General features: G+C 39.7%; 4 protein-coding genes, 1 non-coding gene and 1 pseudogene across 20 annotated transcripts in view; 3 read left to right on the forward strand and 3 right to left on the reverse strand.

Annotated features, from left to right (window-relative positions):
• Positions 1 to 213: 213 nt before the first annotated feature.
• LOC116859298 (serine/threonine-protein kinase WNK1-like) lies at positions 214 to 42,107 on the forward strand (the record flags this gene model as incomplete). Its single annotated transcript, XM_032844453.1, has 24 exons — positions 214 to 411; positions 8,514 to 8,597; positions 14,562 to 14,711; positions 15,903 to 16,361; positions 17,102 to 17,374; positions 17,516 to 17,569; positions 18,059 to 18,147; positions 18,251 to 18,413; positions 18,828 to 18,944; positions 19,261 to 19,434; positions 19,643 to 19,700; positions 19,828 to 19,950; positions 20,488 to 21,938; positions 23,086 to 23,169; positions 25,437 to 25,520; positions 26,161 to 26,221; positions 28,707 to 28,783; positions 30,166 to 30,827; positions 31,477 to 31,679; positions 33,101 to 33,295; positions 34,206 to 34,277; positions 36,586 to 36,627; positions 39,548 to 39,735; positions 40,198 to 42,107. Coding segments are annotated over 24 exons (5,379 nt in total), but the record flags the coding sequence as incomplete, so codon positions are not given.
• LOC116859273 lies at positions 1,150 to 6,421 on the forward strand. The gene is made up of 2 exons (XM_032844379.1): positions 1,150 to 3,349; positions 5,141 to 6,421. Exons 1-2 carry the CDS (start codon positions 3,110 to 3,112, stop codon positions 6,398 to 6,400), a joined length of 1,500 nt encoding a protein of 499 aa, XP_032700270.1. The 5' UTR covers positions 1,150 to 3,109; the 3' UTR covers positions 6,401 to 6,421.
• A 1,437-nt stretch (positions 42,108 to 43,544) lies between the features above and the next one.
• On the reverse strand, positions 43,545 to 80,620 carry RAD52 (RAD52 homolog, DNA repair protein). 6 transcript variants are annotated; one of them, XM_032844382.1, is made up of 13 exons: positions 80,573 to 80,616; positions 78,875 to 78,999; positions 66,209 to 66,313; positions 64,860 to 64,961; positions 64,193 to 64,286; positions 63,954 to 64,021; positions 61,565 to 61,683; positions 60,223 to 60,295; positions 47,077 to 47,273; positions 46,798 to 46,934; positions 45,732 to 45,824; positions 45,162 to 45,377; positions 44,603 to 44,708 (listed from the first exon to the last, which is right to left on the reverse strand). In XM_032844382.1, exons 3-13 carry the CDS (start codon positions 66,293 to 66,295, stop codon positions 44,647 to 44,649), a joined length of 1,248 nt encoding a protein of 415 aa, XP_032700273.1. In that variant the 5' UTR covers positions 66,296 to 66,313; positions 78,875 to 78,999; positions 80,573 to 80,616; the 3' UTR covers positions 44,603 to 44,646. The 6 variants fall into 6 exon arrangements, with proteins under 6 accessions (XP_032700275.1, XP_032700273.1, XP_032700271.1 ...); XM_032844380.1 differs by having other exon boundaries at positions 60,223 to 60,298; XM_032844384.1 differs by lacking the exon at positions 45,162 to 45,377 and having other exon boundaries at positions 43,545 to 44,708; positions 60,223 to 60,298.
• Positions 80,621 to 115,680: 35,060 nt separating this feature from the next.
• Positions 115,681 to 116,776, reverse strand: LOC116859308 (annotated as a pseudogene).
• Positions 116,777 to 128,138: 11,362 nt separating this feature from the next.
• Positions 128,139 to 128,241, reverse strand: LOC116859311. The gene has a single exon (XR_004381128.1). It is a non-coding gene; the product is annotated as a U6 spliceosomal RNA (small nuclear RNA).
• Positions 128,242 to 130,166: 1,925 nt separating this feature from the next.
• ERC1 (ELKS/RAB6-interacting/CAST family member 1) overlaps positions 130,167 to 144,179 on the forward strand; it is a 563,354-nt gene continuing 549,341 nt past the window's right edge. For 7 of the 11 annotated variants that reach the window (XM_032844410.1, XM_032844412.1, XM_032844416.1 and 4 more), the window contains exon 1: positions 130,168 to 130,382. The gene's annotated coding sequence lies outside the window, so the exon portion shown is untranslated. Of the gene's footprint in view, positions 130,383 to 144,179 lie in introns of all 11 variants that reach the window. The other 4 variants (XM_032844411.1, XM_032844414.1, XM_032844417.1 and 1 more) reach the window with 2 other exon arrangements.

The raw sequence follows: 144,179 nt of genomic DNA on the forward strand, positions 1-144,179 counted from the left end.
TTTTTTTTTAAAAAGACATTAAACCTTTTTTTCCATATGGATCCTTCATGTTTTTAAACACAGAAATCTACTTAGTTAAAAACTAGTATTCATTTTTTATTTAGGTTAGTCTTTGCAAAGAAAAAACTAATTAACCCTAAAGTCATGGGTTTGTAATGGGAAAATATAAATCTCCATTTTGTGATTTGTCTTTCTGTTTTTTGACAATGTATTTCTCCTTTAGCTGACGGGACGGTTGACAGTGGTCAAGGATCTTCTGTCTTCACAGAATCTCGAGTGAGCAGCCAACAGACAGTTTCATATGGGTCCCAGCATGAACAGGCACATTCTACTGGCACACTCCCAGGGCATACAGCTTCTGTTGTCCAAGCACAATCTCAGCCCCATGGGGTCTATCCACCCTCAAGTGTGGTAAGTAACTGCATAAAAGAGTGTAAGCCTATAACCAGAGCCAGTAGGTAATGTGTTAAATTCACATTCTTTCTACTATCCAAGTAATAGCAGAAGTCTGAAGTAGAAAGTATAAATGGTATATTTCTGAAGGAAATAAGTTTATTATAGAGTACAGTTAGAATAGTTCTGGCAGGCTAAGACATAAACATTACTGTGTGAGAATTAGCCGAAATTCATATGTGAAGAAAGTATGTATAAGATTTAGAGTAATCTGCATTTGATTAAAGATAATGCTCTCTTTAGCACTTTAGAGTTGAAACTGTTCAAAGCAGCATAAGTTGGACATACAGATGATTTGGGGGTGGGCACAAGGAGATTTTTCAAAAGGTTACTTACTAAAAGAATTACTGAGCATTTTTTGTAAGATTTCTTACTGTATAAAACACAGGTAAGACATTCAAACCATTTATAGAATGCTGCATGTGAGTAAAGTGAAGAAATCCTTTATTTGTATGACCATTTAATTTAGCGCTTGTGTTTAGTTAACCATCAGTTGCTATGCGTGTTCCTGCCTTAAAGTCTGTGTCGGACACAAATTCCTTCCCCAGTATACGTTCATTTGCTTTTTCTCTTTAGTTGGTATTGTTTTATTACAGATTTATTTTCAGACTCAACTTATGGAGATTATTTCTTGAAATATTGTATGCATTTATATATATACATATATATATTAAAACACCCCCCACACACACACATAGACCCATGTTTTACATTAGTCACTTTTGCTTTTCATATAGAAAATGTTAAAATAGATCATCAGGTAATACCCCATTTCTTTTGTTGACACTCCATGAAGTCTTCAGAGATAAATAAGGTACATCATCTGCCTCATGAAAGAATTGGAGAATAACTGGTCACTATATAGCACTTATTTAGTGAGATCTTTAGGCAGATAGATTTTTTTTTCTCTTTCTCAAAAAGCTTTTAAATCTGAATGTATGGAATTTCTGCTCTGCATTAAATGAAAATCTTTCTCTCTTAAGAAAATAAAATTTCTGCTTGCTCTGTTCTTTTATCCTACAGCTTGAAATAAAAGATGTTTGTTTGTTTCAGAGTCCATTCATCAGTCCTGCATTGTCTAGGTCTCAAGATGAATGGCCACAGTAACACAGACTATTAATACACTGTTTTAACAGTTTACTTTTCTGACCTTTAAAATAATTAGGTAGGGTAGAAGAACTTATAAAGACTATATAGATGTATTTCTTTGTTCTGACGTATAATTTGTCAGCATTTCATGTCCGTTTCTACTATTATTCTAATTGATTTTCTTTGGATCATAATAACTAGATTTTTTAAAAACTATTTTTAATCTCTTGGCTTCCCTAATCACATGGTAATGAACATTAGGTGTTTCAATTTGAGAAAAGGGAATAGAATGATCATTTATGAAGATTTTAAATATTTGAGCCACAAACATAGCTGTATTTATTGATGCTCTAAAAGACTGTTAATGACAGCCTTGCCTTTTATTGACAGTATTATGTGGAGGTAGCCTATGAAGAGTTATCAAATATTGAGAATTTTTTTAATCTTATGATTCCTTATGATTTCTTACTCCAGAAAGAATTTATTGTGGCTTACAATAATATATCAATGTGGAATTAAAAAAAAAAAAATTAGAGTAAAAAAGAAACGAGTATGGAGAAAAATAGAACCAGGAATGAACTAAGTATGATAAGTATAATGATACTTTCATACTTCCTACTGGTAGGTGACAAATTTGGCTCAGTGGATTCTATGCAACCAATTTTAGAAAAGAAAATATGATTAGTGACACAGTTCACAGTACCTGAAAGAAAGTGACGAGTTTGCTCAGGACAACCTTAACAATATTAGGTGTACTGCTTTGTAGCTGTATTAAAATTTTATGTTATAAAAATTTTATGTTAAGGCACCTCAGACTTTGTAAACTTAATTTGAATTTCTGATATGCCAGAAAATTGTTCAATTTACTCTTTAGAGATTCAAATATAAGATGTTTTTCCATTGACTACTTTAGTAAAACTACACAATGTGTCTGTATCTATTGTGAATTACTTCTAGAAAGCTCATGCTTTTCCTACCAGAAAATGACTTTCTACCCTTTACGGATAAAGATAGGAAGTGGAATAAATAAAATACTGAGCCAGCAACTTTTCTTAGGCTGATGCCTTCTAAAATAGAAATGGAAAAACGTTTTCTGAAGTTTCCAGAGTTCCTATAAAGTAGTCCAGTCTTAAAGTCTTCTACACCTTATAATGTGTATTAAACTAACAATTTGCTCTTATTTAATTTTAATAAGTTTGCAGAAAACTGCAATCCAGTGTTCATTATTTTCCCTGTTATACTATCTTAGTCGGCCATTCTTATTCATACATTCATAATAATTGATGTTATTTCAGAATATTTAGGAAGAGAATTGATCATTATCATGGTTGTTGATAACCTGTATCTGACCAACAGTATAGAGAGAATAGTTGTGATCTGCCAGTTGTGCTTTGTGGAATTATACCTCTCCTCAAAAAACTTGGATTTGTGGGATTGAGGGAGGTTGGAACACTTCTTTATGTCACCTATGCCCTATTTTCATTGTACATTTGGTTATTTTGTTTTCAAAGTACTGTGTTTTTCATGTGTGTGTTTGTTTTCTGTTTAGCCTCGTCGTGGCCGTAGCATGTCGGTTTGTGTTCCCCATCTTTCTGCTGTTCCCTCTCTGTCCCGCATCTCTCCCAGTGCTCCTTCCACCCCACCACCAGTGCTGTCTGCACCTCTTTCTCCTTCCCTCCTTCGGATTGCCCCTGAGGAAACTTTTGCCGAAAAGCTTTCTAAAGCATTGGAGAGTGTCCTGCCTATGCACTCTGCCTCTCAGCGCAAGCACCGACGCTCCAGCCTGCCTTCCCTCTTTGTCAGTACTGTATGTAACCATAAACTTCCTGACAAATGAAAATTTATTGCCAATGAATACATCCAGGCATCAAGAATTTTAATAAAAATTAAATAAATAAAAGGACTACACTTAGTAATATATTATGCTTTCAGAATAACTGTTCTTCCCATAGGAAACTTTCTTGTTACAAGGCTTTAAGGGGGTCAGTGGGGAAGCAAGGAGGTAATGAGAGAGAATGCGAATAATGCCCTGGGCACATAGGAATATGTACACAATAAAATTTGGCTTTTATTATATTCCCCAACTGACTTGTACAAATCTTTGCATTTTCACACATTAGTAAAGAATACATATTACTTCATTTTAAATTCATTGGCTTAATCAAAAGCAAATTTTCTCTTTATCAGAAATAACCCGAATACATTTTCTCTTCACTTTAGTCTAAAGAGACATTCATGAAGCTGTATGAGTTCCTTTTTTCCCCATAGTGAAGAGTAATTAAAGAGTGAAAGTTGGTTTTTAATTTGTTAGCTGTTTAAAATGGTGTTTTGGCAAACTAAAAGGCCACATGTTCCCTTGTGGAATTTTTTTCTTAAAGAAGGTGGGATCTTGACCGTAATGAGTATCTTAGATAGACATGTAGTACATAAGATTTTCTTTGGCCCTATTTATATCTGTAAAAGATCCGTCTTTTAAAGTTTTGTTAAACACTGTGGGACCTTGCTGCTGCTTTTCCAGATAGAGAATATAGTTAATTTTTTGATTTGGCAATACCAGAATCTTCAGATTTTTACTCAGGAGAATGATTAACTCTATAGTATTTTATGACTTTGGGACTCTCCTTGAATAAAGAGGAAAATGTAACATTCTGGCTTAAAATAGAAGCCCTCTTTTAGCTGTTGTGAAGAAGTAACAGTTAAGCTATTTTACTAATTTGATAGGGACCATTCCTACAAAAGAATGAAACCAATCTACTCTTTTTAAAAAGAGTCCGTGAAAGTACACTGTTTGCATTTGGCAAGGTAGGATTTTGAATTTAGAGTCTTATGTGTAGAACTGCCTCTGTATATAAAAAGTGCTGTTAAGTCCGTGTTATTTATATTATCCTTTTCACTTGATTTGAACACCAAATTACGCAACCCTTAACTAGGATCAGAAAAGTGGACATGCAGTGATTTGGCATCTGTAACATTTTTCATGTAGTGAAATTAACTGCATCTAGTCTGGGATAGATGGGAAAAGTACATTACTGTGTTTTTTGCTGTCCACCAAAAATACCTGTTTTGATTTCTAGTTAGAAGGCATATGATTAATTGATAAGAAAATGACACTGGAGCCTCTAACAGCACTGGATAATAAGAACACAGAGTATAGGAAAACTTTGTATTGCAGCTTAAATTTAAGTATCTTACCTTTTTAAAATATTGGGCTTATATTGTCTTACTGTCTTCCCTTAACTCTTACTATTTTAACTCTTTTTCCACTGATGCAATTTACATTATGTGTTAAAGAGTAAGAATATTTATTGGTGGTAAAAACAATAAACACTTAGAAAGTTCTTCCATTTCCTCTGAGAGAGGATGTTGTGGAAAAGCAGCTCTTATCTGATGCCAAGAGTCCCACAGAATAACTTTATTGACCCTGGATGTATTTAATGGATTTTTACTATGCACATAATTTCCAAAAGGATTGTTATTTATTAATTATAAATTTGGTGTAACCATTTCATAGGGTTACACAGAGCTACCCAGTTTTGCATGTCTACTGTAATTTCACATATGAATGTATGAATTACTTGTCTTATTCATGTTGATACAGCCTCAGTCCATGGCGCATCCGTGTGGGGGGACCCCAACATACCCAGAATCACAGATATTTTTCCCAACTATTCATGAACGTCCAGTTTCTTTTTCACCACCTCCCACCTGTCCACCGAAGGTGGCCATCGCCCAGCGGCGTAAGAGCACCTCCTTCTTGGAAGCCCAAACTCGCCACTTCCAACCCCTGCTGAGGACTGTTGGCCAAAATCTTCTTCCACCTGGTGGCAGCCCAACTAACTGGACACCAGAGGCTGTAGTTATGTTGGGCACTACAGCCAGTAGAGTAACTGGAGAGCCATGTGAGATACAGGTCCATCCTATGTTTGAATCAACTCAAGTTCACGGTGACTATAGACCTGGACTAGTACTTCCAGAAGAAGCTCACTATTTTATTCCTCAGGAAGCAGTATATCTAGCTTACCAGGCCCAGGTGACAGAACAGTATGAGGGTATTCCATACAGCTCACCAATACTGTCAAGTCCTATGAAACAGATACCTGAACAGAAGCCAGTACAAGGGGGTCCTACCTCAAGTTCTGTCTTTGAATTTCCATCTGGACAGGCTTTCCTGGTAGGACACCTTCAGAATTTAAGATTAGATTCTGGATTGAGTCCAGGATCTCCCCTCTCTAGTATTTCTGCACCTATCAGTACAGATGCTACACGTTTGAAATTTCACCCTGTCTTTGTTCCTCATTCTGCACCCGCTGTATTAACTCATAACAATGAGAGCAGAAGCAATTGTGTATTTGAGTTTCATGTTCATACTCCAAGCTCCTCTTCAGGAGAAGGAGGAGGAGTTTTACCTCAGCGTGCTTACCGAAGTCGACAGGTTGCAGTGGACTTGAATCAGGAAGAACCACCTCCTCAATCAGTTGGATTGCATGGTCGCCTACAGCCCGTGACTGAAGAACAGCGTAATTACCATGCCCCAGAATTGACCGTTTCTGTGGTAGAGCCTATGGGACAGAACTGGCCAATAGGAAGCCCAGAATATTCCAGTGATTCCTCACAAATTACTTCTTCAGACCCCAGTGATTTTCAGTCACCTCCCCCTACAGGGGGAGCAGCTGCACCTTTTGGCTCTGACGTCTCGTTACCCTTTATCCGTCTGCCTCAGACAGTGTTCCAAGAATCCCCACTTTTCTTCTGTTTCCCCCAAGGAACCACATCTCAGCAGGTTTTATCTGCCTCATTTTCTTCAGGAGGATCTGCACTCCATCCACAGGTTATAGGAAAACTTCCACAATTCTTTTAAACTACCCTGCTATGCATCATTACATTTTTCTGTCTGTCCTTTCCATTTATAAGGATTATTTTTAATTTTATTAGTAGAGTTTCTCCTTTTGGGGGTTTACAGACTACTTGTATGTAAGAACAAACTGAGAGAGAAGCTGCCTCATTTACCTATAATACGCGCAAACCCTTGAGAAAGAGAACACAAAAAATAGAATTTTAGTCACTTGTTAAAAATCTATTTGTACATAGAATAATTTCAACTTGTAGTGAAAATGTAAATGGCTGTATTGTAAAATTAACTCAGTATTGATTATTTATAAATGCTAATGTGAAGTATTTTTTTCTCCCTGGAGACAAACATGACCGGTTTTTTTAAAGAAAAAGAAAGGATAACTTTGTTTTCTGTAAAACAAAAAAAAAAAAAAAAAATGGAAAATAGGGAGATTTCTTTTTAAGAGTATTAAGAATAGACAAAATTTTCATTAGTGTGGAATAGACAAAATTTTCATTAGTTAAAAAACAGAAAGGAAACATCTTAAGAATTTAGGAACAAGTGAAAATGCCTTTTAAAATGGCATTATTTGAACAAGTCACTGTAAATTACATGTCCAAATAAAATGTTAATCCATAAAATTGACTGATTCTAACTTTTAGCAACAAAGTTACAATCTAATGTTGGTGGGGGTTTTTGTTTTTACAAATTTCTGATATATGTTGCAAGCTAAGAAACAGATATTTCAGGCCTTAATTCTTTCCTCAACAAGTTAATTTGTTATTTATATATATGGGTGTATGTACTCTCCTGCACATAAAGACAAAGTAATGGACATAATAGAATTCAACAAGTGGAATCAGTATTAACTATTTCATGTATTCCATATATTTTATCAAATGTATAAGTCTGATAAAATCTAGCAGACTTCCAATTATATATTCAAGGCATCATTTGGATCTTCTAGATTTTCCATTCTTACAAAATATTGTATGTTCTTGATACTTTCTTCCTGTGTTCTTCCCTCATAAGAGGCATAAACAGTCCCAAAAGTGTACATAAAGTATCAGTTATTTAGAATAGTTCTAAGAAGCAAAAAGATCCAGAAACTTGAAAATTATGCTGCACGGGCATGCAGTATACTCACATTAGTGCACCAGTCGTTAGCCTGTACTATAAATCCTAATGCACTGCTAGCCATTTGTCTTTAAACATTCCAAAGCAAAATACCAGGTGGTTAATTTCCAAACCTACTGCAGGAAGAATGCATACTTAGTAGTGGTTAAGACACAGTAGAGTGTCAGATCCAAGTAAGCTTCAGAGAAACCCCTCTAAACTGAAATTGAATGCCAAAGGTGGGCCTTTTCATTTCCTTAACTTACTTTATAAAATCCTGTGAATATAGGATTTCTCACCTCATTTATCTTGACTTAGACTTCTTCTAGATCAGGGTTTCTCACATTCATCACTACTAATGTTTTAGGTTGGATAATTCTTTGTTGTGGGTTATCCTGTGCATTGTAGGTTATTTAGCAGCATCCTTGGCTTCTAGTCGTTAGATGCTTGTAGCAGTCACCTCCCTCAGTTGTGACATCCACATGATCCCTGGGAGGCAAAATCACTTCTAGTTTTGACAGCCGTTGCTCTAGGTTTGTGATGATAACAGGATTTTTTTACATTTTTGATAGAAGTCACCTCAGCACTACAAGAAGTAGCAAAAGGATTAGCACTATCAAATCCCCTTTTGTCTTTAATTGTTCAGATGCGGAATTTTTTCACATCAATAGTCATTCTACTATTTTCCTGATTATTATATTTCAGTAAGAATTTTATTATGAATTTTAGTATTTTGTCAGGTAAAATTATAGCTGGAGCACAACAGTATTAGGTTAGGTTTTAACCATCAGTGGTTTTCGTGTGGGATCAGGATATGTTCTGTGATAGAATCCTTCCCTAACCTTTCTTATAAAAGATGCCCCAGCGGTCTCTCCCATACTAATGTTTGATTAGCTTAATCAAGCTAATGTTTTATTTTGCTCAAGCAAACTCTCAGGAGTTTAAATATTTATTGCAAAAGCCTGACCTCTCTATATACTTAATTAGGGCTTCGCTAATTTGTTGTATTTACTTTTTCCTTCAGGCACAGGGGCAAAGCCAGGGTCAACCATCCTCAAGTAGCTTAACAGGCGTTCCATCTTCCCTACCCATACAACATTCTCAGCAGGTAAGAACAACTCATTGCTACATTTTATGGATTATCTGTAATCAAAACACTGTTTAATATCTTTTCATGAATTACATTCCTGATGTAAATAAAGGCTTGCTATGATTTTGAAAGAAAAATCAAGAGACATAACATTTCTTGTGTTCAGTAACATTTTAGAAAATCTGTTGTTTAATGTCTTTTTAAACTATCTGTTGAGTTAGACACAGCATTAAAATCAAAAGAATCATTGTTAACTGATACATTATTCATCTGCCTTCTGAAATAGATGATTCTAAACAATTTAACAATCCAGAGAATATCAATTTTGTTTTTATATTTGTGACTTATCCTTTTATGGGCATTTTGCCATTTCATTGTGTTTGACTAATAATGCTAAACTCCTATTTAATTATTCCTAATTTGTGGTATGGGGTATCAGATTTTATGTGAAGAGAAACTGAACAGCTATTTCAGGAGCTTCTTAAACATTTTTTGAACTTTTGATTTGGGGAATATAATTCCCCAGTGTTCAAGGAGCTCAAAAAATTAGTACAGTGCTGATGTATTCAACAGCAAAACTACTAATTCTAAAATTAAACATCTGTAGTTCATTATTGATATTAGTTAATAGTAATTATCTGCATGAGAATAATGCTTTTTTGGCACTATTGAATATTTATTAATTGTTAGCCACTACATGTATCATAAAAACCTCCTGATGGACTATTTCCTTGATAGTTTCCTACGAAGTGTTTTTTCCAACCACCAAATCATAAATTGGTTTCTCTTCCTATTAATTTGTGAAACAAAGCTTTTCTTATTACAAAATAGTCCCCTTCTAGTCCAGCATTTGATCATACAATCATTTGATACTAGTTGAAGATTAAATGTTCCTTGTCCAAGATTAGTTTGGTTGGGGCACCAGGGTGACTCAGTTGAACATCGGCCTTCAGCTCAGGTTATGATCTCAGAGTCCTGGGATCAAGCCCCACATCAGGCTCCCTGCTCAGTGGAGAACCTGCTTCACCCTCTGCCTGCTGCTCCCCCTCCTCGTGCATTCTCTCTATCTCATTCTCGCTCTATCTCAAATAAATGAAATCTTTAAAAAAAGATTAGTTTGCTTATATGTACATTTATTTGGTGACCAACAGCCCTGTCATAGAATTTGCTTTGTCTTGCTCTTGCTTTTTCAGACAAGTAACAGAATCTGTATATAATTAAATTTGAGTAGTCATATTTTTCCCAACCTTAACAAATTGTGGGGGTTTTTTTGAAAGATTTTATTTATTTATTTGAGAGAGAGACAGTGAGAGAGAGCATGAGAGGAGAGAAGGTCAGAGGGAGAAGCGGACTCCCTGTGGAGGTGGAGCCTGATGTGGGACTCGATCCTGGGACTCCAGGATCAAGACCTGAGCCAAAGGCAGTTGCTTAACCAACTGAGCCACCCAGGCACCCAACAAATTGTATTTTAATTGTATTAGTAATCCCTAATAAGAATACAAACTAAGGGGCCTTTGGGTGGCTTAGTCAGTTAAGTGTCTGACTCTTCACAGCATAGGTCTTGATCTCAGGGTCATGAGTTCAAGCCCTGCATTGAACCCCATGGTAGACATCAAGCCAACTTGGAAAAAAAAGAATTTACAGATTAAAAGTTACATAAAGGTGTTTGAGGACAGAAACACTATCATGGATACCAGTGTCCTTGTTTGTTTATCTGTGGACACACCCAGCACTAAAAAGCTGAGCAAATTTAAGTGTGTACTCTGTTTTTTCCTTTTCCAAAGGAATTTCTTATATATTTTATATGTGGGCATGTATGTGTATACTTATTAGCAAATGAAGATATTAGTTGATTGGTAAGAAAAATATGTGGGGGTAAAGGTGGGCAGTGTGGCAGTAAATGAGGGCAATTCCATAGATAACAGGTTAAAAGAATTAGTTGACTCTTCTGGGGAAAAAATGTAACTAAATATGGCTATTGCTGTAATACAAAATTTATGTGTCAGTGATGCTTTTTTAAGGTAGCTTTATTTTATGAATTATTTTAAATATAGGATGGTATTTAAGTTGAGTAGAATCATAAAACTGAGCCCTCAATTTACGTAAATGTATGCAGTCTAGAATACTTGACTTTTTCAAGATTACTTAGCCAGTAAATGGATAGAACTAAAAACTACAAGTCAGAATTCAGTATTTCTAAAATAGTAAGTTTTTTCTGTATTAAGTTCTACAGGGACTTTTGATTCTGCAGAGGTGCTTAAGAAGCTACTGAGGTTTCATGTGGTTTTCTTTAAAGGTGGGTGGAGTATATGGGTGGAGTTTTGTTTTGTTTTGTTTTTAAAGATTATTTATTAAGGAGTGAGCATAAGCAGGCAGAGGGAGAGGGAGAAGCAGACTCCCCACTGAGCAGAGAGGCCCAACTTGGAGCTCTGTTCTAGGACCCTGGGATCATGACCTGAGCTGAAGGTAGATGTTTAACCAACTGGGCCACCCAGGCACCTCAAGTGGAATTTATTTTTAGAGATGAGTTTCACTTTACCAACTGTCAGTTTTCAGCCCCATTCTTAAAAAACCATATCTCTAGTTTTATTAGAGTGAGGAAAGAAATGTACTTAGCTAAAATTTACTTTCTTTCATGGGTTTCTGGAATGTAACCAATAAGGGATTGCGCCTTTTTTTTTTTTTTTAAGATTTTATTTATTTGAGACAGAATGAGAGAGAGAGTGAGCATGAGAGAGGGAAGGTCAGAGGGAGAAGCAGACACCCTGCTGTGCAGGGAGCCTGATGCGAGACTTGATCCAGAGACCCCAGGATCATGACCTGAGCTGAGGGCTGTCGCTCAACCAACTGAGCCACCCAGGGGATTGCTTTTCTCATGTTTTTAGCAAGAGTCCTTTCTAGTGCTATGCTGTATATTAATGAGGTACCAAAAAGTAACTCCCTCCTACTAGAACACTTAGTATTTCTTTGCTATACGCCATATAGGCCATAACACAGCTTGCTTAATAATTTCTTCCAAAGGACCATGTAGAGTCTTCAGGTATTTAACTTTCTATTCAACTAATGCTCATGAACATTTTTTTTCATCAAGTACCCTTCCTTGTCCAACATATACTATATAGTCCTTATAGGCTATTTGAACTGGTTTCATGGGACAGGTTAAAAAACATGATTCTGAATTGTTGTGTGCAACAATACCTGTTTGGCTGAAGTGGTGAATATTAGCCAGTGGGATTGTGCACAAAAGACCACTATATTCTCCTGGCCTACTCAGAGGTGCCACTTCTCCCTAAATACTCTAAAATAAAATTGGCATACATGCCTCTCACTCTTATTTTAAGTACAGAGTGATGGTGTATGTCTATAAAACTGTTCTTTCTTGACCGTTTACACACACATACAAACATACACATACACACACACACCACTAACTATATAGATTTTTTCCTAATTGAGTTCATGCTGCCAAAGACCATGTGCTAGATAGGCACTGAGGGTCTATCAAGATGGACCGATAAGATGGGACTACTTTCAAAGGAGCCTAAATAATCAAGTAAACCTATCTGTCAACTCCTACAAAACAAACAAGCATAGTAGATAAGATTACATTCAATGTGCAAAACACTTTGCCTGTATTTGTATTTAATTTTTATATGAACCCTATAAGTATACTGTTACTATTTTCATTGCACAGATGGGAAGGCTGAGATAAGATCTGGAAAAGATGAAAAATTTATCCAAGCTTATACAACTTATAAGAGGTGGAAACAGAATTTAAATCCAAGTTGCCTAACTGCACAACCCACCAGTTAACTACTTCCCAGTTACACCATTAAAGGAGAGAAATTACATCACTTTCAAGCAGCCAGAGGGGGTTAAGGAAGGCTTTATGAAAGAGCATTTAAACTGGACTCTGATTATAAGTTATACTCAGATGCTAAGACTAAACAATATTCTAGACCAAAGGGAAGGAGGGGGTAAAAAGCACAAAGTAAACAGAAACAGATGTTTTAGTTCAGTTTAGCTCGAATGTAAATAAGTGAATGTATATATTGGTTCTGCATTAATAGGGGGGAGAGAGGTAATCATATGCCTGTGTATAAGGTGGGAATTTTTTCCTCAAATTTCCCTCTTTCCCTTAATAGAGAAGGGAGTCAACATATATTTGAACCTTTATCATATACTCATATTACAGGCTTTCACTGTCCTTTATTTTGAACAATAGCCCAAAAAAATGTTAATGGAATAAAATAAAATGTGAAAACACATGTGCCTGTAAGGACCTTAAAATAGTATATGTAGTTGGAAATGTTTATAGACAGTATCTGACAGAATAAAACTTTTAAACTAAAAGCCAAGGGGCGCCTGGGTGGTTCAGTCATTAAGCGTCTGCCTTTGGCTCAGGTCATTATCACAGGGTCCTGGGATCAAGCCCCGCATCAGGCTCCCTGATTGTCAGTGAGTCTGCTTCTCCCTCTCCCTCTGCCTGCCACTCCCCTTGCTTGTGCTCTCTCTGTCTCCATCTTGGTCAAGTAAATAAATAAAATCTTTAAAAAAAAAAAAAGATACTGGTTGTAGCATTATTTTAAGTGCCCCCCCCAAAAAAACTACCAAAATGTTCATTATTAGGATATTGATGCCATTGATAAATTAAATGAAAATAGCACATTAGAGAACAGCATTTATAGAGTGGACATACTTTTGTTTCAAAAAACAAATATGTCATTGTGTGTAAATGACCACTTAATAGTGGTGTGTGGGTGGCTTAGTAGGTTAAGCATCTCACCAGCTCTGGTCATGATCCCAGGGTCCTTGCTCAGTGGGGAGCCTGCTTCTACCTCTCCCTCTGCCTGCCATTCCCCCTGCTTGTGTGCATACACTCTCCTTCTCTGTCAGATAAAATAAAAGCTTTTTTAAAGAAATGACCACTTAACTACAGAAAAAAAATTCATAAAGGAGATGACCAAACCACTAATAGTGGTTGCCTCTGAGATATGGGGCTAGGGTATTTCATTTTTTTTTTTTTTAAGATTTTGTTTATTTATTTGACAGAGATTACTAGTAGTCAGAGAGGCAGGCAGAGAGAGAGGAGGAAGCAGGCTCCCTGCTGAGCAAGGACCCTGGGATCTTGACCTGAGCCAAAGGCAGAGGCTTTAACCCACTGAGCCACCCAGGTGCTCCGTTAACAACAATTTTAAATTACTTACAAGTATTAGAGAGTCTTGAAAGTCAGCTATGAAGTTCAGATTTTTGCTGGGCTAGAGAGAGCCATTAATTTATTACAAAATTTACAATTATGTGCCATGTGTTAAGTGTATTATACCAGAATGTCTAGCACATGGTTGATTCCTAAATGTCACTTACTCCCTTTTCCCTACGTTGAATCGAGTGATCATGTCCTTTTTAAAGAAATATCTTCTTGGCAGTAAAATGAACAGTCTCTCAGGTGTTACAGCTAGTAAATGGTAAAGCTAAAATTCCACATTCAATGCTTTTCTCAATATTTTGTGGCTGTAATCAGAACCGTTCTTCAAATTAGTTACACAGTTGATAAAATACAGTAAGAGAAAGATTAAAATAGGAGATTGGATTTGTTTAGGACCAAATTGTAAGAGGTGATACCAACAAAGAGGATAAAAAAATGGGGAGCAGCGGTTGAAGGAGAGAGGATCTATTTGGATATGCTATCTAAAGATCTTTGTGAATGACTTACTATTGGAGTAAGAGGGATGATAGGTGAAGAACCAGTGGTGACTCCGATTTTGAAACATTGGTTAATTGCTCTTGGTTGTACCATCACAAAGAAAGAATAGCAGAGGAAAAAGAGAAAAGTAAAAGGGAATTGTTGAATTTGGATTTATGCATGCCTTTCTTACTAATATTGTCATGTACACATTCAGAAGACCTTAGGCAAACATATTTCCTTAGAGCCAGGCTGTTAATGAGTTGAAATAAAACTGAATAATTCTGTTTTATTTTCAGCAGCAGGGAGTACAGCAGACAGCCCCTCCTCAACAGACAGTGCAGTATTCACTTCCACAGACGTCAGCCTCCAGTGAGGCCGCTACTGCACAACCAGTCAGTCAGTCTCAAGCTCCGCAGGTCTTGCCTCAAGTATCAGCTGGAAAACAGGTAAACTCTCAATTCCTAAATAGACGCTAAAAAAGAATCTCCGTATGACTTTCTCATGGATAGGTTTCCATCTTTTCTAATGGTGAAATACTGAAGTTGGTTATTTTCACCACAGAAATAAATTGACAGTTGTTCCTTTTGTGCACATGTATTGGTTACTGTAAATAGGTACATATTGACAGCATTCACAATCCAAAAATGTTTAACTTTTAGGTTTATTAGTCTAAAGACGTTTGTTTGACAGGTACTTGAATCGTGGTGGGTTAAATAACTGCTTTGGTAGCTGAACCTGGACATTTGTAGAATTGTGTCAACTATACCTAATATTCTAGGTTTACAGCTGTGCTATATTTTTCATGTACATTTATACATTGTTTCCTCCTCCGTTGCCTACTGACAGTAAGTTATAAAAACCCCTTATATGGAATTGTGTTTGTTTTAAGTCCTCTTTCTAATCACTTTGGAAGGTATATTTTACTGAATGACCTTTTTTTAACTTTAACACTGGGGCTTGTCCTTGTATTTTGGCCAGTGTATTGTTTCTGTTGTATTTCAGACAGATAACTGAAATTATAAAACGCACCATTATTTTATGTAACCAAGTACTGACACACCATTAATTACAAACTGTGTCTCAGTTTCACAAATGTTTAAAATGACCAGATGGTAGAAAGGGATGATTGCATCCTAGAATCAGTGAAATATGGTACTTACATACCTACTTTCTTAGGCCAATATTAGACTTTAGAATTGTAGAAGCAACATGAATTGGAATCTACTTCCAGGGAGAAGGAATTTTTAATTCCAGTAACTACTATAATAGCAGTCATACATTTAGTGACAACAAACATGACAAAGGATTAGGGTACGTGAAATACATCTAAATAAAGCTGTAAAAAAGCAGAAAAGGCTTTGCCTATGGAAGTGTCCTCTTTTTATTGTTAAATGATGAAGCATGAACAAAATTTTCTACAACAGAAGATCTGAAACAGCCAGTCTGTCAGCCTCTTTGTCTCCTATTATCCTTTCCCTATTCTTGTGTTTCACATTAACTTACACTAATGTATGCAGGGGTTTGGGGTTTTTTTCCTTCTTTTTGGCTAATTCATAAATCTTGCTTTTGGCAGCCTTGCTTTTTTTTTTTTTTTTTTTTTAAAAGTCTGTCTGTTTTGTTTTTCTTTACCTTCCCAGCTTCCAGTTTCCCAGCCAGTATCAACTATCCAAGGCGAACCTCAGATCCCAGTTGCGACACAACCCTCAGTTGTTCCAGTCCACTCTGGTGCTCATTTCCTCCCTTTGGGACAGCCACTCTCTACTTCCTTACTCCCTCAGTATCCCGTCTCTCAAATTCCCATATCAACTCCTCTTGTGTCTGCGGCTCAGACAGGTTTCTCATCCCTTCCCGTTACAATGGCAGCTGGCGTTAATCAGCCTCTGCTCACCTTGGCTTCATCTGCTACAGCAGCCGGGATTCCGGGGGGACCAACTGTGGTTCCTAGTCAGCTTCCAACCCTTCTGCAGCCTGTGACTCAGCTGCCAAGTCAGGTTCACCCACAACTTCTGCAACCAGCAGTTCAGTCCATGGGAATACCAGCTAACCTTGGACAAGCTGCTGAGGTTCCACTTCCCTCTGGAGATGTTCTGTACCAGGTATTGTGTTGGCTAGCCAAAAGGAGGGCACCAGAGGGTTTGGTTCTACTAGTAAACCATCAAGGACTTGAAAACCTAATAGCTGAATATCAGAATAACTAGCAATAATAAAGTGTAGCTGATCTCAACCAGAGAAGCTAATATAGTAATGAGATCTGATAATTCATTTCCATTTTTCTCAAGACACTTCTTAGGAGAAAGATGGTTCTGTTCTATTTGATGTAAGCTGACTGAATGCTAGATATCAGGTTACTCTTTTTTTTTTTTTTTTAATAGGCTAGAATAACCAACATGGTTGGTACCAATAAAAATCTTCAGATTGTCCTGTCATGATATGACTAGAATGATTGATACCTTGAAGAGTTTTTGCATTCTCCCACTTAAGATTAGCTAGAAAGTTGATATTTTTCTAAAAGGAATTATGTTTATTCCTCCTATTTAATCTCCAGGAGGAGAAAACCCAGCAATTTATAGTTGTAGTGTCCTGTCCCCTAAATTGAAACCAGTCTACCATTTCAAGAATCATCTTTACATCTTCTTTAAATTATTAGAAAGAGAGTGGGCTACTACTATTCTTCTTTGCTATGTGCTTTCTTTTTTTGTTGGGGTTTTTTTGTTTTGTTTTGTTTTTGGTGTTTTTTTTGTTTGGTTTGTTTGTTGGGTTTTTTATGCATGTCTTACTGTTTTGCTAATTTGATGACCCAACCTGCACTAACTCACCTTCCTCGTTTCTGTCACAGGGTTTTCCACCTCGACTGCCACCACAATACCCAGGAGATTCAAATATTGCTCCCTCTTCCAGCGTGGCTTCTATTTGCATCCCTTCTACAGTCCTATCCCCTCCCATGCCTACAGAAGCACTGGCTACACCAGGTTACTTTCCTACAGTGGTGCAGCCTTTTGTGGAATCGAACCTTTTGGTTCCTGTGGGCAGTATAGGAGGACAGGTTCAAGTGTCCCAGCCAGCAGTGAGTTTAGCCCCCACTACATCCTCCCAGCAAGCAGCTCTGGAGGTAAATGGAATTACTGCATGTTTATATATAAAACATATAAACACATGGGATAAAAATGACAAAGAAGAAACAGGTGCCCCTGTTTTAGAACTCATTTGGAGACTATTTTCAAACTAACTTCTAAATGACTTTTTCTTCCAGCAGAATGAAATGCCAATGTGGGGGCCTTGTTGCCACTGGCTGTTCTGTTGGGAAGTGAGTGTGCCTTGGAGAAGATTAACCCTATTAGCACTTCACTTCTCTAGCTAGTACTTTAGCCATTATTCTTATCCTTTCATAAATTCTTGCCATTGGCAGTCATAAAAGGATCTTATCCTGCTGTGCTCCCAGTAATCATTTTTGCCCTGCTAGGAGAGAGATCTGAATCATCTTTGCACTTCGCTCTGCCTGCCCTGTTGCACTCCTCTAGGAAGATGCTGGCTGCATGCAAGTTACTTTCTCACTACCTAGCAGCTATATCGGCTGATGTCCCACCATGCAGTCTACACCACAGACTTAGCTCTAGAAACCTCCTTTGGAATTTTAAGACCACTGTCTCTAGATGCTGAATACTGAGAATTACTAGTAAATTTAGTGCTTTTAGGACTTAGACGGGGGAAAAAAAAAAGAGTAGCTTATTGGAGATGATGAATAATAAATAAAATGTATTACTGCCAAGATATGTATTATTCTTTCTATTTACAGAGTACTCAGGGAGTCTCTCAAGTTGCTCCTCCAGAGCCAGTGCCAGTGGCGCAGGCACAGCCTACCACTTTGGTCTCTTCTATAGACAGGTATGTAAAAGTAAAATTTTCCTTCCTTGACTGGTAGGTAGGATCATCTAAAACTTCAAAATATTAAACCTTCAAGCACTGAACTCTTTTTCTTTTTTCAAAGTGCACATTCAGATGTTGCTTCGGGAATGAGTGATGGCAATGAGAATGTCCCATCATCCAGTGGAAGGCATGAAGGGAGAACTACAAAACGGCATTATCGAAAATCTGTAAGAAGTCGCTCTCGTCATGAAAAGACTTCACGTCCAAAATTAAGAATTTTGAATGTAAGTATTACCAATTTATGGGTTTTATACATTTACTTAATATCATTTAAATATTTCTATGGCTCAGATGTATTGATGAAAGATTGGAATTTTCTAATCACCCAGTAACTTTGTTAAATTCCATATTTTTATAGTAAGCCATTATTTACTTTTAAGAAAAAGTTTTAATTTGTAGAATAGAGACTTTACATTCCTTTCAGACCCTTCAGTGGAAGATGAGGAAGTAGCACAAGGGCGGATATTTTCTTAATGTTTTCTTGCTGCCAGTTTAAGAGGTAAAGTACCAACAGGTCTTCAAGGAATAGTGATAACATCAGGCTGTGATAATCCACATTCCTTTCTCAAATTCAGTAGCAGCATTGAATATGGCTTCTGCAATACTAAGTACCTTTTCTTTTCTTTTTTTTTTTTTAGGTTTCAAATAAAGGAGACCGCGTAGTAGAATGTCAGTTAGAGACTCATAATCGGAAAATGGTTACATTCAAATTCGACTTAGATGGTGACAATCCTGAAGAGATAGCAACAATTATGGTATGTCTGCATTTGGAGCTCCAGGTTTTGCTTTAGTACTTTTTCATATCCACTGCCCTAAGAAAATGTGCGGTATTTTATAATCTATTTTGACAGTTATATATTTATTTCAACATGAATATAATTAGTACACCAAACATGTGATTTAGAGATATTTTTGTCTAGGACATGTCTAACTCTAGGTATTGAAGGACTAACTTACGTAGCAAATAAATAGTGATACGGGTGGAATGTGGGTAGGACAAAAGGCCACTGGAATGACCTAAAACATGTGTAACACTCTAATAATCAGACTGACATCACATTTCTTCTGCAGGTGAACAATGACTTTATTCTAGCAATGGAGAGAGAGTCATTTGTGGATCAAGTACGAGAAATTATTGAAAAAGCTGATGAAATGCTCAGTGAGGATGTCAGTGTGGAACCAGAGGGTGACCAGGGATTGGAGAGTCTGCAGGGAAAGGATGACTATGGCTTTGCAGGTTCTCAAGTAGGTTCACCATTCCTATAAAGAAGCTTTGTTTATTCAAAATAATGCTGTGGTATTAAATCTGCCATGCACAGCGTTCAGTGATACCGCATTACATCTGTGACTAAGATTATCAGACATTTTTGTTCTCTCTGCATGTGGCCATTGGCTTTGCCCAATCTCTAAGACTGTGTTTGAGAATGAATTTGATCACTTTTGTTTGTTGTAGAAGTTGGAAGGAGAGTTCAAACAACCAATTCCTGCATCTTCCATGCCACAGCAAATAGGTGAATTTCTTTTCTTTCCATGTTTGCTCTTACCTTTGACCTAAGAAGTTGTATACTAATAATGAAGCCTCATGTTGGTGACAATATATAAATAATGCAATTAAGTGGTTTGTTTCTTTTTAACCAGGCGTTCCTACCAGTTCTTTAACGCAAGTTGTTCATTCTGCCGGAAGACGGTTTATAGTGAGTCCTGTGCCAGAAAGTCGATTACGAGAATCAAAAGTTTTCACTAGTGAAATATCAGATACAGGTAAGGAATTGCTTCTACCACAACCTCTATTAATCCTACAACATCTCTGCTATATTGAAAGGTTGGTTATCAAGCCATAGTTTAAATGATGACATAGACAATAAAGAAGAGTAGAAAGTTGAGATTATAAAAAACAGATATGGGGAGGGAAATAGATGATGAATCGAGAGGATTGAAAGACAAGAGCCAGAGAGGAGAACTGCACTAGATGTAGCCTGTATCATAGATACTATGTCTGTAGAGTAGTATGTGTTCATTCCTCCATTTAGGATTATTATAGATGCTCTGTGGTGACTTCTTTTCCCTTTTTCCTCCTTATCAAATTTTTTTGCCCCTAGAAATATTCACACAAGCCAATAACTTATTTTGACCAAACTGCTCTTTTACTTTGCTGTTTTAGAGCCTGTCATTTCCTTAGGAGTTTTAAACCTTGTTGGTATGTGGCAATGTTGATAATCCAAAAATAGATTGTTAGGACAATTTTGAGCCCACCTTTTTAAAATGAACTAGTTCTGAATTTTATGTTTTCCTTTGCAGTTGCTGCCTCTACTTCTCACGGCGCTGGAATGAACTTGTCTCACTCTGCTTCATCTCTTAGCCTGCAGCAGGCCTTTTCTGAACTTAGACATGCCCAGATAACAGAAGGGCCCAACACGGCACCTCCCAACTTCAGTCATACAGGACCAACATTTCCAGTAGTCCCTCCTTCCATGAGTAGCATTGCTGGAGTCCCAACCACAGCAGCAGCCACACCTTCAGTATCAGTCCCTGCAACTAGCAGCCCTCTTACGGACATTTCCACATCAGTAATTCCATCTGAGATTCCAGTGCCCACTGAAACAGGGATTGGTGGAGTTGCCACCTGCATAGGCGTGATACCTTCAAGTGGTCCCCCTGTACCACCTGTATCTGAATCACCAGTATTTTCCACAGTGGTTTCGAGCATCACAGTACCTACAGTTGTCTCGATATCAGCAACATCCCAGCCAGTTCAGGCTCCCACATCTGGGAGCACTGTTTCTAGTGTAGGCACTTTGCCTTCTACATCAGTTTCAACAACTTCAGCCTCTGCAGTGGGCAGTGCTGCTGCCCCGGGTGCTAAGCCTCCACCTGTACTATCTCAGCAGGTGGCGAGCAGTGCTACTGGGGCGGCCACATTAACATCTGTTCCTGCCACCACGCCATTCCCCAGCATAGCTCTGCAGCCGTCTCTTCAGCTTAGCAGTAGCACCTCTGCTCCAACTCTAGCCGAAACAGTGGTGGTTAGTGCACACTCACTAGATAAAACATCTCATAGCAGTACAACTGGATTGGCTTTGTCCCTCTCTGCATCATCATCTTCCACCCCTGGAGCAGGATTATCTAGTTCTGTTTCTCACACTGGTGCGGTGCATCCTTTGGTCACCCCATCAGCTGTAGCTTCTACTCCTGCCCTTCCTCAAGCAGCAGGACCTACTTCTACACCGTTATTACCCCAAGTACCTGGTATCCCACCCTTGGTACAACCTGTTGCCAGTGTGCCTGCTGTGCAGCAGACACTAATTCATAGTCAGCCTCAACCAGCTTTACTTCCCAACCAGCCCCACACTCACTGTCCTGAAATAGATGCTGACTCACAGCCCAAAGCGCCTGGAATTGATGACATAAAGACTCTAGAGGAAAAGCTGCGGTCTCTCTTTAGTGAACACAGCTCATCTGGAGCCCAACATGCATCTGTCTCACTAGAGACTTCACTGGTAGTAGAGACCACTGTCACACCAGGTATCCCAACCACTGCTGTTGCACCAAGCAAGCTCATGACTTCCACTACAAGTACATGCTTACCACCAACCAGTTTGCCATTAGGCACAACTGGTTTGTCAGTTCTGCCAGTGGTCACACCTGGGCAAGTTTCTACCCCAGTCAGCTTTGTGTCAGCCCCAGTCAGCACTACACCGGGAGTGAAAGCTGGAACTGCTCCATTGAAGCCACCTTTAACTAAAGCTCCAGTAAGATTCTTGTTTTGAAATAATTTGATAAATATGATAATTCCCCCCCACGCCCATAAGTACATTTTTTCAACTCAGCCTTGCAAATGAGTAATGCAATTATAAAGATAGCCTGATCTATATTAGACATTTGGTATTTATTAAATAAGTTGAAAATGATTTTAGGATATATGTACATTGAACACAGGATACTTTTTTCTTTTGAAATATGGCAGGATTTGGGAGTTAATTATACTGCCTGATTTTCTAAGGATGTATAGTAGGTAAAATGTAGACATTTCTTCCTGTTTGGTACCAACTAAAGAAATCTGTGTCCCGGAAGGAAGCTAAATGTTTCTGCTACCAAGTATACATAGTAATAGAAGTTCACAGCCTTTTTTTCAGTGAGAATGAAGCAAATTTTCTGCTTTGCTTAGATTCCACAGATGTACAATTTGGGATTTATAAAAAATTAAAAGTTGGAAATGAAATTTCATATAGAGGAAAAAAATCTAATCTTAGGAATAAAATAACTAAAATGTGTTTTCTAATTCTGCTGTGGTAGATTTCCTCTCATTCTGCCATCTTTAGTCTCCCTGATCTTCTCCAAATAACAAGGCTGTGTTTTTTTCCTACTATGTTCTGTGCTACACTCATCTTTCTGCTTTGCCATTGATTGTAAAATTCTTTTTATAGTAGGGTAATAATAGAGGCTTTGTACAAACTGTTCAATAGTATTAGATTTTTGATGACTTTTGTTATCAGACTTGGCCTTTGGTTGTTTCTGAGCTGTATTGTTTTCTCAGAAAAGTGTTTGTTTTAAGAAAAGCCTGATGAGACTATACCAAAACAGTGGCTCAAGAATATCTAAACTGTACTGCTCATGTCCTTAAAGCCTCTGATTCTCTTTTCCCCTAGGGAATAACCTTTTACTAAATTTTACTATTCATTTTACTGGTATACAGTAGTAACCCCTGTAACAATATCTTGGTTATATTGTCCTTTATTTAAGATAGGTACCAGAATATAAGCCAGGTGACAAGCATGTCTTAACTATAGATATATTTTACTCTTACATTTCTACATTGAAATTAATTGATTCGCTCTCCAGTATGCAGTCTTTACTCTTAGTGTCTCATGGACTTGAATTTCCCTTCATTGTCTATAGGTGCTGCCAGGGGGTACTGAACTTCCAGCTGGTACTCCACCCAGCGAGCAGCTGCCACCTTTTCCAGGACCTTCACTAACTCAGGTGCCCTGCCCCAAGACTTGGCAAATTTCTTTTTGTATCCCTACTTTTCTTTCACAAAGCTTAGTTAAATTCTCCACTGCATGATCTTGGCTTCTGGCTCCTCTTTGGTTTTGACTTAGGAACAACTTTCTTTTAAAACAGTGTAGCTGGGGCACCTAGGTGGCTCAGTTGTTGGGTGTCTGTCTTCAGCTCAGGTCATGATCCCAGGCTCCTGGGATCAAGCCCCACATCAGGCTCCCTGCTCAGCAGAAGCCTGCTTCTTCCTCTCCCACTCCCCCTGTTTGTGTTCCCTCTCTCGATGTGTCTCTCTCTCAGATAAATAAATAAAATCTTTAAAAAGAAAAAAAAAAAAAAACCACAGTGTAGCTAATTATCCAGGCCCTATTTAAACTAAGAAGCTTCGTAGTTCTTTTGTTTATAATACTGCTTCAAGTCATCTAGAAAACATTTGATAGTAATACTTTTTCATATTTTATGAAGGAAGAAAATGGCAAGGTTTACATTTTACCAGACCGATATAACTCCTGTCATTCACAGTTTTGTAGAATGAAATTGTATCTAAGAACTGAGATTAGGTTCTAGACTATTGTGGAAGTAAAAACTTACAAGTAATCAAAATTAACTTTGAAAGTTCCTTAAGAAAAGATACCACACTGATAACCGATCATGCCCCTTCTCTGTGAGTTCAACTAATTTTTTTCTTGAATGTTTGACATTTCTTTCATTGACGACCTAACAAAGTAATTAGTTTATGTGTAGGTGGATGTAAGTGTCCTACTTCATAAAAAATACGTATTATATCTTTCAGTACAAAACCCACACAGCTCAGTTAACATGAGATTACTCATACAAGAACTGAGACTAGTAACATGAATGTCAGTTTCCTATCTCACACTCAGCTCTGATCATTGGGTAGAACTATGTGCAGTATTTAAATTATCATTTCCCTTTCCCACCCTACTCTACCACCCCACATTTAGTTGAGTTCCCATAAGGAAAGGACTTACTATGACTTCATTATAACCCTGAGAACGCTTCTGCCCTGAGACAAAGTCATAAACATTGAAACTAAAACAGTGATTTATTTTAAAATTGTATCTAAGGAAAACATGATAAATTTCTAACTTGAGAAGGCTGAATTTATCCCTACTTATATAATCCTAGATGTACAATAGAACATAACTTAAAGAACTTGCTAGAATAAAGTGATAACTCCAAAGAGAACTCAATCCATCAGCCACTAAATTTGGGGGAAAAAACACATTGTGCAATTCTGTAAATTAGGGGTTTTACACTTATTTTCTCTTTAAAAACATGCATTCAGACTCCTAAGAGGGCTCAAATAAGATAAGAAAGGCAAATAAGATTGGGGGATAGGGTGAAGGTAAGTAGATATAGAAGGAGAAAGATAAATGAAGGCTGCAGAACAATAGGTGGATAGAAGCCAAGACATGTGGGATTACAGTCTGTGTCAAAGGTAAAAAGTTAACGGCCTTGGGTGGATGGTAGTAAGACCCAGATAAAAGGATGGACTTTCTAAACCTCTAGTTCCTTCTTGCTGCCATCTGTAGCATATAAGAAGTATAGATTATTAGGACTTAAAAGAATAATATCTCTCAATAGTGACAGGGTATATTAATGCCATTTATAAGGACCAGTTCTCAGAAAAATGTACCGAACTGAAAGGAAAATAAGGAGCGTGATAACAATTAATCTACTGATAAATCTTGATACATTTATCAGAATTTTTTTTTAAAGATTTTATTTATTTGAGAGAGAGGCAGAGAAAGTGACAGAAACAGCGAGAGAGAACAGGAGCAGGGAGGAGAGGGAGAAGCAGACTCCTCATTGAGCAGGGAACTGACATGGAGCCCGATCCCTTGACCCTGGGATCGTGACCTGAGCCAAAGGCAGACACCTAACTGACTGAGCCCCCCAGCTGCCCCTATCAGAATGTTTTTAAAGAGAGGACAGAATTTTTAAAGAGATGATAATTAGAAACTTTTCTGTCACTTTAAGTAACATCAGCAGAAGGTAAGAAGACCTCAAAACTATAAAAACGTAAATACAACTGAATTTCTCTAAGTCTTGGGAAATTGACATAAGTCATTCAAGCAATATAAGTTATTTAGTATATTGTTTCATTTTCATTGAATAGATAATATGTTGTATCAATCTAAAGCATCAAACAGTATTTCTATATAGATTGGCTATATATAATGGCTCTATGCTGAAGACCTCTGTTTATTGTGCTTGTTTTTGTTAAGTCCCAGCAACCTCTGGAAGATCTTGATGCTCAGCTGAGAAGAACACTTAGTCCAGAGACTATTGCAGTGACATCCACAGTTGGTGTAAGTTTTGAAAATCTTGACATCTTTCCATAATCACAGTATATCATATTCCCAGAGCATACTGTAACCTATTAATACCAGAATTAGAACTATTAATTCAGAGTCTTTGCTTATTCCAGCAAACAGAAATGAGGCAGTTGGATGTAAGATTAACAACTACCCCAGTGGCATAACTGTGGAAAAGATTTCATTTATTTGAAAGATACTTTTCTTGTCTTACCTCTGGTTACAATTATACCATAGATCAGTCCTATGGATTTTGCTTTTATGCTTTGGAGGAAGCTGTACTCTTTAAATTAAAAGTTTTAACTTCTTCATTTTAAGCTTGTGATACAATGTTCTGATTAAAACTATTTTTCTATGAATATCGAAGTTATACTCTTAAGTATCCCGTGAGAAAAATAAAGAAAACAATATAGAAACAACTCAGAATTTCTTCCTTTTAAAAATCTTTTTTTTATATCAGACTTCTTTTTAGGCTGAAAAAAAAAAATAGAAAGCTCCCTTGGACCTAAGTGTTTCTTCACATATACTATATTTCTTTTGCCCTTTATAAAGACCAGAGGAAAGAGAGCATGGCAGAAGTTTAAAGAGTGACTGAAGCTAAAGATTTTGTGGTATCTGTGTGTATGTTTTGCAGCCTGTGTCTGTGGTGGCTCCAACAGCAGTTACGGAAGCAGGAGCACAGCCTCAGAAGGATGGTGAGGAGCATCCTTCTTCCTCTTATGTTACCATTTCCAGTCCTCTCTATAATCAAGTATAGATAGGGATTACTGTTTCAAAGACTTTCTTAAGAATGTAGGTGTATTTGAGACAGTTTTTAAAAACACTTTTATGTATTTCGTAACTGAGGAGCATCAGTACTAATATTTAGAACATGTCATATTAGCAAATTAATGAATCTTTTGTATTGTTTTTGTTTGTTTTCAAGGGGGGCATGCAAAGGGTAATGATAGTTTCTTGGAATAAGACCATTTGTTATTAGCTGAGCCAGATCCTTGCCAAGAGAGATGAGGAAATTCAGGCGTATTTTCAAAAGTTAATTTACCTTAACCTCTTGGCTTTTGTGACACTAGATAGAGATAGAGATAATCTTAAATAACATGGATGGTAGAAATACAAATGTAAGATTTTAATCAGTTTAAGCATTTTTACCTATTTCTGGAGTCTTTAAAATTGGCATGTTCATATATATAGTCTCTTTAGAAAGTCATATTTCCAACTAAATTTTGTAAAAATAATCCATACCAACAATTTAAAATTTTCATGAGCATGCGCTAGGTCATAAGTTCATACTATCTAGTTCTTTTCTAAAGCTTTGTTGTGAATCTCTTATGACATGACCAGTTCCCCAGAAACTAGGAAATTTAAAGCTTTGATTTTCTGTCGCCTTTTCCCTTAGAACCATTTATTTTCAGAAGTAGAAATAATTCAGTGTGAGCTGTACTTATGTGATTTTGTAGAGCACTTTCTTAATATTTTTCCTTTTTATATAGTTTATCCATTTTCCTCACTACCACCTACATAGATCTATTTCCCTGTATAACTATTGATAAGATTTACTTGGAATGCTCAGCTTTCTTTCATCCTTAAATTCTAAATTTCACTTCAAACCTCTCTAAATTATTTTCAATATAATTATATTCTGAATTCGCTTTCTCATTTTAAAAGAAGTGACTTGAAAATCAGTGGAACAGACCAGGAAAGTCTAGAAAGGGACAAACTGTAAGAGAATGTAGAATATGAAAAAGGTGGGCTTTCATATCAGTGAGAAAGTGCTGGGATAGACAACTGGACAGCCATCTGGGGGGAAAATAAATAAATAAATAAATAAATAAATCACCAGTCTCAACTAAAATAAATTCCAAATGGATCGAAGATAGAAAATGGAATTGTAAAATTGTACTATAATAAAACATAAAAGGAATCATTTTCTTCTCTTTTTTCTTTTTCTTTAACTGTTTAGAGCAGGGTCAACAACCTTTCTATAAAAGGCCAAGAAGTATGTATTTCAGGCTTTGCTGGCTGTATAGTCTCTGTTGCGGTTACTCGAATTTCCTATTATACCCCAAAAGCAGCATAGATGATACATGAATGAATGAGTTTTGCTCTGTAGTCTAAGATTGATTTACAGAAACAAGCTATGGGCTGAATTTGGTCCTTGATAATAATTTGCCGATCCCTGATAGGAAAGTGTTGTTATTACTACATTTAATACTCACCCCAGAAGCAATAATAGATTCAAAATTTTCTGCATTGGAAAAAGTGCCATGAGGTCCAAATAATGAAAACCAGGGTTGGGGGGTATATTCGTATCACAAAAAAGACTAGTAAGTGATAGCATTTCTTACCTCTCACTGATAAATTCAGAAGTTTAATAGTTACCAGTGACTTGATACAACCTCTTTGGAGATCAATTTAGTAATGTCTATTGAAGTTTTAAATGGGTATAATTCAGTATGTCCGTTTTTAGGTATTTATTCCACAGATCTATAAGAAAATATTTGGTAGAGCACTTTTATAATAGCAGGTTCTGAAACCCTTAAATGTCCATCAGCAGAAATCTGCTTAAAATACGGTACATTTGCATACATACAGCCTGCAGACAGACCTAAAACACTATGCAGCCATGAAAGAGAATGAGACCGATATGGAATGTTCTGTAAGATCTATTGTTAAAATATCAAAATCAGTGTTGTATAAAATACAACTTACTAGTTGTATAAAATAAAGAAAATGCTGGTACATTATCTCCAGGGAAAAAAAAAGAACCTCAAACAAATGACTGTCCCTAGAGAGGAGGACCTAGGTGACTTTAAAGTTCAAAACCACTTATCAGTGATTCTGACACCTGTACTTTTTGTTCTAGGATTTTTCCTAAGTATTGCCTAAACCAGTTTGTCATAGTGATTTTCATTTAAAAATGGGTCTTTAATATCCTAGGTAAAATCTCATGTTTTCTCTTCATTTACTTATATCTATCTTTGAGTTAAAGAATAAGTAATTGAATTCTTACTGTCTGTTAACCATAGTTTTATAGTATCTCTTATGTTGTCCTTGCCTCAAACAATTTTCCTCACCTGATACATAGTTTTATTTTGCTATATTTCTGGCCTAAGGGAAAGGAAGTTAGCTAAAAAGAGATGCTAATTTAAGTTCTTTTTCTCCTTCATGTACTTGTTTTAGTTTCTCAGATCGCAGAAGGTCCTGTCCTAGCAACTACTAGTTCAGGAACTGGTGTTTTTAAGATGGGACGATTTCAGGTAAGACAACTACTTTTCCTTGCCTTGATTTCCTCTTTGGGGTGAATAGGTATATAATAAAATTATTACTTTGGGCCATAATTGCCAACTAAATGATATATCTTTTTTATAGCTCTGTATCATTTTCCCCTTTTAAAAGTAATGCATGCAAAAATATATGTATATATATGCTGGGATCCTTGGCTGGCTCAGTTAGAAGAGCATGTGCCTCAGTCTTGGGGTCATGAGTTTGAGCTCCACGTTGGGGAAAGAGATTACTAAAAATAAGTAAATAAGTACACTTTAAAAAAATAATAATAATACATGCCAATTAAAGAAAAAATAAAATACTTAGTATAGTACAGAAACAGTAAACTATCTGCCCATCCCCCCCACCTCCCTTCCCCATCTAGGATTAGGAAGGTGTGTTTCCTTCCGTTCCTTTTCTGCGCACATGTGTGTATCTACAATTGACCCTGCTACTTCTCTGAATGATATTTTGTGGCTTTTCCCCCCATCTTTTTTGTTTACCTAACTCATTCTCCTATTATTAGTCATTAGGTTGTTTCTGATTTTTCCAGTATAGTGAAATAACAGGAAACATTTTTGAATATAAAAACACTTTCCATGTTTAGGATAATTTTTTAGGATTAATTTCTGAAGTGAAAATACTGACTGTGCATCAAGTGATACCTTATCATTATATTTTCCCAGCTGGTCCAACCAGTGAATTTTTCTTTTCTTTTTTTTTTTTTTTTTTTACTGTTTCACAACTGCTTTCCAGTTATTCTCAGGATAGCACTGGGAGTTGGGAATAGTAGTGGATCTTATAGTCCCATTTAGTTGTATTGATTCTTGAAGCTTAGTTTGCATTTAACATTTATTGGACTTAATCTTTGTAGTTGTCATATGCACAAGCAGCCTTCAAGATTCTATTCCCTGTTGTTATTTCTATTTCCACAAAGACATAAATGTAAGTCCTGTGTATAGCATGAGATATGAAAGTAAATTATTTACTTCATAAGCTTAGCGAGCCATGAGAATCTATGTATCTAATCTATAAATCTCTGTACAGATACGTTGTTCTCTATAATGGTATTCCATTTATTTTCACAGTGAAGATGGAGGGACTTATATAAAGACATATTTTACATACATAAAGACTTAAGTAAAAAACATCCCAGCCTACCTACTGGGAAATAAAGTAATTCACTTTTTTAAGATTTTATTTTTTAAGTAATCTCCACTACACCCACTGTGGGGCTTGAACTCAGAACCCCAAGATCAGGAGTGACATACTCTACCAACTGAGCCAGCTAAACACCCCTCAATTTTTTTTTTATGGTCCGTTTGAAAATTGGATATTGGAGACTGTTTTTTAATCTCAGTTTTGTCTCTGTCAGGTTTCCGTTGCAATGGATGATGTCCAAAAAGAGGGTAAAAATAAGTCAGAAGAAACAAAGTCTGTTCATTTTGAATCCAGTACTTCAGAGTCCTCAGTGCTATCAAGTAGTAGTCCAGAAAGTACGCTGGTGAAGGCAGAGCCTAATGGGATAACCATTCATGGCGTCTCATCAGATATGCCAGATAGCGCCCACAAAACTCCTGCCTCAGAAGCGAAGTCAGAAACTGGGCAGCCTACCAAAGTGGGACGTTTTCAGGTGACAACTACAGCAAACAAAGTAGGTCGTTTCTCTGTATCAAGAACTGAAGACAAGATCACTGAGGCAAAGAAAGAGGGATCAACAGCATCTCCTCCTTTCCTGGATTTGGAACAAGGTGTTCTCCCTGCTGTGATACCAAAGAGAGAGAAGCCTGAACTGTCAGAGCCTTCACATCTGAATGGGCCATCTTCGGACCTGGAGGCCGCCTTCCTTAGCAGGGATGTGGATGATGGTTCAGGTAGTCCACACTCCCCTCATCAGCTGAGCTCGAAGAGCCTGCCTATCCAGAATCTAAGTCAAAGCCTTAGTAATTCATTCAACTCCTCTTACATGAGTAGTGACAATGAGTCAGATATTGAAGATGAAGATTTAAAATTAGAGCTGCGAAGACTGCGAGAAAAGTAAGTATATTTTCTTCTGTGAAAGAATAATGGCAGAACTCTGTTAAGACCTAGCTCCTGGTGCCTAGATTAGTATTCTTTTCACTGCAATATGCTTATATCTCATTTCTTTTAGAGAGAGGGTGATACGCAAAAGCTAGTTATCTGAATGTAGTTCTCATTACGTCTCTTATAAGGACCCAGAGCATTTCTACTTCTAGAACTTCTTCACCTTTTGTTATTATATTTTTGTTTTTGTTAATAGCACTCTTTATCATTATTAACCTAATCTAATTTACTAGTCTACCAAATGAATCCAGTAAGGGCATTAGGATATAGATTATATTGGCAAATTTTATAGGTCATATTTGATCAACTGGGTCAGAGTAGCAATTCAGTACTCCTGTGTATAGCCTCAAAAGTCAGGAAACCTTTTCTCCTAACACATCATCAACTATTTGTTGGTGGTTAGGAGCCTGTCGGAATGAAGGCCAACAGTATGAGATGACGAACTAGAACTTCGAGGTAGTAGAAATTAGGTTAAGTATATTGGGGGGAAAATTCATGAGTAAATAAATACTAAAATGGAGGTTAAAGAATATTTTATTAAATCTTAATTGAACAAAAGTGGTCATAACGTTTTTGAATTATGTTTGGTTATCTTTCATAGACATCTTAAAGAAATTCAAGACCTGCAGAGTCGCCAGAAGCATGAAATTGAATCTTTATATACCAAACTGGGAAAGGTTCCACCTGCTGTCATTATTCCCCCAGCTGCCCCTCTTTCAGGGAGAAGAAGGCGACCCACTAAAACCAAAGGCAGCAAATCTAGTCGCAGCAGTTCCTTGGGGAATAAAAGCCCCCAGCTTTCAGGTAAAAAGCCATGGACCAGGTCAGCCTTGGCTTTCCCATCTTTTGTTTCTGTCTTCAACTGTATGTAACCTATTGAACATTTGTTGTTTTTGTTAAATTTCAGGGGAGTTTGACTTTCCTAATATTCTTGCTTCCTTGACTTTTCCTCCCCCCTGTTTATAGTACCTCTTTTCGTTGAGTCTGTGAAAGTAGACTGGATGAGTACAATGGCTTATTCCATTGTGATCCATATTACTGTCTACTGGTAGTCATTTATGGTTGTCCTTAAAGATAAATAATTTAGCATTACCTGGTTACTCATATAACTCACATTTCACCAAACTCACAGGCAAATGGAAGAAAGTACACAATTTATTTAGTAAAGTTCAGGTAGATTTTTCCCTTCAGTGAACAAATTATTCATAATTGCAGCTGGAATGAATGTAAATTTCATATATGTCTTAGGTGGTACTTTTCTTGATTAAAGTTATTATTTCATTTATCTATATTGAAATAAACTTGCTAGTGGTTGTAATTAAAAAATAGTTAAATTATAGTATCTTGTAATGAACTGTAGTTTGTCTGTTTTGTGATAGAATTTTTACCCTTCAGTGAAATTATGATAATGTTAACAGATAATTAGTTGAAAAGTGAAAAAAACTGAAATAAGTTTGTACCTGTATTTTCTCTCCAGATCTAATGTAAATATATGTTGGAAAGCAGTTGTAAACTTCTTAGCAGCTTTCCATTTCCTGGAAGCTTTCAGAAACCCAAACCTCTTCTCTGGCACGTTAGAACCAGAGGTGGAAATATGATTATAAGGGTGGAATTCAGTGGAATTCAGCGGTGGAAATACGATTATAAGGGATTAATTGAGATCCTGATCCCAATTTTGACATACTTTTTCAGTGGCCTACTATTCCACAAATTAGTAGGGAGCAGACACATTCATCAATTTCAAGACAGTTGCCTAGGGAATAAAAGCCACCTGCCACAAAATAATTTTAAATATGCATTACTCTGTAGTCACTTGCATCAGTTTTGACACCACTTCTGTACTCGATCTGACACATACTTGGGAAAAAGACTAAAAAGAGACTACCTACCAAACCTGTTGATGTCATGCTGCAGCTCACTGTTTTATAATAGCGTTTAGGAAAGTGATCATGGAATTCTCTCATACCCACTGAATGTTCTACTCACCTGAGACTTGGGAGCCTTTTAGGTCATCTAAAGCTACCTATATCCCTATCGCCTGTTGATTCTCATGTCATTCCTCCGTTCCCCTCCCATGAGGGAGGCCTTTTTTCTTTCATCAGTTACAGCTTCTGACTTGTGATTAGTCACTTAGTGGGACACAGTGGAGGAATGAGAATAGTGCCTATTCTCTAGGCACTGGGAAAGCTGTACACGTTTCCTCATGCCGCTTTATCTTTTGGCAGGTAACCTGTCTGGTCAGAGTGCTGCTTCAGTTTTGCACCCCCAGCAGACCCTCCACCCTCCTGGCAATATCCCAGAGACTGGGCAGAATCAGCTGTTACAGCCCCTTAAGCCATCTCCCTCCAGTGACAACCTCTATTCAGCCTTTACCAGTGATGGTGCCATTTCAGTACCAAGCCTTTCTGCTCCAGGTCAAGGTAAGCAGTCAAAGCAACCTTCAGCTTCTAAAAACTGCCATATCTGTGGCAAAGGCCTGAAGAGTAACCTATTGTTAAGGTCAGTTGGAAAAGCAGCTGACCAGAACACAGCCTGTCTGTTGTACATTTATGGATCTTGAGCTGGAAGGGGAAGTTGGGTAATGATTAGATTAGGTGAACTCACTGCTCTTATCAGATGAAATCACTTTTTTCAAAGGATTATAGCAGAAAGTTACATTTGTGACTTATATGAGGACTTTAACCAAATTAACAGCTCATTTGGGATTTGGAACGTACACTTTAAAATACTAGACCGAGATTTCCTGAACCAAAATCAAAGAAGTTTTAGCAGTTTCTGAAAGCTGTTTTCTTAGCCAGTGCAGACTTTTTAAACTTTTAAGTATGGGAGTAGCATACTAAGATAAATAGCCCTACAATTCAGGTATTTATCTGTAAACTGCTTCCTAAATATAGTTTTATTTATTAATGATCATTCGAAACATTCCTGTAGAGGAGAGAGCTGCTAGCAATAGTAGGATGGCAGTTGGAATGACTTAGGTATCTGGGTGGAAAAGAGTAGGAAAAGATACAGGCAACTCGCCTAGGGGCTTTTGCCACAATATCACAGGAATTAAAGATTAGTGTGTCTCTTCACAAAATGAACATACTTGCTCGCTTCGGAGTGCAGACTGGCCGGCATTATTCCCACCGGGAGAGCCTCAGCATTTGGCAGAGGGAGGGCACTGAGACCTGGTATTTTCTGTCCTAGATATCTGACCTTTCCCTGGAGACTTGTTCTTCTGTGTGCCATCTTAGCGCATCTCACCACTCCAGCCTCGAGTTTCTAACATCTTGTAGTTGTGTTCTGTCTCTTCTCTCTCTGTTCTTCCCTGTTTTTCCCCTCCCACAGGCTGTGCGAAGTTTAACTGTGCATCTGAACAGGTGACATTCAAACCTGGTGGCAGGAGGACCCGATTTCTGAGTACGCCCTGCTTGGCTCTTTGTGTGTAACACCTTTACTCCTTCCTCGTCCTTGTTTTTCTGCTGCTTGGATCTGATGTTTCATGCAGTCCATTTTCATTTGTCTCTTTGTATATCATCTACTCAGTGGCTTGGCTGAACTACTGTTGCCATCAGAAGTTTGAGTCTCTGTTAGTTATGATTAAAGATACAGAGATAATAATAGGTTTCTGTAAACTTCCAAAAAACTTTCTGGTAGAAGTGCTTCTTCAGAGGTCCATGACAGAGAAAAGGTGGTAATGCTGTAGAGACTGCTGGCTCATTTGGAGTAAGTGAAAACTGACCTCCCTAGTCCCTTCCGTCCCTTGCTCTGGCACTGGAAGTAACAGAGAGCTTCTTGACCACTGATACACTTAGATCCTGGCACCAGGGGAGAATTACACCCATTTTTTTTTTTTTTTAATTCTTTCTCCGAGTATATTGAAATCTTTTTTTCTTCTCAGCTAAGCCTAACCATCTCTCAGTTGAAATGATGCTAGAATCTCTGCATTGGATCCTTTCACTCCCCTGCACCCACCCTCTAAGTCCGTAAAACCCGCACTTCCAAAAGGGTTTCTGTATAGTTAATTCTGATTAAGCATTTATTCTTTAAAGGACCAAAGCCCAGCACCTGCCAGTGAAAATGGTCTTTAAAGCATGATTGCTAGGATTTCCCAGCTCTCTTGTTAAAAGTGAGGGGCAATAGCAGATCACCCAGCTTTCTCAGCCTGTCATCCTGAAGGGGAAATGAAGATGATGCCTGTCTCTTAGGGCTGTTGTACAAATCAAATAAGATCACATGCGCAAGCATAGGCAGCGCTTGGGAAGCATGTGTCATTTCCTTCCTGATCAGCCAGTGCCTACCTGGCACACGGTAGGCAGTCAGTAAACGTGTATTGAAATAAAAATTTGAAAAACAAAAACAAGGCTCAGGTAGAAAACCTTTATTAGAGTTTGGTTAAAGATCTTTGTTGAGGCCTCAAACTTCTGATGTGGTTATTGAAGTGCTTTTTAAATGCATGTGCAAAGGTCATCACTGTTTCTGAGTGTGGTTCACAGGTCCTTGGGCCTCACGTATCACCAGTCCAGGACTACTGAACAGAGGTGGAAGGTGTTATCCAATGTGGTAGCTTTCCAAAGCATGTATGGTTTTTGGGTACTCAGCTGGGTAGCTTTTCTGGTTAGACCAGGCTGGACCGAGCATGTTAGCACCTTGACACTTAAGTAAGCGTTTAATTTCTATGTCCAGCTAGCAAGATGAAAAGAATTCAATAGTAGGAGACAAGTGTTGTAAAGTAGGATGTAACATGTCAGGCCTATATTATACAGCCTGAGATGTCTAAGAGGGAAGAAAGAGAACCAAGGCTTTTTTGCGAAGCATAATGTGAGAGATACACTTGAGATTAATTAATTAATTAAATTCTCACACACTCTTAAAGGTAGGTGGTGGCACACTTGTAACATTAAATGAAAGTGGCTAGAAATATTAAATCTTATCACTTCCTTTTGGGTCTAAAAAAAGAGACCCTACATCTGTTGAAGGCACTTGAGTATATATCATATAAGCCTTGGTGAACAAATTTGCAGGAGGCAGATTTAAAGCAAATATGGAAGGGAAAACAGGTACTTAACAGAGGTGGGATGTTTCTAGTTTTAGATGCGTTATTCTGTGCTCTCAAAATAGATTATGGTTTGGAAGCACGGCTTGGCTTAATGCTTTATTTATGTTCAAAAGTTGCTCGTTTTCCAGATACTTTTAAAGATTTCTGGAGGGGAGGCAGTTAGTGTGTATGTCTAGGATTTGGAAATGTATCATCCAGTTTAAATTGACTCAAAATTATAATGGTGGTACTGTCAGTCTACTGGGGTAGAATTGCTAATGCATTTAATCAGGTGCTTTTTAACAACCAGCAGGAGAAACAGAAAGTGGGACAGGGTCAGTGGAAAGACTGCTTGGGTATTTGCAATTCAAGCAGTAAGACCTGAGAGACTGGAGTTCCTCTCCCATCCCAGAACCTTAGTGCAGAGCATTACTCTTAGATCCAAAATTGGGTATGGAAGCTCTGCTGTCAGCCAGGTACCTCCGTTCTTCAGACACCCATGTTACAACTACGTAAGATGCGTCCATAGAACTTTACCTGTGGCAGGAGCTCCAAGGTCCCACCAGTCTGTCTCTCTCTCTGCTTTCTCTTGCTGGGACTTTGTGTGCTATTTGGAGATTCTAAAGATTTCTAATATTTTACATGGATGTTTCTTTATCTTTAACACGTTGCTCTCTCTTTGTGCTTCAGGGAAGATGGTGAAAAAAGTCTGTCCTTGCAACCAGCTCTGTAGTAATTATCTTTTCTTTCTCTTACTTTTTGGTCCTTGATTGCAAAGCGTGTTATCCATGAGTTCTTGGAACCCTGAAGCTTCACAACGTCCTCATTCCCATTTTCCATCTATCTAGTTCTGCACCCTTTTCTAAGATTTTTTTTTTAACATGCTTAATTGCTGACCACTGGCAGATTAAGAAATCACCTCATAGTCTGCTCTCATGTGATGACCCTCTGTGAGTCTGGCTTTGTGACAATTACGGGTTGATAGCCCATGATATATAGAGAGATCAGGGATGCCTGGCTCTTTGGGGAAAGGGAGTCCTTTAGTCAGCAGGTCCATGCCAGCCACTCTTCCGCCCACTGGGAAATCAGCACTGATCCAAACACTGAAAAATCCACATCCACAAATCATAGTGGAGACATCTGGTGGATTGGTGAAGAGAGAAGCACTACTTTATAGAGTTGGCTTCTTAGACTGGTGGCTTCTCATTAAAGTGCAGACAGTTCAACTACCCAGCCGGCCACCTAGAGGGTCAGTCAGAAAACTCTGTATATTTGGCGTATTGGGCAATGAGCTGTGACTCAGAGTAAATTATTGTTCCTCGGATCTGGAGGTGTGGGGCGTGGGAAATGTATTATGGCAGGAAAAAATTTAAAAATGGATTTTGGATGGTAAAACATAGACTACTTCTTAGAGCTTTGCAGCAGAACTGAGAAAGGTTTCAAGGTTACTTCTCTCTGGAAGGGAGTCAGCGTTCTCAGAAATACCTGCATTGCAAGTAGTGTTCTTAACCCATTTACTGCTAAGATGGACTAAATGCGCTAAACGTACTATCCATTCTCCTAGCTTTCGTAGTCAAGTCAGCTGTTGCCAGGCGTTCATTTCTGGTCAGAGAGAGACGTGTTTATTTCCTTTAATGGGAAAGCCTGTTTTCAGAAACCAGAATAAAAAGGTTAACTGTATGGTTGACCCCTCCCCCATCGTGGTCTATAAACCCCACTTCCAGAATCCAGTCCTGTGTAAGACAGATTAAAATGAAAAATGAAATTTGGTTATAAAGGAGCCTCACGGCATCAGAGGCGACTAGAGAGGTGTGACGCCCAGCACGGCTCCTCGCGAACGAGCAGTGTTCACCTCTACTGAGCTGCTTAGATTTCGCTTTTACCAGTTCTGCTCACTTGTGATTGTTTGTGGTTTTCATTTGGATTGTCTCACTCATCATCAAGCTCAGCAAACAGTTATTATTCAAACAGGAAGAGAGTCGTCATGCATGTGACATGCTTGCTTTCTGGATTTTATCACTATCACAACTGCCACCCTCACTGCTTGCGCTTCTCCCTCTCTGCTTCCTCACCACGGTCTGTCTTGCTTTTCAAGGTAGGCTGTTTCCTGTGCTTTTATCCTTTTCCACTTGGGTCTCCTGTACCGTAGGGGAACTGACACTTCCCTTCACGCTGTCTGTGCAGTCGCTATCCCCTTGTGGCTCCAGTGGGCACTAAGAAGTAAGCTAATACACACACTGCAGTAGATCCATGTCTTGCCTTGGTGGTAAGAAGCATGTGACCGTCCTCACTCTGCAGCTTCACCTCGGAATTAGCTGTTACTCTAATGCAGACATGCTTGTATGTGCCGTTCCCAAGGTGGTGGGGTATAAACTTGACGTGAGGCCAGTGAACGGATTATCTAGGGCTTTTATGTGGCAGAGTTGCTTCGGGGCATGCCGCTGTGCTCTGGTGCTGCGTGGACCTGGAAAGCAGGAATATGTATGCATTTTTTTGAGCCCCCAGCATTACTTGGATATCTGAAGGCCTAGCAGCTCACAACTTACCTTAGTAGCTTTTATTTATTCTGCAGGAAATGTGAGATCTGGTAAGAAAGTGGGGGGTGAGGGAAGAAAAACAAGATCCTGACTTTTCTTTCCCTCTTCCCTAAAACTTGCCTCTTCGAATAATCTTCAGTGTGCCCTCCAGCAGAGCCGAAATCAGGCAGGACACAGACCCCTTCTTCCTTTCTCATCGAACCATAGAAATAGAATTCCTTCATCATAACCTCAAAGCTTCCTCCTTCCCTTTGCACTCCTACCTCAGCTGAATGTTCCTGTTGCTTCCACTTGCAAGTGCTTGCTCTTCTGGGAAGGGGGGGAGGGGCGAGAATTCATGAACCAATTGAAACTGAGGTCATCTTCAGGAAAACCATGTCTTCCTGCAGTTGAACAATTCAGGCACTGCAGAGAACCTTCCTCAGGAGTAATCTTGGTTCTTAACTCATAGGCAAATGGGAGAGGTTGAAGCCTTCATTCCTCCCGAGTTCATGTTTATGAATTTGTGTGTGTGGGTCCAGGTGAAAAAGGTTTTTGAACAGAGCATGCTATCTCTCCTATCGCTTCTTTCTGTTAAAGAATGGCTGAAGATTGTGGCATTGTATCCACATGGTTTGGGAACCCCATCTTTTCCCGGGCCAGGCAACCTACCTTTGCATTCCTTTAACTCCTGCTTTTAACCCTGCCTCAGGGCTCAAGAAATCATCTTCTTTTGCCCTGCATTCTGCAGCATTCTAGAGCCTCACTGACCTTAGCGCACCTCCCTCATCAGCGTGATGCTGGGAATGGGGTGCTGCAAGTAAGTTTCAGTATGCTGAAATACCATGTGAGTGGGCTAAAAGCAGTCCCCAGCCTTTGTGCCTGCCCTCATCCGGAGTTTTTAGCTTCATCTGCCACAACTCCTAAAGAGAATCTGTTTTCATTACCCTGTTACTTATGTCGGAACATGTGGCCAGACAAACCCTTGAACCCTTCCCCTCTTGCATGCCTTCCCAGCTTATCCTCTCCTCATTCAGTGGCTTGCCATTCATCATCCTGTGAAGTTTTCCCTCTTTCTGAAGTTCTAACCCAAGCTCCTTTTAATGGTTGTGTTCTGTTACTTCGTCTGATTCTAGGGACCAGCAGCACAAACACCGTTGGGGGAACAGTGAACAGCCAAGCCGCCCAAGCTCAGCCTCCTACCATGACGTCCAGCAGGAAGGGCACATTCACAGATGACCTGCACAAGCTGGTAGACAATTGGGCCCGAGATGCCATGAATCTTTCCGGCAGGAGAGGAAGCAAAGGACACATGAATTACGAGGCAAGTCTCCTTTTTTTGTCATTTCCCTAATCTAGCAGACTATCACTTAGCACACGCCTGAAGCAGAGGTGGTACCAACTACCTAACTAGTGCTTAGCATTCCATGTGGTAGCCTTCTTTAGCAGCTCAGAAATTCCAACACCCAGTTACCCTTTTGTCTTTGAATCCCTAGCTCCCTGTTTGTCAACTCGGTTTTTTCTCCCCTTTTCTCTTACCACCCTGAATTGCATACATACACACACACACATGCACGTGACTCTGCCCACTTCCAAGCACGGTAGTAATTTCTACCCTTATTTGGCAAGTGTAAAGAGACAGTAACTGTGAAAGGTTTTGATTTTGGTTTTACTATGCCCTGTAAGGTTCGAACAGCCCCAGTTTGAGAATTAGATTTTGGCACCACCCATTTCCCCTCTGGGTTATACCCACACCGAACTTGACATGCACTTGTTTTGTTTTCAGGGCCCTGGAATGGCAAGGAAGTTCTCTGCACCTGGTCAGCTGTGCATCTCCATGACCTCAAATTTGGGTGGTTCTGCCCCCATCTCTGCAGCATCAGCTACCTCTCTAGGTCACTTCACCAAGTCTATGTGCCCCCCACAGCAGTACGGTTTTCCAGCTCCCCCCTTTGGCACTCAGTGGAGTGGAACAGGTGGCCCGGCACCACAGCCGCTTGGCCAGTTCCAACCTGTGGGAACTGCCTCCTTACAGAATTTCAACATCAGCAATTTGCAGAAGTCCATCAGCAACCCCCCAGGTTCCAACCTGCGGACCACTTAGACCTAGAGACATTAACTGAGTAGATTTGGGGGCAGGAGATGGAATGCTGAAGGGTGGGTGGGAGGGGGGAAATGGGAAAGTAGCCTATATACTAACTACTAGTGCTGCATTTAACTGGTTATTTTTTGCCAGAAAGGAATGTTTTTAATACCGCTTAGAGCCCTCAGAATTGAGACTGTCCCTCCCCTTTCACCATTTATTGGAGTGGAACAAGAAGAAAAGAGCAGCTTTCTTGTGATGGGGCGGCTTCAAACTATGCTTTCCTGTTTCTCTACACCCAATAGTTAGGGCAAGAAAAGAGAATCATTTATCAGAAAGCAACAAGAGAGCTCAGTGGAAAACCAAACCCATCTGTATTTTCAAATGGGTGGAGCTCTTAATTTTGGTACCCACCCCAAATCCCTTATTCCCTCAAGAACCTAAACCACAAGACAAACAAAACAAAACTATTGGGCTCTCTCCTACCCTGTTCCCCCTCCTTTTTTCCTTTCTTTGTTTTTACTTTTGTTTCTTTCTTTCTTTTTGGTTTAGAACCCAGTGAAAAACACCAGGGGACTGAGGTTTCAACCCTTTCTTATAATAGGTCATTAGTGCTTTAAGCAAATGATATTAGCAGCTTTGACTGCAGCATTAGCAATTAGGAAAAAAAAATTAAGTCCCCTGCGGACATGTAACTTTGCCATCAGTTTTGATGTGGAAACACTGTGATATATAAATGTTGTTGGACAACAGTAGTTTTAAGAGTAAAATATGAAAGGTTTAAAAAGTTGAAAAAAAAAAAAAAAGCAAGCTCTGTCCTTTACTTATTGAGACACTTTAGCTTTTTCCTTTGTATTTCCATTGTAGTAGATAAATAAATGTGAATGTAAGATTGTATAAATTACTGTACTTGAATACTTCTGTTCTCCCAGTATTGCTTGCTGGATATTTTAGTGCCTTGGACTTCTACTGCTTCTGCCATTAGCACCAACTTCTCATCAGACCCCAGGTCAGCAGAGGGCATATGGAAGGCTACTAGGTCCATGTGACCCCAGCAGAGGATTATGCCAAAGGGAAACTGAGTGTTTTGTTCTGTTGTTTGTTTTGTTTTGTTTTGAAGTCATTCAGTTTTGTCTAGAGCAGGTGTAAGATGAGCAGGGTGAGAAGTTAAGTTGACATCAGTGGTTGAAAGCAGAAAGTTCCTGTTTCAAGAACAGTAAGGAGGGGTGTGGTAACAAAATTGAGCAATTTAAAAGATTAAGGGTGGTGTGTGATAAATGAAAGGAAGACTAAGAACAGGAGAACAGACTTGTCAGGAAGCTGTGTGCTACCTGGCCCACGGGGTGCCATGAGCCTTACTTAATCGTCAGGCTTGACAGACAAGACCTAGTGGAAATGGCTGAATAGAAAGGGAAGGGGGTGGGGGCTACTTTTTAAGTTGGGAAACGTTGATAGTGGAAAGTCACCGATGGAGAAAGATGCTCTAAGAAAAACTTTGCTTTCCTCTTGTTGCAAATATATCATGCATTTCTCAGCTTGGGGTACTGTATTTTGTGGAGAGCGGACCCACATCTGAATTAAGCATCATAAGACAGAGGGCTTATTCCTATTCATTTCCTGTGTGATGTCCAGATGGTTGCAGGATCATACATCTGTTGTGCCACCTCTGTATCTGGAACTGCAGCTGATATTCTCACATTCTCATATAAACAAATATCCCCCCGCAGCCAATCAGTATTATGTAGTGCTAGGCCTAGTTGTAATGGGCAGTTCTGTTATTTTCAGAGCTTTCAGGAAATAACTCTCCTAAATTGGCTATGTCCGGGATCTCTATTATCTGTGAAGATGCAGAAAGAAGCTAGGACTCCTAATTTTTTGGGTGCTGCTTCTCTTGAGTCTTGAGTTGGGAAGTTAACACATTTCCAGTCTCTTACCCACCTCAACAGCACATCCCAGGAATCACCACAATAGGGGGAGCCTGCTTGGCTGTCCTATCCTGTTGTTCCTTCGTGGGCCCCGTTTTCGTCAGTAAGTTAGCCTAGGTCCCGGAGATGCACAGAACACTGAAGGTTTAGGAGAGTAGAAATGAAAAGGACAGGGGTTCCAAGCCCTGCTTCAAAGTTGTTTACTTATTTATTCTCTGCTTAAGATTCTTGGGGAGATGGGAAGAGTAAGGATAGAACAAAGAAGGTGCCAAGTAAATGAGAAACGGACCACCTGATATCAATGAAACCGTACTTTTTACTAGAGGAACGAGGGAACCAAATGCAGCACATTATTTTTTGTTATTTTGGTTTAATTTTGAGATCTCTTCACTTACACACAAAAAGTAAGAACTGGTCTTATTTACTGTTGATTTTTTTTTTCCCTCCTGTGGATGAAGTAACTAAAGCCTAGAGGAATGAACTAGTGCTACTGAACTGTTTAAATTATTTTTGTGTTAATAGTACACTTTGAGTATCTTTTTCCACATTACAAAAAATCTTTCTGAATTATAAATGTTTTCCTTACATTATTTAACAATGTACACTGTTTAAAAAAACAAATAAACTGAATTCAAACCTTGGGGGTTTCTCAGCAGCTGTTAATTGTACATTTTGCACTAACTCTGGGTGTGGCGCTTCTTGTAAGACTGCGCTTCGTGCTTCAGTTTGTTACCTTTGTAGACTTATTTAATGAAACCATTCGAATAAACCAAACTTGCTTTTGTTGAGCTGTGGGGTTTCATTTCCAGCAAATTCCTTTTTCATGATCTCATTAGCTCAGTTTTGAGTTGTGTACAGTTTATAACTGGATTCCTGATTCCGGGAACTTTTTTTTTTTTTTTTTTTCTTTTATAATTTTAATAACATTTTGTTTTTTCTAGGTTACTTCATCATAAGAATACAGTATATAATCCAAATAGCATTCAAACTATGTGTTAATCGGCTTTATGTTATTGGTAAATCTTCTTTCTGGTCAATAGTTAAGTTTTTGAGGAGTCAAAAGTTATATATGCATTTTTGACAGGGCAAGCCGGGAACTTTTTTAAAGCAGCAGCAAGCCGGGAACTTTTTTAAAGCAGCAGTTCTGAACTAAGATTACGCTTCAGAAAAGGGAGAGACTTTTTTCTGGGGGAAGAAGAAAGGTAAGGGTGTCAAAACCAAAAGATGAACATATGACCAGATCCATGTAATGAGAGATACGATAAAAGGGAAATCACGGTAAGCTACAGCCTTTTCATCTTCCAAGGGAATAGAAATGGCTGACTGCCTTCCTGTACGTTAAAGGAGTTCCCTGCCTCGGGTTCATAGCTTCCCACAAATGGATCTGTGATCTAAAAATTAATAAAAGCCACAGCTTGAAGATTAAAGGCACAGCCCAAGATGCATCTTAAAAAGAACCTGCAAATTCATCATGGGGGCGGGGGGTTATGAAACATGTAAAACTATGAAAAAAACCCAAGTTAAGATGGGTTATATCTCACATCTGAAATGGAGAAATACAAACACCCACTTGTGTTTTTTGTTACAAAAGGAAAGAATTTATTTTGCGGTCTTAAAATGCCTTTTCTTTGGCCTTCATTTCCTTGATCAGGAAAAAAACTGCAGGATAGTGACACCATAAACCTATAAACGAGATTATCATAGATGAAGACTGCAGCCAGGATTGATGCAAGGTAGCTAAACGCCACTGTAGCTTTTGTTCTCAGGAGGATACACAACACAGTTGTGGACTACAGTAACCCCGAGCCCCACGGTGAAAGAAGGCAGACGTTACAGTTCCATGTAGGCAGTTGTAAAAGTTGGTGCTCAGTAGCATGGCTTATGTTGCTTACAGGACAGGTAGCCACTGGGCATTCCTAAAATTTCTATACATACTAACACAGCAGCTTAGGAATAAATAGTGAAGAACCTCAAGAGCCAAAGAAAAGGTGGTTAATCTCCGAGCCTCCCCCTGCAGGGTGTGACAAGCTCTTTTAAAGCATGGTTTTCTGACTGCTCAGCTTTATCTGCGGCAGGCTCCAACAGTCAGATCCTCTGGTTAGGTTGAAGCAAGGCAAATCCTTGGAAATAAAGCTCATTCCCTAGGAATGATGAACAGTTTTATGACCAAAAAGTAGTTGTTGAAAGTCCCTTTCTGACAAAGTCAAGGATGTGACCTGAGCCTCCATTAGGATGGATCCAATTTCCTTTTCTTCAAGTCCTGGTTCTTCCCAGTGATATCACAGTTTCCTACAGGAGAAAAAAATAATTTAAATGCGGCTGCTGTTATTTCCCAAGTAAGAAATAAACTGACAGCTAGTAATTTCTGAACTCTGTTAGTTAACAATCCTAACTTAAGCTAAAAAGCCAAGAATGAAAACTGTTACGAGGGCAGAGCCCTCCGTTAACGCTAGATCAAGTTGCGGTAACCAAAAGCGATGGGCCTACTTTAATGAGGAAAAGCTCTTCATTCAGTTCATGGTTAAGCTTCCTACTACTATCAAGGGTTACAAGGGGTTGCACCTCTAGTCAGGACCTCAAAGGAAAAGTTGTGGCTCAAACCAGTTACTTGTCATTTTCTTAGACCGCTGTTCCTCTGGCATGACAGTACCCAACTTCTTCAAATGGAATATCATTCTTCCTTTAAAAGGCATAGAATCAAGCCCAAGTTCTTTTAATTTTTGTTCCTAAACACTTCACTACCTGTTACATCTTGGTTGAGGTGGTGAGTTTGCAAATGCGAGGGTCCCGATTTTGCTTGTGGATTCTGGTGGCAGATGTTCTGTGGGGTCCTGTCCCAAGTCACCCTCTGGTTCTTCAGAGCTGGTGTAGCAGAGGTCTGGAGCAGTTCTGGTTTAGACAAGGGCCTGACATCACTGTCACCTGCATCTGGATCCATATCCCACATTCCAAGACTGTCTGCAAGGACCAAGATCATGGGAAAATGCAGCATCGCCCAGTGTTTTCACATAAAGCGCTGGGGAAAGCTGGTCCTAAGAAATCCCACGTCACACGTGGACTGGGACAGCTCCTGGCATTTCTCTTTCCCCTACCCCTGAAAGTACACTGGAGCTTCTCTTAGGTCAATAGAGGAGCCAAGTGTGTGTCCTCAGACCTGCCATCAGTCCATTGGGCTCCCTTTTTCCCCCAAAACTTCATGGGACTATAAAACAGATAAAAATGAAGATTTTTTTTTATGCCCAAAATGCATGTCATAGGTACTTACTGTACTTACTGATCAATGCTTAAGTGATGCCCATAGCTCTTACCGACCTGTAAGGAAGTCTTTCTCTGCGAGTGGTTCAGAAACTGCAGTCACAGGGGTGCTGTGCGTCAGAGGAGGTGCGGGCAGTGCTGCCAGAGTCACTGGGGGGTAGGGGGTGGGGAGGACAAAGTCACAGAATCACTTAACCGTTGGAGAGAGCCTCAGAAGAGCGAAGCTGCTAGAGTCACACCAGTTTCTAGCACAGCCAGGAGCAGAGAAGATTCCTGATCCCGTCCCGCCTACAGATCTACAAGACTAGAAAGACTGGATTCTTTTTTCTTCTCACCAAATTGGGGGACGGGGTGGAAGAGTTCATTTCTCCTTAAGCAGCAAAAACAGGTTATTATTAGAAGCTATCTCCTCCTTTCCCCGCCCCCCCCCCAAAAAAAATCTTAAGCAGAAATTCAAAATCTAAAACCAATAGAAACTGCGGCTCTGGCTGTGGGAGGTCCCTCCCCCACAGCCTTCCTGCCAGGAGCTCCTGCGGTGGCTTGGAAGCTCAAGATCCAGAATAACCGTTACTATTAAGAACATCCCCACCACGATAAGTTTTCTTCCCCCTACACTAGTTTAAGCCTGACAGTGCTGAGGGGAATATTAATGAACTAAACGCGAAGAAAGTCCTCTGAATCTTAGAAGCTGGGCAAAAGTCCAGTTGGTCTGGGATAAGCCCCTTCTTTGTTTCTACTCTGGGAAAGACAAAACAGTCTGTGCTACTACTAAGTTGTCTCGAATAAACTGAAGTTCAAGGATGAAGCATGGCCAAAAGCCCGCATTATCCTCAAACCATTCCACCGTCTCTTCACAGACCACTCAGAAAGGCTTTTCTAGCAGACACGGCCAAAGTACCTGAGAAATGTTCTCTACCCTGAAATTTCTAGTTCTAGGTTCTCTCAAGGGCCATTTCCTTCCCTTTTAAAAAAAAAAAAAAAAAAAAAAAAAAAAAAAAAGGACTGTCTTGAAAAATGGGGAAATGATCTTAGGCACTTAGACTCCTCTACCCTGCGCGGAACCCGAGAAGTCCTACTGCGGTCTGGTTCGGCCCCAACCCCTGCCCCCACCCTCCTCACACACCCTGAGTCTTCTTCTCAACCTCCCGAGCAGACAGTTGAACTTGCTGCTGCTTCTCCATTTGCTCCCGGAACTGCTGCTGCAGCTGCTTCTGCCGGAGCTTCCGCTGGTAGGTGGCCTCGCTCTCAGCGCCGGTCAGACTTGAGCATCGCGAGAGAACAAGCTGGGGTGATCCGGGGCCAGCGCAGCGAACAGCACCCAATGCGCCGGCGCGGGCGGTGAACCGGAAGGTACGTTCCACCCCGCGGGGAGGAGAGGAGAGGGAGAGAACCATGACCGTACCGGGAGCCGCTGGCCTTCTCTTCCTGCCCCACAGCGTGCGGATCACCCGAGCGGTTCGGTCTGCAAGGGGATGTCACCTCCTGTGGTTTGGGCGACCCCAGAGCCACGTTCTGCCGGAAGCTGCTGTATCTCGCTTGTTCCACAGATGGTTCAAAATCTTGTCTTTTTGCTTTTGTTAAATCCACTTCAAGAGGCAACTAAGAAGGGCAGAAAGGGGGTAACTTCTTCCAGCCACACTTCCCCTTCCTTGTCCCTGTCTCAATGACCTAGATTCCTGAAAAATGGCATTTGACAGTCCTCGATCCATCATTCCCTCTAGGTCCTGAGAAGTTCAAACATTGGATCCACACTTCACCTAGTATTTTTATTACAGTAAAACAATTTCATGTTCTACTTTACACCATTCTGTATTGATCAAGTTTTGATAAAAAGGAACCTTTATGATCCAGGGCAAATGGTCGATAAACCCTAATTTGAATCTCTCGTCAGCTGGATCAGTCTGACGCTATCTACTTTTTCATTCTTTTCATGGAAATGATCATATGTAATCTGTGGAGGCCTACCCCTTCTCTGCCCTTTCTCCTAGGACGTCCCCCTAAATACAACACTCATCCCTGAAGAAGCCTCAGGTTGCTTCCAATGAGAGGAAGAAGAAAACTTGCAAAGCCCGGATGCAGGGTGCTAGCAAAGGCTCCTGGGAATCTCCCAACTTGGGGTCGTACCTGCATCTCACCAAATGTGAGAACTAATGATACTTCATGGCACTGGGCACAGTGTTCTACTTCCAGGCCCTAAGCAGCTTTTCACTTGGGAGAACTTCTCCCTCAATTCATATTGATAGAATAATTGAAAAGGAGAAATTGAGATGACCACATTTTGATAAAGATAACCTAAAAATGACAACTGTATCATGAAATTTCTTATCTACATTGGAAAGTAAATAAGTAGGTTCAAAATAAAGGAACTTGGGGCACCTGGCTGGCTTAGTTGGTAGGCTACTCTTGATCTCGGGGTCATGAGTTTGAGCCCCCATGTCGGGGGAAGAGATTAAAAATAATAGTAATATATTTTTACTTAAAAGATAAAATAAATGAGCTTGTGCTATAAGGATGAGCACTGAGAACATTATGCTAAGTGAAATTAGGGCCAGTCACAAAAGGGCAAATATGTATGATTCCATTTATATGAAGTATAGACTTAGAGTAAAAAAGCAAGACAAAGTAGAATAGCGGTTGCCAGGGGCCGCGGGGAAGAGGAAGCAGGGAGCTGTCGTTACAGTTTCAGTTTTACAAGAAAAGAATTATGGAGACGGATGGTGCTGATGACAAAGGTATTTACTACCGCTATCTGTATACCTAAAATGGTTAAGATGGTAAATTTGGGGTGGTTTTGTTATTTTTGTTAAAGATTTTATTTACTTATTTGACAGAGAGAGCACAAGCAGGGAGAGCAGCAGGCAAAGCTTGGGACTTGATCCCAGCTCTGTGGGATCTTGTGGAACTTGATCCCAGGACCCCGGGATCATGACCTGAGCTGAAGGCAGACACTTAACCGACTGAGCCACCCAGGCACCCCAGGATGGTAACTTTTGTTATGTATATTTTACTGCCAGGGGAAAAAGTGAGCTTTGAAAAAAGCTTAAAAGACTCACAATGCTAAGTACTGTCAAGGATGTAGAACAGCTGCAGTTGTACAGTGCCATGCAGGAGTCTGAATTTGTACGACCACACTGGAAAACTGGAAGAATCTGCTAAAATGAAACATGCTGTCCTCTGACCTGACCCAGGAATCCCCAAGACAAATGTGTGTGTGTGTGTGTGGTGGTGTGTGCACCAAAAGACATGTACAAGGATGCTAGTAGCAGCCCGATTCAAAACAACCAACAACGACCCAAAAAACTCCAATGTCTGTTAAAGTCAGAATGGACAAATGAGCTGTGCTATGCTCATGTGATAGAAAAGTACACAGTGGAAATGCTACGTGCAACGTGAATCTCGCAAACATGCTGAATGAAAGCCAAACACAAAATAGTCCGTATATTTGGGTTCCCAAACGTACAAGGAGTCCAAACTAATTTATGCTGCTCAAAGTGGTTTCCCTTAGTAGTGATGACAAGGGGAGGCCTTGGCAATGACTTGAAGGGATACTACTGAGACTTCGGGGACACTGGTAATGTTTTATCTTGATTTAGATGCTGGTTAGGTGGATGTGTTCATCACACTGAACATGTATGATGCTTGTACTTTTCTACATGTTTACACGTACATCTTAATACTTAAGTGAACTTTTATAAAGAACAATTTCATTTATCTGAAGTTCAAAAACGGGGGGAAAAGTCTACAAGGCTGGGGCACCTGGCTGGTTCAGTCATTAGAGCATCCAACTCTTGATCTCAGGGTTGCAAGTTGGAGCCCCACATTGGGTGCAGAGATCACTTTTTAAGAAAAGAAAGAAAAAATTCTGTGATGCTGAAAGTCAGAATAGAGAAGTCAGGACAATAGTTACTTTTAAAAGAGAAGTCAAGGTAGTGAATGGGAGGGGGCAAATGGGGCCCTGGGATGCTGGTAAGTTTTAGTTTCTTATCTAGGAGATAAGTAACTGTTCACTTCTAAAAATTCATCAGACTGTGCTATTATGAATTATGTAGTTTTCTGTGTATATGTTACACTTCATTTTTAAAAATCTTTTAAAAAATAATAGAGTAAGAAAAGGAAAGGAGAAAAGGAGAAGGATGTTATCAGAATGGTAGACTCGGAAGCTCCAGGTGCCCCCTCCTACTAGAGACACTGAGTTAAGATACAGACTAGACCCTGTATCTAGTTAGACTACCTAACTAGACACAGACTAGAATACCTTTATGAAAACTCCAGTGACCAGCTGAGAAGCTACAGGACTCAGGCCAGCATAAAACCAAGACAATTTAAAAAAAAAAAAAAAAGGGGGCGCCTGGGTGGCTCAGTGGGTTAAAGCCTCTGCCTTCGGCTCAGGTCATGATCCCAGGGTCCTGGGATGGAGCCCCATGTCGGGCTCTCTGCTCAGCAGGGAGCCTGCTTCCCTACCTTTCTCTCTGGCTGCCTCTCTGCCTACCTGTGATCTCTGTCTGTCAAATAAATAAATAAAATCTTAAAAAAAAAAAAAAAAAAAAAAAACCAAGACAGGATTCCGGTAAAAGGGGTAGGAAAATTCATGTTATTTTGCATGCCCACTCATGCCCCTGCCCTCACCCAGCATACAGTACAACCAGGAGGAAACTTCCCATCCTGAGCTCTCCCCCGGGGATGGAAACACAAGAGTAGACTATGCCTCCACTGTTGTGGCTTATCTGGGAGCTGCCCAAGGCACTGGTTTCTGTCCCCCTGACTCAGCACACTGATGGGACCAGCAGAGTTTAAGAGTCACTAGAAACAGAGATGAGCACCAGACCACACTGGAGCTACAGTGACGCAATCAGATGCCAGGAGGAGAAGGAGATCACAAAAGGTTTGAGAGGTCCTAGGGCCTCTAGCTGGGCTTACTGGTGAAGGTCTTCCCCTGCACAAAAGCAGTACATAAAGAATGGGACAGGTGGTTGTTTCCTCAAATGACGCATCTCAACAAAGGATCACAAGGCGTAGAAAGAAATAGGGAAATGTGGCCCAAACAAAGGAACAAAATGAAACCAAAAATTGACCCCCCCCTCCCAAAATTTAATCTATGTGGTACCTAACAATGAATTTAAAATAATGGTCATAAAGATGTCTAATCACCTAAGAGAGCAAACACACAACTAAATGAAATCAAGAAAATTATGCATGAATGAAATGAGAAGAATATTAACAAAGAAAAGCAGCCAACAGGTTCTGGAGCTAAAAAATATAGTAACAGCTGAAAAAGTCACTAGAGGGATTTTACAGCAGACTTGAACTGACAGAAGAAAGAATCAGCAACAAGAAGACAGATAATTTGAAATCATCTCATCAGAAAGCAAAAAGAAGAATGAAGAAACATGACAGAGCCTAGGGACCTATAGGACACTTGTCACACTATATATTAAGAGTCTCAGAAAAAGAAACAGAAAGGGGCAGAGAGATTATATGAGGAATTAATGGCTTGGAACTTCCAAAATCTGAGGAAAGAGAAGATACACAAATTCAAGAAGCTCAAAAAACTAAACTTAGGATAAACGCAAAAGGCTCATACCAAGGCACATTATAATCAAATGGCCAGAAGTCAAAGATGGTACACTAATAACAAACTACCAGAGAGAGAAATCAAGGAAACAAACCCATTTAGAATTGCAACAAAAAGAATAAAATATTTAGCAATAAAGGAACCAAGGAGGTAAAAGACATGTAACTGTGAAAACTATAAGACACTGATGAAAGAAACTAAAGAATAAATGGAAACATATTCCATGCTGTGGACTGGAAAAATTAATATTGTTAGAATCCCAAACAAACCAAAATAATCTACAGATTCAGTGCAATCCAATGGCATTTTCCACAGAAACACAACAAACAATCCTAAAATTTGTATGGAACCGCAAAAGACTCTGAACTGCCAAAGCAAACCTGAGAACAAGTGGAAGGCATCATGCTACTGGATTTCAAGCTACATTACAAAGCTACAGTAATCAAAACAGCGTGCTACTGACATAAATACAGGAACCTAAAACAAGGGAACAAAATAGCTCAGAAAGAAACCCATGTTTATACGATCAACAAATTTATGACAAAGCCAAGAAGGTACATGTAGAAAGGACAGTCTCTTCCATAAATGGTGTTGGGAAAACTGGACAGCGCATGCAAAAGAATTGAACTAGACCACTATCTGGCACAATACACAAATATACTCAAAATGAAGTACAGACTTGTGTTAAGACCTGAAACCATAAAACTCCTAGAAGAAAGTACAGGACATAAGCTCCGTAACATTGGGTTTGGTGATGACTTTTTGGATCTGACACAAAAACAAAGCCAACAAAAGCAAAAATAAACAAGCGTGACTCCATCAAACTAAAATGCTTCTGTGCGCCTGGGTGGCTCAGTGGGTTAAGCCTCTGCCTTCAGCTCAGGTCATGATCCCAGGGTCCTGGGATCGAGGCCTGCATCGGGCTCTCTGCTCAGCAGGGAGCCTGCTTCCCCCTCTCTCTCTGCCTGCCTCTCTGCCTACTTGTGATTTCTCTCTGTCAAATAAATGAATAAAATCTTTAAAAACAACAACAACAAAAAACTAAAATGCTTCTGCACGGCAACAGAAACTGCCAACATGGAAAGGTAACCTGTTGAATGGGACATAATATTTGTAAACAATATAACTGATAAGGGGTTAATATCCAAAATATATAAAGAACGCATACAACTCACTAGCAAAAACAGCAAATAACCCAATTAAAAATGGGCACAGGATCTATACAGACATTTTTCCAAAGAAGACACAAAGATGGGTAACAGATACATGATGCTCCACATCATGAACCATCAGGGAAATGCAAATCAAAACCAAAATGAGATACCTGTCAGAGTGGCTATTATCAAAAAGGTAAGAAAGAAGTGTTGGAGAGGACGTGCAGAAAGATGAACCCTTGTGCATTGTTGATGGGAATGCAAACGGGAGCAGCCACTGTGCAAAACTCTATGAAGTTTCCTCAAAAAATTAAAAATAGAATTACCATGTGATCCACCAATTCCACTTCTGGGTATTTAGCCAAAGAAAACAAAAACACTAACTCAAAGAGCTATCTGCACTCCATGTCCACTGTGGTATTATTTACAATAGCCAAGGTACAGAAATAACCTCCCCATCCACAGATGAATGGATGCAGAAAATGTAGTAAATACATAATGGAATATTATTCTGCCATAAAGAAGGAAATCTTGTATTTCCCATAACATGGATGCACTCTGAGGGCATTAGGCTAAGCGAAATAAATCAGAGAAAGACAAACACCATATCATCTCACTTATATGTGGAATCTGGGGGGAAAAAAGAAAAAGAGCTCATAGGTACAGAGAATAGATTGGTGGTTGCCAGGGAGAGGCAGGTGGCAGGCAAAATGGGGCTGGGGGGATGTGAAAAAGTACAAACTTACAGTTATAAATCATGGGAATATAGTGTACAGCACAATGATTATAGCTACTAATATATATTTGAAAATTGCTAAAAGAGTAAATCTTAGAGGTTCTAAAAAAATTTGTAACTAGCTTTGGTGATGGATGTTAACTAGACTTATTATAATGGTCATTTCATTATATATACAAATATGAAATCATTATGCTGTATACCTGAAACTAAATTAATGTTATATTTCAATTATATCTCAATTTCTAAAAAGTCAAAGACAAAGAGAAATCTTGAAAGCAGCAAGAGAAAAGAAAATCATCACATATAAGAAAGCCTCCATAAGATTATTAGATTTCCTCTTACCAGCCAGAACAGAATGGAATAATATATTGAAAGTGCTGGCTCAGCCAACAATATTGTATCCAGCAAAACTATCCTTCAAAAATAGAGAAATTAAGACTTTTGCATTAAAAAAGCAGGGGGAGTTCATTTCCACTAGACCTGCTCCACAAGAAATGCTAAAAGGAGTTCTTTAGAGAAAAAAAAAAAAAAAAAGATGCTAGACACTAATATAAGACTACACAAATATAGTAAGTTCTCCAGTAAAGATAAATACATATAATACTACATATAATAATAAATACATATAAGACTACACAAATATAGTAAGTTCTCCAGTAAAGGTAAATACATAGATAAATATAATAGCCTGAATTAATATCCTTTTGGTACACAGAATTTAAATGAAAAAACTATTAAAACTATATAATGAGGGGCGCCTGGGTGGCTCAGTGGGTTAAAGCCTCTGCCTTTGGCTCAGGTCATGATCCCAGGGTCCTGGGATCGAGCCCCGCATCGGGCTCTCTGCTCAGCAGGGAGCCTGCTTTCTCTCTCTCTCTCTCTGCCTGCCTCTCTACCTGTGATCTCTGTCAAATAAATAAATAAAATCTTTAAAAAAAAAAAACTATATAATGAATATAGAAGTTTTTAAAACAACTATAGTTTTTATAACTAAATCTCTGTTACTGGGTATACAATATATAAAGATGTAGTTTTGTAACATCAATGAGATAAGGTGGAGCAGGGGTGGATTGTAAAGGAATAGATTTGGGGCACCTGGGTGGCTAGTTAAGCCACTAATTACACTTAATTAGTTAAGCTAGTTAAGCAACTGCCTTCAGCTCAGGTCATGATCCCAGGGTCCTGGGATCCAGCCCCATGGCAGTCTCCCTGCTCAGTGGGGAGTCTGCTTCTCCCTCTCTCTGCCTCTACCCACCCCAACTTGTGCTCTCTCTCACTCTCTCTCAAATAAATAAAATCTTTAAAAAAAAAAAAAAGGAAATAGTTTTTGTATGCAAGTGAACTTGTTATCAGTTTAAAACAGAATGAATGCTGCAACTTTATTTTATAATTGTAATAATAACCACAAGGAAATTATCTCTAGAATATACACAAAAGGAAATAGGAAGGAAATCAAATCATATCACTACCCAAAAGTAAAACAAAACACAAAGGAAGGCAATAAGGGAGGAAAGAAGGGACAAAAAAAGCTACAAGACATACAGAAAACAACAAAATGGCAACAATAAGTTGTTCTCTAACAATAATACTTTAAATGTAAATGGATTAAACACCCCCAATCAAATGACATAGATTGGCTGGACAGATTTAAAACTATATGCTTTTTATTAGAGTCTCACTGTAGATCTGAGGACACAGGCTAAAGATGAAAGGATGAGAAAAGATATTCCATGTAACTGGTACCAAAGGAGAGCAGGGTAAGATATACTAATACCAGGCAAAACAGACTTCAAGTAAAAAAATTATAACAAGAGACAAGGAGAACATTATATAATGATAAAAGGGCCAATTCACTTAATATGTATAACAATTACAAATATTTGTGTACCAAACAAATATATATAAATATATAAAGGAAATATATATAAAGAGCTCCTAAATATATAACGGAAACTTTCTCAGAATTGGAAAAAGAAATAGACAGCAACAAAATATAATAATAGCAGGAAACTTTACTATTCTACCTCCAATAATGGATAGAATAAACAGACAGAAGATTAATAATAGAGGATCTGAACATTATAAGCCAAATGGACCTAAATGACATATACAGAACACTCCACCCAACAACAGTAGGTTATAAATTCTTCTCAAGTACACATGAAATATTCTCCAGGGGAGACCACATGTTAGGCTACAAAACAAGTTTTAACCAATTGAATACAGAAATCAGACAAAGTATGCTGACTGATCACAATGGAATGAAACCAGAATCAATAGCAGAAGGAAAAAGTGGGAAATCCACAAACGTGGAAATTAGCAGTACACTCTTAAATAACCAATGGGTCAAAGAACAAGTCAAAAAGGAATTTAGAAATTATCTTGAGACAAATGAAAATAAGACACACCAAAAGTTATGATATGAAGCAAAAGCAGTGCTAACAGGAAGATTTATAGCTTTAAAGATTTATAGACATGAGCTAGTGAGAAAATGAAAGAAGTGGAGATACATGACAAAGAACAGAAATGCAATAGGAAGAAATAAGTGACAAAACAACTTTTTGAAAAGATCCACAAAATTGATAAACTCTTAGCTAGATTAACTAGAAAAGAAAGAGAGAAGACTCAAATAACTAAAATCAGAAAGTAGGGACATTACTACTGATGCCACAGAAATAAAAAAAGATTATAAGACTACCCTGACCAGGGGCGTCTGGGTGGCTCAGTCAGTTAAGCCTCTGCCTTTGGCTCAGGTCATGATCCCAGGGTCCTGAGATCGAGGCCCATGTTGGGCTCCCTGCTCAGCAGGGAGCTTGCTTCTCCCTTTCCCTCTGCCTGCTGCTCTGCCTGCTTGTGTATGTTCTCTCTCTGTCACATAAATAAATAAAATCTTAAAAAAAAAAAAAAAAGAATACTCTGCACAATTATATACAAACAAATCAAATAACCTAGAAGAAATGGACAAATTCCTAGACACATAAAACCTACCAGACTGAATCATGAAGAAACAGACAATCTGAACAGACCAATAACTAGTCAGGAGGTTAAATCAGTATTCCAAAACCTACCACCACCAACAAAAAACCCCAGAACTAACTGGCTTCATGGGAGAATTCTACCAAACATTTAAAGAATTAACAGCAATCCTCCTCAAACACTTCCAAAAGCTAAAGTGGAGGGAACACTTCCAAGCTCATTCTATAAGGTCAGTATTACTATGATACCAAAGTCAAACAATGACACTACATAACACTTATCATGATGAGCACTGAGTAATATATAGAATTGTTGAATCACTATATTGTACATCTGAAACTAATATAACACTCTATGTTAACTGGACTGGAATTAAAATTTTAAAAAACTTAATAAAAATAAAACAAACAAAAAAACCAGTGATACTACAAGAGAAGAACAACACTTTGAGAAAACTACAGAAAAATATTACGAATATTAATACAAAGATCCTCCAGGGGCACTGAGTGGCTCAGAAAGATATGCAGCTGACTCTTGATTTCAGCTCAGATCATGATCTCGGGGGTCATGGTACTAAGCCCCAGGTTGGACTCCATGTTCTGTGGGGAGTCTGCTTCTCTCCCTCTCTCTCTCTGCCCCTCCCCCAGCTCATGCATGTGTGCGCGCTCTCTCTCTAATAAATTAACTAAAAATTCTTTTTAAAAAAATCTTCCAAATACTAGCACACCGAATTTAATAGCACGTTAAAAGAATTATACACCATGACCAAGGGGTATTTATTCACAGGATGTAAGGATGGTTCAACTCCACAAATCAATCAATGTGATACACTACAGTAACAGAAAGAAGGGACAAAAGCACATGCTAATCTCAATTAATGCAGAAAAAGCATTTGTTAAGACTCAATACCTTTTCACAATAAAAATATTCAAAAAACTAGGAATAGAAAGAATATACCTCATCAGGAAGGCCATATACGAAAAACGCACCACTAACAACATACTCAATGGTGAAAGACTGAAAGCTTTTCCTATAATATCAGAAGCAAGGCAAGGATGCCCACTCTCACTACTCATACTCACATATTGGAAATCCTAGCCAGAGCAATTAGGCAAGGAAAAGAAATAAAGTGGAAAAGAAGTCAAATTATCTCTAGATGCAGATGACATGATCTCATATGCAGAAAACCCTACAGACTACAAAAAAAAATTGTTAGAATGAACAAATTCAGTGAAGTTGCAGGATACAAAATCAACACACAAAAATCAGTTCTGTCTATACACTAGTAATGAACAATCCAAGAGGAAAATGAAGAAAACAATCCATCTACAATAGCATCAAAAAGAATAAAATACTTAGTAATAAACCTAACCACCAAGAATGTGAAAGACTTCTACACTGAAAACTGCAAAAAGGTTGTTGAAAATAATGAAAGAAGCAACAAATAAATGGAAAGACACCCCATGTTCATAAAATTTAATATGGTTAAGATCCCCAAACTACTGATTCAATACAAACCCTCTCCAAATTCCCATAGCATTATTTGCATAAACAAAAATTTCATCCTAAAATTCATATGGAATCTCAAAGGAATTCAAATAGTGAAAACAACATTGAAAAAGAACAAAGCTGAAGGACTCATACCTTCTCATTTCAAAACAAACTGTGATCAAAATGATATGATACTGTCATAAATACAGACACACAGTCCAATGGAATAGAGAGCCCAGAAATAAACCCTTTCATATATGATCAAGTGAATACTGGCAAGCGTGCCAAGACCACTTAATGGGAAAAAGAGAATCTCTTCAACAAATGATGCTGGGAAAAACTGGATATCCACATGCAAAAGAAGGAAGTTAGACTGGTATCTTACATCATAAACAAAAATAAATTTAGACAGACTAAAGACCTAAACATAAGACACAAACCATAAAACTCAGAGAAGAAAATATAGGGGAAAAGCTCATGACATTGGATTTGACAATGATTTCTTGCATATGACACCAAAAACACAAAGCAAAAATATATAAATGGGACAATGTCAAACTTAAACATTTTAAAGGGAACCTATGAAACAGGAAAAAATATCTGCAATCATGTCTCTGATAAGAGGTTAGTATTCAGAATATATACAGAATTCCTACAACCCAACAACAAAAAATTAAAATCCCCAATTAAAAAATGGGCAAAGAAATAGACATTTCTCCAAAGATGATATACAAATGGCCAAAAATCGGGGTGCCTGGGTGGCTCAGTGGGTTAAAGCCTCTGCCTTCGGCTCAGGTCATGATCTCGGAGTCCTGGGATGGAGCCCCACATCTGGCTCTCTGCTCAGCAGGGAGCCTGCTTCCTCCTCTCTCTCTGCCTGCCTCTCTGCCTACTTGTAATCTCTGTCAAATAAATAAATAAAATCTTAAAAAAAAAAATTTACAAATGGCCAAAAAGCGTATGAAAAGACATTCAACATCAAAAGTCATCATCAGAGAAATGCAAATTAAACCCGCAATAAGACAGCATCTCACACCCACTAGGATGGCTGCTATCAAAAAAACCCAGAAAATTTAACAGGTGTTGGTAAGGCTGTAGAGAAATGGAACACTTGTGCACGGTTGGTTGAACACTGGTGTGGCCACTACAGAAAACACTATGGAAGTTCCTCAAAAAACTACCACATGGGGGCTGAGTCAGTTAAGTGTCCTACTCTTGATCTGAGCTCAGGTCTTGATCTCAGGGTGGTGAGCTTCAGCTCTGTGTTTAAAAAAAAAACAAAAACACTACCATATGCTCCAGCAACACTACCTCTGGATATATAACCAAAATAACTGAAAGCAAGGTCTTGAAGAAGTATTTGCAAAACCATGTGTATAACAGCACTATTCCCAAGTCAAGAGATGAAAGCCACCCAAATGTCCATTGATGGAAATATTAAGGAAAATGTGGTGTGTACGTACAGTGGAATATTATTCAGCCTTAAAAAGGAAGGTAATTTTTTTTTAAAGGACTTTATGTTTAAGTAATCTCTACAGCCAACCTGGGGCTGTAGATCAACCTGAGATCAAGGGTCCCACACTCTACTGAGCCAGCCAGACACACCAAAAAAAAAAAAAAAAAGTAATTCTGACACAGGCTACAACGCAGATGAAACCTGAGGACATTGTCCTAAGGCGACATAAGCCAGAGAGGAAATTCATAGGAACCAGAAGTAGAATGGTGGTAACAAGAGGCTGAGAAGGGGGGAAAAGGGGAGTTGTCCTATGGGTATAGAGTGGCAGAATCCCAACATTAAAAAGTTCTAGAGATCTGTTTCATCAGTGAACTGTACACTTAAAAATGGCTAAAATGGTGAATTTTTTGTTATTTTTTTTACCACAATAAAAAAAATCCCTAATATCCCTCATAAACACAGACACAAAAGTCCTTAACAAAATATAAGCAAACGGAGGCCAACAACTTATAGAAAGGATTTTAACAAGGGAAAGTGTGGCGTTTTGACAGCTGCCAAGTGCCATGCCCCTCTGCCAGGGTGTCCCCCACCAGCAGCCCTCAAGGACAAGCCAGGGAATGCTGCCCTGGGCTGCAGCGCTGGAATGGACAGCCACTCCGCCAGCCACCGGAACGCACCACCACCTGCCACAGCCCCCACTAAGAGCAAGCCCAGGGCTGCGCGCTTCCAGAACCCCCTCCAAAGGCTCAGCTCATGTGATAGGCTCTGGCAGAGAAAAGGGGACCTAGGCTGTGACCCCTAGAGCACAGACGCAGGCTGAGAAGGTGAGGTTCTTTCTGAGTGTTTCTAAGGAACCACAGGGGCGCTGCAGGGAGCTCTGTGCTCCTTTGGAGGTTTCACACACCATTCTGGAACACAGCTCTCTGTGCAAAAAACAAGTGGCATGGATTCTCTAGGCTTCAAGTCCTTCAGCTGGAAAATTCGGTGATTGGTTCCTGCTGGCTCTGGTCGGCAGACAATTCTGAAATACACATTCCAGACCCTCAAAAGGGCTGAGTCTCCCCTTCTTCTTTCTCCATCCAGAATACTCAACCCATGCCCCTGGGGCACTGGTCCTATCTCTACTGTGAATGCATTCCATTCATCCATTTCTAACATACCTGGCGGGGAAGCTTATTTAGTGACCTCAGATAATCTTTGTCCAGAATACAATTTCCAAGTGCATTCCCGAAACTTCTAAGGATAAGGAAAAAAAAAAAAAAAAGAATGGAACAGGTTGAGAATGATTATGTGTCAATATCAGAGAACACAGTTAACAGTTACAACATTTGTGGCAAAGTGCTTCTCCACTGCGGCAGAGGAGATGGACCCCAATATACATGCAGAAACACTTCTTGGGCACCTGCCACTTTCACGCACTGTATGAGGCTCTCAGTACAGCATGGGGCACAGCAGTCACCAGTCTCTGCCCTCAACAAGAGGCAGGGAGGTCCAAAAGACTAAGAAACCATTCGCAAAACCCCATGAGCCATCCTGCCATTCTTTTTTCAAGGATGGTTCCAATTCCCCAGTAATAGTGGACAACTCACTTAGGGCACGCCGTCCTCCATGCCTGAAGTTCTTTACTTGGGACATCTGGCCTCCCGCACAGGTTAGAGCACCTCAAGTTTTTAATGTAGTTTCATTACATGTGTGATTTAATTCACGTCAATTCTCAAAGGCCATGTATGACCCCCCCAAAAAAAGTAAAAAAAAAAAAAAAAAAAAAAACCCTGTTCTATTCACCTTAGTTGTCATACCCAAGGAAACACTGTTTAGGTGTCTTAAAGAGAATGGGGAAGCGATCTCTGTCCTCGTGTGGAAAGGTTTCCAAGACACACAACTGAGATGGGGGTGAGCAAAATCAAGTACAGAGTAGAGAATATAGTGTTTTTTGTTTTTTTTTTTTACCTAAAGAAACAAATTTATTCTCTAATAGTTCTGGAGGTTAGAAGTCTGGATTCTCTGAAGACTCTGGAGAAGATTCATTCCTTGCCTTTTCCTAGATTCTGGGGTCAGCAGCCTTTTTTTTTTTTTTTTAATTTTATTTTTTATACACATATATTTTTATCTGTTCTTTTTTTTTTTTAAGATTTTATTTATTTGAGAAAGCAAGAGTGGGGTGAGGGACAAAGGAAGAAGTAGACTCCCCACTGAGAAAGCCCGATGTGGGATTTGATTTTGGGACTCCAGCATGGTGACCTGAGCCAAAGGTAGATGCTTAACCCACTAAGCCACCCAGGTGCCCCGAGAATGTAGTATTCTACCACTTGTTCTCAAAGAAGGGAGACCTAAGCATAAAGAACCACAGGGAAAATTCAAAGTGTAGGAAACAGGGCTGACAGGGACAAGGGGGGGAGCGAGGCTTGGGTTATTTCAACTTTTTGTACCACGTGAATGAATTACGTCTCAAACAAACAGGAATAAAACTGACGCAAGTTAGACTCCAGCCCTTGTGCTCACCTCAGTGCCCGCTTCAGCCCGTCTGTCACGGCCTCCTTCCTGGCCTTCTCCAAAGACAAGGCTTTTGACTTGAGGCCCTCACTGACACCGTAGCCCACATCTTCATGATATGAACCATCCTATAGGTAGAAAAGGAATTCAGAGTCCAACGTGAAGAGCTGCAGTCGTGTCCTGGTTCCACAGCCCTCCTCACCCTCAAGGGCATTTGCACCAGGGCACATAGAACCTGGGCGCCTTGCTAAAGGGCACACAGGCACAGAGAGCTGGAAGAGAATTAATTTCCAGTGCTACATCCTTGACCTGATCTGCCCGAAAATGTACAAGACAATTCTCCTTACCCACTTACAAGTGCACATAAAAAAGGCACATAGCTAACCCACCCTAAATCTTCCTAAGGTGCAATTGCCCCAAGGTATAAACACCTCTGGGACATGAAACAAAAGAAAAATGTGAAATACTGTATTTAACAGGCTCTTAACGATTGGCTAGCAAATCAAAAAATCTTTTCATAGGTCAGGTGGTATCCATTTCCTGGCTTTCATCAAAAATGAAGGTATACCTGATCAAGTTATTAGCTGACAGAGAACCAAATATAATTTTGGATAGCACTCTGATTTCTGAGATATAACTCAGGAAGCTTATTCAAAGAAATGGTGATACTGTAAAAAAATTCTCTCCATTCCCAGTTTATTTATGTGAGTAAGGTTTTTCAGTATTTTTTTTTCTTATTTGTCAGAGGGAAAGAGAGACATGGCACAAGCATAGGGAGCAGCAGGCAGAGGGAGAAGCAGGCTCCCCGCTGAGCAGGGAGCCTGATGCAGGACTCAATCCCAGGACCCTGGGATCATGACCTGGGCCCAAGGCAGACACTTAACTGACTGAGCCACCCAGGTGTCCCTAGTACTATATATAAAAATAAGAAGTGAGAATAGAATTAATGTTGAATGTTCTACTTAGGAAAAAGTAATATTAAACTATGGAAATATAAACCATCCAGAAAGAAAAAAAGCTTCATCCATCTCATTAAGAAATGCATTTTCCATAAAAATTTATTAAGTATATAAATTTTGATGTAGTTATTTTGTCCCCCTCATAGACCCAACTGACTGATCAATTGTGTGTTAGTAATACCTATAACAGTAATTCAATCCAGAAGAAATTTTTTAAAATTTAGAGCCTTAAGGTCACTGAAAATTTACCCCCCAAAATTACATTTATTTGCCCATACATACACACACACACACACACACACACAGAGGAATATGCTAAGGTTATTAATAAAAGGTTCCAAACACATGTAATATATATACATAATATATATTCCTAACATATATTTTGTTTATACATGTATATGGACAAAAGCCAATGAGGAGATAGAATGGAAATATGAGTTTGAGAAGAAAAAAATGTAAAATTTCTCATGACTAAAGAATAGCTTGCTCATGTATTTTTTTTAAGTGGATCATGGTATTTAATCGTTTATGATATTTAAAATACATTGGTACATCTTAAAAAGATGTAACAAGAAAAGAAATGTGAAATAACAGAGACTGAGAATACATTTATCCTGATGAGTGGTGAAAAATGTGCAGAAGTGCTGAATCACTATATCGTACTCCTGACACCTATATACCATTGGATGTTAATTACACTTGAATAAAAAAAGGAAGAGAAAGATGTAACAGATTTTAGAGTGTCAAATTTTACAATACGCTAAAAAACATACCGTTGTAACTACAGGTTTCCCCTGCTATCTGAAAGTAGAACGAACGTTCTCATGAAACCTTCCGTAAGCCAAAATGGTATAAAGCAAAGAATTGCCATTAATTTATATGGAAAAATCTCTCAGCATTCCCAGATCCAAAAAATAACCTGTTACGCTTTTCTGATAACATAAGGACACATCTTGCTAATGGACGCACACAATAAACGGAGCTAGAGCACAGATGCTCACGGACAGAGCTCAAAGCCTGGCAGCTCGATGCCGAGACAGTGAGTGTAGTTCCCAGGGATGGACTCGGCGGCGGGGCCCCTCTTGCCACCAGGGTGTGCCTTTTCTCATAGAAGTGAAAATCCTCTCTAGATTGCTTTCAGTTAAGGGAAAACAGGTCTTTTCATAAAAGCAAAGGGGTGCAGTGCAAACTTTTGAAATGCAAAGGACTTACGGTGCATTTGTACTTACAGCGAAACCTTTTAGGTGTCAACTTAAAATGTACAGGAAACACGCGTTTTTCAGCATTCATTTAGGGGGCATGTGAGTAAGAATGTCTAAGGAACACTGGCTGAGCCCCAGCTCTCTAGGCCCAGTCCAGAGAATTCTCTACCTGCTCATTCTCTCTCACCACCCACACAGTCCTTGGAGGCAGCGGGTCTGCTCCATCACCCTCACCTTCAACTGGACTCTCACAAACGCACAGACTCCCACGTAGAACTTGCCATTGTTAAGGTCAACAAAATCTAGGAGTGGGAAAGAGAACCAGTTGAAGAGGATACTGACTCCTGTGCCTCACCCATATTCCTCCTACCAGCAACAAAATACACCTACATCCTCACCCACAAAATACTCTCCTCAAAAATTAGCACCAAAGTAAAGGAAATGAAGTCCCCATTGCCAGGAAACATACTCACCCACATTCTGCTGTGTGATGGAGTGTGCCCAGCCGTTGTAACCAAACATCTCATTGGCCAGATTAATTACCCTGTGACCCTCAATGTAACATACCTGGGAAGAGAAATTAAAGGCAGAGGGGGTGCTGGTTAAGATTCCCTCTACCATACTAAATGAGAATCAAAATTTACTTAATTTACTCCTTACCAGATTTTTTGGCAAAACTGCCCTTTAACATTCCAGGGAAATTCTCAGTGAATTGATTTCAAAGATCTTCCAGAAGGAACCAGCTAGAACTAGTGTTTTGTCTTGGGGGAGGGACTAGACTCAGAGTAGAAAGATACCCACTCACCTAGCAGTTTCCAAAACTCACAGTTTCCAAAAAAGTACAAGTCTCAGGCTGACATATATTATAGGAGACCAAAAATATACACATAAAATTAGAAGCAAAGGGCAAAAGAAACATTTTTAAAAGATGGTGTAAATATCTCAAGATGGAAGACAATACTTGGGTGGCTTCAGATGACGATGCCAGCTGGAACCCATCCCCTCCCAAAGACACTAGGAAACATCTAGCAACAGTGAGCAGGAGACCTTCTGAATCCATGAGGACCCAGAGAGGGAGAAAGATCCTCTGAGTAGCCAGCTAGAGGGGCACCCACTTCTCAAGCGTGTCATCTCTCCTACCCTCTGGCCTCCTCCAGCCATGCGGCTACTGATGTATTCCGGGCCCAGCCTCTGCCTCAGAGCGTTCTGGATGGCCTGGTACTCGCCTGCTGTGTACTGATACTGCAATCCAGAAAAGGAAAAATTAAACTGACATTCCCCCATTCCTATGCCAGCAAGTCTCCAGACCCTTTCACACTCTTAAAAAGTATTGAGGGCCCTAAGAGCTCTTGTTTACATGGGTTTTATCTACCAATACTAGGAATTAAAACTGAGAAACTTCTAAGGCACACTTTCCATAGCCAGAGCAGTATCCGCCCAGGCTGTGTGTGCTCTGGAAGAGTCTCACTGTTCACTCGTAAGAGAATGAAAAGGAAAAGGCAAGAAGATTTTTAGTATTATTATGGAATCTTCTTGACCTCGTGGACTTGGGAGAGGTCTGGTGGACCCCAGGGGTCGCTGGGCACCATTCTGAGAGGCAGTGCCCTAGGTGTCACCACCCTCCTGACAAAACTTTCTCAAGTCAGAATTGGTAAACTGAAAAGTGCCACCTCAGAGTCTGTATATGACATTTAGGCCCACGAGGGAGCAGGAGACATACCTCTTCTCTAGTTCAACACTTTTCCATCCTACACATACATAAATATACTACTACTTATTTGACTACTGTCCCCTTGGTAGTTTCCCCCTTGCCCTATTTAAATTAAATAAATCGGGATGCCTCGGTGGCTCAGTGGGTTAAGCCTCTGCCTTCAGCTCAGGTCATGGTCTCAGGGTCCCGGGACTGAGCCCCGCATCGGACTCTCTGCTCAGTGGGAGCTGGCTTCCCCCTCTCTCTCTGCCTGCCTCTCTGCCTACTTGTGATGTCTCTCTGTCAAATAAATAAATAAAATCTTTTTTAAAAAATAAATAAATAAATGAAATAAATTTTCACAAACAGATCTATGGTAAAGACAAAGATGGATTCGAGGGGACGAAGCAAGAATCTCTTTTATATGCACAGAATATCGCCACAAAGAATAGGACACTGGAATCCTTGAAACTGGGTGAAATGTAGACAGGAGTGACAGGGAAAGAGCAAGACTTTGCATTCACATACAGTCTACGTTTCCTTTTGAATGTTATACCATATGAATATGTAATGTATCAAAAAAATAAACAAAAGGTAAATCTCAATGTAATCCCCAGTACTACATGATGCTACAGTTCCACGACGCCCTGAGAGTTCCTCAGAGTCCCTAATAATGTATACCGAAAGGAAAACCCGCTGACAGTAAATAGCTTCCACATACATGATTGTGCCCTACAAACTACTTTCTCCTACCTGTTCACTTAACCTCATTCTTCCCAGGTATGGAAAACACAGTTACCTGTCCGAAGCATAACACGGAGTTGCCGCCAGCTGCAGAAGGATGGTTGCCTCGGGCTCCAAGAACCGCTTCCTCAGTCCCAGACATGTTGATTCCAGGTGACCTCTATAAAAACAGATTTAAAAAGATCTCAAAGATTGCTGAAGGTAAAAAGCAAGAGCCTCTACACAAAATCAGACTAAAGCATCCAAATGTAGTATCCTACAAGTCGATTTACTTAACACTTAATGTGGGTTTGGTTCTGGTTTTTTTTTTTTAGATTTTATTTATTTATTTGACAGAGAGAGAAACAGTGAGAGAGGGAACACAAGCAGGGGGAATGGGAGAGGAAGAAGCAGGCTTCCCGCTGAGCGGGGACCCCCCCCCCAATGTGGGACTCAAACCCAGGACTCTGGGATCATGACCTGAGCTGGAGGCAGATGCTTAATGACTGAGGCACCCAGGTACCGCAATGCTTTTCTTGTAAGCACTGCCCCAATCAAGGACTAAGTTCCTCAGTGCTTAGCTATCATCCAACACGGCACTAAAAATCTTTTAGGGTCCACTTCTATCTTTCTGTTAAAATTCTGGCTAGGGTTGGGGTGCCTGGCTGGCTGAGTCCGCAGAGCATGCGACTCTTGATCTCAGGGTCATGAGTTTAAGCCCCACATTGGGCAAGGAGCCTACTTAAAAAAACAAACCATAAAATGGTCATTAGGGTGATGGTGTTATTTAAGGTGATTTTTAGAATTATAATGCATTATAATTGCAATGTTTATAATTGAAAAAGTCAAAATTACAAAAACACTCCAAGGGAGAGTAACCAAACAACTCATTACTACCTCATATATGAACAACATGATTCTGGCTTCAGTGGGGTCAAAAAGAGAAGTATAAGCCAGGGGTGCCTAGGTGGCTCAGTCATTAAGCAACTGCCTAACTCAGGTCAGCTCAGGTCGGCTCAGGTCATGATCTCAGTATCCTGGGATCAAGCCCCATAGTGGGCTCCCTGCTCAGTGGGGAAGCTGCTTCTCCCTCTCCCTCTGACTCTCCCTGTGCTTGTGCTCTCTCTCTCTCAAATAAATAAATACATTTTTTAAAAAAAGTAAAAGCCACAATAACTGACCTGCTTTCCAGGAGCTAACAAGCTAGCTGGTAGGAGACTAACAGGAAAGTTAAAGAGCAAGAGAAGGCAGTGTGGATGGCCCTAATATTCAGGAAGAATAAAGCATCAGACCAGTTAGGTCTTTTGCAGCATCAGCATCACCTGGGAACTTATTAGAAATACAAATCCCCAGGTCCTACCCTAGACCTCCTGGATCAGAAGCTAAAGGGGAAGCTGAGGAGTTAGTGCTTGCCCAAGTCCACCAGGTGATTCTGATCCAGGCTCAAGTTGGGGAGCCAGTGCATTGGACTGAAACTATGCAAATGTATCGTCCATTAGTAAATAGAATTACCCTCAGAAGCAGCATTTGCCACTGGCTGACCCACTACCTGACTACCCCTACTCCTGTCTCAGATCAGACAGATTCAGTGCTGGGCCCCAGCCTTTCTGTCCCTTTCCAGTGTTCAAGACGTGGAAGCGAGGACATGGTGGGTCCTCCGGTGTGAAATTCCGGATTTCCTGGCTCTTCTGGTAGAAGCCATGATCAACTGTGCTAACAGCACAGGAGCCAAAAATCTGCAGATGACCTTGGCAAGGGGGATCAGGGGCTGAACAGGCTTCCTGCTGCTGGTGGGGGTGACATGGTGACCACCACAGTGAAGGAAGGCAAACCAGAGCTCGGAAAGAAGGTATATACAGCAGGTAACTGGACAATGGAAGTCCCTACTGGTGAGAAGCTGGTGTGTTTCTCTCTTTGGAAGATAACACGGCAGTCACAGAAAACAGTAAAGGCAAAATGAAAGGTCTGCTCTCACAGGACCAGTTGCAAAGGAGCGCGCACACGTGCGGCCCAGGACTGCAGCCACTGGGGGTAGCACTGCTATTTTTTTGGTGTTCAAGAAAAATGAAAAATTATTTGCTCCCAATATTTGCCTTCCTATTCTTTACTACAGGTCACCTTTCTTGACTCCACCTGACCCTTGCCTCCTTTTGTAAAATGAAATCGCTTGGTGCAAACTGGCTGTGGGTATGTGCAGAATAAACAGTACTTGGCAAAAAAAAAAAAAAGTGTTGTGCCTCAGCACACTAGCATGCTGTAGTCTTCAGGTTATTTGCTGACAATAAAACTACAAATCTAGGAATGCCAGGGGGCAGGACGTTCCCCACCGCACCACAATACGGTGTTTGGGGACTCAAGTTCCAAAGGTCGGTTTCTGGCAAATACCCAGTAGGTGCTTGACCAAGGGAAAAATCATACAATCTCTCTAGATGATGTCCTCTCATCTAGAAAACGGACATAGTAGTAGTACCTGCATTTCCTACGGATTCTGTCGAGATTAACACGATACTGCATGAAAACTGCATTAGAACACTGCACAAAGGAAGTACTGAAAGGTTAGCTATTGCTAAGTGCGTCTTAACTTTCTTACTACAGTATGAAGAAAATGCAAAAAATCATTTAAATGATCACAAAACATTACATTTCAACTAAGAACAATTAACTATTTCTAACCTGGCACTAGGAAAGTAGAAGAGTGACATATACTAGGTTAATTAATAATTAGTGTCTAAAATTGTTACAATAGGGCCACCTGCCTGGCTCAGTCAGAAGAGCATGTGACTCTTTATCTCAGGGTGGTGAGTTCAAGCCCCAGGTTGGGGGTAGAGATTATTTAAATAAATAAACTTTTTTAAAAAATTGTTAAAACGGAATCACTGTGTTATACACCTGAAACTAATACTACACTGTATGTTAACTAGCTAGAATTTAAATAAAAACTTGAAAAAAAAGAAACACTTCACACATACTGGGATGGCTACAGTAAAAAAGAATAACCAACATTAGCAAGGATGTGGAGAAACTGGAACATACACAGACACACACAGACACACACACAATCTTAAAACAGGTTGGGTGCCCAGCTGGCTCAGCCGGTAGAACACTCAACTCTTGATCTCAGGTTGTGAGTTTGAATCCCATGCTGGGCACAGGGATTACTTAAAAAAAAAAAAAAAAAAAAAAAAAAAAAAAAAACCTTAAAATTGTTACAATAGGAAATAGTGGAATAAGGATCATATTTAGAACACAATTATAGGGGTGCCTGGGTGACTCAGTCATTAAGCATCTGCCTTTAATAAAAAGAATAAAAAATTGAAGACCTATTATATAAAGCAGAGGTCAGCAAACCTTTTCTTTAAAGTGCCAGATAGTAAGTATTTTAGGTTTTGCAGACTATATGGTCTCTGTCACACCTATGTAACTCTGGCATTTTAGTGTGGAAGCAGACACAGATGATATGTAAACAAATGGGTGTGGCTGTGTCCCAGTAAAACTTTATCACAAAAAGAGGTGGCAGATTTGGTCCAATCCCTGCTAGAAAGCACACTTTGAACGTTAGAGTCAGATGTGGTTCAATACCCCCTCCATCCAATACGGTAAGTAGGACAATTACTTAAACTTTCTGTGTTTCAATTTCCTCATCTGTAAAGGGGAATATTAGTAAAATCAACTTTATAAATGTATCATATTAAAATAATGTGAGAAGGGACGCTGGATGGCTCAGTCAGTTAAGTGTCAGTTAAGTGTTGGCCTTTGGCTCAGGTTGCGATCCTGGAGTCCCAGGATCAACCACTGCTGGGCTTCCTGCCCAGCGGGAAGTCTGCTTCCCTCTCTTCCTCTGCTCCTCCCCCAGCTCGGGCTCACTCTCACTCACTCTCTCAAATAAATAAATCTTTAAAAAATAAAATGATGTGATAAAAACAGTACTCAGCAAAAATCATCACTAGATACTAGAAAGTTGTAGGAAGATTTACAAAGTCTCAAATGAGCACCTGTCCACTTATTTGTTAAAAAAAAACAAAGGGAAATACACTGGGAATATACCCAAAGCCACTGAGCTGCACACTTAAAAATGGTTAAAAATATGGGGCGCCTGGGTGGCTCAGTCGTTAAGAATCTGCCTTCAGCTCCGGTGGTGATTGGGATCAAGCCCTGTATCTGGCTCCCTGCTTGGTGGGAAGCCTGCTTCTACCTCTCCCACTCCCCCTGCTTGTGTTTCTGCTCTCGCTGTCTTTCTGTCAAATAAATAAATAAAATCTTTTTTAAAAAAAAAGGTTAAAAATTTGTTATGTATATTTTGCCACAATAAAAAAAAAAGGAGGTAAAATAACACAATGAAGGTTTATATTCCTTCAGGTAGGATCTAACCCAGTCTGGTGGCCCTGCCCAACCGGTGGCTGTGTCATCTAAGCACATGTGACCTCCAAGGTCATCACTGCAAGGGGAGAAAGAGTTGTTAAAGTCACACCGGTTCATAACTGCCTTAGGCCAGAAGCGATAGGCATCACTTCTGGTCACAGTTCACTGGACAGAACTTGTCACAAGGCTCCCACTTAATGGCAGTGGAGGCTAGGAAGTATAAGAAAGCATTTGGTGAGTACTGTCTCTTTCATCTGCTTTCCCCACTCCAATGTGAGCCCTTAGAAGGCAGGAGATTCTTGATTCTTCTTGGCCCCTCAGTGAGTAGCATGGTAACCCGTTCCCCCTAAGGGGTCAGGGAGGGAAGCATTCATTGGGTGAGTGATTAAGTGAATGAATGGACGGATGAATGGATGAAGTACATAGTATAGGATACAGAGACAAAGTATATTTTTTAATTCCTTAGAAACTGATTTTATAGGGCAAGAGTTATATTTCTCACACTTAAAAAGCAACTTGCTACTTTTCTAAACAATATCTTAGAAGAGTCAACTTTTTAATCACAGAAAAGGACAATTTCATCTCTGCCCATAAAGTAAAACATGGAATCATTCTTCTTTTTTCCCCTGCCAGTTACTATCTGAGAAAAAGCTGACTGCCTTCCTTTCTAAAACTGTCTACAATCATTTTCCCATTATAAAATTACATCTTTATTGTAGAAAGCTTTACACATACATCAAAAAATATGGAAGTAAAATTTGACTGGATCACCACCACCAACAGAAAACTCTTTGTGTATGTGATCGAGTTCATGTATGTTTTGTGTGTGTGTGTGTGTGTGTGTGTGTACACACTTGCTAAACAAAAAATCTGGAATCTTCCACATTTATCAAGCATATCTTATGCAGCACCTCAAATCTTCTTGGCCTTGCCAATGTCTGAGGCCCTTGACTACTTTTTCTACCCCGGTTGCCATGAGATAGACCAAATATGCACGAGTTCTAACTGAATGCACAGAGGCATGACCACCAGTCCCTTACCTCCTGCTCATGCCATTTGCCTCTCACTCCCTTCCGGGGGCTCCCCTCTCACCTTGAAGGTGTGAGAACCTGTGGGACCTACCTGATGCCCACACATGCACAGCCTGGAAATCTGAGGGAAGGAATACAGCATGCGGCAAACCTTTTACCAATGAGATACAGAAGCTGAGGGGTAAATTCTTCTCCCTCCTTTCTTTGGTGGGGAGGGGCCTGTCCTGGGATACAGAACTTCATACACGCTTCTGAGAGACAGCATTAAGAGATCAAGCAGTCAGTTGTATTTGTTATCAAGGGGTGGCCAACTTGGAAATGTCCCCTTGAAATGACTTAATCGTCCTTCTCTCCTCAATCTCCCTTTCCTCACTTCTGCTTCCTGAAGAAATCATAGCACATACTGTTTTGCCTCAAGTCTAGGTTCTGGGGTTCCCAGGTATAGAGATACCATGGACACTCTGCTAACTATCCCTTCAGCTCTTACCACAATCGTGCACCTGGGCCTAACTGCCAAATGCCAACATTTGTATCTTTTTTTTTTTTTTAAAGATTTTTATTTATTTATTCGACAGACAGAGGTCACAAGTAGGCAGAGAGGCAGGCAGAGAGAGAGGAGAAAGCAGGCTCCCCACCAAGCAGAGAGCCTGATGAGGGGCTCGATCCCAGGACCCTGGGACCATGACCCGAGCCGAAGGCAGAGGCCTTCACCCACTGAGCCACCCAGGCGCCCCCATTTGTATCTTTTTATCTGAGGGCCTTTTTTGGCATCCAGGGCCCATTTTGTGCCTGTTCATGGTAAGTTAAAAGCACCAGAGAACCGATGCCCTTGGGAGCAGCCCTCCATTACTGACTGATGGGAGCTGGTGTTTAAAGACCCTAGATCTCTTACCCACTTTGTGAGATAACACTGAGCTGTGAGTTCTCCATTGGCTCAAGTTTCCCAGTGAAACTAGGTTTGGTTGCCCACTAGTGGTAACTAGCTTGGCCATGCACCTCACCCTCTGATAACTGCCTTTTCTTTCCTGTCTCACTCCTCTCACCTCTACCAGCACATCCTGGGCTCTTCTCTCAGATAAGCTACATATGTTTGAAGATTAATATAGGGGAAGCAAAAGATACCTTTACAATGGAGAAATCTAGCAGATGCTACCTTAATCAGGTAATCAAACATAATGTCACCAGTGATAGTCCCATCATAAGCTCCCTGATGGATATACTGAAAAGTTCACAAAGTCACTTAGGGAGTATTTCTACCAATTTAATCATGACTCTAATCAAGAGGAAATAATTAGACAAGTTGAAACCTATAACATTTGGATTCACACCATGTCAATGTCTTAAAAAATAAAACAAAGGAGGGTATGTGCTATAGTGAGTGCTGTGAAGTGTGTAAACCTGATGATTCACAGACCTGTACCCCTGGGGCTAATAATACATTATATCTTTATTAAAAAAAATTTTTTTAATTATTTAAGAAATAAATAAATAAAACAAAGCAAAATATAGAATAAAATAAAATAAAAACAAAGCAAATGAACTTCTAGATCAAGAGATTAAAGACACACAACGCACAACTACAACTACAGTGTGGTTCTTTGAAAGGATTTTAGATCAGGAAAAAAAAACTGTAAAGGATAGTCTAGAGGGGATTCTGATGATGGACTGCATATTATTCAAATGCATTGCATTGTTGTTAAATTTGCATCAGAGTTATGTAAGAGGATGATCTTGTCCTTAGGAGATATATGATGAAGTAGTGGAGTGAAATGCCATGTTTTCTGCAACTTACTCTCAAATCAATCAACTAATAAAATGTGTGTGTGCACACACACACAAAGAGGAGGAGAGGAAGATAAAATAACAAATTTATGAATCTAGGTGAAGGATATGCAGGCAATCCTTGTATAACTTTTCTGAAGGCTTCAAATGTTTCAAAATAAAATGTTAGGAAAGACTTTCTGCACAGCCACAGTTATGGCAGCTACATAAATCCAAATATCCCAATACATCCAATGCAGACCAAAAAGAGGAACAAATAAAACCACAAATATCCTGTATCTTCTAATATAATTAGAAGACTGAAAATACTACAAGCTTCAAATTGCCTGGAAGTAGAAAAAATAAACACCAACTTCTGGTGGAGATATTTCTCAAATGCACTTCTTAACTCTTCAAGGAGAGTAAGGAGGGACATGGATGGGAAGAGAAATGCACAGGAGAGAGAGGAGGATGGAGAGCCTAAGATGGAACTAAAACTGCTCCCAGGAGAAGATAACCCACACTAAGAATGAAGATACCGACAGAGTTCTGGTAGGTCAGAGCAGTCCATGAAAAAAAGCGTATACACAACTCAAGGAGGCAGTCTTGGAAAGCCCGTGTTTCTGGGGAGAAGAGGGCAAAAAAGAATGAGGTGCCTTTTGAAACGACACTGTGAAAGAACAGAGAGGGCAGAGTATAGATCCTACAAGACAAGAGAAAATTCAAGTCCAGGACATATAACCATGTCCCCTTTTTTGGCTTTTTTGCCTTCTAATAAAGAAACCATACTCACTACACTTACAAAAGAATAGGAACTGTTCTTGAACTAGGAATCACATAAATCATCTATCAATCCTGTTCACAAAATACAAAATTAAAGATAAAAAAGAGTCAATGAGACGTGGATGGAACTAGAGGGTATCATGCTTAGTGAAATAAGTCAATCGGAAAAAGACAACTATGATCTCCCTGATATGAGGAAGTGGAGATGCAACATGGGGGCGTTAAGGGGGTAGGAGAAGAATGAATGAAACAAGATGGGACTGGGAGGGAGACAAACCATAAGTGACTCTTAATCTCACAAAACAAACTAAGGGTTGGTGGGGGAGGGGGTTTGGGAGAGGAGGGGGGGTTATGGACATTGGGGAGGGTATGTGCTAAGGTGAGTGCTGTGAAGTGTGTAAACCTGGCGATTCACAGACCTGTACCCCTGGGGATAAAAATATATTTTATGTTTATAAAAAATAAAAAATTTAAAAAAATGAGTCAATGAACTTAAAGATGGTGCCACAGAAATTATATAATCTGAAGAGGAGAAAAAGACAAACTGAAAATAATGAGTCTCAGCGTCCTGTAGAATAATATAAAAACAGCTAACACAAATATAATTGAAGTCCCAAAAAAAGAGGTTAAAGCGAATGGAAAAAAAAACAACAACAACAAAAATTGGTAACTTGGAACTTCCTAAATTGGGTGACAGGCATAAATTTATAGATTTAAGGTTAGCAAACCTCAAGAAGGATAAAAACAAAGAAAATCACACCTAGACACACTGTAGGCAAACTGCTGAAAAAAATAAATAAATAAAGAGAAAATTTGGGAAGCAAAGAAAAATGGCCCATTATATACAAAATAAAAAAAAAATGATGACTCCATCTTACAATAGAGTTAAAAAGGCATAATTAGGAATAAATTTAATGAAAGATATATAAGACCTCCCCACTAAAAACTACAAACAGATATGAGAAAGTTGAGAGGCAACATGGGGGGGTTGGGGAGTAGGAAAGGAATAAATGAAACACGATGGGATTGGGAGGGAGACAAACCATGAGACTTTTAATCTCACAAAACAAACTTGAGGGTTGCTGGGGGAGAGGGGGAGGGAGAGGGTGGTGGGGTTATGGACATTGTGAGTGCTGTGAAGTGTGTAAACCTGGTGATTCACGGACCTGTACCCCTAGGGCTAAAAATACATTATATGTTAATAAAAAATAAAAACTTGTTTTAAATAAAACTACAAACAGTCTTAAAGAAATTAAGACCTAGCAAAAAGGGGGGCACCTGGGTGGCTCAGGGGGTTAAAGCTCCCAGGGTCCTGGGATCAAGCCCCGCATAGGGCTCTCTGTTCTTCAGGGAGTCTGCTTCCCCCTCTCTCTCTCTGCCTGTCTCTCTGCCTACTTGTGATCTCTGTCAAATAAATAAATAAAGTCTTTAAAAAAAAAAAAAAAACCCGCAAAGGGAGATGTATCATGTTCATAGGTTTCAATAATCAATACCATTAAGATGTTAATTTTTCCCAAGTTGACCTAAAGATTAAATGTCACCCCAGTCATAATCCTAAAAGACTTTTTTATAGACATTGATAAAATGATTCTAATATTTATATGGAAAATGCAAAGGAGCTAGACTGTCCAAATCAATCTTGAAAAACAACAAAGTTGAAGGACCATCAACAAAGTTGATGTCACACAGTCATACTCATGGCTCACTATAAAGCTACAGTAATTAAAATAGAAGTAATTAAAACTGACATAAGAATTAATCAGTGGTGGGGCACCTGGGTAGCTCAGTTGGTTAGGTGGCTGACTCTTGGTTTTTGGCTCAGGTCATGGTCTCAGGGTCAAGGTCTCTGGGTTGTGGGATCAAGCCCTGCATTGAGCTCCGTGCTCAGTGGGGAGTCTGATGGAGATTCTTTCCCTCTCTCTCTGCCCCTCCCCCTACTCTTGCACACACTCCCTCTCTAAAATAAACAAATAAATAAATCTTAAATTAAAAAAAAAAAAAATCAGTAGAACACACAAAAAAAGCCCAGAAACCAACCACCATTTATACAGTCATCTGAATGGCAATCTGAATTGCAAAGGTACAAATGTAATGCCATGACATTTTCAACAAATGGTGCTGGGATAACTGGATCTCCATATGGAGAAAAAATTTTATATTTTCCCCAAAATATTTTTGACAATTCACAAATAGAGATGGATCATAGACCTAAATATAAAAGCTACAATGATAAAATTTCTAGAAGAAAATATAGAACTGTATCTTCATATCCGAAAGGTAGTCAAAATTTCTTAGACAAGACCCAGGAAGTAGTAACAATTAAAAAAAAATGATAAATATGACTACACCAAAATGTAATACTTTGCTTACCAAAGAGCACTCTGAAAATGATTAGGCAACCACAAAAGACTGATATCTAGAACATTAAAAGGATATAACTCCTGCAACTCAATAATAAAGACAAATAACCCAATTTTAAGTGGTCAAAAATCTGAGCAGGTACTTAAAGGAAGATACACAAATGTGTACAAGCCTAGGAAAGTGTTCCAACATCATTAGTAATCAAGGACTAAAATTAAAACCATAATGACATACCCCTCCATACCCTCCAGAATGGCTAAAAATAAAGACTACAGCACCAAAAGTTGGCAAGGATGTGAAGCAACTGGAATTCTCATACACAGCTGGCTGGAAAAACAATGAAAAAACTATTCAGCTGTAAGCACGTTACCCTGCATGAGAAAAGAATAATGACTTGGGTTCAGAGGGTAGAACAGCAGGCCACAGAGGATTATCCCCAGGCCTTGATCCCTAATGGCTCTTTTTATATTCTGGAGGTCAGTCTTTTGTTAGGTAGGTGTGTTGGTGCTTGCCTATTCATTTTCTTAGAGTTGTCTTTGATGAGAAGTTTTGAATTTGTTATTATCACATTTGTTTAAGTGGGTATTGCTTTCTAAGTCTTGTCTAAGAAAGCTCTGCACACCCTCAGATGTGTCATGAAGCTATCCTTTTAGATTTTCTTCTAGAAGAATTATGTTTTATAATTTTGGAAATTAAATTGATAATCTCTTTAGAAATTAAACATGCATCTACCATACGACCCAAGAATTCTTCTGATAGGTATTTTCTTAGAGAAATAAAATCATATAACCAAGAAAAGATTTGTGGGATGGAGACACCTGGGTGGCTCAGTCAGTTAAGCTCCGACTCTTGATCTTGGCTCAGGCCACAATCCCAGGGTTGTGCGACTGAGCCCCCCGCTGGGATCCACATTGAGCTCTGCGCTGGGTATGGAGCCTGCTTAAGATTCTCTCTCTCCATCTCCCTTGCTCCTCCACCACCCTCTCAAAAAAAAAAAAAAAAAAAAAAAAAAAAAGATGTGTGGGATGGAAAGGGAAAGAGATTGAACCAGGACAGGGGCTATGAGCAAGAAATGGATGATTTTGAGAGATATTAAGAAGGTCAACGAGATTTGTAAAAATGTTTTTATTCTGATCTACTTCCTTCTCACCTAAAAGCATTTCTAATTATAAGCGGAGAGAGGAAGGAAGGAATAAGGAATGAGGCATGTTACATAAGGAAATTTTCCTCTTTTGTCTGACCTTTTCTCATCTGTATTAATGAAAGGACAGGGGGCACCTTGGTGGCTCAGTTGCCTAAGCATCTGCCTTCGGCTCAGGTCGTGATCCCAGGGTACTGGGATAGACCCCACCATCAGGCTCTCTGCTCAGTGGATTGCCTGCTTCTCTCTCTACCACTCCCCCTGCTCTCCGTGAAATAAATAAAATCTTAAAAAAAAAAAAAAAGACAGGATAGGCAGGGCATGAAGGGTAGTATTAGTCACCTTAAAAAGTTTGAAACATTAGTTTATAAACCTTGGGACAGCAATGGAAATTTTAAGCTGAGAATAATGAGATTATAATCAGGCATCAGAAGGCTCTTTGTCAACAGTGAATGAGGGAGGGATAAGTTAGGAGTCTGTTCCAACAGTCCAGAGAGAAACTGATAAAGGAAGATCATGGCCATGTGAAGAAAGAATGGACTCTGGATATGTATTACAGGGGGCAGAACTGGCAACTCAGTGACGGGCAAGGATCTGATTGCAAAGATAAAGAACAGCAGGATTAGAGACCAAGTTTTTTTTTCTTTTATTTTTGTGTATGTACACGCTGCTGTAACATTTTGTGAAACTTCAAATGTCATCTCCTCTTTGAAGCCTTTTGCAGGTTACACTCTAAACAGAATCAATCCTATGCTCTCTAGCATTTTAGACATACATCAAAACACACATTCCAAAAAAAAAAAAGGCACATACTACACTCTAATCCACACTCAGCCATTCAAGAACAGAAAGGCCATATACTAATTACTCAATCTCCAGCATTTAACATAGTCCTGACCCTGCACTAGTATAAGGAGCATTTTACTTTTCTTTTAGCTTCTCTTCACTTTAAAACTGCCAGTATGGTATTAAAAATGAATGCCTTGAGTGGAAAAATGTTAGAAGTTACAGAGACAGAAAAGAATATCCACACTAGGCTTTCTGTCCTTGAATAATTACACTGGTTATACAGTCAATTCTCATTCATGGTAGTTCTATGAAGTCATCATGAACACTGAATTATCAATTACTGAACCATTTGCTCCGAGGAGAAATACAGGGTTAGGTCCTTGTGAGCCTCTGGTCACATTTTCTTAAACTAGTCAATACAGAGTCTTGTTTTATGTGTGTTTCCACTGAAAGATACCTCACTCAAAATATATTAACTCACTAATTGACCTCACAGCCAGAAGCATGTAACTCATACCTGAACAATGCTTATCTAAAAGAAGCTTTCTTTTCTTTGTAAGAGACATCACAGCCTTCTTGCACTTGAAATGCTAGACAGCACTTCGGCCACATGCTTGGAAGCCATTCCAAACTGCGAAATCACTAACAAAAAGTACAAAAATGAGAAAAATTTGACACTAAATATATCTCAAAGCACTATGAGTGTTGATTTAGGGGTTACAAAAATTTATGGATAGGTACAGTCCCAAATAAAGAATCTATGAATAGGGGCACCTGGGTGGCTCAGTGGGTTAAGCCTCTACCTTCGGCTCAGGTCATGATCTCAGGGTCCTGGGACGGAGCCCCAACATCACGCTCTCTGCTCAGTGGGGAGCCTGCTTCCCCCTCTGTCTCTGCCTGCCTCTCTGCCTACTTGTGATCTCTCTGTCAAATAAATGAATAAAATCTTAAAAAAAAAAAGAGTCTATGAATAATGAGGATCAACTACAGGTTTTTTTGTTTGGTTTTGAGATAAAACCACTCTCCCACAGTTCTATCAGCTACATTTTTCATTCACTCATCCACCTACACCCAGTTTGTATCACAAGGTCATGGCACACATCATGCAGCAACACAAATATTTCTCTGCTAGTTACCACTACAATTAGTGGTTTAAGAAAGGACTTTAAAAGACAACTTTCCCTAAAAGATACCAGACCTGAGGCCACTAAAATACCTGAGCCAGTCCCAGAGTTAAACGCTGGCTTAGGAGAATTACATTTAAAAACGTGCCTCAGACTGTGAGTTCTGTGAAGGAATAGATCTTAATAGGTCTAGGAAGACGAAAGTAGAAACAACCCAAATGTTCATCAACTAATGTAGAAACAAAATGTGGTATATCCCTAAAAGGGATTATTACTATTATTCAGCCATAAAAAGGAGTGAAGTATTGACAATGCTACAATAGGCATGAACCTTGAAAACATTACGCTTGGTGAAAATGTGCCCAACACACAAAAACTGTAGGATTCCACTTACCCGAAATATCTAGAATTGGCAAATTCAGAGGCAAAAAGATTAGCGGGGTGGGGATGGGGGCAAATGAGAAGTGCCTGCTAACGAGTTGTGGGTTTCTGTTCAGGGTGATAAAAATGTTATGGGACTAGATAATGGTGATGGTTGCACAACCTTGTAAATATACTAAGCCCACGGAACTGTTTAAATGGATGAATTTAATCGTACATGAATTGCATCTCTATTAAAAAAAAAAAAAAAACTAAGAAGGCTAACTATGCGGCTAAACACCAATGTCAGATTCCTTTAGAAGAGTAATTCCTTCCCAACTGCGGCCACTCCTCTCGACTCCGCCTAGCTACGGACACAAACTTCAGCACCCTTCACTCCGGTCAACAGGCAGCATTGGGGAGGTCTCACGCCAGTGCACGGGACTGCCACAATTAACAATACGCCGCCTGCACCCCATCGTGGGGTCTCGGGGTGTTGGTCCAAGTCTCCTGTACCCCTGTCCCTCCTAACCAAACTCTCACTAAGCCCTGACCCTGAACTCCTACTGTTCTAACTAGTACAGGCCCCGGACTCGGGACCACGGTGCTGGAGCCCTCAGGACTACCTCAAACCCTCAACCGCCTTTCCCAAGCTGTGCCGCCCACGCTCCACAACCCCGGGCCGGAACCACCCCAATTGGGCCGTCCTCCCTCCCTTCCTCTCCACTTACGCGCCTCTGGCAGCGCGCGGTGCACGCAGGGAGCTCGGTCTAGGTTAAATGCAAGGGGAAGGGAGCGTAGATAGAGCCGCGCAGAGGAGACTGGGAAAGAACTGCAAGAGAACTCTGGGAAGAAGGTCCAAATCGAGTGCCGGGGCGGGCGAGGAGGACAGGAGGAGGAGCTAAAAATTAAGTCAAGGGACAAGAGCCGCAAGGCAATCTGCCGAAAGCCGTAAAGCAACCTGGCAGCACGATGCTGACTACGACGTGCCAAGGCCAAATTCTCCGAGTCACTCCCACAGCCTCCATCTCCCCCAAACTCCCTTTACTTTTGCGGCCGCCCAGGTCTCTGCTGCCCCCTGGCGGACTCAGCGAGCTAACGAGGAGCATTTCGGCGCCTGAGAGATCTCACAAACCCAGTCCCCAGATAGAATGAAGCGATGGGGTGGGTAGAACTTCTCGGATCCGTCCGTGCACGCGAGGGATACTGCAGGAAAAGAAAAACGTGATTTTAAGCCTCCTTTGAATGGTCATCACAGTCCTTTACAGATTCCACCTCAGGCAGGCTCCCCAAACCGAGGTAGTGTGGACACATTTGCTCATTAAGCCCTCTTCCTCTCCCGCTTCTGCCGCGCGGGCGCACACACAAACACACACTCATCACCTGATGGCTTCTTAAATTAGCTGGGACTGGAGGGAAATGAGAGTGTGGCGGCAAGTAGGAAGGGAGTTCTTTAGAATGGCCCTTGGAACTGTGCCTTGCAACTGGGTGATGACTGCACACCCTATTAGTAGTTCAAAAACAAGATTAAAATGTTTAGTCATCACAACCCCTCTTAAGTACTTAAGAACTCCAACAAAATCATTCTCTTACGTTTCCAAATTGGTTGTTTCAATACACCCCGTTAACCAGACCTTTCATTATCTGAGCAGCAATACTCCAGAACAAGTCATTTCCTGGATGACTACTCACTCTTCCCAGTAACACCATCGGAAGCTGAGTAAAAAGCCTAAATCAGATCCAAAGCATGAACAATTTATTTGGTAAAGGTAGCATTTCAAATCAACCAAGAAAGGAATGGTTTACTTTTAAAATGGTGTTGGGATGATTAGTTAACCATTTGGGTTGATTCCTTATCAAAACATACACTAAAATAAATTACAGTTGAATTCAAGAGTGAAATGGTAAACAAAGATATACATAAAACAAAATAAAAGATACATAGATGAGTATCCCTCAGAATGGAGGACTTTCTAAGTATAAAAATGAGACATAAATCGTAAAGTAAAAGAGGGACAAAATGTAACTATCTACATAAAACTTTAAACTTCTGGAAGTTGAAAATAAAGTAAACTTTAGAAGTAAACATGAAAAAGGGGGAGAATCATGAATGGTAAAGAGAGCTTGTGTATAAAAAGTTCAAACAAGAATAACAGACCAATGGTATGAGTAGATATTTCACAAAAGGATAATACAATAAATATGAAAAAAGTTTTAATTTTAATAAAAGTAAAAAACACGCATATTAAAATAAGTGTATCATTTCACTCACTTCTGTGTTAATTTAGGAAATTAAAATAATGTATATAAATATTATATGATCACATTCTTATTGAAAAATACAAACAATAAAAGTAAAAACAACATTTTATTTGACCACTCATACATCAGAACCAGTCCTATTCTCAGAGTTAACCATTGTTGTCAGTTATGTATATTCTTGCTGACCTTTTATTTATGATCATACATTAAAATAATGTTGTCTGAAGGATGCCTGACTGGCTCAATTGGTGAAGCATGGGGCTCTTGATCTCGGGGTCATAAATTAAAGTCCCATGTTGGGTGAAGAGCTCACTTTAAAATAATTAATTAATATTGTCTGATAATACTCAGTGCAGATGATACTCTTACACTGCTAGTAAGAATGTAAAGTGATGCAACCTTTTAGGAAAGAAATCTGACAATATATATTAAAATTACATATGCTTCAGGGATGCCTGAGTGTCTCAGTTGGTTGATAGTCTGTCTTCTACTCAGATCATGATCCCAGATCCCTGGGATTAAGTCCCACATCCAACTCTCCGCTCAGCAGGAAGCTGCCTTCTCCCTCTCCCTCCACCTCTTCCCTTGGCTTGTTCTCTCTCTTTCTCTCAAAGAAATAAGTAAAATCTTAAATATATATATATATATATTTATTTATTTATTTATTTATTTATATATATATAGACTCTGACCCAGGAATTCAACCTCTAGGACCTTATCAGCTAAAGAAAATATCAGGGATGCACACAAATATTTCTACCCTAAAAAGTACTGGAAACAAATTAAAATGCCACATTATGGGATCTGTTAAATAATACAGCCATGAGGGCCACCTGCGTGGCTCAGCTAGTTAAGCTCTTGCCTTCAGCTCAGATCATGATCCCTGGGTCCTGGGATGAAGCCCCACACCAGGCTCCCTGCTTAGTAAGTAGACTGCTTCTCCTTCTTCCTCTGCCTCTCTCTCTCTGCCCCTTTGCCCCTATCCCACTCATGTTCTCTCTTTCTCTCTCTCTCTCTCTCTCTCAAATAAGTAAATAAAATTCTTAAAAAATAATAATAACATGGCCATTAAAAATCATGTTTAAATGTCCATTGACATGCAAAAGTTGTCCAAGATCTTTTTCTGTGGAAAAAGCAGGGTCCAAAATTATACACATAAAACAGCTTGCCTAGGGGTGCCTGGGTGGCTCAGTGGGTTAAAGCCTCTGCTTTCGGCTCAGGTCATGATCCCAGGGTCCTGGGATCGAGCCCCGCGTCGGGCTCTCTGCTCAGCGGGGAGCCTGCTTCTCCCCTCTCTCTCTGCCTGCCTCTCTGTCTACTTGTGAGCTCTCTCTGTCAAATACATAAATAAAATCTTTAAAAAAAAAAAAAGATTTAAAAAAAAAAAACAAAAAAACAGCTTGCCTACACCCATTAGGATGGCTAATAGTAATTTTAGAGTCTTGATGAGGATGTAGAAAGATTGGAACCTTTGAGCCCTATTGGTAGGAATGTAAAATGGGGCAAACACTATGGAAAACTACATAATGGTTCTTCAAAAAATTAAAAATGGAATTACTATTTGATCCAGCAATTTTCCTTCCAGGTATATACTCAAAAGAATTGAAAGCATAGTCTTTTTTTTTTTTTTAAGATTTTATTTATTTATTTGACAGACAGAGATCACAAGTAGGCAGAGAGGCAGGCAGAGAGAGAGGAGGAAGCAGGCTCCCTGCCAAGCAGAAAGCCCGATGTGGGGCTTGATCCCAGGACTCTGGGATCATGACCTGAGCTGAAGGCAGAGGCTTTAACCCACTGAGCCACCCAGGCACCCCATTGAAAGCATAGTCTTAAAGAGATATATTTTTTTAAGATTTCATTTATTTATTTGATAGAGTGAGCGAGGGCAGGAACACAAGCAGGGGAGTGGGAGAAAGAGAAGCAGGTTTCCCACTGAGCAGGGAGCCCAATGTGGGGCTTGATCCCAGGATCCTGGGATCATGACCTGAGCCTAAGGCAGAGGCTTAATGACTGAGCCACCCAGGTGCCCCTTAAAGAGATATTTATATACTCATGTTCATAGCAACATTATGCATGATAGCCAAAAGGAGAAAGCACCCCAATGTCCATTAACAGATAAGTGGATAAGCAAAATGTGGTAAATACATACAATGGAATATGATTCAGCCTTAAAAAGGAAGTAAATTCTGACACCTGGTACAATATGATGAAATTTAAGGACATTATGCTAAGTGAATTAAACTTGTAACAAAAAAAAAAAAAAAACCACTGTACAATTCTGCTTATGGGAGATACCTAAAGTAGTCAAATTCATAAAGATGAAAAGTATTAAGAGGGGGCGCCTGGGTGACTCAGTGGATTAAGCCTCTGCCTTTGGCTTAGGTCATGATCTCAGGGATCAAGCCCTGCATCGGGCTCTCTGCTCAGCGGGGAGCCTGCTTCCCCTTCTCTCTCTGCCTGCCTCTCTGCCTACTTGTGATCTCTCTCTCTGTGTCAAATAAATAAATAAAATATTTTAAAAAAAAAAGAAAAGTATTAAGAGTATTAGCAGGGGTTAGGGGAAACAGGAAATGGAGAGTTGTTATTTAATGGACATTGAATTTCAGTTTTGCAAGAGGAAAAGTGTTCTGGAGATTGGTTGCACAACAATGTGCATATATTAATACTACTGAGCTATACACTTAAAAATGGTTAAGCTGGTAAATTTTATGTGTATTTTACCACAATTAAACAGTTTTTATTTTTTTAAAGATTTTATTTATTTATTTGACAGAGAAAGAGAGAGAGAGAGGACAGTAAGGGGAACAGCAGGAGGAGAGGGAAAAGTAGGCTTCCCGCTGAGCAGGGAGCCAGACACAGGGCTCAATCCCAGGACCCTGAGATCAGGACCTGAGCCAAAGGCGGATGCTTAACAACTGAGCCTTCCAGGTGCCGCTAAACATTTTTTTTAATTAGAATAAAATAAGTCTTTAAAAACTTGCCTACAATAAAGTAAATCAAAGAGCTTCCATACTGTCAAGGTCTCCAATGAACTGATTAATAGTTCATTCTTAAGTGTGAGGGCAATAAAGGAACCAAAGAATATCTTTGACATAAAAGTTTAAAAAAAAAAAATGAAAAAGTAAAACCAAGAGAGAAGGCAAATGGAAAAACCTTTTTTTTTTTTTTTTTTTCAAGAAAGCAATGGAACGCCTGGGTGGCTCAGTGGGTTAAGCTCCTGCCTTCAGCTTGGGTCATGATCCCAGGGTCTTGGGATTGAGTCCCACATCGGGCTCCTTGCTCAGCAGGGAGCCTGCTTCTCTCTCTGCCTTTCTGCCTGCTTGTGTGCTCTCTTTCTCTCTCTTTCTTTCTGACAAATGAATAAATAAATAAAATCTTAAAAAAAAAGAAAAAATTTTCTCAGATAACAAGATATTATAGTCTATTCATGAATAGAATAGTGTGTTCTAAGAAAAAAGCATTTAAAAAAAGCTTTTAGAAATTAAAAATATGATAGCTAACGTAAACATCTCGCTGATAGGTTTGGAAGAGAAAGTCAAGGAAATCTCCCAGACAGTTGATCCAAACAATGGGTAATAAAAGAGAAATAATAAGAAAATTAAAGTGTCAGTCAAGGAAATCGAGTATCTGACAAATAGCTTTCTGAAAAAAAGAGAATAACAAAACACGAGGAAGAAATTAACAAAGAAAAAACACAAAAAAAGTTTTCAGAACTGAAAAGATGTCTATGTGTCTATAGATCTTCATATTGAAGGAACCCACAGTAGAGCTCTGCATGATTAATTAAAAGCTATGCTGAGAAATTTTAGATCATTATAGATGGAGGAAATCTCTTAAATGAAAATATCCAAAATGAATACCAAAAAAGTATCATTATATACAAAGTATCCAGTTACATCAAAAGGATCAGGAATCAGAATGGCCTTGGGCTTCCCTTGCACAGCAATAGAAGCTAAATGACACTAGAGAGACACCTTCAAAATTCTGAGGGAAAATAATTTCCAGCCCAGAATTCAATATCCAAACTATCAATAAAGTGAGAGTAAAAGTAAAGATATTTTTAGACAGACATGTTCCCAGAAAAAAAATTCACTGGTTGCCCACCTTTTTTTAAAAGGTAAGAATGTGGGGCTCCTGGGTGGGTCAGTGGGTTAAGTGTCTGCCTTTGGCTCAGGTCATGATACTAAGGTCCTGGGATCTAGCCCTGCATCAGGCTTCCTGCTCAGTGGGAAGCCTGCTTCTCCCTTTCCCACTCCCCCTGCTTGTGTTCCTTCTCTCACTGTGTCTCTCTCTGTCAAATAAATAAATAAAGTCTTTAAAAAAAAAAAAAAGGTAAGAATGGGTCAAAATGTAAAACAACACTTAGGAAGAGGGGACACGCAGTTGAGCTTCTGACTATTGGTCTCAGCTCAGGTTTTGATCTTTGGGTCATGAGTGCAAGCTCCGCATTGGGATGGAACCTACTTTAAAAACAAAAATAAAATGAGGAAGGATGAAAGCACAGGATTTAGGAAACAGGATCCAACACAGAAAAAAGACCATGAAATTTCTGAGATGGTAAGAAGTAAAAATCTCTGGAAGGTAGCTATGCAGCAGGCCGGAGGCCTATCAGTGCAGAGTGGAGAGAAGAATGACAAGCCCCAGATGGAATGTGTACAGGGGGGAAAAATGGTAATAAGATAACCTGGCTTTTCTAACATGTGGAAAATTGAACTGAGAATAATTAATAAGTCCTTCTGAATTAAAAAAACAATAATAAAAGGGAGGTCTCGTGTTTTAGCAGAATGACAAAGGCTAACTGACAGATGTCAAGGAAATGCCAGACTTGGAAAATGATCATTTGGCAACCATCAAGCATCATCAGCAGGCAAGCGTCATCAATGGGTACTAAATTTAAGGGGAAATTTTCATGAGGAGTAGACTATTTGCATGATCCAAAATTGTCTCCCCATAAACTAATAAGTTGCAAAGGAGGGAAAAAAAAACAGAGTATAGTGGAGAAATTGGGCAAATCTTGAGTAGGTGATCAAAATTAACATTACCAAGGAAGAGTGGCCAGCCATTATCTCCAAATGTGACATCCTGAGAAAGACGCAGCATCACCTGTGCAGTGTTCCAGAGAGAATGTGTGACCTCGATCTAATCACAAAACAACATCAGACAAACAAAATGAAGAGGGTTCAATTACAAGAAAAAGTGTATCTGTTAGGGGCTGGGGCATGAGGCACTGCATTCTTCAAAACATAAATGTCAGAAAAGATAAAGGCTATGAAAATGTTCCTGAAAAAAGGAGGCTAAAGATATTTGACAACCATGTGTAATGCCTGACCCTAGACTGTGCTGGATGGGGGAAATGTTAGAAAGGACATTTTTGGCTCAGTCAATAACATTGGAATATGATTGGTAGATTAGATGAAATTCTTAAATCAATGTAAATTTATAAATTTATAAAGCTGACAACTGTGGTTATGGAGGAGAAAAATCCTTAGTCTTGGGAAATATACACAAAAGTGTTCAGGGGTGATAGAGCCATGATATAAGTAACTCACCTTTACACTTTTTATCGATATAGATGATAGATACAGACAGATGACAAAGAAAACAAATGACAAGGTAGATGGAGTAAAATGTTAACAAGAAACCATATCTGGGTAAAGGGTGGACAGGTATTCTGTGTGTTCTTTTTACTTTTGCAACTTTCTGTAAGTTTGGAATTATTTCCAAATAAAAAGTTTTAAAATACTGTAAATGCAATGTGATACTAATTTTGGACCATATATATTATAGATATATTCATTTTCTTAAAAAGACCAAAAGAAACAACGGATTTTTCTGGGCAATGGGAATATAAGTGATTTTATCTTTTTTTTATAAAATGTACCCATTTGTTTCCCTAGCCCCAGCAAACAGAAATAAAGTGTTGCCTAAATGGCAGCCGAGGCATTCTTTGTTTCTCTCGGTCTATGCCTCCCATCCCAGCTACACAATTGTGCCGCCAATTGGCATTCTCATACTTCCTCAACTCGCCTCACCACAACCAAGTTATTCATATTAAAACCCCTGCTGTTGGGGCCCTGGCTGGCTCAGTCCATAGAGGATGAGACCCTTGATCTCAGGGTCATGAGTTTAAGCCCCACATTGGCCACAGAGCCTACTTTTAATTAATTAACTAACTAATGAATTAATACACCTGGTGTTTATCAAACAAGCTCCTTCTAACATGCTCCAGGATTTTATTTTTTTAAAGATTTATTTTATTTTATTCATTTATTTGACAGAGAGAGAGAGCCCAAGCAGGGGGAGTAGCAAGCAGAGGGAGCGGGAAAAGCATGCTCCCCTCTGAGCAGGGAGCTGGATACGGGGCAGGGACTCGATCCCAGGACCCTGAGATCATGCCCTGAGCCAAAGTCAGACGCTTAACTGACTGAGCCACCCAGGAGCTCCTGGGATTTTTTTTTTTTTTTTTAATTCTACTTTATCCTGAGCATAATTCTTTTTATTTATTTTTAAGCCCCTCCCCCAAGCATAATTCTTTGAGGTAGAGACAGGAGGGGTTGACTCATACCTGGTAACAAGGTTGTTACTTCTCGTAACCTTAGAGCACCCCGCTGTGAGCTCTGCGGTCCGCTCTCCTCCCGGTACCGCTGACTGTTTCTGCGACTCTGCACACACTTAAACCAGGCATACTAAAAATCTGTCTTTCCTATCTGAGTTGTCAACACGGTGTAAAGAGAACTGAAAGGAGGGATGTGAAACAGACTAAACAGCAATCTAATATATTTTCAGAGCTCACGGATCCTTCATTTCTGGAGCCCACGGGTATCCTGGAGTAAGAAAGAAGGAAGAACGTCTCTAGTCCCACAAATCCTTCCCAGGCTCCCCACCCCGCCTTCCGCCTTGCGTGACCCTACCCTATGGAAGAGATACAGAGGTGAAGCTAACCCCAGAGTAACAGCAGCGAAACTTTAAGAGATGACCGGCTGACTATTGTTTGTTGATAAGCAGCAGCTGGGACCCTGGGAAGGGTTAAACACCTGGTGTGGGTCTCAGCCGGCAGCCGGACGTGAATTAACCCTTCATTTGCCATACATTCTCCTGCCTGTTCCTTAACAAGAAGAGGCTTTGAGCCCTCACGCCATCAGTTGTCATGTGAAAATCTCCATTCTGCATTCTTTTAATCATTTTCATTCCACAAAGCCTACCTTGGGCTCAAAATCCAAACAATCTGTTTCCGACCTGGAACCAGCTGGGATCAGAACTACCCTGCCTCGGTGCAAAGTACCTTTTCCCTACTAATCTCTGGGGGAGAAACTATTTTCACGGGACTTGAGGCAGTGGCAGCAAGGAAGTTTGGAGATGCAGGGCTCGCTCTTCCGGTCACTGTAGTATCAGTAAGTGTTGAAAATGAAGTGAGTCTAGGGGCGCCCGGAAGGCTCAGTGGGTTAAGCCCCGACTCTTGATTTCGGTTCAGGTCACGATCTCAGGGTGGTGGGGCCAAGCCCCAGGTCAGGCTCCCAGCACAGCAGGGAGGCTGCTCGAGATTCTCTCTCTCCCTCTCCCTCTGCCGTTCCTCCTTGCTTGCAGTCTCTCTCTAAAATAAATTAATTAATCTTTTTAAAACGATGAAGTGAGCCTTTTATAAGGGATTTATCTTCAAAATGGTGGACCTCCTGGCAGACTGTGAAGTGGCAGAATGGAAAGGTGGGTCAGCATAGAGCCTGTTGGGCATGAAAGCGAAAGAAGGCCAGTGCTACCAACACAACCTTGCTTTCGTTTGGAGCCTTCATTTGTATTCCTTCTTACTGAGAAAAGTTTAAAGAGTCTGGCTCTCAAAGAACTTACTGTATTATCAGAGACTTTCCTCTACTTTGATGGCATTAATTCCTAGTTTCCAAGACTATGTTTTCACCTTGGAGAAATCCCTAGTTATCCTTTTGCGGTTCCCATGACTTTACTGTTTATGCCACTCCATCAGAAGCTGGATTAGAGAGAGCAACTCTTGACTATTTCATTACATAAAAATATAATAACGAGAGAACTTACATGGTGCTTTGTGCTAGGCCCTGTTCTAAGCAGTTTATGTGATTTAACATGTTTAATCTTACAATCTTTATAATGACTTCATGAGATAACCAATGAAATACCAGATTCACTGGATCTAAGATGTTGTCAAGTTTAAGATTCACCATTATTTTATTTACCATTAAGAAAGAAAAGAGGGGCGCCTGGGTGGCTCAGTGGGTTAAAGCCTCTGCCTTTGGCTCAGGTCATGATCCTGGGGTACTGGGATCGAGCCCCGCATCGGGTTCTCTGCTCGGCGGATAGCCTGCTTCCCCCCTCTCTCTCTGCCTGCCTCTCTGCCTACTTGTGATCTCTGTCTGTGAAATAAATAAATAAAATCTTTTTAAAAAAAAAAGAAAGAAAGAAAAGAAAAAACTTCCGATTAATGATACATACCTGTTCACTAATCTGAAATTAACACCTCATTGCTCTGTTTCCTTGCCTTTTTGCATGCACAAAAATGTTTAGTTTCAATGTCGGATTATACCGTCTTTTTTTTCCTTTTCTTTTCTTTTCTTTTTAGAGAGAGAGAGGGTATGCGCAAGTGGGACGGGGTTTGGCGGGGCTGAGGGAAAAGAGAGAGAATCTCAAGCAGGCTCCACGCTCAGCACAGAGCTGGTCACAGGGCTCGATCTCATGACCTTGAGACCAGGACTTGGACCAAAATCAAGAGTCTGATGCTTAACTGACTGAGCCACCCAGGCGTCCCTACACTGTAATTTTTTGAAAGCTATTTTTAAATACATGTGGTGTACTAAGATTGCATATAGCTCATTTCAAGTATGAACAATATGAACTGACAATTAAGCCACAACTGCCATCTGGGTGACAGTAATTCTAATAAGCACCCTGATTTCAGAAATGTTAAAACAATTGTGTCTTAGACTCAGAGAGATTATCCCCATTTTATAGACACAGAAACTAGGTCACAGAGATTTAGTGGTTGGCCAAAACCACCCACGTAGTAATGACTCAGCCCAACTTTGAACTCAGGTGGTCTGGCTTTAGCGTTAATGCTCTGGCCACCAAGAGACTTTCAGAGCTGAGTAAGATTACACTCTATGTGCCTTCGATAATCATCCTATTTCTGCTGGTAGAAACTCTGCAAGATAAGAAACCTCACCTCACAAGTCAGCAAATCTATTTTTGGACAACTCTAATTGGAAGAAAGTGCTTCTATATCAAACTTCTGCCCTCTTGATTCATCCTTTGAGACCACAAAGAACAAATTGAATGCCTCTTTTATTTACTTATTTTTAAAGAGTTTATTTATTTATTTGACAGACAGAGATCACAGTAGGCAGAGAGGCAGGCAGAGAGAGAGGGGGAAGCAGGCTCCCAGAGGAGCAGAGAGCCTGATGTACGGCTCGATCCCAGGACCTCGAGATCATGACCTGAGGCAAAGGCAGAGGCTTTAACCCAGGTGCCCCGAATGCCTCTTTTATATGACAGTATTTTCGTTTTATTTTCCCAAATAATGAAGGGACTGGTTGTATTGCATTCATGCAACAAGTATTTATTGAACATTTATTGTGTGCAAAATACCATGCAAGAAACTATAGAGAATACAAAGAGAATGAAAGACAGTACCTACTCTTAAGAAACTTACAATGTAGTAGAGAAATAAGACATACAGAAATGACTACAACACAGGGGTGCCTGGGTGGCTCACTCAGTTAAGTGTCTGCCTCCATCTCAGGTCATTATCCCAGGGTCCTGGGATTGAGTCCCTCATCAGAGTCCCTGTTCAGCAGGGAATCTGCTTCTCCCTCTGCCTAAGATTCCCCCTGCTTGTGCACTCTCTCTCTTGCTCTCTCTCTCTCTGTCAAATAAATAAAATCATAAAGACAAAAAAAAAAAAAGAAATAACTACAACAGAGTCTAAAAATGGTATATGATAAGAAGTCCAGATAATGGAATTTGAGAAGAATGAAGATGTTACTTCTAAAGAGTCAGCAGGAAGACTTCATGGAGGAAGCGGTATGTGAACTAGGATTTAGTATCTGTCTGAACTGATATCAGAACTTAGGCTGTAGAAGGCTAGACACTGTACTTAATGCAATATCTTAGGAATATTATTTTAAAGTTTGCTGGATTTTTAGAAATGCTTTTTCTAAAGGGATTTTAATAATTATTTTTTTCTTTTTCATCCTCTTGCTTGTATAGGTCTCTACCTCTGCTTCTCTTACCTATTCTTCCATTCTTCTATTCAGCACTACTTGAAATAAACTTATGGGTCATCTCATTTAATATTTTTCAAAATCTTAGAAAAAGTATCCTTCTTGAAAAAATGAAATTGTAGATATAACCAACAGAGAAAATGCAGTGGTTTTGTCTTAATGAAATTAGAGTAGGAGTGTAAAGGCTTGCCCTCTCTGCCTTGAAACCCACTACCCAGTCAAAGGTTCAGTTTAAATGGCAAATAGTCAAGCAGCTGGTGTTTGACCATCTGTCTTGACAGATTATTATAATAAATGCAAAAGTGAGTTATATATACACATATAAGTGAATTAAGTTATTATTTTGAAGGTATAGGATATTATATTGAAGTCAAAATTATATTGAATTCAATTATATTGAAGTCTCCATTTATTGTCTAACTTTGAGTCTTATTTTCCTCACCTAAAAAAATGGAAATGAAACAGAAAAACTCAGAGGAATATTGTACAAAATAAATAGACTATATGCCTAAAAATGCCAGGGTCATGAAAGATAAGAAAAACTGAGGACTTGAAGGCTAAGGAGACAATGAAAACTGAATGAAATCTGTGATTTCAAATTTCCTTTTTCTATAAATGGCAGTAGGGAACAATTGTCAAAATTTGAATAATGTCTGTAAACTAGCTAATAGAATTATATTGATGTGAATTTCCTGATTTTGAAAGTTACATGGTGGTAATGTAAAAAGAGTATGCTTGTTTCTAGAAAATACACATTGAAACATTTAGAGGTAAAGGACCACAACTTCCAAACAGGCCAGGAAAAAACCAAATGAACAAATGTGGTTAAATGTCAACTGTTGGAAAATCCGAGTAGGGTATATGCAAATTTTTTGTGCTACTGCAACTTTTCTTTAAGACTGACATAATTATGTTAAAATGAAATGCTTTTACAATGGAGATAATACCTGCTTATGCACTTCATATGATTTTGGGAAACATCCAATAAAATCTTGTGAGTGAAAGAGCTTTGTAAACTGTAAGTCTCCTTACAAATGTAAAACATAATTATTGCTACTGCAAAGAGCTTTAGAAGCTATAGGGCTCTCTACAAATGTAAAACAATTATTTTTACTGCATTTTTATAGCTTCTACAGAGAATAAGTCTGGTTCTGTATCCATTAACTCAATTATTGCTCCTCTGAGAGAAGGTTTTTTTATAGTCAAAAAGGATTGCCCTTTGGTTTCATTGTTTTAGAGGGTCAGTGATCAAGAGTAACTTTATTACCTCGCTTATTACTGAAAAATCTGTATCCTGAGAAATTGTCTCTTGTTCTGTATTTACTGTCTCAGACTAAATGTCCTCCAAAGTCCCTTTCCAACACTGGCATTTCATGATGTAACAAAAGCAATTCAGGAAAGTTATGGGAGGACTGGTGCTTCTCGTCCCTGTATCATTCCATGGCTGAGCCATGATGCTGTTTTCTTTGACGCTATGTGTTACTGACCAAACTATGGTAGGCTAGCACATAGTAGGTGCTCAATAGTACATTAGGCGCCTGGGTGGCTCAGTGGGTTAAGCCTCTGCCTTCGGCTCGGGTCATGATCTCAGGGTCCTGGGATCGAGTCCCACATCAGGTTCTCTGCTCAGTGGAGAGCCTGCTTCCCCCTCTCTCTCTGTCTGCCTTTCTGCCTACTTGTGATCTCTCTGTCAAATAAATAAATAAAATCTTATTAAAAAAAAGTACAACATATATAAATGAATCCTAGAAGGCAGATTGAAGGGCTTCTGCAAATTGGATCTAGCCCATCTTTTTTCCCTATTTCGGATGAATTTCTTCTTTTGCTTGACATATTAGAATCATAAGAAATGGACATTTTTACACGTCCAAAATGGTTGAATATTAGCAATTTCTTACATTTAAACCTATGGTTGAATGAATCTGTTACATATGTATTAGGAGGTGTTCATTATTTATTTATTCTGGCACTAATAGATATGTAGTGCTGGATTATTTAGGCGGCTTGCTTCCCTTCCCCTCTGAATGACTACAGTTTGGTCCTTTCACAACTCGTTAATAATACTACCAAACGTTGGGCAGAGAACTGCAACTTATTTTGTTATAGCTGTTCTGGTAAAACATTAGGTAAATTAGGTTGAGATTATTGCCTTCAATGTAACATGGGAATTCCTGTAGATTTTAGTTGTTCATGAAATATCAGTTTCCTTTGTTGCCAAGTAAAATCAGAAGTTGGTTTGTGTGCAATTGTTCTTAAGCTAATGAAAGTCTGGGAGGAAATAATTTGCATATCAATGGCAGAAATAAAAACAGGCACCATTGTTTCAGTTCTGAAAGAAATCTTCTGCAAGAATCTGGGCTCTCTGCCTGGTATCATTTCAGTCTTTCTTGTTGACAAATTCTTATCTATAATAAGGCTTTCATTGTGTTGTTACTGTAATTTATCTGTTTACTTGTGTGTATTCTCCTTAAAACTGTGAATTCCTGATAGGAAACTTGTATGGTGCTAGGCACAGAGCAGGTGACCCATAAATGGCTATTGTGGGAGGTGGGCATGGGGAGGTTGGGATAGATGACTTAATGTAACTATTTTTATCTCTCAGTTCAGAATCTTAAAGAGTCCTCATAAATTGTCCCTTTAATGCCTTAGTTATGTTTCATTTAAGAGAACCAACTTCCAAAAACACAAGCAACGAAAGCAAAAATAGGATAAATGGGACTATAACAAACTTAAAAATCTTCTGAACAGCAAAAGAAACAAAGTGAAAAGGCAACCTATAGAATGGGAGAAAATATTTGTCCATTATATATCTGATAAGGGATTAATATCCAAAATTATAATGAATTTATACAACTCAGTAGAAAAAAATTCACTTAGAAAATGAGCAGAGGAGGGGTACCTGGCTGGCTCAGTCGGTTAAGTGTTTGCCTTGGGCTCTGGTCATGATCTCAGGGTCCTGGGATTGAGCCCCATGTCTGGCTCCTGGCTCAGCGGGGAGTCTGCTTCTACCTCTCCTTCTGTCTCCCGCCCCCCCATGCTCCCGTCCCCTGCCATTGAAAGAAAGAAAGAGAGAGAGAGAGAGAGAGAGAGGAAGGAAGGAAGAAAGAAAACAAGCAGAGGAACTGAACAGATCTTTTCCCAAAGAAGACGTACATATGGTCAGCAGATACATGAAAAGATGAACATCACTAATTATCAAGAAAGGCAAATCAAAACCACAATGAGACATCACCTCATACCTGTTAGAATGACTATTATCAAGAAAGAAGATAAGGAATCACAAGTTTTGGCAAGAATATGGAGGAAAAGGAACTCTTGTGGCCTGTGGATGAGAATGTAAATTGGCACAGCCACTATGGAAAACATATGGCGATTCCTCAAAAAAAAAAAAAAAAAAATAGTATTAACATATAATCTAGCAATGCCAGTTCTGGGTATCTATCCAAAGGAAATGAAAACAGAATGTTGAAAAGGTATCTAAACTTCCATGTTTATTGCAACATTATTCACAATAGCCAAGATACGTAAACAACTTAAGTATCCCTTGAGGGATGAATGGATAAAGAAGATGTGGTGGACAGATAGATAGATAGATAGACAATCAAATATTATTCAGTCATGAAAAAAGAGGGAAATACTGCCATTGGTGATGTGAATGGACTTTGAGGATATTATACTGAGTGAGATAAGTCAGACAGAGAAAGCATGATATCACTTATATGTAGAATCTAAAAAATCTGAATCTGTAGAAATAGAGAGTAGAATCCCCAGACTCTGGGGATGGGGATAGAATTAGGGAGATGTTGGTCAAAGGGTACAGATTTGTAGTTAGAAGACAAATAAGTTTTAGGGATCTAATACACAGCATTGTAATTATAATTAACAATCCTGTATTATATACTTTAAAGATGCAATGAGACTCCATCATAAATGTTCTCACCAGAAAAAAAGAAATGATAATAATGAGACATGACAGAGGTGTTAGCTAATACTGCAAGGGTAATCATATCTCAATATATAAGTGTGCCAAATCAACATATTGTGTACCTTAAACTTACGGAATGTTATATTTCTTTTTATTTTGTTTAAGTAGGCTCTGCACTCAGTGTGGGGCTTGAACTCACCACCCTGAGATCAAGAGTCACATCTCTACTGACTGAGCCAGAGCAGCACCTCATAATGTTATATTTCAAATATTTCTCAATAAGAAAATAAGAGGCAGAGGGAGAAAGAAAAATTCTTAAATAGGCTCCACGCCTACCTGGGAGCTGATGCGGGGCTCAATCCCAGAACCCCAAGATTATGAACCAAGCTAAAAGCAGATGCTTAACCAACTGAACCACCCAGATGCCCCAGAAAAATAGTTTTTAATTTTGATGAAGTGTTATTAATTTTTAATAGTTTGTGCTTTTTTTCCAAAGATTTTGTTTATTTGAGAGAGAGAGTGAGCAAGAGAGAGAAGGAGCAGGGAGATGGGCAGAGGGAGAAGCAGACTCCTTGCTGAGCAGGGAGCCCAATGTAGGGCTCAAACTTATGACCCCAAGATCAAGTGTCACAAGTTCTATGGACTGAGCCAGCTAGGTGTCACTCACCTTCTGGGATATATACTCATAAGTGGAATTGCTGGATCATCTGATGTTCTACTTTAAACTCTTTGAAGGTCATTCCATATTGTTTTCCATAGTGGCTGCATGAGTTTTCATTCCCACTAACAGAGGACAAGGGCTCCCCTTTCTCCACAACCTCACCAACACTTATTTCTTGTCTTTTTCATTATAGCCATTCTGACAGGTGTGAGGTGATATCTCATCATGCATTTCCTTATTGATTGGTGATGTCAAGCATTCTTTTCATGTGTGTGTTGGCCATCTGTATGTCTTTTTTGGAAAAACATCTATTCAGTTCTTCTGTCCATTTTTTAACATTTGGGTTTTGTTTTATTTTGGTTTGGTTTGTTTTGTTGCTATTGAGTCATGAGATTTAAAAAAATACTTTGGATATTGGGGCGCGTGGGTGGCTCAGTGGGTTAAGCCCCTGCCTTCGGTTCAGGTCATGATCTCAGGGTCCTGGGATCATCGGGCTCTCGGCTCAGCAGGGAGCCTGCTTCCCTCTCCCTCTCTCTGCCTGCCTCTCTCCCTACTTGTGATCTCTGTCAAATAAATAAATAAAACCTTTAAAAAAATACTTTGGATATTAATCCCTTACCAGATATATGTTTTTAAAATATTTTCTCCCATTCAATAGGTTACCTTTCTGAGTTTTACTTTTTTTAAGATATTATTTTTAAGTAATCTCTGCACCCAATATGGGGCTTGAACTCACAACCCTGAGATCAAGAGTCCCATGCTCTACTTACTGAGCGAGCCAGGTGCCCTTGGCAAGGTTTTTACTACAAATTCAGTTTCTTTTAGAGATGTAGAAATATGTGATTTATTTATTTATTTATTTATTTATTTTTAATCTATTTTTGAGTGAGCTTTGGTATGCTTGCCTTTCAAGGACTTTTTTTCATTTTATCTAAGTTATTGGATTTATTGACAAAGTTGTTCATAGTAATTCTTGATCATGCTTTTAGTGTCTGTAGCATCTGTAGTGTTGTCTCCTTTGATTCCTGATTTTAGTAATTTGTGTCTTTTCTTTTTTTTTTTCAATTAGTGTAGCTGGAGGTTTGTCAATTTTATTGATCTTTTCCCAGAAAGAGCTCATGATTTTATTAATTGTTATAATTATTTTTTATTCTTAAATTTTGTTCATTTTAAAATCTTCATTTCCTTTCTTCTGCTTACTTTAGTTTTAATTTACTTTTCCTTTTCTCTACTTCCTATTGTGGATACTGGACATTTGATTTTTTTTTTAAGATTTTATTTATTTATTTGGCAGAGAGAAAGACAGCAAGGCAGGGAACACAAGCAGGGGGAGTAGGAGAGGGAGAAGCTCCCTGCTCAGCAGGAAGTCTGATGTGTTGCTCCATCCCAGGACCCTGAGATCATGACCTGAGCTGAAGGCAGATGCTTAACAACTGAGCTACCCAGGTGCCCCTAGACCTATGATTTTTTAACACTTCTTTTTTTCTAATATAAGCATTTAAAACTACATATTTCCGGGGTGCCTGGGTGGCTCAGTGGTTAAAGCCTCTGCCTTCAGCTCAGGTCATGATCTCAGGGTCCTGGGATCGAGTCCTGCATCAGGCTCTCTGCTCAGCAGGGAGCCTGCCTCCTTCTCCTCTCTCTCTCTGCCTGCCTCTCTGCCTACTTGTGATTTGTCTGTCAAATAAATTAAAAAAAAAAAAATCTTAAAAAAAAAACCCTACATATTTCCTTCTAAGAAATACTTTAGCTGTATCCCACAAATTTTGATATATAAATTTTGGGGGTTTATGTATTTTTAAAGTTCTCTACATGTTATTGAATAGAATATCATTCTGTTTCTTCTTCTTTTTGTTTTTTTTTGGCAAAGCATCATGTTTTTAAAATTGTTCCTGCTGATGTTTGTTGAGTGAATTGTGTCCCCTGAAAAGATGTTGAAGTCCTAACCCCTACTATCTGTGAATGTGACCTTAATTAGAAATAGGGTCTTTGCAGATGTAATCAAGATAATATGAAGTCATAACCAATTAATGATGGAATTTAATCCAATATAATTTGTATATTTACAAAAAAAGAAAACAGACACAGACAAAGAAAGAAGACAGTCATATGAAGACAGAAGCAGATGGCCACCTGAGTGGCTCAGTTGGTTAAGGGTATGACTCATGATCTCAGCTCAGGTCTTAATCTCACCGTTTTGAGTTCAGGCCCTGCATTGGGCTCCACTCTGGGTGTGGATCCTACTTTAAAAAAATGAAGGGGGCACCTGGGTGGCTCAGTCAGTTAAGTGTCTGCCTTCAGCTTGGGTCATGGTCTCAGGGTCCTGGGATAGAGCCCTGCATCAGACTCTCTGCTCAATGGGGAGTCTGCTTCTCTCTCCCTCTCCCTCTGTGTGTGCTCAATCTCTCATTCTCTCTCTTGCTCTCACTCTCTCTCAAATAAATAAAATCTTTTTAAAAAATGAAGAGAAGACAACAACGACAGAGGCAGACATTGGAGTTATGATGTCTCAAGCCAAGGAACACCTAATACTACTAGAAGCTGAAAGAGGCAAAGAAGGGTCCTTTCCCCTAGAGTCTTTGGAGACTGCTAATACCTTTATTTTGGATTTCTTGCCTCCTGACTGTCAGAGAATAAGCCATTCTGTCTGTGGTAATTTATCATGGTGGCTCTAGGAAAATAATACTCTAATTCATTGTGTCTACATGCCATAGGATTTTCCACAGTGTAACCTGCACCACATTTCACCTATTTACTTTCCCCACAATAGACATCCAGGTTTCATCCATCTCCCCATTACCATAAATAATACTATAGTGAATATATTCATACATGTGTCTGTATACACCTGTGTGGGAATTTCTTTGGAATATGCATACAGGAGTGGAATTGTTGGGTCATAGATGCAGGTTTCATTTGCCTAAGCAATGACAGATTGTGCTCCACAATAGCTGCAGGGCAGGAGAGGGTTCCTGTATTTTTCTATCCTTTCACATTTATACACTTGACATTACATAGCTTTCTAACTTTTGAGAGTCTAATAGGTGCAAAAAGATACTTTATTGTTTTTTAAAATTACATTTCTAATTACTAGTGATTTTAAACATTTTCTTCTATGCATGCTCTGCATAAGTTTTTTGGGTTTTTTTTTTTAAAGATTTTATTTGTTTATTTGACAGACAGAGAGAGATCACAGTAGGCAGAGAGGCAGGCAGAGAGAGAGAGGAGGAAGCAGGCTCCCCGCTGAGCAGGGAGCCCGATTCGGGGTTCGATTCGGGGCTCAATCCCAGGACTCTGGGATCATGACCTGAGCCGAAGGCAGAGGCTTAACCCACTGAGCCACCCAGGCGCCCCGTTTTTTGTTTTTTTTATTCTTTAAAGTTGGTTGTTCATATCATTCTTCTATTGATACTTTTTTTCCTACATGGTCATGAATTTTTTTCTTGTTGATTTGAGGGTATTATTGAAATTCTGGGTGTTAATCTCTTGGTAGATTTTGACTATGTAAATATCTGTGTTTATTCTGTTAACCTATTAACTTTGTCCGTGGTGCCTTTTCTTAAACACAAATCCTTAAATTTTATGTAATAACACCCATAGACATTTCTCCTTATTGGTTTCTACTTTTAAAATCATATCTAAAAATCCCTTCCTGGCTATTTTTATCTTACATCTCCATCAAAATTATAAATTAAATATTGATAGTATAATCTTTTATATTTGGTCTTTAATCTAGAATTTTCCTTTAAATGTGGTATTGGTTAGGGATCCATGAGGGATGTGACTGAAGCATTCTAGATTTACAGCCTCTTAATTCTGTCACCAGTAGGGCAAGGGATTCTTTTTTCTAGATCCAATTTGAAAAATTATAGAGAAAGACTGATTGAATAACTTGAGTCACATACCTATTATTATGGCCTGATTAGCAAGATGCCTTACCAATTGCTAGGCTAACAGAACAATAGTCACTATAGAAGTGATAAGATAGGAGTACCTGGGTGGCTCAGATGGTTAAGTGGCTGACTTGATTTCAGCTCAGGTCATGATCTCTAGGCTCCATGCTCTGTGCTCAGTGGGGAGTCTAAGGAATCTCTCTCTCTTTCTCCCTTAGCCCCTCCCTCAACCCCTCCCCCTGCTCACATGCTCTCTCTCTAAAATAAATAAATCTTTAAATAAGTGATAAGATAGGGGCACCTGGGTGGCTCAGTGGGTTAAAGCCTCTGCCTTCGGCTCAGGTCATGATCCCAGAGTCCTGGGATCAAGCCCGGCATCAGGGTCTCTGCTCAGTGGGGAGCCTGCTTCCTCCTCTCTCTCTGCCTGCCTCTCTGCCTGCTTGTGACCTCTGTCTACCCCCACCAAAAAAAGTGATAAGATAAATATACCTATTAATTAGAATTTAATAAAGTTAACAGTTCTTAAGACTTCAGGTGTTAGAACAATTGCACCTTTTGGGGGGAACCAGATAATTTTTCATGACAGAAATGACATTAAAAAAAAAGAAGAAGAAATGACATTTTCTTTTTTTCCTTTCAGATTTTATGTATTTATAAGAGAGAGAGAGAGAGCAAGCGCAAGTGGAGGAGAAGGGCAGAGGGAGAAGGAGAAGCAGAATCCCCACTGAGCAGAGAGCCCTATGAGGGCCTCCATCCCAGGACTCCAGGATCAGGACCTGAGCCAAAGACAAATGCTCAACCAACTGAGCCAGCCAGGCACCCTCAGAAATGACATTTTCAATAGACTAAGTATGAGTAAGATTTAGACACATAAGAAATTACATGTGTAGTGACTTTTAAGTAGAGAAAAAGAGCATAATAAAAATTCAAGGGCTGGAAATGAGGATTGTGTCCAAATTGGACAAATGTTCCAAATTTCTCTGGACCACTGGACATAAAAAAGTTTAGTGTGTTCTGACACTCCGAAAAGGTATTGTTTTTTTAAAGATTTTTATTTATTTATTTGACAGACAGAGATCACAAGTAGGCAGAGAGGCAGGCAGAGAGAGAGGAGGAGGAAGCAGGCTACCCGCTGAGCAGAGAGCCCGATGTGGGGCTCGATCCCAGGACTCTGGGATCATAATCTGAGCCGAAGGCAGAGGCCTTAACCCACTGAGCCACCCAGGTGCCCCCGAAAAGGTATTTTTAAAGGATAAATTGCCCAATGGCAATTACCCCAACCTACATCTTTGCTAACAGAACCCTGATTTGACATGCCAATGGATCTCAATTGATCTAAGTCAATGGTGGCAATTCAGTTCCCCTTGGCCTGATACTCATATTCCTAGATTCCCTTGAATAAGAGGGAACGCAGCCACATGACTCAGTTCTGGCCAACTAAAACACAAGTGGATTTGCATTTTGGGTCCTTCTCTGTCCATTCACTTCTATTTGGCATCTTGTGTCCAAATGGGAAAGGACAAGAAAATTGCAGATGCAAACCTGGAGTTCTGACATCATCAGAACTAGGTTCAACTTCACAGGACCAGTCACACAGGCCTCAGCACTTAGAGCAACCTTACACTTGGTTGAGCACTCTGCTGTCACTGTCCTAAAATTAGGACAAATTTTTAAGAAGGGACCTTGCATTACCATTTTGCATTGGGTCTCACAAATTATGTAGCAAGTCCCAATTAGTGTGACAATATAAATTCTGGAATCTCCTATTTCTAAATTTCTTGCTAACAATAAGTATTCTTCTGGATGGGCACACTGTTTGGGGTTTTCTGTTACTTGTAGCGAAATACATTCTAACACAATACATGAACTTGAGACAAGAGTCAAGAGTGCTTCCTGTAAAGTCACTGGATTACAGTCTTGATCTCTGGGTTGTGAGTTTGAGCGCCATGTTGGGGACAGCATTTACTTAAAAAAAAATTTGTTTTTCTTTACTGCCCCACTACCTCCCCCGCTTTTTTAAAGAATTCACTGGATTCTCCCCTCAGATAGATAAAGACTGAAATTATGTAAAGATTATGAATTTTGGATTCAGGCAGCTCTATAAACTTCAGCATTTTGCTCTAAGCCTCTGAATATCCATTTCCTTTCTCTTAAAATGGGAATAGTTAACTTTAATGAGAGTTGCAGGATTAAATGAGTTGACGTATAAAGCACAAAACTTAATATCTGATATTTAATAGATGTGTCAGAAATGTTTCTTGCAGTTGTTCTCAATTCTACACTTTACAATAAGCCCACCTGATAAAAGGAGAGAAGCATAAGAATTCCATGCAGACCAAAGTCCTTGCTTGGGCAAATTGTCTTCAGATCTCAATAAATAATAATAATAATAATAATAATAATAGGCATTTCAGAGATTAATAAGTAGATAACATTGTTTAAATTGAATAATTAAAAGAATATGAAGAGTGAAATACAATTTTTATTTGTTAAGAGTTACCATTTTGGTATGGACATTGGCAAAAAATGGGCTTTATCCACATTCATTTTCTCCTGTTACAAATAATATTTGTTTGGAGAGGGAGCCATCGTTTGTTTTGCTCACGACTCTCATTTCAGGTAGTGCTTGGCAAGGCAGCTTCAACTCTGCTCTTTGCCCATCAGCTTGGATGGCCTGACTGGGGGCTGTGGGAATGGTTTTCAAGATGGTTCATCCATGGGGCTGGCAGGTAAGTGCTGAGGCGCAGCTCAGATTTCTGTTGTTGATAGGGGCTGGGGTCCTAGGTTCTTCTCCATATGGCCCTTTCCACAGACCGCTGGGGACTTCTCACAGCCTATGACTGGGCTTTAAGAGCAACCATTCCAGAAGAGTGGACAGGTGTATTGCTCTTTGACCTAGCATTAGCAGTCACATAACATCCCCCTGAAAACCATAAACACACCCAGATTCAAGGGGAGAAAATATAGCCTCACCTCTCAGGAGAGAGTGGCAAAGTCACCGTGTAAGAAGAACATGCAAAAGGGAAGGTATGCCATTTTTGGCAAATACTGTCTGCCACAGAATACTAACAATTTGGGCCAGGACATGAAGTGGTGGGTAAGGGTGAAATTGGAAGGACCTGGGCAGTGTGGAATAGATGCAGTGATTCAGAAGTTCTTTTATTTTACATAAAATGGAGGTGGGTGGGGTGCTTCAGTGATAGGATCAAGTCTGGCTTCGGGAGACTGTGTGGCATTTTCCTCAAACATCACTATGTGGGTATTAGTAACTTGGCCAGGTTCCAAGTCTGGTAATAACATTCTGTTTCTTTGAATTCACCACGATCCCTAGAGGATGGAGTATTCTTTTTGTTTCCTGTCCTTGTCTATTGTATGGCAGCAGCTGGACCGATTATCAAGGCACTGCGGCTCTCTTCACCAAAGAAAGATGTCTTTAGGCCTATTCTGAAAGAAATTCTGAAGAAATAAAAATGTTAACATTAATTATTTACTCAATAGTATGCTAAGTGTTCAAGATGCAGTATCTCATTTAATTGTTAAAACTTCTCTAAGAACTAGGCACTATTATCATTGCTATTTCATAGTTATGGGAAGTGCATTTTAGAGAGGTGAGGTAATTTGCAAGGTTAGGGAGTATCAGAATAGGAACTCCTAACTCTACTATTAAGTTTAAAAATGTACTTTTGGGGCACCTGGGTGGCTCAGTTGGTTGAGCATCTGCCTTTGGCTCAGGTCCTGATCCGGGAGTCTTGGGATCGAGCCCCATGTCGGGCTCCCTGTTCAGCAGGGAATCTGCTTCTCCCTCTCCCTCTGCCCCTCCACCTGCTTGTGCTATCTCTGTCTCTCTCGCTGTCTCCTTCTATGACAAATGAATAAATAAAATCGTTCAAAATATATTAAAAAAAGAGAAATGATCAAAAAGATACCTTGATGACTCTATAAGGAGCAGTTCTTTGGGAGCCTGAGTAGAATTGAGAGAATGGGAAATGAGGAAGTGGAAATGGCCGCTAAAGGCCACCCTCTGAAGAAGAGTCATGAAAGTGATCAGAGAAATGGCTGTAGATGGAGGGAAATGTGGAGTCAAGGAATACATTATTTAAGACAGTTATTTAAGCATGTTTGTCTGGGCTAATTCTTACTGGATTTAAGGAGCATGAATGAAATTGGAACAAAAACAGAGGAGCACTTTTTTTTTTTTTTAAAGAGATTTCATTTATTTAGTTTAAATCGTGGTGTGCTTCCATGTGAAATGTGTGTGTTCTTTCTGTTTTGCAGAGAGTGCTGTATAAAATGCCATTCCAAGTATTTTACCAGCTAAGGGCTCCTACAGTGTAGAGTATATAGTAATGGTCAATATTTCTCATCCATTCTTTTAGTCATCTTTCATTAAATAAATATCTGTTAAGATACTCCTTGTGAAAGGCACTTATCTAGACACTGAGGATAGAGCAAAAAACAAAGTCCGGGCTCTCATGGAGCTTGTATTCTAGAAGGCAGAACCACATTAAACAAGTAAACAAATAAGTATGTAATATAGCTGGTAGAAGTAAGTGCTATTAAAAAAAAAATAGGGGGCACCTGGGTGGCTCAGTCGTTAAGTGCTGCCTTTGGCTCAGGTCATGATCCCAGAGACCTGGGATCGAGCCCCACATTGGTCTCTCTGCTCAGCAGGAAGCCTGCTTCTCCCTCTCCCACTCCCCCTGCTTGTGTTCCCTCTCTCGTTGTGTCTCTCTCTGTCAAATAATAAATAATATCTTTAAAATAAAAATTTAGGGGCACCTGGGTGGCTCCGTGGGTTACAGCCTCTGCCTTCGGCTCAGGTCATGATCTTAGGGTTCTGGGATCGAGCCCCGCATAGGGCTCTCTGCTCAGCGGGGAGCCTGCTTCCCCTTCTCTCTCTGCCTGCCTCTCTGCCTACTTGTGATGTCTCTCTGTCAAATAAATAAATAAAATCTTAAAATAAAATAAAATAAAATAAATTTTTAAAATGAGGCAGAAGCTAGAGAGTGATGACAGAAGTGGTACTATTTTATTTATTTTTTTTTTTTTAAAGATTTTCTTTTTTGAGTAATCTCTATACCGAATGTGGGGCTCAAACCCATGACCTTGAGATCAAGAGTCATATGCTCTACCAACTGAGCCAGTCAGGCACCCTGAAGTGATACTATTTTAGATGGAGTGATTCCTTGGGAAGGCATCTGAGAAGGTGACATTTGCAAATGAAATGAGTGAGAGGGTATAGGAAAAACTAAACTCTTCCTCCTGTTGTGTGTCTCCTTTACTCTCATAACACTCTCACACTCACACCACCGGCTGGGTGTTCTACAGTTCACTAACTAGAGTTTCTGACACTAATTAGAGTTAGGCAGACTCCACCGGTCAAGGGCTCAGTCCCAGGAGACTGCCCCTTGGTTGAAGCTCTGATTGCAAGTAGGAGGTTCCCAAGTTACCCACCATTTTTCCCAAGTTGGCTACAAAAGTAGAGGTTCCCATTACCCCTCTTTGAATTAAGTCACTTTCTAGAACAGCTCAACAGAAGTCAGGGAGACACTTATTTACCACTTTATTAAATAATAAAGGATATGATAAAGGATGTTGATGAACAGTGAGATGAATAGTTACATACAAAGAGGTTTGGAAGTGTCCCGAGCACAGGAGCTTATGTGCTCATGATCTTGGGATGTGCCACCATCCCCACACATAGATGTGTTCACCAACCCAGAAGCTCTCCAAACCCCACTTTTGAGCTTTTTATGGAGGCATCCTCACATGGGGATCGTTAACTCAATCTCCAGTCCCTCTCCCCTTCCCAGAGAATGAGGGGTGGAATGAAAAATCTTTCTGGTGACCAGCCCCCATCCTGAAGAAATTCAGAAGCCCACCAAGAGTTACTTAAAACAAAAGACACTCCAGGGATGCCTGGCTGGCTCAGTTGGTAGAGCATGTGACTCTTGATCTCAGGGTTGTAAATTCCAGTCCCATGTTGGTTGTAGAGATTATTTAAAAATAAACTCTTAAAAAAAAAAAAAAGACGTTCTTGTTACCCAGGAAATACCATGTTTTCTAAATCTCTGTATCAGGAACCCAGAGTCAAAGACCAAATATTAGAACAAAAGATACTGCTAGCACTCTTACCACTTAGGAAAATACAAGGGTTTTACGAGTTCTGTGCTGGGAACTGAGGACAGGAACCAATCTATATTTATGGTTTTTTTCTTCCTTTTTTTTCTCTAACTTTATGCCTTTGTACAAGTTTAAAGTGTATAATGTGATAATTTGATATACGTATGTACTAGGAAATGATTACCACCCAAAAGTTGGTTAACATGTTCATCATCTTACATAGTCATCTTTTGTGTGTGTATGATAAGAACTTTTAAGATGTACTCTCTTAGCAATTTTCAAGTATACAATAAAATATTAACCAAAATCACCTTGCTATATATTACACCTCTAGAACTTACCTTATAACTAGAATTTGTACCCTTTGACCACCTCAGCCATCCTTCCCCCTATGCCCCCTGCCACCAAGCTACACTGTTTCCATGAGTTTAGTTTGTTGGGTTTTTGTTTTTATTTTTTTGAGTCTCCGTGTAAATCAGATGATAGAGTATTTCTTTCTCTGTCTGACTTATTTCCCTTAGCATAATGACCTCAAGGTCCATCTGTGTTGTCACAAATCTTCCTTTTTGTGGCTGAATAATATTTCATTTTGAGCAACATGGGTTTGAACAGCATGGCTTCACTTATTTTCATTTGGATTTTTTTTTTTTTTTTTAGACTTGAGAGCAAAAGCCACAAGGCATTTATTTACAACGTCCTCCAATAGGAACAAATTGTAGGTGACTGGCACAGAGGTCAGGCCTGCTGCCCTCTGGGTATATAGGGAGGCCACAGAAGCCATAGTAGCCCTTGGTTGATTCCGTCTCTTGGCTGTTGGAAATAATGCTGTATTGAGCACAGGGGTGTATATGTCTTTTCAAGTTAGTACTATCACTTCCTTTGGATAAAAACCCAGAAATGAGGGGCAACTGAGTGGCTCAGTGGTTAGCGTCTGCCTTTGGCTCAGGTCATGATCCCAGGGTCCCTGAATCATGCCCACATCGGGCTCCCTGCTCAGCGGAAAGCCTGCTTTTCCCTCTCCCACTCCTCCTGCTTGTGTTTCCTCTCTCGATGTGTCTCTCTCTGTCAAATAAATAAATAAAATCTTAAAAAAAAAACAACAGAAATGGGAAATGCTGTTTCATATGGTAGTTCTATTTACTCCTTGTAAGAAGGAAAGCCACTGAAGGATTTTGAGAAGAGCGACGTTACCTACACAAATTTTAAAAGGATCTTACTAGCTGCTATGTTCAAACTAAAGGGGGCAATGATGTTATACAAGGAAACTAGTTAGAAGTCTATTTCAATAATCTGAATGAGAGATGATAATGACCTGAGCTGGAAATGAAAGAGTTGGACAGTAGTATTCCCTCTGAAGGTATAACTCAAAAGATTTGCTGACGAATTGGATACAGGCTGGGAGCAAAAGAGAAGAGTCAAGAATTTTTTTTTTTTAAGATTTTATTTATTTATCTGACAGAGAGAGAGAGATCGGAAGTAGGCAGAGAGGCGGGGGGAGTGGGGAGGGGAGAAGCAGGTTCCCTGCTTAGCTGGGAAGCCGATGCAGGGCTTGATCCCAGGACCCTGAGATCCAGACCTGAGCTGAAGGCAGCGGCTTAACCCACTGAGCCACCCAGGCGCCCCAAGAATTTTTCTTTAGGGACACCTGGGTGACTCAGTCGGTTGGGCAACTGCCTTTGGCTCAGGTCACGATCCCAGGGTCCTGGGATTGAGTCCCACATCCAGCTCCTTGCTTGGCAGGGGCCTACTTCTCTCTCTCCCTCTGCCTCCAGGCAGAGGGAGAGAGCCTGCTTGTGCATGCTCCCTCTTTCTCTCTCTTTCTGTCAAATAAATAAAATAAAATCTAAAAAAAAAAAAAGAATTTTTCTTTAACTTTATAAAACATTCAGTGACTCTCTTTTAATCATAAATATTACTCTTAACTATTGAGTGAGTTATTCAACTATTAGAATTAAAGCGATGTAGTCAGTATTAGCACAATCCAAGTCACTTGGGTTTCTACTTCTGAGCTCCTGAAATAATGTTTGCATTTATTGTTTATAAAGCCAAAGAGTTGGGGCACCTGGGTGGCTCAGCCTGCCTAGTGTTCTACTCTCGGTTTTAGCTCAGGTTGTGATTTCACTGGTCATGAGATGGAACCCCACATTGGGCTCAGTGCTCAGGAGGGAGTTTGCTTGAAGATTCTCTCCCTCTGTCCCTCCCCCAACTCGTGTACATGCTCTCCCTCTCTCTCTCTCTCTCAAATAACTAATCTTTTTTTTTTTTTTTTAAAGCCAAGGGTTGGGGCGCCTGGATGGCTCAGTGGGTTAAAGCTTCTGCCTTCAGCTCAGGTCATGATCCCAGGGTCCTGGGATGGAGCCCCGCATCGGCCTCTCTGCTCAGCGGGGAGCCTGCTTCCTCCTCTTTCTCTGCCTCTCTGCCTGTTTGTGATCTCTGTCTGTCAAATAAATAAATAAAATCTTTAAAAAAAAAAAAGCCAAGGGTTTTTTTCATTAATAAGTATAAGGATTCACTAAGGAATATGCCATCTGTTCTACAAAATGTACTGAGTTATTGGCGTTTGAGAGAAATGTCTAAATCAGTCTAAACAAAGTTGTTAAACTAAATTTATTTTTTGTATTAAATTAATTTTCATATTGCTGCTGTGTTAAGTTGACCTCTTTTGGGGCAAAACCAGATTTTCCCACCTTTTCCATCTTTTCCGACAAATGATTCCTGAAAGGATTAAAAATAGCTGCTTTGAAAAGTTAAATATGAGCAAATTCTGAGTGAAAGTTTCTGATCAGTCTCTCTTTTAAAGATATTAGCACGTTAGGGGTGCCTGGCTGGCTCGGTTGGTAGAGCATGCAGCTCTTGATCTTGGGTCGTGAGTTCAAGCCCCATGTTGGGCACAGAGCCCAAAAATAGAAAAAAAGAAAAAAATATATTTGTACATTGTAGCACAGTGTGAGCTATGTAGGTAACTAGTTTTTACCTATATGCCCCAATTTTAAAATATTTGATATTTTGGATAGACATCTACAGAAAATGTGTCATACACACCTTTGCTTTCTTCACAGAATATTGGTACACATAATTTAACAATTTCACGAAGTCTCAGGATCTGCATTATTAACACCTATTATTAGTAAGTGTTGTTATATATTATGGTTATGCTGTGTTCAACGTCTCTTGATACATACAGGTTAGTCTTTTTGCTTCCTGATCAAATTGTCCTTCTGACAGAGATTGCTAGTTGTCTACCAAATCTATTGTCTCCTTTCTCATCAACAGAATTCCAAATTTTAGCTGCCCAGATAAAACACTTTATGTCTTAAGTTTCCTTGGATCTAGATCTGAACAGGTGACTAATTCCCTGCCAATAAGATGTAAGTGGGAGTGTTGTGTGGAACTTCTGGAAAGCTCCTTAATATGGAAGAGTGTGTTCTTCTTTTCTTCTACTTTTTTATTGGATATGATAATGAAAGGACTAGTGTTTATCTTGACCTGGAAGGGATCTTGAGACTAGCAACCATGGGCTAAAGATGGCAAAGTAGAAAAATGGGAGCTTGGGTCCCTCAATGAACACTGAGAGATATCTTCTTCATATATCCCAACTACACTTCCAGTGATAGAATCTTAATTTAGTCTTTGTCTCCGGAGTCACATTCCTTTGGTGTTGGTTTATTCTCTCATATGTGGACATTGGATTCTTATGTAGCACAATCTAATATAACCAGGAAGTTATTCATAGATTAAAATAAAAAGCAAGATATTTATAACCAAAAATGAAAGAACATATCTTCTTTTTAAAATTTTTAAAATGTTATTTATTTATTTGACAGACAGAGATTGTAAGTAGGCAGAGAGGCAGGCAGAGAGAGAGGAGGAAGCAGACTCCCTGCTGAGCAGAGAGCCCAACATGGGCCTTGATCCCAGGACCCTGGGATCATGACCTGAGCTGAAGGCAGAGGCTTCAACCCACTGAGCCACCCAGGCACCCCACAACATTTCTTTAAACCAAAATTCTTCTTGAAATTCTTGTAGTTTGAAAGGTTGGCCTATTATGAAAGGTGGTTGACAAAGATAATTCGCTGTTAGGTTAAAATAACAACTGGAACGGTGAGGTTGAATTTGGGGTTGCAAGTTCGAGCCCCATGTTGGGTGTCGAGATTACTTAAAAAAAATAAAATCTTAAAAAAAAAATGGCAAAGAACAGCAACCAAGTAGGAACTGTGAAACACTGATTTAGAAAGGCTGTGGGAGTGGGCATTAGGAGGAAGTGATTGCAAATGGTAATTTAGAATAACATTTGGGAGTAGGTGGCTCATGAGACAAGGTGGTATATGAAAGAAGTGAACTAGCAACTGAGTTATTTTAGATAGGATTCTGGATTAGTTATTTGTATATATATGTATGTATATATATATATATATGTATATGTATGTAGTTATATACAGCCATATGTATGTAAGTATATGGCTGTATATAAATACTCTCATTCTATGAAAATGTAATTAATTGTATGAATTTACTCAAGCAGAGACATATAATGCATATGTATACATTCATAAATTACAAGGTGCTGAAGACATTGTGGGGAGGGGCACGGTATTTTTTTTTAAAGGCATAATCATGAAGGCAGATAAACTGCCTCTCCCTCTAGTGTAAGATTCTGTAACGTAAGATAAAATCTAATGAGTATGACTTAGAATCCTGCACTTAGGGGACCAGTATGACACTTAATGGAGGAAAATTGGAAGCAGTGTTTAGGATAGGTGATAAAATTCATCTTTAATTATAGTTAACCAAAGATTAGTCAGAGTCACAAAGGTGAATAAACCTGAGAAAACCTGTGGACGAGATTTTAATTTTTTTAAAGTACTATTTTTATTTATATTATATTTATTTGTTGTTTATTTGTTTAAACATACTATTGAGGGTTATAAATAAATATGGAGGGGTGCCTGTCTGGTTCAATCAGTAGAGCATGTGACTCTTAATCTCGAGGTCATGGGTTTGAGTCTCACGCTGTATGTAGGGATTACTAAAAAAAAAAAACTTTAAAAAATATGGAAAAATAATCAAATCTCCTAGTCTTTCCTATAAAATTTGTAGAAAATTTTAAAGTGTAATGCCTAGCAGGAGCATCTTATAACTAGTACTCTCTACCTAATTGTATTAATCATTTCGGACAGCAATTTGATAACTTTTATTAAAAGCCAAAAAATGTTTTTTTCAGTAGTCTTACTTTGGAAATATATACAAAGGAATTAGCCATAAAATATGGAAGTTATATGCATAAAACTTGATACACACAAAGCTTGAAGCAACCCAAATGTCCGGGATTATTTGCTCATTCATTTATTCATTAAGCAATTTTTTTCTAAGCACCAGCTATGTTCCAAGCACTAGTGGTAAAACAGGGAATAAAAGAATAAAAGAAAGTTTCCCTTATAGAACTTACATTTCAGAAAAGGAGATAGAAAATAAACAAACAAGGGGCAGCTGGGTGGCTCAGTTGGGCATCTGCTTATGGCTTTGGGTCATAATCTCAGGATCCTGGGATCAAGCCCCGAATCAGGCTTGCTGCTCAGTGGGGAGTCTGCTTCTTCTCTTTCTGCTGCTCGTGCTCTCTCTCTCTTTCTCTCCCTCTCTCAAATAAATAAATAAAATAAAAATCTTGAAAAATGAAAAGAAACAAGCAAGCATAATTCATATACTACATATATAGTATGTTAGATGGAGATAAATGAAACAATAAGGGGGATAGGGAGTACATAGAAAAATGGTTGTTCTTTATTTGTTTTTTTTTTTTTTTATTGCCCTTCAGGGTAGAGAGCTGGCTGTTCTGTATAGGGAGCTGGGGAGGCTTCAGGGATGGTGAGATCTGAGAGATCTGAGACCTGAAGGAAGTGAGAAAACAAGGCTTGAAGCTATCTGGCAGAAGATGTGCCCATCTGAAGGAGCAAGTCTTGAGGCAAGAGCATGCTTGGCATTGTTGAGAATCAGTAAGGAATTCAGTGCAACAGGAGCAGAATGAACTAGAAGGAGAGTACTGGATTATGTTCAAAGAGTCAAAAAGGACCAAATCTTGTAGGAATTATAGGCCACTATAAGAATTCACATTTTGGGGTGCCTGGGTCACTCAGTGGGTTAAAGCCTCTGCCTTTGGTTCAGGTCATGATCTCAGGGTCCTGGGATCCAGCCCCGCATTGGGCTCTCTGCTCAGCGGGGAACCCGCTTCCTCCTCTCTCTCTCTCTCTGCCTGCCTCTCCACCTACTTGTAATCTCTATCTGTCAAATAAATAAATAAAATCTTAAAAAAAATTCACATTTTGCTGTGATTAAGATTGGAAGCCACTGGAGTATTCTGAGCACAAAGGTGATATAATATGATCTAGCTCTTAAAGGGATGACGGAGAGGGGGAAAGAAGCACAGAGACCAGTTAGGGAACTATCAAAATAATCCAGATGAGAAACCACCGTGGGTTGGGTCATGGTGGTAAAAATGGGGTGATGAATGTGGCTGGATCCTGGATGTACTGAAGGAAGTGAGAAAACATTTCTTTATTATATGTATAAAGCATAGTTTGTCAAACTGTATTTGCAATATTTTACTACTACAAAAATGCCTGAATGAATTACCATATATATATATATATATATATGTATATATATATATATATATATATATATATATAGTTTAATGTTTCTGGTGGTACTTTTTTAGGGTAAATATCTTGAAAATGCATAGCTGAGTCAAAGGGTACATGTATATGTATTTTTGTTAGATAATGCCTAATAATCCTTTAGAGGGGTTGCACTATCATACATTCTCTTTCACAATGTATGAGAGTGACTTTTTCCTCACCGCCTCATCAACAGCATTTTGTCAAAGTTTTGAATTTTTGGCAATCTGATTATGAGAGATGATATTTCATTGTACTTTTAATTTACATTTTTAAAATTTTTTTAAAAAGATTTTATTTATTTATTTGACAGACAGAGAGGCAGAGAGACAGGCAGAGAGAGAGGAAGGGAAGCAGGTTCCCTGCTGAGCAGAAAGTCCAACGTTGGACTCCATCCCAGGACTCTGGGATCACAACCTGAGCCAAAAGCAGATGCCTTAGCCCACTGAGCCACCCAGATGCCCTAATTTACATTTTTTTAATCATAAATGAAGTTGAATGTTTTGTCATATTTTTATGGGTAATTTGTATATCTTTTTCTCTGGTTATCTTTTTAAAACTACGTTTTTTAAAAAAGATTTTTATTTACAGATTTTTACTTAAAGATTTTATTTGACAGAGAGAGAGATGGTGAGAGAGGTAACACAAGCAGGGGGGGTGGGAGAGGGAAACCAGACTTCCTGCTGAGGAGGGAGCCCAAGGCAGGGCTTGATCCCAGGACCTTGGGATGATGACCTGAGCCTAAGGCAGACACTTAATGACTGAGCCACCCAGGCGCCCCTTAAAATTACATCTTCTTAAAAAAAGGAAAAAAATTACATTTCATGACCAGGGTATAGCATACGCTTGATTTTTGTATATCTATTTTGTGTCTAGATACACTACTAAGTCATTTTATTACATCAAGTGGTTAGTCTAACAGTTCTTTTTTTTTTTTTTTTTTTAAAGATTTTCTTTATTTATTTGACAGAGAGAGATCAGTAGGCAGAGAGGCAGGCAGAGAGAGATGGAGAAGCAGGTTCCTTGCTTGCGGAGCAGATGCGGGGCTTGATCCCAGGACTCTGGGATCATGACCTGAGTCAAAGGCAGAGGCTTTAACTCACTGAGCCACCCAGGGGCCCCTAGTATAACAGTTCTTTTATGTAAGAAACTCTAAAGGTGGGGCACCTGTTTGGCTCAGTGGGTTAAAACCTCTGCCTTCGGCTCAGGTCATGATCCCAGGGTCCTGGGATCGAGCCCCACATCGGGCTCTCTGCTTAGCGGGGAGCCTGCTTCCTCCTCTCTCTCTCTCTGCCTGCCTCTCTGCCTACTTGTGATCTCTGTCTGTCAAATAAATGAATAAAATCTTAAAAAAAAAAAAAAGAAAGAAACTCTAAAGGTGACCATCATATCATTTGTGGATAATAATATTTTTGTCTCTTCCTCTTTGATCCTTATAAATGTCTGTTCTTGTGTTAATATGCTAGTTAGGACAATGATATGATGTTGAATGGGAGAGATAATAGTGGATCTGCCTTATTCCTGATTTTAAAGAGAATGATTTTAATGTTTTTCCATGAATGGTAAGGCTTGCTACCAGCATTTTTATTAATTTTTGTATTATTATTATTCTTTACTATAATCATTTTTAAGACCAGTTGGCTTTTTTCTTTTTTCTTTTTTTTTTTAAAGATTTTATTTATTTGCCAGAGAGAGAGAGAGAGCAAGCGAGTACACATGAGCAGGCAGAGAGGCAGGCAGAGGCAGCGAGAGAAGCAGGTTCCCTGCCGAGCGAGGAGCCTGATGTGGGACTCGATCCCAGGACCCTGGGATCATGACCCGAGCCGAAGGCAGCGGCTTAACCCACTGAGCCACCCAGGCGTCCCCAGTTGGCTTTTTCTCTAAGTGGAGCCCAACATGGGGCTTGAACTCACGACCCTGAGACTACAATCTGACCCCCAAAATAGCTCTCTAGTAGATTAAATTTCTCCTCCATAATCGCTTTGCTAAAAGGTTTTTTTTGCTTTTGTTTTTGTTTTTGACTGGCCATGGTTTGATATTGTTCAGGGAAATGACTCTTGGCCTCAGAAATGGGCTACTTCCTGCAGTTCCAGCCCTCAGCTGTGGTCCCCTCTGAGCAGGTGAATTCCTCTGCTGAAACTTGCATACTATATGGAGACAGTGTCACCAACAGCCAGGGAAGTCAAAGGTCCTAATCTATCCAGGGACAAGGTGAACAAGCAGGCTCCAGGATATTGGTTCCAAAATGTGACTTTGCAATCCTGTCATGTAATAAAGTAGCAATTATAGGCATCGAGGCCAGTGCTCTTGGTAGAAAGATGCAGGATGCAAGAGTCTGGAAATGCCCTTATATTCTCATTTTCTGTTCCATGTCTGCCTTACGTTCCACAGTGTGGCTTCACAGCCTTCCCCTCCAAAGCCGTTGCTGCAGGACACATATTTGTGTCTGTCCTTGCTGACCTTGCAGAAGTCTGAATATTGCTGCTTTGCAGGAAATGCATGAGGCACCTGCAGCCCCCGACTGTCCCATAATCTGATGGTTTTATCTTCAGAAGTCTAAGTGTATGTTGTTCTTGGGGGACCTAGCGCAGCTAAGTGACTGGGTTCCTAGAGACAGAGGTTCTCCGTACACGAGTCCCAACATCCCACAGAAGCAGGGTGCTGTCCCAAGAGCCAAGACACAGCTGTGACATGTTTGGACTCATAGCCAATGCAGTGACCACCAGGGTGTGGCCAGGAACTGTGGCCTTGGTTGTGAAGGACCATACACGTCCCACATCACGACCATTCTTTCACGACAGGCGCTGAAGAACTGGCTTGATTTGCAAATACAGGCTACCTTAGTGATTTCTCATTCCTGTCCTCTGAACCTTTCACCACATTTCCAGTTTTCAAGTTAGAGGCCACGACTGGCTTATCTTTTCCTCTGGAGACACCCAGGTCTGAGTTCAGAGCAGCAACAGAGACAGTGTCCATGGGGGCTGGGCTCTACTGCTGACAAGATTTAGTTCAAGTTCTCTCTTCTGTAATTCTGCTGGCCTCTATTTTTTTTAACTGAGAAGTGCTGTGTTTGAGTTTGCTTTGCAGTTTCCCCATCAGTGCACAGAATCTACATAAAACCTTCTGAGAAAGAGCTCATTTCAGAGGGCACCTGAACAGCAGCACCCTTGTGGCTGCTGGAAGTTGTGTCCCCCACCAGACCAATAGGATTTTCTTGGGGTGTCTGCCTGGCTTATTTGATAGAGCAGGTGACTTTTGATCTCAGGATTCTGAGTTTGGGTGTAGATATTACTTAAAAATAACAAAAAAAAATTTTTTTAAGATTTTACCTGTTTACTTGACAGAGAAATAGCGAGAGAAGGAACACAAGCAGGGGAAGTGAAGCTGAGCAGGGAGCCTGATGTGGGGCTCAATCCCAGGACCCTGGGATCGTGACCTGAGCTGAAGGCAGGCACCCAACAACTGAGCCACTCAGGTGCCCCAAAATAACAAAATATTTTTTTTTAAAAAATGGGATTTTCTTGGTGAGCCACTCTATTCAATGACTTGTACTGTTTATCCTTTGGAAAATAGTTCGGGCAGCCACTTGCTAATCTCTGTGATTCCAGCGGGCTGGCGGGTCACGGAGCTGAGGCTGGTGGGGCACAGAGTGGAGGGCGTCCACAGCTCCCACACTCCACAGTCTCTGGTGCCTCTGCCCTTAGCGGTGACATGCATCGCTAGGACAGGAGGTGTTTTGCTATAATTTATATCATAAAATGAGTATTGGATTATCAAATTTTTTTGTGTGTATCTATTATACATGTTTTTTCTTTAATACCTTAATGTGGTAAAGTACAATGATTTTCTAGTATTAAATTACATTTGTACATCTAGCGTAAACCCAACCTAATTATTACACACTATCTTTTAAATATATTATTGTGTTTGGTTTGCTACTTACTATTTTTTGTAACTTTCATAAGAATTGTTCTATAACTTAATGTTCTTATACTGTCCTTGTCTGGTTTTGGTATTCATATTTCATTAACTTCAGTAAATGAGTTGGACTGAGGCATTTTCTATTTTTTATGAATTATCTGGAAGAGTTGGAAATAAGTTTAAAATTATCTGTTCCTTACATATTTTGTAGAACTGATTTGTAAAAACTTCTGAACTCTTTATTTTAATGAGAGAGTTTTTACTACCAAATTTCTTTTTTTTTTTTTTAAGGTGGAGAAGCAAGGCTCTTGATACTTTTTTTTTTTTTTAAGATTTTATTTATTTATCTGACAGAGAGAGATCACAAGCAGGTAGAGGCAGACAGAGAGAGAGGAGGAAGCAGGCTCCCCGCTGAGCAGAGAGCCCGATGCGGGGCTCGATCCCAGGATCCTGAGATCATGACCCAAGCCGAAGGCAGCGGCTTAACCCACTGAGCCACCCAGGCGCCCCATCCAAATTTTTTTTTCTTTTTTTTCTTTTTTTTAAGATTTTATTTATTTATTTGACAGAGATTACAAGTAGGCAGAGAGGCAGGCAGAGAGAGAGGGGAAAGCAGGCTCCCCGCCGAGGAGAGAGCCCGATGCGGGGCTCGATCCCAGGATCCTGGGATCATGACCTGAGCCGAAGGCAGAGGCTTTAACCCACTGAGCCACCCAGGCGCCCCCAAATTTCTTTTTTATAGAAATATTCAGGCTTACTATTTCTTCTTCAATCAGTTTTATGAAGTTATAAACTATGTGTATTTATTTATTTTTTTAAAAGATTTTATTCATTTATTTGTGGTGCCTGGGTGGCTCAGTGGGTTAAGCCTCTGCCTTGGGCTCAGGTCATGATCCCAGGCTCCTGGGATCGAGCCCTGCATCAGGCTCTTTGCTCATTGGGGAGCCTGCTTCCCCCTCTATCTCTGCCTGCTTCTCTGCCTACTTGTGGTTGTTAGGGTCCGTAATCAAAGGAACGAGACAGACACAAAGTGAAAGATAAGCAAAGCTTTATTTCACGCCAAGCATCGAAAATCAAACCGACCGGTCAGGGCTGTCTCTTACAAAGAGGCAGCGATGACCAGGACACCGACCCCCGACAACTCCCCTACCCGGTGGGACTGCTCCCCGGCAACGCTCATGATGCACCCCACGATGCCCCCCACAATGCCGCAGCCCCCAAAGATGCCCCGGATCCCAACGACTACCACTCCCAGCCTCACAGACTAACTTTTATAGAGGTGGGGGTTTGAGCCCAGCCCACACAACAGGTGGCCAATGAGATTGTAATACACAGGGAAAACTGCACAGTCATGCTAGGTCAGCAATACGGGTGACCAATCAAATTTCAATTTACCATAGTCAATATATGTGCACCCCACTGATTGGATGTCTCCATCCGGCCTGGCCCGCCCCTATATCCTGGGCCTGCAAGCAAGTTCCTCTGGGAAGGGCAGGGTCAAACCAAGCCCACAAGGAAATGGCTCCCTCTGGCCAACCAGGCTCTTATGGTGAACTCTCCCTCTCTTTCTGTCAATTAAATAAAATCTTTTAAAAAGAAAGATTTTAGTCATTTATTTGACAGAGAGAGACACAGTGAGAGAGGGAACTCAAGCAGGGGGAGTGGGAGAAGGAGAAACACGCTTCCCACGAGCAGGGAGCCTGATGTGGGGCTTAATCCCAGGACCCTGGGATCATGACCTGAGCTGAAGGCAGATGCTTAGCCCATTGAGCCACCCAGGTTCCCCCAGCTGTGTGTATTTAGATATCTCCCCTTGTTCATTAATTTCTTTGATCACCATATTCCTGTCTTTCAGAACTTTTTCTAGGATTTTTTTTTTCTGAAGTGTCATTTATATTTTCCTTTGGTGAAGATCAATTGGTAATAAACCTTGTGCTTTTGTTTATGTGAAATGTGTTCATTTTGTCCTTGGTCTTATAAAATAGAGTTACTGTGTACGTAATTTCAAGATGACTGTTATTTTCTCTGAGTACTTGAGGATATTATTCTGTCTTCTGCCTTCCCTTTTGTGTTAACAAGTCTGCTCTCAATCTAATTACGGTGCCTTTGTAAATAAGCTGAGGTGTTTTTTCTTTTTTTTTTTTTTTTTTTACCTGATGTTAAGGGTTGAATTGTGTCACTCAAAAAGATACGTTAAAGCCCTAAGCCCCAGTACCTAAGAATGTGACCTTAGTTTGAAACAGGGCAACTGCAGATACAATTAGTTAAGATAAGGTCATTTTGGAGAAGGGTGGCCCATTAATCCAACATGACTGGTGTCCTTTTAGGAGAGGAAAAGAGACACAGAGGCACAGTTATATGAAGATATAACAGATGATAATGGAATCAGAGATTGAAGTTTTGCAGTTGTGAGCCAAGGAATGACAAGGATTGCTAGCAAATCATCAGAAAGAAGGAAGAGACAAGGAAGGATTTTCCCCTACCAGTTCAGGGGAAGCATGACCTTGATGACACCTGGCTTTTGGACTTCTAGACTCCAGAACTGTGAGACAATAAACTTCTGTTATATTAAGCCACCCAGTTTGTGGCACCATTATAGCAGCCCTTAGAAAAATAATGCAACTGATTTTAAGATCTGTTGTTAAAAAAAAGAAAGAAAGAAAAAAAGGTATTATCTTTCATGTTGTCGGTTTCACTGGAATTTTCTAGGTTGGATTTCTTTTTACTTAGTCTTCTGAGTGACTTCTGATGTGTAGATTTATGTTTTTTATCAATATGAAAAAAATAACACTCATTATATGGATATAAGCTCATCTCCATTCTCTCCATTCTCCTTCTGGGACTCTTAAGTAGATTTAAATCAAGAAACTGCCTTTTCTATCCTCATGTCCCTAACCAGTCATATTTTCATCTCCTTGTGCCTCTGTGCTGCTTTCTAGGTAGAGATGTGAGGCATCTCATTGTCCACTGCTAGCCATTTTCTCTTTGTTTTAGCAATAGAACTTAATTTCAATGGGTCCATGACCATGCACAATAAAAGCTGTATTTCCAGTTTGCCCTTGAGCAAAGAATGTCCATGTAGTGAGATTTTGCCATGGGATATAAGCAGAGGTGGTGTGCACAATTTTTAGGAGATTTTCTTTTTGGCTACTTGTACATCTTTGGAGAAATATCTATTCACATTTTGTACCCATTTCTTTAATGGGGTTATCTTTTTATTGTTGAATTTTAAGAGTTATTTATATATTCTAGATACAATACTAGATATACGGTTTGCAAAATTTTTCCGTATTCTATACACTGTCTTTTCACTTTCCTGACAGTGTCTGAGTTAGTCTCCTAGGGCTGCCATAACAAAATACCACAGACTGGATATGACCTCATTTAAACTTTATTGCCTTTTATTTTATTTTAAAGATTTTATTTATTTATTTGACAGAGAGAGAGAGATCACAAGTAGGCAGAGCAGCAGGCAGAGAGAGAGGAGGAACAGGCTTCCTGCTGAGCAGGGAGCCTAAGGTGGGGCTTGAACAGGACCCTGGAATCATGACCTGAGTTGAAGGCAGATGCCTAGTGACTGAGCCACCCAGGACCCCAACATTCTCATTTTAAAAGAGAGAAAGAAAAAAGAGGGTGTGGATCCAAAGGAAGTCCAAAACTTAGCAAAGCAAATTCCATTAGATTTGAAGGCTCTAGTATAATCTTTTCTGGCTCAATACTTTGTCCTCTGGGCCTCTGGAGATGGCAGCATCATCTTCTTGGTCCTGGGCAGTAGCTTTGTTCCTGAAGGACTGTTTGGTAGCAGCCTGACTGACTTAAACTGAGGATACAGCTTTGTCCCCCACCCCCAGACCTATATCCTCTGGGCTCATGTTAGGAGTGACAGCTCTGCTGATCTCTGAAAAGCTTTTGGTGCTATTCCTCCCTTTTCTTGAAGGATAATGGGGACTGGCAGCCAGAGAGCTCTATTTTTTTCATCCTGTAGAATCCCAGAAGTCCAACAGGATTCCTTTATTTTGTTGACTCTGTCCCCATTACTGCAAGTTGGCAGTGTTTCTGCTGGTATAATCCCCTCTCTATTCCTGCATACTTCTGAGATGGCTAACTGAATCCATGAGTCACACTGTTGGGAGGAAGAATTTTCTCTACCTTCAAGGTCCTTCTTGCTGGACTAAGAATCAAATTGATACGAGACAGATTAACAGAAAATCAAACTTAATAGCATATATACAGGGAATCCACACAGACATGGAAATTCCAAAGACAGTCAGGCAACACGATGCTTACATGAGTTAAAGAGGATACAAAGGGGAGAAAGACCATTAGCAGGAAGGTGAAAGATGTTTAGAAAACCAAGGTTGCCTTATTATGTAGACAAGTTTCTTAGGTAAGGAGGAATCTCTATTAATAGCTCTCTTCCTGATACAAAGAGAGAGTTGAGGGGGAAGTAAAAAGCTTTTTCTGAATCTGCTGGGTTTTAACTGTTTTTAGTTCAAAATAACGTTCATACGAAAGTGACCCATCTTGGGGCAGTCTGCCCTTGGACCCTATAGCATTCCCAATCTCTTTATCAAATGATTTCCCAGCCACACCTTTGATGTGCTTTGTAGAATATACCTTTTCTTCTTTTGTAATATGGCTATTCATTGAGTACTGCCCTCAATCCCAACATGTGGAAAGGGGGTGGGTTTCCCCACATTACCAAGGAGTTCTCTAGACACCAGCTAGCTGCGTATCTTATAATCCAACTCAATTCTGACAGTATCTATGCAGAGATGGTATCAGATCCCACAGGTTAAGGGGTCAGCCCCATAGGAGTACTGTCACCCCACACTCTTTCCTGCTCCTTCATATGCCAGAAGCAAGTCTGTGTTATTACCTGTATCCCTGGCCAACTGGCTACAAATCGGAAGTTCCAATGTTCCCCTCCAACTCAGGATGCCATATACAAGTTCAGATTATTACCTGTACTTCTGACCAGTTGGCGATAAATCAGAGATTCCCATGACCCCCTCCTTAGGATTGTTGAACTTCCTAGAGTGGCTCACAGAACTCAAAGACACATCCTTCTCAGTGGTTCTTTCTTTCTTACTGTTTTATTATAAAAGGATAGAACTCAGGAAGAGCCAGATGGGAGCGAGGCATTGGGCAAGGTATGGTAAAAGGATGCAGAGCTCCCACCATGCCCTTGCATCACTTAACCCACACTTCTGTGTGTTCACTACCCCAGAAGCTCTCCAAATCCCATCCTTTTGGATTTTTGCTGGAGGCTTGATTACATAGGCAAGATTGATTAAATCACTGGCCATTGGTAATTGATTCAAACTCCAACCCCTCTCCCTTTCCAAGAGTTGGGGGTGAAAGTTCCAAACCTCTATTCCTGTTTGGTTCCCCCGGCAACCGGCCCCCATCCTTAGGTGCTTTCCAAAAGTCACTTTACTAACATAAGCCCAGTTGTGGAAAGGGGCTTGTTACAAGACATCTGTTTCACTTATGTCACCAAATATCATGACAAAAGATGTTCCCATTGCTTTTATTGCTCAGGAAATTCCAAGGGTTTTGGGAGCTGTGAGCCAGGAATAGTAGATATATTTGAGAAATATATTTGATTATCTGAGTGACCAAATATAAATCATAATATCACAGATAGGCTAAGAATTTTCCAAATCTTTAAGTCTGGTTCCTTTTTGCTTAATTCCTTCAATTTATCTCTCTTCTCCTGCATTTTACTATAAGCAGTAAGAAGAAATCAGGCTGTACTTCAGCATTTTGCTTATAAATATTCAACTTTATTACTTTTAAATTCTACTTTCCAGGGGTGCCTGGGTGGCTCAGTCAGCTAAGCATCTGCCTTTGGCTCAGGACATGATCCCAGGGTCCTGGGATTGAGTCCCCATCAGGCTTCTTGCTCAGAGGGGAGCCGGTGCCTCCCTTTCCCTCTGCACCCCGGTTGTGCTCTCTCTCTCTCTCTCAAATAAATAAAATCTTTAAAAAAATTCTACTTTCCACAAATCATGAGAACATAATTTGGCCAATTTCTTTGCCATTTGATAAGGGTCACCTTTCCACCAGTTTTCAGCAACATGCTCATTTCTGTTCGAGAGCTCACCAGAATCACCTTTGATATTCATTTTTGTACCAACAGTCTCTCTTCAAGGCATTCTAGGCTTTTTCTAACATGCACCTCAAGGCTCTTGCAGCCTTTAATCATAATCCAATTCCAAAGCTACTTCTACATTTTTTTTAGGTATTTGTTGCAGGTAACATCTCACTTCTCAGTATCAAAATCTGTATTAGTTTGGGAGGGATACATTAACAAAATATCATGGGTTAAACAACAAAAATTTATTTCTCACAGTTCTGGAGGCTGGGTATCCAAGATCAAGGTATCTGCAGGTTTGGCCAGTTTGCAAATGGCCATCTTCAGGTTGTGTCTTCATGTGACCTTTTTTCTCTGTGCATATTTGCCAAGTGTCTCTTCCTTTTCCTACAAGGACACCAGTCCCATTGGGTTAGGGTTCTACTCTTACAACCTCATTTACACTTAATTACCTTTTTGAAGGCCTCTCTCCAAGTATGTTGAAGGTTTGGGAAAGGGTGAGGAACTTTGAAGAGATACAATTCAGTCCCAACTAGTGTACTTGAAATACAAGAGATAATTTTTTTATTGTGGTAAAATATATACAACATAAAAGTTACCATTTTAAACATTTTTAAATGTACAGTTGTATGGCATTAAGGGCATGCACACTGATACACAATCATGACCACGATCATCTTCAGAACTTCAGCTTCCCAAACTGAAGTTTGGGAAGTACTAAACACTAACTCCGTATTCTCCCTCCCTCAACCCCCTTTTACTTTCTGACTCTATGAATTTGACTACTCTAATTATCTCATATAGATGGAATCGTACAATATACAGTCCTTCTGTGACTGGGTTATTTCACTTGGCATCATGTCTCCAAGATTCATTCATGTTGTAACATGTGTCAGGATTTCCTTCCTTTTTAAGGCTAAATAATACAAAAGTTTTCCATTTTGGTGAAGTCCAGTTTCCCTACTTTTTTTTCTTTTGTCACTTGTATGTTTGGTTTCATAGCTAAAAAGCTATAACCGAAGGTCACACAGATTTATACCTATGTTTTTTCTCTAAGAGTATTATATTTTTAACTAATTATATTTAGGTCTATGGTCCATTTTGAATTAATTTTTGTAAATGTGAGTAGGGGTCCAGTTTCATTCTTTTGCATTTGGATATACAATTGTTACAGCATCCTTTGTTAAAAAGATTATTCTTGGGGGGTTTGGGTGGTCAGTCAGTTAAGTGGCTGCCTTCAGCTCGGGTCATGATCTCCAGGTCCTGGGATCGAGCCCCACAGCAGGCTCCCAGCTCAGTGGGGAGTCTGCTTCTCTCTCTGTCTCTGCCCCTCCCCCTGCTTATGCTTTCTCTCTCAAATGAATAAATAAAATAAAAAAAAAAAGACTATTCTTTTTGTATTGAATTACCTTGACGTTCTTGTTGAAAATTAATTGTCCATAAATGTATGGGTTATTTCTCAACATTTAAGTCCTTTTCAGTGATAGATATGTTTATTACCTTTCCAGTACTACACTATCTAGATCACTGTAGCTTTGTAGTCAGTTCTGAAATCAAGAAGAATGGGTTTTCCTTTTTTTCTTTTTAAGGATTATTTTGGCTATCCTGTGTCCCTTACACTTCCATTTGAGGGACACGACTTGTCAATTTTTGAAAAAAAAAAAAAAAAGGTAGCTGAGATTTTAATAGGATTGCATAGAATCTGCAGAAAAAATAGGGGCAAAATATTGCCATTATAACACTATTAAGTCTTCTGCTACTATTTCTTGACGAACTACCTAGATCGATGATGACTTAGCTTACTTATAAACCTTGTATCTTGTGTCTTCCTACCCTCTCAGTTTAGACTAACAATTACTCGCTCCTCCATTAGTTACTTTTCCTACTTTGAACAATACGTTTTAATAACCAGAAAAGTTCTGCCAATAATAAACATAATCTCTTCAATGCTTTTAGCTTTATTCCTACCTTTTTGCCTCCGTATGTTCCATGTCTTAAACTATCTACTGTATTTTTTCCTTTATATTGCCAATGGTATAAATTTACAAACTATGCTTTTAATGATAGCAAGATTATTTATAATTTATTAATATGTTGGGGCTAAAAGTTGAACACCAGAAAACAGCATTTTCTAAGCTTTCTATCACAGTAATTAGTTATTCAGTTGAATTCTTTGTTTTTCGGATTTCTCTTTGAGAGCTCCTCTCTTTCCATTCCAGTCTAGTCTGGAGTTCTTGGGACCTCCCTGAATTAGATCCAGTAATCCTTGAATATGATATTGTCAAATGACCTATTTTCTATCTCATTTTGCTTAATGACGTCTTCAAGGAACTCTATTTAAAAAGGGTTTTTGAGGGGCGCCTGTGTGGCTCAGTCTGTTAAGTTTCTTCCTTTGGTTCAGATCATGATCTCAGGGTCCTGGGATTAAACCCCCCCCCAAAGACTCCCACTTAGCCGGGAGTCTGCTTTTCCCTCTCCCTCTGCTGCTCCCCCTGTTTGTGCTCCCTCTCTCTGTTCCTCTCTTTGTGAAATAAATAAATAAAATCATAAAAAAAAAAAAGAGTATGTGGGAGTTTACCTTTATGAATCCCTGCAGACCCGAAAATGTCTTCATCCTGCTCTTTACTTAATGATAATTTAGCTAGGAGTGGAATTTTTTAAAAATTGATTTTTTTCCCCTTAGGTTGTGAGGTTCAAGAAGTATTTCCCTAAGAAACTTGAAACTCTTTGTTATCTTCTTATATTTAGAGTTGCTGGTAAGAGTTCTAATGTCAGCTTGTTTTTGGGTCACTTATTTTTTTTTTCCCCCTTTGGAAATTAAAGATCTCTGTTTTTGCAGTTCTAACATTTTTACAAGGTTGTTTTTGCTCTGCGTGAGTAGACACTTTAAGCTCTGTGAAATTTTCTTCCATTATTTTTGAGTAATTTTCCATTCTTTATTTACTTTTTTTTCCTCTTGTAATATTAGTCCTATTGGATTGATTCTTTCTCATATATTTTCCCTTGCAATTTCCATTTCTTTGCGTTCTTTTTTTTTTTAAAGTTTATTTATTTATTAGATCAAGAGTCATGTACTCTCCTAACTCAGGTAGCTAGGTGCCCTCTATTTCTTCTATTTGTGAAAAATTCATTCACTTTATCTCTTAACACATCAAATGAATTTATAATTTTGGCAATTTCTTTTTTCTTTTTTTTTTAACCCACTGAGCCACCCAGGTGCCCCTTTTTTCTTTTTTTTTAAAGAGTTTATTTATTTGTTTGAGAGAGAGAGTGCGCTCACAAGCTGGGGAGGGGGAGAGACAGAGGGAGAAGCAGACTCCCTGCTGAGCAGGGAGCCTTTATTCCAGGATCCTGGGATCTTGACCTGAGCCAAAGGCAGGTGCTTAACCAACTAAGCCAGCCAGGCACACCTAATTTTGGCAATTTCTTATTTATGGTTTCAAGACTTACTTTTTATTCTTGGATTGTTATTTCACCTAAGTATACTATGTATGTTATTCTTGTTTCATAAGTGTAATAAAAAGTCCATGAGCATACTAATTATTATTTTTGAAGTTCTCTGAAGTTTCTCTATTTCCTGTATGGCCACATTTTCTGTTTATCTTTCTCCCCTCCCCCTAAATTGGAGACTTCTTTTAAGTAGCTATTAATCTAATCCTTGGTTGTCTGTTCATGTTTAAGATGAAGTAATTGGAATGCTGATTAGGAATCTTGTGAATTTGGGAGGGTCTTGCCAACTTGCACAACTTCACTCAAGGGTGAGTGGGTAGAAAACCAGCTATTGTGCCAGAATGAAGACTGTTTCATTCTTAGTCATTATATACTCAATCAGCAGCCCAACTCCTCCCCAGAGATTATGAGAACGCTTGATTTTTAGCCTGGGATAAATGCTTACATACTGTAGGCATAAGGAAGGATTCTTCTGTTCTGTATCAAGGTCTTTATTTCATCTCCCTGTTGGCCTCAGAACCCCCTGCACCTACTCCACATTATGGTTTCTTTCATTTTGTTTAGTCAGACTGCCCTCACTTGGGGTGTAAATTTAAAAATATATATATGTGTTTTGGTGGTCTTCCCATTTTCTATTATGAATGGGTTTTGTATCATTTTAAAAATTCCTTTATTAGCATTTTAATGGGTCTTGGGAAAAAGAGATAATGCATGCCTGTGCTTAGTTAGCTAGCTTTTTAAAAATTTATTTTTAATTTATTTTTATTACTATTATTTTAAAAGATTTTATTTATTTGAGAGGGAATGAGAGAGAAAGAGAGAGAGAGAGGAGCGCGTGCGAGCACGCAAGAGCAGGGGGAAGGAGAAGCAGAGTCCCTTCTGAGCAGAGACCCCAATATGGGGCTTGATCCTAGGACCCTGGGATCATGACCTGAGCTGAAGGCGGATGCTTAACTGACTGAGCCACCCAGGTGCCCCCTAGTTTTCTTTTCTTTTCTTTTCTTTTTTTGTAATTGAAGTATAGTTGACAACCAATGTTACATTACTTTGAAAATTATGGAATGCTTCATTAGTTTGTGTGTCATCTTTGCACAGGATCTACACTGATCTTCTAGCATTCCAATTTTAATATATGTGCTACCCAAGGGTGCACTCAGCTGGCCTTAACGAAAAAATATAAAGCGTAAGTTAAAACAAAACAAAACAAAACAAAACAAAACAAAACAAAACGTCTGGGGCAGAGTAGGAAATAAGAAAAACGACCAGTGGAAGGGCAGAAAACCAAAGAATAACCCCCCCAAACACAAAAAAACAAACCACCACAATTCTCAGTCTGTGATATTGATAGTACCCTGTGTTTGTATAATCTAGTGCTTAACATAGTAACTCTCCAGATCCACATATTTTAGCGACATAGCGGATCTCAGACATCGAGTTCACACTCCATTTTACAGTTAAGAAAAGTAGAACCCAGAAATAAAGTGATTTTCCCAAGGTCATTCAAGTAGAGCGTGGCAGAATGGAAACTAGGATAGGACTCCCGCTTTTTTTTTTTTAAACCTCCCACACTGCTGGGGAGTAACAGGATGAGCAGATCAGCAATTAGATGAGAAAGATCTTGAAAAACAGTCGAAGAAGGATGGCTTTTTTGGGGGGTAAAAAGCCAGATGTCTAAAAAAAATGAAGTATTGTAGGATGCTTCTTTGGCAGCTCTACAATCTTCTTTGGCAGCACAGTCCAACAATTGGTAGGCATATGTTGAATGTACTGAAGGGGGCGACGGTACAGCAGGACCGGGAACTGCAATAATCCAAGTGCGTGGTGATCTAGAAGGGAGCAGAGTCTGGGCAGGATGTCACTGCAGAATTTGGTGAATGAATGAATGTGACTACTGAGGACAGACGGGAAAATGTTAGTGGGATTATGAAGGAGTGTAAATTGGTTAATTGTGGTGGAGAATAAGGGGGGGTAAAATATGAGTCAACCCCGTTTAGGGGCATTTTAAAATTATCTGATTCAACCTAAAAGACTGGGGCGAATATAATATCACATCACTCCTACTTTCTTGATTAGGATAGTTTACCTACATTCGTAAATTAATGGATGTAGCTGCCCTCTTTGCATGACTCCAACAAAAGAAAAGCTGACTGCAATTCAGTACAAGAAAATTGGGTTTCCTGAAATAAGGTACCATTTGCTTAGTAGACTCGCCTAGCTGCTGTGAAGACCAACTAAGACAACGTAGCTCCGCATTTGGCACATCGCAAGAGCTGAATGTGCATCTTAAATTCCGCCCACGCTCTGCTCTCCCGCGAGGCTCCCACACAAAAACCACGTACACTGGCGTGGGTCTTCTGCGACGCCCAAGTTCTCTCCCTAAGGTCAAGTGCACAGCCCCGCGGCCACATTCGCAAAAACTAAGGGTGGGGGAAAAATCCAATTTCCCTCGGACAAAGGGTTTCCATCGCGGCCTCGGGAGCGCAGCCCGGAGTGTACACGGCTAGACCTACTCCCCTACAGCAGTGGCGATCCTGGGGCCTGTGTAACGGGCCCCGCCAAGGAGGGGGTGGGGCGACTCTAAGGTTTGGGAAAGCGACGATTCCACTCTTCGGGCCTGGCCGGTCCACTTCCTACGGCAAGCAGAAGGAGACAAACGCCGGCTTGCCTCGCTCCCACCTACCGCTTCTTCCCGGAGCGGTCTCCGGCTCTCCCTTCCCGTGGCCGCAGGGGCCGCGCGGGGGGGGGTGTGGACGCCCCGCGCCCGTTGCTCTGCTTGGGCGCGCAATGCCCGCCGGAACCTTGAGTCACCCCACTCCCAGCCTCTAACCCGCCTTCCTCTGGAAGGCGCCGGAGGACTGTAGGCTGCCAAGTCGCACTCTCTGGAGGTTGCGGGAAGGCTAGGTGGCCGGGTCGGGAGGAGGCGGAGCTCGCGGTGTCTCGGCCCGGGGCGGGGCTAGGTGTCTCGCGCAGGGGGCGGGGCGCAGTGACGTCGGCGGGCGCTGGGGCCGTACTGTGGCTGTGGCGGCGGCGGCGGCGGCGGCAGCGGCGGTAGTGGCGGCGGCGGTGGCGGCGGTGGCGGCGTCCGGGCGGCAGCAGCAGCAACAGCGGCAGCCCTGAGGAGGGTGAGACGGCCGCCGTGGCGGCAGCTCGGAAGTCGGGCGGGACGGAGAGCTTCCCGCCTGCCGCTGGCGCTGAGGCTTTTTTTTTTTTTTTTTGCCTTTTCTTAGCTTGCTTCTTCCTCACGGCCCTGGCTAGGGCTGGGCAGCGCGCCCCCGGGGAGGGGCGGAGCTGTAGGTGAGGCTTCAGGACCCCCTCCCCCTCCTCTCCCTACCGGGGGGGATGGGAAAGTCCGGGGAGGGGCGGACCCCACCCCACCCCACCCCACTCCACCCCAGCCCCCCGCGGGCTCCACCCCACCGAGCTCCAGGATTGGGCGGGAGCTGAGGCGATAGATGTGGGGAGCCCGAGGTGGGAGATGGGAGGTAGGGGTTCTGGGCGTTTGGAGAGCTGCGGAGGGTATGAAGCGTGATGTTGCGGGCGAGGTAGTGGCTAGATGGAGAAAGTGGGGAGCCATGAGGAGGTTGGGGTGCGGTCAGGGTAGACCTATGTGTTTAGGCGACTGATGTAAAATGTGGAAAGAGGTGAGGATTTTTTTCCTTTTGTGAAATGGTAAGCTAGGAGATGAAAGGTTGTATTTCAAAAGGAAGATGAGCTGTGGATGTTGCCTTTGAGACAGTTGGAGAAGCTATGGCACTAGGTCTCACATTTCTACTTTAGGGTTTGGTTATTATTATTTTCCCTCCTGGTGAGATGAGTTGGGAGGGAAGAGAATCCCTCTGCTTTTGGCGCAGGTGGGTACATTGTGAGGGTGGTTGGGTTTAAAGTTTTACACCCTTCAAGAAGAGTGAGATCTTGGATTAAGACAACTTCATTCTGGCAGCAGCAAAAGGGAATAGGTCCTATTACACCTAGTTCTTTAAAGGTGTTACCGTCCAGTCTTTTTTCTGTGCCTGAAAGATCTCTTTATATCACCTCACTTATAAGCTTTATCCTGTCCCCTTAAGAGAAGGCCTGAAAATCAGGTGGTTGCTTTGGAAGATAGGTTTTTGAGTAATAGTTGCAGGTGGTTGTGGTTGACTGCTTTGGATGGATGATTTGAATAGTTCTGTTGGAGCTAATTATATGAAAAATACTTACATGTTTTTAAAGCACAGCTGTCTTTTACAGCCGTTTTTCAACAGACCTTGACATTTAAACATTTTGTGTTCAACACAATTATTGGGGATTATTTTTATTTCTCAGTTGCAGATGTTATTAGACAGTTTAAAAATGAAGTGGAATAATCCTGTTTTTCAGGAGGTCCCTCAATTTCTGAGAAATGTTCTTGGAGTCTAGTGCTTTTAAAATGCTCTTTAATAACATTTTGGGGACATGTATCTCAGTTGATAGGTAGATACATGTTACTAAGAGTAAACAGTGTTCAGTGTTCTTCACATCAATGTTTCACAACTTTATTCATTAAATCAGAATCTTTTCTCGATTCCTGCTCCCTATTAGATTACAGTATTCACTGACCTTACCTATCAATTAGTGTCATTTAAGCTGTTTCTTGCTCAGAAAACAGATCCTGTGATGGACATGTATTATGTAATGGATGGAAGTAGGCATGACTCTCAATAATTTATTTGTGGAGGAAGAGAAACCATCATGAAATGGAATTTAAGCGGTGACTTTCCCAAGGCTTACTCAATTTATTTGGGAACAGAGCCAGAGAAGTGCTTTCCTGTAACCCAAGAGAGAAATATACAGATGTGAGTGTCAGTAGTTGCGGATCATTGCCTTTTTTAACATGCTTAATTAATGAGCAAACTATGATCTTCTAGAAATACTTTGGCTTCAGACTTACAGGCAACAGATGATACAATAGCTATTAAGTGAGAGTGTCCAATATGTAATTCTAAAAGATTCAATTAAATGTATTCAAACAAATCAAATTAGAAGTTGGTAAATGAATACTTTTGATTTGGATTACTTAGAAGGAAAAATGAAAATTCACATATCTAGTTTTGGCTTTTAAATTATACTTTAACTGGGTGTGAATGAGGACAAATGTGAACTAAGATACTGGGTGAAACTTTGTGTGTATATTGCTAAAATTACGTTTGTATGGCTGACAGTGGGATGTGCTGCTTTGTGGGAATGAATCATGGGATTTGGGGGAAAGTATCAGGTAGACGTGGCCTGTTTCTCTTTAGAATTTCTTGTGCCTAAAAAATAAATACTACATTTTATTTTTCAAGAAAGGTCGCTTGCTAGTCTTTGTTGTGATGTTCTTGTTGAATTTACTGAGCTCTCCCCTCCCCGCCATTACTAAAGTCAGGTAAGTATGTCAGTTTGTTAATTCAACGTTAGTACTGGAAGCAAGATAAAAGTGAAGGTTCTTACAGCAACAACTGCTCTTCTGTTCTAGGTTTATGCTTTTAGAAGTAGTAGCAGATTGTTAAATGTGTGTTTTACACATATCATATCAAAACTTCAATGGAAGACCAGGGAATTAAGTATTTATATATAATAGTATATATATATAAATAGCATATTTATATATATATAATAAAATAATAAGTACATTCTTTATCAATTTTCAGACAAATGTAATGAAGTAAACAGCATACAGGTTATATAGAATATAATTTATTTCTATAGCTCTTCAGTGTCTGAACCTTGGGGGCACTGATTCATTCAATGGTTATTTATTGAGTATTGTTCTGGGTACTTTTTTAGCCATTGGGGATACAGTAGTGAATAAAATTGACAAAAATCCCTGCCTTCATGGAACTACCTTCCAGATACCTTTGGGGAGATGAGGAGAAAACTGGCAAAGGAAATTAATAAAAGGTCATTGGGTTAGGAAAAGCAGGAGAATGTGAGGTACTAGTAGTGATGGAGAGGAAGTTTTTAAGGAGAAGGCAATGATCAAGTGTGTCATTGTTTGAAGATGTGTCAGAGTGTTGGGTAAGGAATAATTTTTCATGGTTATAATGTCTAATAACAGAAGTATGCTTTTTAGTGTGAGATGAAATAGATGTAAGACTTTGTCAGCTTTTTACTTCCCTGGGTTGATTTTTTTTAAAAACATACATTAAAGTTTTTATTCTTTTCAGAATAAAATAGGCAGTATAAGTATACTTATATAAGTATACTTATATTAAAGACAGATGAGGCATTTTTGTTATTAATTTTGTTTTTTTTTTAATATACTAATAACTATTACACTCATTTAAAAAATAGGTAATGCACATACCAAATCAGAAACTATACAAGAGTTCTTCGGGAAAAGTAAGTTTCCTGCCCCATCACATTGTTCCTGAAGGCAGTGCAGTCACTGTTTCCAAGTTCTTGTTTTTCCTAACCAGTGAAATTTTGTGCAATAATAAGGTTTAGCTATTTTAAAATTGCATAAATATATTTTATCTTTCCTTTTTTTTTTTTTTTTTTTGGCAGGCTTAGTATTTGTTTTCATTATTTAAGTCTAGTTCCTGAAGGCCTTTTGTTTTTATTTTATAACAGCTTTATTGAGAGATAATTCATACACCAGACAATTCACTCATTTAAAGTGTATAATTAATTTTTTTTTTGGTGTAACTATCACCATAATCAATTTTAGAACATTTTCTTCACCCTCAAGAGAAGCTGTTATTTTTCTGACCTTTAGTTTAAATATTCTTTTGTATATTATGTGGGAAAAAATGTTTGTGACATACTTGCTTACCAACTAAATGGCAGTTAAGGAGAAGGAGCTTAACTGCCATTTAGTGTGTACTTTTAATATTCTCTGACTGAATTGGATCATAGGTTTGTGTTAAAGTCAACTTAGATAGCATTTTATTTGGTTGAATACATGCTTGTGAAATGACTTGCTTACGTGTCTTCTTTTCATTATTCCTTCATTTATCACATATTTATTGAGTACCTTTTGTGTTCTAAGTGCTGGGCTAGGCAAGATGGAATCCATGATGAATAATGCACAGTGTCCCTTATTCTTAAGGCGTTTTATTCTGGTGAGAGAAGAGGAGTAATTAATAGGGGTCTGTGGGCTCCTGTGCTTCAGTTGGGTTCTATATCAGCTCATAGGATGAATTCCTAAACAGCATTGTTGGAAAATCTGAGATGAGATCTTAAGGATAAGTAGGATTAGGCTAAATGAACAGGGTGCAAGTAGAGGGAACAGGGTTTGTAAAGACCGAAGACGAGAAAGCTATAGGGCGAATTGAGTGATTTGAAAATAGTTTGGTCTGCTGGAGTGTTGAGTGCTAGTGTGAGGTGTTGGTATCCTCCCTTCCTTATGTTAAATAGTGTATTGTCTTTTTATTTTTTTTTAAGATTTTATTTATTTATTTGACAGACAGCAAGAGAGAGAATACAAACAGGAAGAGTGGGAGACGCAGAAGCAGGCTTCCCACTGGGCAGGAAGCCCAGTGCTATGCGGGGCTCGATCCCAGGACGCTGGCATCAGGACCTGAGCCGAAGGCAGACGCTCAACGACTGAGCCACCCAGGCGCCCCAGTAGCGTGTTGTCTTAAAAAGCAAAATCATGGAGCACTTGGGTGCCTCAAACCTTAAGCGTCTGCCTTTGGGTCAGGTCATGATCCCAGGGTCCTGGGATCAAGCCTGATGTCCCCCTCCTTGCTCAGCCTGCTTCTCCCTCTCCTACTCCCCCTGCTGGTGTTCCCTCTCTCCCTGTCTCTCTGTTAAATAAATAAGTAAAATCATAAAGAAAAAGGCAAAATCATTACATTGTTAATTTGCTTAAACCCTGTGGATTGCTGTCACTTTGTAGCTGTATAACTTTGGGTGAATTACTTTACTGTTTAAAACTCAGTTAATTTTCTCATCCATAAAATGGGAAAAATAGTCTTACTTCATGTGATTGTTGTGCAGAATAAATGAAATAATACTCATAAAGCTTTTTTTTCTTAAAAGATTTTATTTATTTATTTATTTGACAGACAGAGATCACAAGTAGGCAGAGAGGCAGGCAGAGAGAAAGGGGGAAGCAGGCTCCCCACTGAGCAGAGAGCCCGATGCAGGGCTCGATCCCAGGACCCTGGGATCATGACCTGAGCTGAAGACAGAGGCTCTCACCCACTGAGCCACCCAGACACCCCAATAATACTCATAATGCTTTTAATAAAGTGCTTGGAATATACTAAGTACTCTGTAAAAATCAACACCCTCATGGTTGATTATCACCTGATGATAGGGTGTGGTGATGGTGGTAATGATGCCTGATTTGTGGAATTCCTTTAGGATATTGTGGAGCCCCAGGGAGTTCTCAGGAGACTGGAAAATGATACCTATCTTTTTTTTTTTTTTTTTTTTTTTAAGATTTTATTTATTTATTTGACAGAGAGAGAGAGAGAGAGAGAGAGGGAACACAAGCAGGGAGAGTAGGAGTGGGAGAAGCAGGCTCCCCGCCTAGCAGGGAGCCCGATGAGGGACTCGATCCCAGGATCCCGGGATCATGACCTGAGCCGAAGGTAGACGCATAACGACTGAGCCACCCAGGTGCCCTGATACCTGTCTTTTTAACACTTTTTCTGAGAGGAATGAAATGAATACTAAAAACTTTAGGCTGGCACTGTCCAACAGAACTTTCTATGGTGATAGAAATGTTTTATATCCCATTCAGTACAGAAGCTACTGGTCCCATGTGCTTACTGAACACTTCCAGATGTGGCTAGTATAAGTGTTGAGAAATAATTAAAATTGTTAATTTTGTTAAGGTTAATTTAAATAGCCACTGTAACTAGTGATCAGTGTATTGGGCAGCATGGCAATATGTTTATAGATTGATGACTATGATACTAAACTCTGGGAGTGTTTTAACATACATTATTTAAAAAGTAGTTTCAGAGGGTGTCTAGGGGCTCAGTTGGTTAAGTATCGACTCATGATTTCAGCTCAGGTCATGATCTTGGGGTCATGGGATGGAGCCCTATGTTGGGCTCTGAACTCAGCTCAGAGTCTGCTTGAGATCCCTCCACTCCTCTGTGCTCTCTCTCAAATAAACGAATGTTAAAGAAAAAGAAAAGGTAGTTTTAGAAGCCTTGTTAAAGGATACAGTGATCACTGGAATATAGCGTGGATTCATGAGGTCACTTCAGATAATAATTTCCATTTCCTAGAGTTGACATGGTTCGTAAGCTGATAAGGAAATGGAGTAGTTGTAATTTATCTAGACTTTACCTCAATCTTTTCATGCTGTCTTTGTGGAAAATATGAGCTATTTTATGAGAACAAGGACTGTCATATGTTCTCTACTGAGCAAATAGTAGATACTTGCTAAATATTTGATGAATGAATGGATGATAAGACAATTAAGTGAATTCCCAACTGGCTGTGAATGGATATACCCAGAGAATAGAGTTGCTTACTGAGAATGATGGGTTTGAGGAACCGGTATTAGATGACTCATCCCTGTGTGTATTGAGATAACCCAGGAGCGGTGGTGTTAAAGACAGTGGCAGTGTGAACTAGTTGCCAGCATCTACCCACTGAATGTGGAGGATGTCCAGGTGGTCATTAGCTGATAGTGAAAAGGCAGAGGTGGAAGACTGTGTTGTTGAAAAGCATGAGAATCAGAGAAACAAAGATTTTACATGGGAGTTCAGGATTTTACATGGTCTGGAGGTGGCATGGGAAGAAAGAAGGGTACCAGTCTCATTTCCCAACATTGAATGCGGAATGTGAGAGACTTAATAGCCTCCACTTTAAAGGGCTGCTTGGGAAGAGGGTCCTGGGAAAATCAGTTTTCAGTTAAGGCAGAGAGGCAGTAAAAACTTTCAGAAGAGCTGCTTCATAATGGAATACAGTTCCTTGAAAGTATTTTTCCACCCTCCTGGCTTCTTATCAGTTAAATCAACTTATTTATTTATTTATTTATTTATTTATTTATTTATTTATTGTAGGCTCTACTACTGATTGAGCCAGCCAGGCACTCCTCATCACTTAAACTTTATTTATTTATTTTTAAAGATTTTATTTATTTATTTGGCAGACAGAGATCACAAGTAGGCAGAGAGAGAGGAGGAAGCAGGCTCCCCGCTGAGCAGAGAGCCTGATGCGGGGCTCGATCCCAGGTCCCTGGGATCATGACCTGAGCTGAAGGCAGAGGCTTTAACCCACTGAGCCACCCAGGCGCCCCAGAACTTTATTTTTAAAACATATGTGTGTATGTAATCTCTGCACCCAACATGGGGCTTGAACTCATGACCTAGAGATTAAGACTTGCATGTTCTTCAAACTGAGCCAGCCAGGCACCCCATCATTTAAGCTTTAAAGTATCTGTCTCATCTTAACAAAAAACTCTTCTCCCATCTTCATACTTTCTCTAAGTTGCTGTCCGCTTTATAGCCACATTTTTTTAGAAGACTTACCTACATTTGTTATATTGTCTCCATTTCTTTGTCTGTGATTCTCTTCTTAACCTATTGTTTCTGTCTTCACAATTTCATTAAAACTTTCTTGCTGGGTTGCTAATGTGTTTAAAGCCAATAGCTATTTTTCTGTCCTCTTATTTAACCTTTTAGCTGTACTAGTTTTCTATTGCTATGCAACAAATTACCCTCCCAACTTAACTTAAAACAACAAACATTTGTTGTTTCACAGTATCTGTGGGTCAGGCATTTGGGTGTGGTATGTCTGATTCAGGGTCACTCATAAGGCTGCAATCAAATGTTGACTAGGATTGCAGTCATCCCAGAGCTCCACTGGGGGAGGGTCTGTTTCCAAGCCCAAGCATGTGGCTGTTGGCAGGCCTGAGGTCCTTGTTGGTTGTTTACTGAAGAAATCAATCTTGCCATTTGGGTCTCTGCAACATGGCACCTTGCTTCTAGATTGAGAACTCTGTGGAGGACGAGCAGAGGTAGTAGCCAGTTTTTTGTAACCTATTCTTGGTAGTGCCAGTCTCTCACTTGCTCTATTCTGTTCTTTAGAATGGACTCTCTAAGGTCCAACACATGCAAGGAGGGGTTCCACAAAAGTGTGAATACTAAGAGGCAGAGATAATTCAGAGCCATTGTCAAGATTGCCTACCCCAGCAGCATTTGATCCAGCTGATTTCTCCTTCTTCGTAATGCTTATTTCTTTCACTCTCTTTAGATCATGCTTCTGTATTTCTTCCTGGTTTTTGGCTTTCTTTTCTGTCACCTTTGTTGAATCCTTCTCTAGCCATTCATTAAATGTGTGAATTTCTATGAGTGATCTCATCTCCTATCTCATTTTTCAACTACATGCTGAGTATTCATTTTTCTGACTTCAGCTTTTACCTCTTTGCTGACTGTAAGGACCATTGTTACTCAGTATTTCCATTTGGGTGCCGCTTAAACTCAGCACATCCAAAGCTGGTATTCTTGATTTCTCTTATTCTTGTACCTTCCATTTTATTGTTCCTATTGATTTTATAAAAGTCATTGGTGTTCAGTGATGGTGTAAATGTTTTTAATGAGGTAGTGCATCCCCATTCAGATTCCAAGCATTGAATGAATGTTTGCTAGGTGATTTTTAAGTTTCCTTCCCATTTTGAGTTACTGTGTTGGTAACTAGTGAAGATTTTTGATTAGGAGACACATGATCGGACTGTGCTTTGAAATGTAGCAACTCTTGAATTCATTAAAAAAAATATTTTTAAGGGCAGTTTTAGGTGCACAGCAAAACTGAGTGGAAGGTACAGAGATTTCCCATAGATTCCCTACTCCCACCCCACACATGCAGAGCTTTCTCCATTATCATCTCCCACCAGAGTGATATATTTATTACAGTTGAGCCTTGATCAACACATCATTATCACCCAAAGTCCATATGAACTCTCATTTTTAGTGGTTGACCAAGAAGGAAAGTAAACTTGGTATTCCTTTTAGTTTTCTTTATTATGGTGGGCTTTGCGATGAATATAGACAATGGTTTTCATCAGATAGTCCTTTATGTGTATTATTTACATTTTCCCTTATTTTATTGTTTTACTTTTTTGTTTAAAAGACCTTTGTATGGAAATTAGGTAACTGGAAAAAATTGTCTGAACCTCAGTTAAACATCTCTGAAATTGTGAAAGTATTTCAAGAAATAAGTTTGGACCTTAAACATAATTTTATTGTAGTAGTATAGTTTATTGTGAAGGGATTAATTTCTCCTTGAAGTCCTTCTTAAATGTAACACACATACAGGAAAATGTATAAAACAAATGTATAGCTTAACTTATGAAACAAACACTTGTGTAACCGTCATCTAGGTCAAACACTAGCACCTTGCCATCATTCCACAGACTTTGTTTGCCTCTTCCCAGTTACATAAAGATAACTGTTGTCTTGACTTTTATGGGAATAATTTTTTGCTTTTCTTTCTTACATAAACCTATATTTAGTTTTGTTTGTTTTTCCATTTTATATTTATGGGATCATATTGTATTTATTTTATGCTTGGTTGCTTTGACTCAGCATTTTGTGAGATTTAGGTTTGTTGTTTTTAGCTATAGTTTGTTCATTTTCATTGCTAAATAGTCTTCCATTGTATAAATACACCACAATTTATCCATATATCAATGATGGATATTTAGGTTGTTTCCAATTTGGGGTCATTATGAATTATGCCACTGTGGCCATTCTTGTACAGGTCTTACGGTGCATATATTTCTGATGACTGTAAGAGCCTGGAGTGAAAGTTCTGGGTCATAGAGTATGTCTAAGTGGAATTTTAGTAGATAATTGCGAAACAATATTCCTTTGTAGTCTACAAACTTAACTGCCCCAAAGCAATATTTGAGGGTTCCTTTTGTTCTATATCTTTGCCAGTATTTGGTATTGTCAGTGTTACTGATAGCAGCTCTTCTGGTAGATTTATGGTGATATCGCATGGTTTAATTTGCATTTTACTGATAACTAGTGAAGTTGAATAAATTTGTCTTTTGGTCATTTGAAGCCATTTTATAAAGTGCTTATTAAAATATTTTGCTCAATTTCCTGTTTTGCTCAATTTTCTGTTTTTAAATTTTTTTTTCTTTTTTTGTTCTTTTGTTTTTTCTTTTTTAAAAGATTTTATTTATTTATTTGACAGACAGAGATCACAAGTAGGCAGAGAGGCAGGCAGAGAGAGAGGGGGATGCAGGCTCCTTGCTGAGCAGAGAGCCCGATGTGGGGCTCGATCCCAGGACCCTGATATCATGACTTGAGCCGAAGGCAGAGGCTTTAACCCACTGAGCCACCCAGGCGCCCCATGTCTTTTTTGTTCTAATTAATTTATAGGAGTTATATATTTTGGGTAGGACCCCTTTGTTGGTTATTTGTGTTGCAAATACTCCACGCTAATCTGTTGCTTGGTATTATCTCTCAGTGGTGTCTTTTGAAGAACAATATTTAAAAAAAAATATTTTATTATTTATTTGAGAGAGTGAGCGAGAGAGAGAGAGCACAAGCTGGGGGGTGGGGCAGAGAGAGAGGGAGAAGCAGGCTTCCCACCAAGCAGGGAGCCTGACATGGGGCTCAGTCCCAGGATCTCCGGATCATGACCCAAGCCTAAGGTAGACACTTAATTGACTGAGCCACTGAGGCATCCCTTGAAGAACAAGATTCTTAATTTTAATGTAGTCCAGTTAACATTTTTCTTTATGGTTGGTGCTTTTTATATCTGCATTCAGAATCATTCCCTACCCTAAGGTCATGAAGTTATTCTCATTCACTGTTTTCTGGAAGTGTCATTGTTATATAGCACTATGGTCTGCCTGTAATTGATTTTTTTGGTGTAATGCTATGGGGTAGGAGTTGTGGTTTATTTTTCTCCTGTATGGTTAGCTGATTTTCTCAGCACCATTTGTTGACAATTGTTTCCTTTTCAAATTGGTTTGTAGGGGTGCCTGGGTTGCTCAGTCAGTTAAGCATCCAACTGTTGGACTGTTGGTTTCGGCTTAGGTCATGGTCTCAGGGTTCTGGGATCCAGCTCTGTGCTCAGTGTGGAGTCTGCTTGGGATTCTTCCCTTCCTCCTGCCCCCTCCACCTCTCCCGCCAACTTGTGTACTCTTGTTCTCTCTTGTGCTCTCTCTCAAATAAATAAATAAAATTAAAACAAACGAAAGCAAAAAACTGCTCCATAATAAATTAAGGCCCTCCATTCTGTTCCACTGGTTTTTATCTTGGTCCAGTGCCAGACTGTTTTAATTACTGTAGCTTTATAGTAAGTCTTAATACCTGGTAGAGTAAGTGCTCCCACCTTGTTCTATTTTTCAAGAATTCTTCTTTTTTTTTCCCCCAAGTAAGCTCTAGGCCAAATGAGGGTCTTGAACTCATGACCCTGAGATCAGGAGTTGCATGCTCTACTGACTGAGCCAGCGAGTTACCCGAAGAATGTCTTCACATTGAATGTCTGTTAGTGACTGTCATGGTCAGTAATCAAGACAGTGTGGTATCAGCATAGGGATAGCCATATGCGACAGTGGAACAGAATAGAGTCCAGAAATGAATCCACATATTTATGATTAATAAATTTTCAATAAAGTTACCAAGGTAATTCAGTGGAAGAAAGGATATTGTTTTTAACGGAAAGTACTACAACAATTGAATATCAGCATGCCAAAAAAATGAAACTCAAACCTTACCTCGTAGGAGAAGATCTTTGAGACCTTGGATTGGGGGGGATTTCTCAGATATAACACCAAAAGCATGACTCAGAAAAATATTGACTGGCCAATTGATAAATTGGCCTTTATCAAAATTTAAAAATTTTGCTTTTCAAAAGAACCCATTAAGAAAACAAAACAAACGATGAAGTGGGAGAAAATATTTGCAAATACTTTATCTGATAAAGGACTTGCATCCAGAATATCTAAAGATCTTGTAACTAAGTAATAAGACAAATAACTTTCCCCAAAATGGGCAAAAGATTTGAATAGACAACTTCATCAATGAAAATCGGCTGATGGTAAGCACTTGAAAAAGATACTGATTATCATTAGCCATTAGGGAAATGCAAATTAAAATTACAATGTGTAACTACTGCTACTAGAATGTGTTACTTTAGCCACTAGAATAGCTAAAATAAAAAAATTGAAGTACCAAATGTATCAGGGATGTAGAGAAATTGGGATTTTTGTGTATTGTTGATGGGAATGTTAAATGTCACAGGCGTTTTGGAAAATAGTTTGGTAGGTTCTTAAGTTGAACACACATTTACAGATACACACTGTGTATCTTCAACACACTGTGTATCATTCAACTCTTAAGTATCTGTCCAAGGGAAATGAAAACATATATCCCCACAAACACTTGTCTACACATATTCGTAACAGCCTTATTCTTGTAAGTAAAAACACATGTCCGTCATCTGGTAAGTTGATAAAATATAGTGTATTCATATAATGGAATACTACTGAGCAGTAAAAAGGAACAAACTACTAATTTAACAAAATAAACCTCAAAAGTGTTGCTGAGTGAAAAGACTGCCAGTTTATAATTTTACTTACATTCAATTTCTAGAAAAGCCTGTATTGCTTAGGCTAGGTGTGCGAATGAAGATTTGGCTACAAGTGTGCATAAGGGAACTTACTGAGGTGATGAAAATGTAAAACTGGAACTGGAATGTGGTGATGGTTGCACAACTGCATGAATTTACTAAACTCCTCAAACTAGATACTTAAAATGGATGAGTGTTATGGTATGTAAGTTTTGACTTAATGAAGCTGTTCTTTAAAAAGTTTTGGTTGGGGTGCCTGGGTGGCTTAGTCATTAAGCGGCTTCCTTCAGCTCAAGTCATGATTTTGGGGTCCTGGGATCGAGCCCTGCATTGGGCTGCCTGCTTAGCAGGAAGCCTGCTTCTCCCTCTCCCCGTCCCCCTGCTTGTGTTCCCTCTCTCATTGTGACTCTCTCTGTCAAATAAATAAAATCTTCAAAAAAAATGTTTTGGTTATTCTTGGTCTATTGTATTTCCATATAAATTTTAGAGTAAGTTTGTCAAGTTAAAATTAAGTGTTGGTGAAAAAGAGAGAAAGGAAAAGAAATGTTGGTATCCTGATTGAAATTACATTGCATTTATAGATTAATTTGGGTAGAATTACTTCCTCATAGTGTGGAGTCTTTGAATCACTGAATATGGTATTTTTATTTATTTGTTTTTCACATCTCGGTAATGTTTTATAGTTTGCTGTGCATTATTCTTACACATCTTTTGTAGATTAATCTTAGGTTTCTGATGGTATTATAAATGGGATTTTATTTATTTTTTTAAAAGTTTTATTTATTTGAGAGAGAGAGAGCATGTGTTCACACATGAGCAAGAGGAGGGGCAGAGAGAGAGGGACAAGCAGACTCCCAACTGAGCAGGGAGCCCCACTCAAGTTTCAGTTCCAGGACCTCAGGATCATGACCTGAGCCAAAGGCAGTTGCTTAACCAACTGAGCCACCCAGGCACCCGTATAAGTGGGATTTTTAAAAAAAGATTTTATTTATTTATTTGATAGCACACAGGTAGGGGGAGTGGCAGGCAGAGGGAGAGGGAGAAGCAGGCCCCCTGTAGAGCAAGAAGCCCAATGTGGGGCTTAATCCCAGGACCCTGGGATCATGACCTGAGCTGAAGGCAGATGCTTAACAAATTGAGTCACCCATGTGTCCCTAAATGGAATTTTAAAATACGTTTTACTTTTTATTTGTTGTTGACATATGGAATAAAGTTGAATTTGAGTATTGGCTCTATTTTGCCACGTTTTGACCAAATCATATGAATTCTAAAAACTTTATCTGTAGGCTCTCTTGGATTTCCTTCTTATGTAATCATGTCATTTGTGAATAATGACTGTTTTGTGTCTTTCCTTGCTGTTTTTATACTTTTTCTTGTCTTACTTTGGCGAGGATCTGTGGTGTGTTGTTGAGTGGAGTGGCAATAGGAGAGATCCTTGTTATTTTCCTGTTTCAAAGGGGTTTAACTTTTCACTATTAAGTATGATGTTGTCAAGGGTGTACACATAAGACAAGGCCTGACTGATTTAACTGATATGGATACAGTGAACCCTTTAGACTTCATTTTTTTTTTTTTTTTTTTTTTTTTTTTTAAATT

The sequence above is a fragment of the Lontra canadensis genome, unplaced genomic scaffold, assembly GCF_010015895.1.
Source record: "Lontra canadensis isolate GAN:19392208 unplaced genomic scaffold, GSC_riverotter_1.0 scaffold153, whole genome shotgun sequence".
NCBI classification, from domain to species: Eukaryota; Metazoa; Chordata; class Mammalia; order Carnivora; family Mustelidae; genus Lontra; species Lontra canadensis.

Coding starts and splice junctions, on each gene's coding strand:
- LOC116859273 (XM_032844379.1), top strand. CDS start 3,110: ATGTCGGTTTGTGTTCCCCATCTTTCTGCTGTTCCCTCTCTGTCCCGC. Junction 3,350..5,140: donor CTTCCCTCTTTGTCAGTACT/GTATGTAACCAT, acceptor ATGTTGATACAG/CCTCAGTCCATGGCGCATCC.
- RAD52 (XM_032844381.1), bottom strand. CDS start 66,295: ATGTCTGGGACTGAGGAAGCGGTTCTTGGAGCCCGAGGCAACCATCCT. Junction 61,684..63,953: donor TTGTGAGAGTCCAGTTGAAG/GTGAGGGTGATG, acceptor TTCTACCTATAG/GATGGTTCATATCATGAAGA. Junction 44,709..45,161: donor CCTCAACCAAGATGTAACAG/GTAGTGAAGTGT, acceptor TTTCTCCTGTAG/GAAACTGTGATATCACTGGG.